Here is a 141207-nt window from a genome sequence, read left to right as displayed (position 1 = left end):
TCTGGGACCTGCCTCCTTGAGCACCCCAGGTGGCAGGGTCAGGAAAGCTTTCCTGGAGAGGATGCCCAAACCGCGTCTGGAAGGATGTATAGGAGTTTTCTGAGTGTGGAGGCAGCGGGGAGAAGGCATCCCAGGGAAAAGGGACAGTGACAGCAGAGGGGAAGCCCGGAGCTGCGTGGCGGGTGCCCAGAACTACGAGCGTTCCTGCGAGGCAGGAACGTGAGGGAGGGGCAGGTCTTGGGATGAGCTGGACCTGGGGTGAGTGACTCGGCGCCCAGGACAGCCGTGCTGCTGTCCTGGCTGTGAAGAGGAGAAGTTAAAATTTTACATAACCTCCTGCTCCTTCTTCCTCTGTGACTCTGCTTGCTCCTTGCAAAGTCTGGATCACATCAGTCTCAGAAAGCGGGGACTCACAATACTAGGAACTGGAGCTTATCTCACTCCCCGTTGTCCTGCTCTTTGCAATCGCCCAGCCCCTGCAAACCCGCAAACCTGCTTAATCATGCCTGTCTGTGTATAGCAGCTCTGTAGCCCCTTTGTTGGGGGCTCAGAGCTTGGAGCGGTAACTCCTCTGGGCCTGCCGGTGTCATAAGCCTGAGTTCTCCAGCTCTCCGAGAGTGGTGCTTGCGTTCTCGAGTACTGGTCTCTGCAACAGAGGCACTTGAAGACTCTCATGGCCCCTGTGGATGTTCCCAGCCCCCTGTCTGTCTGTCCTCATGCATTCTGTCCCCACATCACCCAGGAAGTAATGAATGAAGCCCTGTAGGGGGACCAAGCTTGAACAGTCGTCTCCATCAGGCCACTAGAACCTAACAGTGACTCCAAAGACCTCGGTGCTTGTTGGGGTTCAGTCTGACTCCCTGTGACCCCGTGGACTGCAGCACGCCAAGCCACCCTGTCTTTCACTGTCTCCTGGAGTTTGCCCAAACTCAAGTCCTTTATGTCAGTGATGCCATCCAACCCTCTCATCCTCTGCTGCCCTCTTCCCCTCCTGTCAGGCTTTCCCAGCATCAGGGTCTTTTCCAATGACCTCAGAGTGTCTTCTAGAAGCCTCCCTCACCACCCTCCCTCATCCTGTTAGGACCCTGATATCTGCTGGATCAAGGTGGGCGCTGCTTCCCTCCCAAGAAGGCTGGATTCGCATCCCAAGGTGGGTGTGTCCTGCCCTCCCCAGACCCTCAGAAGGAGTGAGGAGAGCTGGAACCTCCTCCAGACACCAGAGCCACTGAGATCATCCACAGAAGGAATCCCAGAAAGCAGGAATTTCAGGCGAGTGCATCTGAATGCTATATTGTTGATCCTTAAGGATTTGCCAAGCATTTCCTATCTGACAGCAGATGCTAGGAGCTGATGGCGGCCCCAGCCCTGGCAGAACTTGATATACAGTAAAACACAGGAAAAGGCCCCCAAAATGAATCTATAAGTTGGGTTATTTCTGTCACACATTTCTGCTTTAGGTTAGAGATGTCTAAAGTGATTAGAATTGATCTGCATGATGAAACGCTTTGGGCCTGTAATGGTGATATTTAAATAAAAATACCACAGCAGCCTTAGAAAAGGGAGGGAAGAAAAGAGGAAAGAAGCGAGAAGGTGGGAAGCCCTCATCCAGGCAGAGCCCTTCTGTGACCCTGCCTGGGGGTGCCCTCGCCCTTGGTCAGAGAGGAGCCAGAAGTCCAGCAGAAGAAAGGACCTTGAAACTTCAAGAATCACTTTCGGCGTCAGCTATTCTGCTGATTGAGGACCTCCTCCTCATTACAGTCCCCGTGGTACAGAGAGCTCACCTCCTCAAAAGCTCACAGCTCTTCCTTTATGAAATGATCCATCTTCCTGTCAGTTCTACTAGGAAGAGAATTTTTTTTCTATAAGTTGTTTTGCCAAAATGCATCAGAAAGAAGTACGCTGTTGCTGTTCAGCTGCTAAGTCGTGTCTGACTCTCTGCGACCCCAGGGACTGCAGCACACCAGTCTTCCCTGTCCTTCACTATTCCCAGAGTTTGTTCAAACTCATGTCCATTGAGGCGAAGAATTATTGGATCCAAACCGAACAAGGTCAACGGTGAAACCTTAACCTTAGGTCGTGACCTCTGTCACAGCAGGGAGACAGCTGGGGTCCTGAGACCTGAGGCTGCGTCTGGCGGGGGAGGGAGCGCGGGGCGGTGGTCTTCCGGTGGCCCGCCCACCCAGCAACGTGTCTCTGAGATTCCCACTCCTCCCACCCTCCGAAACTTTTTTCTGACAAACTTTCTACCACTTCTCAGTGTGATTTATTTGAGCATCAACTCAAGTATAAATGTGTCTATTCAAACAGGGCCTGGCCTGTGAAATTTTAACCAGCTACCAGATTTCCAACCGTTTTCCACTGACCCATATATTAAAATAGTAGAAGCCGTTGGTCTCATGAGGTTTCTGAACAAGCCTGAATCCAGTAGGAATGACGCCCCAGTTGTGGAATTTCACTAAGCAACAGGCCCCAAACAGAAAGTGTCAGCACTTCTGAGGAATAATGCAGTGTTCCTGGCCCACTCTCACCCACTCCTTCTCTTTATCCTGTTCCTGCTCTTTATTTCTACCATTGCTTTTAAATGTTCACGTATGTTTTTATTACTATAATTTGAGGAGTACTTACCTCCTTAAATGGAGAAGGAAATGGCAACCCACTCCAGTACTCTTGCCTAGAAAATCCCATGGACGGAGGAGCCTGGTGTCCATGGGGTCGCAAAGAGTCAGACACGACTGAGCAACTTCACTACCTCCTTAAACGGACTCTTTCTGACATACTACCCAGCCTAAAATTATCATGCCAGCCCCTTCTCAGAGGATGAGATGGTTGGATAGCATCACTGACTCAATGGACATGAGTTTGAGTAAACTCCAGGAGTTGGTGATGGACAGAGAAGCCTGGCGTGCTGCAGTCCATGGGGTCACAAAGAGTCAGACACGACTGAGTGACTGAACTGAGCTGGAATGAACGGAGCCCCTTCTCTGGAGGAAGGCTCTGCTCTTGAAATGCCCCCTTGGAGCCGCAGTGAACCCATGCTCCCTCACTGGGGTCTGGGTGTTCAAGGAGTGATCCATGGGGGATATCAAGGCATTGGTTGGTGGCCAAACAACTGGTCAACCCCAGAGGAAGGCCAACCCAGGAGGGAGCAAGGCCAATGTTAAGGTGTAACCTTGACAGGGTCTGCAAGCCCGGAGAAGGAGTCAGGCACCAGCATGACACAAAGAGGCAGTAGCTGTATATCCGGGAGAAGCTGGTCTGCCCCTCTACCTGCTCTGTGCCCACAGAATGCAAACCCGCGCTAAACAAAGAGAAATGAAAAGACGTCTCTCCTTCTCACCGTTTACTGTCACGTGGCAGAGAGGCCCCCGGAGATCAACACGTAGCTGTGTCCCGTGTCTTCCTCTGTAAGCCTCTGCAGAGTCTTGCAGGGATTAAGCCTGGAGAAGGGGATGTGTCGGATGCTTAGTTACTGTGTTTTGAACAGCGTGTGTGTGTGCGTGTTCAGTTACTCAGTCATGTCCAACTCTTTGTAACCCCATGGATTGTAGCCCACCAGGCTCTTCTGTCCATGGGATTCTCCAGGCAAGAATACTGGAGTGGGTTGCCATTTCCTCCTTCAGGGGATCTCCCTGACTCAGGGAGCAAACCCACATTCTCCTATGTCTCCTGATTCGCAGGAGGATTGTTTACCACTGAGCCACCCAAGAAGCCCAGATTGACTGGCAGCTCCCCCAGAAGATCTGTCCTAACCCCCGTGGACCTCAGAATTTGACCTTATTCGGGAAAAGGTCTTTGCAGATGTAATTAAGGGTTTCACAAGGATAACATCCTGGATTTCCTGCATGGGCCCTAAATGCCATGAGCAGTGCCCTTATAAGAGACTAGAGAGAGAGAGGAGAGGAGGAGAGAATGGTGCAGAGGACAGGTGACGTGACCACAAGCAAAGCATCACCTGGGATCCCCAGAAGCTCTAAGAAATGAGGACATCTCCCGCCTAGAGCCTCTGGAAGGAGCGCAGCCCTGCCAACCCCTGGATTTCAGTCTTCTGGCCTCTAGAAAGCGGAAAGTGAAAGCAGAAGTCACTCAGTCATGTCCAACTCTTTGAGACTCCATAGACTGTAGCCCGCCAGGCTCCTCTGTCCATGGAATTCTCCAGGCCAGAATACTGGAGTGGATTGCCATTCCCTTCTTCAGGGGTCTTCCCAATCCTGGGATCGATCCCAGGTCTCCTGCATTGCAGGTGGATTCTGGCCTCTAGAACTGCAAGGAAATCAGTTTCTATTGTTTGAAGCCACCAAGTTTGTGATGACTTGCAGCAGCCACAGGAAATCAATAAAGGGAGCTGCCCTTGGAAGGGGTCTGTCTGGCCCCCTTGCCCAGTGAGGACATGAGCTCATTTGGGGAGTGGAAAGGTCAGCTGCAGAGACTGGTGGGGAGGGAGACCATGCATCCCATTCCACACACAGTCCCATCCAAAGAGACTCCTCAGCAGCAACAGTCGCCTCCGTGTCTCTCCGAACTGCTCAGCGAAGGAGTCACATCTCCACGAAACTCCCTGCAGCAGTGGCTCAGCCTGACCCCTCTGCAGGGCCATCCTGGGGTCTCCTGGACACCCTGTCCTTGCAGGTTCCCTCTAGACCCCCACCTCAGGGCTTGCCTCTAGCCAGGTCACCACACCCCGTGGCTCAGCAGCTGGTCACCCACTGACCACGTGTAGACACAAAAGCCAGCATCATTGCGCTTGTCCCCAGAAGGCGCCCCTTGAGTGGGGCACCTCGGGGACGCCAGACACAGTAGAACTGTTCTGACTCCTACAGGTCTCTAGCCAGAGGCATGGAGTGAAGACAAGTGACCAGCATCCAGAAGAGAGGGCTGTGCCACTGGAGGAGAGAACAGTGTCCAGGAGACGCCTCAAAACCCTCTTGGACGCAGAGCCTGGGAGAACAGACCAAAGGGGTCAGAGACACCCACCCTTGGCACCGTCTTCCGTCCTACATGACGTCCCCCCGACAGGGCCCACAGTCAGTCTGGGCAGAGGTAAGATGCACACACATTAAAAGTTCAACCCATCAGACTTTTTATGCCAGGCTTGAAAGGGTTTCACCCTGACACCTTTCTAAATTCTGAAATTTGCATTAAATTATGCGCACAGTTATACAGCATAGAGCTCATTCCATCACAGGAGGTGAGACTTCCGCTGCCATTTGGGGAGCACCACCAGATCCATCATGAGCGCATTCAGGAGGGAAGTGTTTCCTAGCACCACTGGCGGCTCGGCTGTGGCCCATCACGTTCACCCTCCCACAGACCCAGCACATCACACGCAGCACCGGCTGCCGGGGCTTCCCTTCCTTCTGCGAGAAAAGTCTGTGCTGTTGGTGGGAGAAGCTGTGGACCCCGAGGAGGGGAGGACTTCTTGGCTCCATTACCCGGCATGGGACACAGCAGCCCCCCAGGAGGGGGTGCTCTGGTTTGGGGCATTGGTGTCATCCCCAGGGAAGCGTGGGGTGACCCACAACGGAGGTCAGGGGGCAGGGTGGGCAGATCTGGGTGGGTCTTCCAGCACCTTCCCTGGCCAGGGCCTCAGCGCTGCTGCGGGACAGACCACGGTGTGGATCAAGTGCCTAGCAGAGGAAACACCCTGCATTTTTTCCACATCCTGAGCAACACCCAGTTCTGATTCTCCAGCTAAGATTTCCACACATGTTCCTTCAGGCTGGGTTGTTATAATGTTGCAGAGGCCACTGAAATGGAACAAAGCTATTCAGGGGTTGGCAGAGCCTGGGGACCCTCTGAGAAAGCGTGATGCTAATCACAGAGAGGCAAGCGTGGCCAGGACCCTGTTCTCTGCGGGAAGAGAGAGGGAGGAAGGAAGGACGGAGGGAAAGAGGGAAAGAAATGCTGTCACGGCGGCAGCTTGGTAATAAGATGCAACACGCAAGCGGCCTTGAGCAACCTTGGACATGGATGGGGTCAGATGCTTCCAGCCAAGGGTCGTCCTTATGTTCCTGCCACAACACACGTTTTCAATACTCATATTTTATTCCAATAGGCTCCATGGGTTCAGTTCTATTAAGAAGTTGGGGCCAAGAAGAGATTGGACGTGCAGGAGTCACGGCGTGGTGGGGGGACCCTGTGCAGGAGGACGGGGAGGGGCAGTGGGGGCGGGGCCAGCCTGCAGGCGGGATGCTGGTCTGACACCTGCGAAAGGAGAAGAGGATGCAAGAGTCTCCGAGTCCACCACAGCTTCAGGAGAGTTTCACCCAGGCCATCGAGACATCCGAGAGGCAGTCTCCACTGGAGAGCGCCCCTCCACTCCTGGAAGGGGCCTGGGTCAGGACTCCCCATGCTCTGCTGCTGCCTGGGAGAAGCCCACGGTGTGACTGTAGTGAGTGAGATCACCGCGCCCCCCCCCGTAGGAGGGAGCCCCCACCCCAACTGCCAGCATGTTAACCTTGGAGGAGCTCCCACTATCAGAAAGTGTCTTCCTGATGCTGTGATAAGGAAGAACCAACTGACTCTGTCACATCTGTTCCTTAACTTTAACCCTGAGCTCTGTTGCCGGCAGGTAGTCAGGCTGGCTCTTTTGTAGAAGCATGTTGCTACAGCCTGAATTACACAGGACAGCCTGTTCTCAAGGCTCTGGCCTTTAAGAGTGAAAGGCTGTCCCATTCCCATGGAGATAGCAAGTTGCAGAATCCAGAACACCTGTCTTCTTGGAGGTTTACAGGAGCATCTGCAAGCTGACCTCTGTGGGCAGCTGCAAAAGGAAGGATTTCTGCTCCAAAAACCAATCACCACCACCACCACAACCACCACCCCCCGCCCCCCTCCCCCCGCCACACACACACACACACACACACACACACACACACACACACACACACACACCCCTCCTTCTCTTTTTAGTATAAAGGAAGCCTGAGTTCTGACTGTGGTAAGATGGTTCTTTGAGACACTAGACTGCCGTCTTCTCAGTCTCCTGGCTTTGCTAATAAAGTCATTATTCCTCGCCCAACTCATTCCCCAATTTATTAGCCTGTTGTCTGGATTCAGTAACAGTGCAATTAGCTTCTCGGTTCTTCTTTCTCCTCCACCAGAATATCAGCTCTCCCGCCCACTGCAGGGACCTCCTCTGTTGTGTATACCCCCAGACACACAGACTGTGGCTGTTATTTAGCTGATAAGTTTTGTCCGGCTCTTTGCGACCCCTTAGACAGTAGCCCGCCAGGCTCCTCTGTCCACAGGATTCTCCGGGCAAGAGTACTGGAGTGGGTTGCCATTTCCTCCTCCAGGGGATCTTCCCGACCCAGGGATCCAACCTGTGTCAGCAAGCAAATCCTTCACTTCTGAGCCACCAGGGTAGCCCCAACACACACACTTAGTAGGTATTCAAGTATTTGTGGAGCAAAAGAGTGTGTGGGGGGAGCTCTGGGCTTGACAAATTATTGTATTCAAATGGGGATTTTGAAGCTGTGGAGGATTAACTCACCAGATCAGCGTAGGTAAATATTCAGATTTTTTTCTTGATTGAGAGTACAAAAAGTCGTTTGTTTGTTCAAAAAATAAATGCCCCTGTGCACTCGTGATGCGTGCAGCCTTCGTAACCCCTAGCACCAGGGATGTTCCCAACTTTGTTGCTTTCAGCAGAGAGTTTGTGATACACAGAACTGCATGTGGTTTTGTTTTCAGGCCTCTGTTAGGCTTTCCAAATAAAAAATTCCTTCATCAGGGAGGAGGAAAAAGAGATTTTATGTCAAGCCAAGCGGGCTAATGTTTCGCTAATGATATAGAATTCATACACGTAAAACTTTAATATCAGTGTGTGTTAATTGCCTCAGTTACCAAGGAGTGATGAACCTACACATAAAGCCATTTTGCCTCATGATGTTTTATGAACAGAGCGTCTTCACACCAGAACAAAAGACAAAGATGAACGTTTGGGGCAGAATAATTAGGAAAACCTGAAATCATTACAATGAGAAACAGCGCCTGGAAGTGCTTAATTTTCCGACAGTGTTACATTATGGATTTTGCTAATAAGTTTTATTTTTTCAACTAAGAAAAAAAATATCCAAATATGTGTGTTACTCATTCTATCAAAGTTCAGAGACGTTTTCATGACATCTCATTATATTAATTATTCCAAAGGGGACATAGAGTTCTGGAAATGCAAACAACCTGGGAAAAATCCATATTACTGAGCAGACAGTTGATTATGCTTGGAAGTAAATGACTTTGATTATTTGTGTTATCAAACGCAAGTTTGTGTACCTGATGCACGGAGAGTCTAAACAATACCGGAATGTTGAAGTTTGGAGCAGAAAAAGGTTTAGTGCAGGGCCAGGCAAGGAGAATGGTGGCTCATGCCCCAAACCCTAAACTCCCCAAAGGTTTCAGCAAAGCATTTTTAAAGGCCAGGTGAGGGAGGGCCATGGTAGATCAGATCACAGTGTTCCTGTAAACCTCTAACAGGACCACTGTTATTCTCTGTCCCACAACTTTTTATTATTTTTATGTGAATGGAAGAGTGTTATACTCTTAAAGGTCAGAGCCTTGAGATTGGGGTCTCCTGTATATTTCAGGCTATAGGCAACATCCGTGTGTGTGTGTGTGTGTGTGTGTGTGTGTCTGTGTCTATGTCTGTGTCTGTGTCTGTGTCTGTGTCTGTGTCTGTGTCTGTGTCTGTGTGGTAAAGGAAGATACAGCGTTTATTGCAGTTACAAAACAATGAAAATAGGCAGCTGGCACTCAAAGAATCAGAACTCCTCATAACTTAAAAGTTTTTTGTTTCAAAAAATTAAACTTTTAATTTTTAATTTCTAAATTATAAAAGTATGATAACATATTTACAGGAGACTTGGAAAATACAAAACAGTTACATACGGTCCTACTATATATTACAACTATGTTTTAAGCAGATAAATTAAGGTTTTTAGTTAGAGTTTCAAACTCTCAAGAATTAATAGAATGTGTAGACAGAAGAATAGAAGGATTCAGCAGATCTGAAAAGCACTGTGAACCAATTCGACATAATTAAGATTAATACAATTTTCACACAAGAGCAGGGTACAAATTCAAGTTCCCACAGACTATAAACCAGGGGCCAGTGGAACGTATCCGGAGGCATAAAACAAGGTGCAAATTTTCGGGGTCTGTTCTCGGATCACTGTGGGATTATGCTCGTCAGAATTCAATATCAAAAGATACTCGAAAATAACCCATGTATTTTCAAGGGCAATGTGACATTCACCAAGAGAGACCTTTGATTTAGCCATCAAAACGGGCTCTAGGCAACATTTTTAACTCAAGCCAAAGCAGCAGAATAGAAAGGTAAGTAAAAGGACAAATCCGACGTGGAGTCAGACTTGCTCTTCCCGACGCTCATGTGGCTGGTAATTTGCAAACCCCTGGCAGAGCCGCCTGGTTCCCCTGACGACCCGCCTCCTCCAGGAGCCCTGCACCTCCTCTCCTTTCTCTGGCTTCGGGTGGGCTCTGCCTGCGCCTCCCGGGTGCGTCCTGGGAGACCGTGTCCCAGCTCCATCAGCCTGGCGAACCGCCAGCAGCCCTGGGTGACTGACTGGACAATGAGATGTGACGAGACCCAGCCCAGCTCCCGCTTCGCTCTGCTCAGTCGCTCAGCACATCCGACTCTTTGCGACCCCGTGGACTGTAGCCCGCCAGCCTCCCCCGTCCGTGGGGATTCTTCAGGCAAGTGTACTGGAGCGGTGGCCATGCCCTCCTCCAGGGGCTCTTCTTCCCGACCTGGGGATCGAACGCACATCTCCCACATTGCAGGCAGATCCTTTACCGTCTGAGTCACCACTTCCCTGGTGAACAACAAATCACCGTGATAGTCAGGCCCAGTGGCTGCTTCCCCACGGCCCCTGCACCCACGCCTTCCAACAAAGTTAGCACCACCAGCTGTTGTTCCCACATCTCCCAACAAGGAAAACGAGGCCCAGGAAGGTCAAGCAGGAGGCCTGAGACCAGTGACCGGTGGGAGGCAGCGCCAGACTCCAGCTTGGGCCTGGAGGCTCCAAGGGATTTTCCTTCAATCCACCTTTTACCCGCACCTTGCTGTTAGTCTAGACTAGCTTTGAAGGGGGGTGCTTGGACACTGTTCGCATGTCCAGCACATGAGTCTTGAACTGTTCTGGGTCCTGAGGACACAGAGGAGAACAAAATGCGGTTAAGTTCCCTGCCCCACCCCCACCAGCAGACAGCATCCCACCAGGGAGCCAGGCAGGGGCCCTCCCCTGCACCCTGGCTTCTCAAGAGGTGACTCTCCCCCAGCTCGCGGTCACCGGCGATCTGGTTTTGCCTGCATGACTGAGCTGACCTGTCCTGCGGCCATCTGCCCAAGCTGGTGACAAAGCTGAATGGGGCAACTCCTGCCGCTGGACGGTGCAGGTCCCTCCAGATGAGCAGGCAGGCTGCTCTCAGGAGGGACGGTCCCCAACTGCTCCTGGCCACACTCGTCCCAGTACTTCAGGGGGACAGGGACCACATGACTGTGACCTTCAGAGCGTCCAGCCCTCAGGGAGGGGCAGAACACGGGACTCAGACCCTCATGGCCCTCCCATCACCCTCCCAAGCCTGGATGTGGGCAGGGGCTTCTCTGGGCTGGCGAGCACGCCATCTCAGTACAGGGTTTTATTTTAGGCCTGCCCTTGGGAGGGGCTGGGCTTCCCAGGTGGCTCAGCGGTAAAGAACCTGCCTGCCAACACAAGAGGCACAGGGGATGCAGGTTCGATCCCTGAGCCGGGAAGATCCCCTGGAGGAGGAAATGGCAACCCACACCAGTATTCTTGCCTGGAAAATCCCATGGACAGAGGAGCCTGGTGGGCTGCAGTCGAGTCGAACTCGACTGAATTGGGAGGGGCTACTTGAGGAACTTAAGGGGGGGTGCAGCATGCTCAGGGCACAGATGACCTGTGACCCCCAGTTTCCCAGGACATCAGAGTCGCAGTGGAGACCCAGACACAGGGCTGTGATGATCATGCCCCATCGTAAGCCCGAGGGCAGGCACAGTGGAGAGGCTTGGATTGACGGGGCTGCGGGAGCATCCCTGGGCCCCTACCCCACCCCCAGACCCTGGCTGGGCCCAAGGCAGGGAGGCTGGAACCGAGGCAGGGAGGCTGGGCCAGGCCTGGCCCGGTTGAGGTGGGAGGAGGAAGAGGCCGCCAGGCCCCACCCCCGAGTCGGGAAATTTCCTCAGTCACGTGGTCCTTCTTATCCGTCATCTGAGCAGACATTTACCAGGCTTGAAAAAGAACACTCAGAAGAGTGGGAAAACAAAAGTCCCCTTCAGAATGCCAAGATGGGGAGAATTATCTTCGTACTTAAAAAAATTGGAATAACAAATGTCTGAGGCCCATTTTCAACTGGGAAGCTGTATTTCTTCCACTGACCCTTGTTGTCTTCCTGCCCTGGTGGGGTGGGGGCCAGTCTGATTGTGGGGCCCTCAGAGTCGCGGGCTTCTGGGCTGGAGAGAAGGGTGGGGTCTTGGCCCTGATCTCGGCAGTGCCTCTGGAAGCCTCCGTCTCTTCTCTCCTCCTCTCCCCGTGCCCCTCCCTCGTGTCCTCTGTCTCTCTGTCTGTCTGTCCGTCTCTGCCTCCAGGAGAGCCCTGGCATGCTGGTTGCATCCCGCAGCCCAGATCTCAGCTAAGGAACGTGTCATACGTGACACACGTGGTCCCGGAGAAACACCGTGTGTGCCTGCAGCCCACCCCCCGCCCCCCGTGGAGTCCCGGGGACTTCTCACCCCCGTTTTCCAACATCCACGTCAAGATCCTCCAGTTTAGCGCTTTGGCCAAAGACTAAGAAACTTTCTCAGGAAACCCAAGTGTTTCCTGTTTGGCGCGGGCTGTGCTGAAACGTCCCCTGGGAGAGGAGCCCGGCGGGATGGAGGCTCGCGTTCCTGGAAGTCGCCTTGGGAGGAGGCGCAGCCCTGGGGAGGCTCAAGTCGGTCGGCATGGCCGCGATCCCCTCTGTTCTTTGACCACGGCTGCTTTCTCCAAAAGCGACCCCGGCCCCAGCTGGCCTGAAAGATCACAGGTTACGACCCCAGATGGTTCCCTGAGCTCCTGCCAGGGGCCCAGGCCACCTGCCTCTGTCCGAGGCCGTCGGGTGGGCTCCCCTTGTGACAGAAATGGCATGTCATGTCCCAAGCTTGGCCCCGGGTCTGCTCACCAGGCCCTCACCCACGTGTTCCCTGAGCCCAGGCCCTCCCCAGCATCAGGCGCTGCTCTGTAAACCCCCCGGACAACGACGAGGCCAGCCTGGGACCCCTGCCCTCGAGGAGGTTCCATCCAGGAGGAGCCGGGCGTGAGGACTGTGAGGGTGTGGAGCCTGGCGGAAGTAATGACGTGGAAAGTTCCAGAAGGGGGGGGGGCAGGAAGGAGCACAGCCCTGAGGCCCTTGGAGGCCCAGCCGTGACTCAGTGAGGGAAGAAGCCTCGAGACTCATGACAGAGAAAGCACAGGGTCCAGCTCCGCCCTGGGGGATCACATTGTCTGCCGGGAAGGGAAACGGCCAGGACCAGGCCAGAGTCAGGGAGTAGAACCTTCCTGGACCAGGCGCACGAGGAGGGACTGTCACCATCTGAGCCCCGGGCTCCAGGGCACCATCAAGTTGTAACCTTTTAAATCCCAGAGTGAGAGAAACTCAGGCCATTCTCATACCACGTGAATAGTTGATACTTCCTCCTAAAATTGTTCCTTGAAGCTGGCATCACAGCCCTGGGGAAAGCATAACGTTGACCACCAAACAGGTGCAAGGAGGTGCTTCAGAATGGCCAAGGGCTGACCAGCTGGGGAGCCCTGTTCCCCATCTCTGAGGGAGGCTGATGAGACTGACATCAGAGACTGGTGAGATGCGGCAAAGCAGGACTAAGTCTCCCCAGCGCCCGTCAGACCCCTCCCCTTCCTAAGCCGGACCTCCGTCCACTTCGACTGCACAGAGACGGTAGTGGGACAGAGCAGGCCCCCCGCCAGCTCACCTCTGCTCCGACAGGCTCATGCGGCTGCCCTGGTGGGCCAAGGCTGAGCCCCCACCTCTCCTCGAGGCTGCCCCCTGACCCCGCCCACTGTAAAGTCAGGGTCCCCCGGCTTCCAGCTCACACAGTCCTACGATCACAGGGCACCTTGCTCAGCTCCCGTCCAAAGGCCCCTCGGCCCGCAGGCTCCCGTCTCAGGTCAAGACCCCAGGCTAGGACCCCACCCTCAGACCTATGGGCAGGGAGGTCCCTGTGACTGTGGCTCCCAGGCGGGACAGAAGACTGTTCTATGGACAGAGCAGGGCCCACAGACCCGTCTCTGGGGCTTTCCCTCTGCTGACCTTCAGGCAGAGTTCTTCCCCAGTCCTGCCGCTAGTCCTGCGTCAGGTCTGACCTCTGCAGATGCGTTTTCCCTCTCCGTAGTTGGTCTTTTCATCCTAACAGGGTCTTGCGCAGAGCCAAAGGTTTTAATTCTGATGAGGTCCAAGTTATCCATTTTTTTTTCCTGGATCATACTTTCTGATGCCAAGTCTAATAACTTGCCACCGAGTCTGAGCCCCAAAGAGCTCCTCCCCTGGGCTTTCTAACAGCGCTGTGGGGCTGTGCTTTTACCTGGAAGATCGCAGCCTGCTCTTGTAATTCTGAGCTCCTTATTCTCGGCTGCGCTGTGGCTCTGTTGCGGCAGTCTTCTCTCTAGTTGTGGCGAGCAGGGGCCACTCCCTAGCTGCGGTGTGCAGGCACTCTTGGTGCTGAGCGTGAGCTCTGGGGCACTCGGGTTTCAGCAGTCGCGGCTCCCACGCTGTCGAGCACACGTTCAGTAGCCGTGGTTCACGGGCTTAGCTGCTCCACAGCTTGTGGAACATTCCTGGACCGAGGATTGAACTTCTGTCCCCGACACTGACATGCGTGCTAAGTCGCTCAGTCAGGTCTGACTCTTTGTGACCCTACGGGCAGTAGCCCGCCAGGTTCCTCAGTCCGTGGGATCTTCCAGGCAAGGACACTGGAGGGGGTTGTCACGCCCTCCTCCAGGGGAGCTTCACGACCCAGGGAGCGAACCTGCATTTCTTAGGCCTTCTGCATGGGCAGGCGAGTTCTTTGCCAGTAGCGCCACCTGGAAGCCTGCCCTGCAGGTTCTGATCAGGCCTCCACTAAGCCACCAGGGAAGCGTGATCACAGCCTATTTTGAGCTGAATCTTGCATGAGGTCTGAGGACGTGTCCACTTGGGTCTCTGTCCATGACATCCAGCTGTGCCGCAGCCACCTGGAGAGAGTCTGTACTCCGCTAGACTGCTCTGACTCTTTTGTCAAGAACTGTTACCGAGTCCAGGCTCACTCTGCTCACCGCACAATAGGCCAGTGAATGCAAGAGATGAGGTGGTGAGGCAAGGCAGAGACTTTCTTCAGGAAGCCAGCTGACCAAGAAGACGGCAGGCTAGCCCCTCAAAATAACCATCTTCGGGGGCTCTGGATGCCAGGTTCTTTTATAGATCAGAGACCGGGTGAGGTGAGAAGGAAAGTAAAAAGGCTAGGAATCTTGTAAACATCTCCTAGAATGGCTAGCCTCAGGCAGGGGATGTGTTCATTTCTTCCCTCCTGCCATCTACAGGTGGACTGGATTCTGAACAAAGGCACTTTCGTTTAACAGTCAGGCAGAGGGGCAGGATTCTCTGAGGCAAACCATTCTGTATGATTATAATCATAAAAGCAACAAAAAGCAAGTCAAAGAAATGGTTCCAACATGGAGTCAGAATTGGCTTCCTCCCTGCAACAACCAGTCCATTCTGAAGGAGATCAGCCCTGGGATTTCTTTGGAAGGAATGATGCTAAAGCTGAAACTCCAGTACGTTGGCCAACTCATGAGAAGAGTTGACTCACTGGAAAAGATTCTGATGCTGGGAGGGATTGAGGGCAGGAGAAGGGGACGACAGAGGATGAGATGGCTGGATGGCATCACTGACTCGATGGACGAGAGTCTGAGTGAACTCTGGGAGTTAGTGACGGAGAGGCAGGCCTGGCGTGCTGCGATTCATGGGGTCGCAAAGAGTCGGTCACTACTGAGCGACTGAACTGAACTGAACTGAACTGCAGCAAAACCAGCCGGTGTATTTGTCTTCATGCTTGTGTGTTGTGATCTGCTCACAGAGCCGCTGAGAGTGTTACATGTGCAACTCGGAAGTTCAGCTCTGTGCTGCCAATGGGCTGGTACACCTTGGTCAGCACGATGGTACAGGAAAGGCCAGGACCCCATAGGCCCGCAGTAGCCCTTAGCAGCCTCCTGCCATGCAGCCCAGTGGCCTCTAAAGGGACACACACAAGCCCTCGGTAAGTCCAGAGGGACTCAGCCAAAGCTCTGCCTAGACAAGCGTTCCCTGGGGTCATCACCCCTTCACCACGCAGGCCCCACTGCTAGTCTGATGGCAGAGGCACACGGGGGTTGGGGAGGAAGTATCCTCGACATCCTCATACTGGGCACGAGGCGTGGGCTCCCCCGTGAGCTCTGAGTCAACCAGCTGGGCTCATTACCCCTCCCCGGAGCCCACACTATTAGGGCCCCAAAGAGCCCCTCCAAGCACCAGTCTCTGGAGCTGAGCAGCCCCCTCTCCTGCTCTATTGACCCGGGTCCCCTCCCGCCGCTGAGCCATTTCCTCCTCATCCCTTCCCCGAAGCTGAACAACAGCTGGGACCCATCTCTGTGCAGGCTGAGTGCGCAGCACCACCCCGACCCTGCTCCATTCATCCGCCAGCCTGCTGGGCGGGGACGTGCCCATCTTCCCCTTTACAGCCCCAGGGTCCCTGGTGTCACTGGGAAGATCCATTGCCCTAAGGACCGCTTGCTGCACTGCCAAGCCTTCTCCACTTGCTGCAAATTACGGTCGGAAAGGAAAACCAGCCCCACCTGGAAACAGCCCCTGTTTAGTCAGCACCTACTATGTGCCAGATGTGACTGGAAAGTCAGACTCAGGCGTGTCCGACTCTTTGCCACCCCATGGACTGTAGCCCACCAGGCTCCTCTGTCCACGGGATTCTCCAGGCAAGAATTCTGCAGTGGGTTGCCACACCCTTCTCCAGGGGATATTCCTGACCCAGGGATCAAACCTGGGTCCCCTGCATTGCAGGCCAGGAAAGCCCAGTATAACCAGGAAGGGTTAATTTTGAATTCAAGCTGGATCTGCTTATGTGACGTCAACACTCATCCTGCTGCTTTTGTTACTGTGTGTGTGCGTGGGCCAAGTCACTCAGTCGTGTCCAACTCTTTGTGACCCCCTGGACTGTAGCCCTCCAGGCTCCTCTGTCCATGGGGATTTTCCAGGCAAGAATGCTGGAGTGGGTTGCCATGCCCTCCTCCAGGGGATCTTCCCAACCCAGAGATTGAACCCAGGTCTCCCACATTGCAGGCAGATTCTTTACCCTCTGAGCCACCAGTCTTGTCTGACTCTTGGCAACCCCGTGGCCTCTACAGTTCATGGAATTCTCTAGGCAAGAGTACTGGAGTGGGTAACCTTTCCCTTCTCCAGGGAATCTTCCCAACCCAGGGATCAAACCCAGGTCTCCCACATCGAGGATTCTTTATCAGCTGAGCCACTAGGGAAGCCCAAGCTACAAGTTATTGTCAGCATACATAATGGCCTGCCTCAGGGAGGTAACCTGAGCCCCCCACCTGTGAAGGACTGTAAGCAAGTGAAACTAACAGAGCCCCCTGCCTGAGGCTTGCCATTCTAGGGGACAGTTGGAAGGACTGAACAGTTTTTTCACTTCATTTCCTCACTTCCCCCCACCCATCTCTGATCCACAAAAGATCCTGGCATTCAGGCCCCAACAAGATGGTTATTTTGAGGCCCTAGCCTGCCATCTTCTCCATCAGCCGGCTCCCAAATAACGTCCCTTCCTTGTCTTAGGGACACCGGCTCATCTCTGATTGTTGGCCTCCCAGGCAGCAGGTAGAGTGAGCTTGGACGTTGGTAACTAGTAGGCTGCTCCGTGCTGCAGGGCAGAGAAGAAGCCAAAGCGCGCCTCCTTCCTCCCCGCAAGGCAGCCAGGCTCTGACTCTGACGGAGAGGTGACGGTGGGCAAGGGGGGACTGGGTAAGGGTTGGAGCAGCCAGATACGCAGTGCTGTGGGGACAGGGGGCAAAGAGGCCAGCTTGTTGCTGAAAGACCAGGAGGGCCTGGGCCCACAGCGGCCCCGGGCAGTGTGGTCTCTGAGAGAAGGAAGAAGACACATCCGACTTCAGGAGCGGGAGGGAAGGGTTCAAGGGCCACGAGTGGAGCAGGCAGGGAGGCAGGCTCACCTGTGGGATTGGAGAAGTCCTGCCTCCACCACATTAACCCCCTTTAACACCGGCCCTGCCTGTGGCCCCAGGGCCCTCATCCCCCAGCAGGACGGGGGCGGTGAGGCATCACAGGCCAGCCTTCCAGCACCGCCCTGGAGTCACGGAGATCAAAATTGGGGGAGGGGAGGGGTGTGGACTAAAGTCAACGAAAATGTTATTTTACGGTGATGGATTCAGTGCAGTTCAGTTCAGTCGCTCAGTCGTGTCCGACTCTTTGAGTTTGTTCAAACTCATGTCCATTGAGTCGGTGATGCCATCCAACCATCTCATCCTCTGTCGGCCGCTCTCCCCATCTCTCTCTCTTCTGTCTGTCTGTCTCTCTCTGCCATTCAGCCCTGCTTAGCACAGTGATCGCCAGCAACACCAGGCTACAGCATCCTGCCATGAGGACCGGGGTCTCTGTCTCTCAGGGCCCACACCTCACTCCCAAGGAAGGCTCGGACTGGCTCTTCTGGGTCACACACTGCAGCCAAGAGAAGGGGACCCTCCGCTGGCCCAGCTCTGCTGCCTGGGACAAGAGGAATCATAAGTAGCCCTCCATCCAAGCTTTCCAACAGTGTTTCCTAGACAGCAAGGAGATCCAACCAGTCCATCCTAAAGGAAACCAACTCTGAATATTCGCTGGAAGGACTAATACTGAAACTGAAGCTTCAATACTTTGGCCCCCTGAGGCGAAGAGCTGACTCATTGGAAAAGACCCTGATGCTGGGAAAGACTGAAGGCAGGAGAAGGGGATGACAGAGGATGAGATGGTTGGATGGCATCACTGACTCAATGGACATGAGTTTGAACGAACTCTGGGAAATAGCGAAGGACAGGGAAGCCTGGCGTGCTGCAGTCCATGGGGTCACACAGAGTCAGACACAACTCAGCAACTGAACAACGACAACACAGAAGGCAAAGAGCAGAGCCCGTCCACCACCCTCCCACACCTTCAGCCACAGACACTAATGGAAAAGAACCTGCCTGCCCATACAGGAGACATCACAGGCGTGGGTTCGATCCCTGGGTTGAGAAGATTCCACCGGAGAAGGATATGGCAACCCACTCCAGTATTCTTGCCTGGAGAATCGCATGGAGAGAGGAGCCTGGGGGGCTAGAGTCCATGGGGTCTCAAAGAGTCAGACATGCCTGAGCAGCTAACACACTGGTGGCTCAGATGATCAGGAATCTCTTTGCCGTGTGAGAGACCCAGTTTCGATCCTTGGGTCAGGAAGATCCTCCGGAGTAAGAAAGGGCAACTCACTACAGTATTCTTGCCTGGAAAATTCCATGGACTGAGGAGCCTGGTGGGCTGCAGTCTATGGGGTCACAGAGTCAGACACAACTGAGCTATATTACAGTTATAATAGCCATTTGGATGCATCCAGGCATGGGGAGACAGCATCCTGATCACCTAGTCATGCCTAGCACTGGTAGAATGCAAGGGCCTGGTCATTCGCCATCCCTGCTCCTGCCCACGGGCTGGCAGAGCCTGTAGAATCCTTCAACTGAGGTCAAAATGTCATCAGCTCCCCAAATGGCTAATGTTTCTTCCTTCCACCGCCGGCCTTGCTGAGAGTCACGCGTGTAGAATTATCAGCTGGAAAATGCCGCGTCCCCAGCTCACCTAGCCTTTGACAGAGGAAATCGAGACGCTGAGGCAGGAAGCCCCCAGTGTGGAGCCTGGTGCACCTGGGCAAGTGGCATGGCTAAAAATAGGACTGACTCACACTTGGCTGGAAGGGCCAAACCGCAGCCCCAGCAAGGGTACCCGCCTTTAGCGCCACCCTGGGCGTCCAAGGGGCAGAACCGCGTGTCCTGAGCAGACGGCTCGGCGTGGGCAGACCCTGCAGCCGCACGTCCACCCAGACCTGGCTCCCGCCAGGAGTCACGTGGCTCCTCACATTACACCGAACGCATCCGGCACCATCTGGCCAGGCCCGGAGCCCACTCGGAGTCCCTGCATAAACACAGCCGTCACCTAGGAAAACAGAGCTACGTTTTCCATAGCGATGAAACGAATCTCCAGGGGGTATTTACAAAAATGCCTGCTCTGTCTGCTAAGGGCCCGTGGGGTTCATGCTGATTAACTAGAACGGGAAGGCCAGGGTCTTAGCACAACATAAAGGAAAGAAGTCAGAGAAGGCACCAGAGTGAGGAAAGGGAAGCCCAGTAGGTCCATGTTCAAATTAGACAAATGTTACAGTTACAGACGGTCAAGGCAAGCTGCAGGGCTGTGTGTGCAGGTCAGTCCTTTGGAGTTTGGGCTGTATTTTCCCAAAGACACCATGCTCCTTGGTCATGAAGTTAACCATAGCTGTCTCTTCCTCTGATAACCTATGAAAGTATGTTATCATTTTCACCTTTCTGTTTCCCTCAACATCAACTCTAGCATTGTGTCTTAAGTAGATAGATTCTGAGGCAAGAGCAGGTTAAGAGAGGCCCTCTCTCCTGGTCAATCCTGAGGGAAATCAGTTCTGGATATTCATTGGAAGGACTGATGCTGAAGCTGAAACTCCAATACTTTGGCCACCTGATGGGAAGAACTGAGTCCTTGGAAAAGACTCTGATGCTGGGAAAGATTGAGGGCAGGAGAATGGGATGACAGAGGATGAGATGGTTGGATGGCATCACTGACTCAATGGACATGAGTTTGAGCAAACTCTGGGAGTTGGTGATGGACAGGGAGGCCTGGCATGCTGCAGTCCATGGGGTCACAAAGAGTCAGACACGACTGAGCGACTGAACTGAACTGTCTCCTGGTGGGGGATGGAGGTGGAGAGGGCTGGGTGATGGGTGACAAGCTCCCAGGAGCCTGGGTGGGAGCAGTGAGACTTCGTGGGTGGCCATCAGCTTCGTGCTTGAATCCCAGGACAGCCTGCAAGCTCTGGAAGGGCCCGTTGCCCCTTACCTTGGTCTACGCATCTCTGAGCAGTTCCTGCCTTGTGTTGTTGCTGGGAGGATTAAGTGGCAGAAAAAGCACGTGCAGAGTGCGAGATGCTGGGCTTGGCTCCAAACAAGGCAATGGAGGCTGTTACTTTGCTGCTGTCTCCTGCGTGTGGGAGAGACCTTGACTGCCAGTTCTAAGCATCAGTGTTTAAGGGGGTTCACTGAGTGTTTCCAACAAAGGGCAGGACCACATCTGTTTTACTCCAATTCCCCTGCATGGCCCAGAGTAAGCTCTAACAAGGATCAGATGGATGAATATGAATGGATGGATGTGGATGGGTGGGTGGATGAGTAGGTAGATGAGGGGATGGATAGTGACTTGATGGGTGGATGGGTGGATGGATGAGTGATGGGTGGATGGGTGGATGGGTGGATGGATAAGTGACTTGATGGGTGGGCGGGTGGATGGATAAGTGACTTGATGGGTGGGTGAGTTGATGGATAAGTGATGGGTGGATGGGCAGATGGGTGGATGGATAAGCGATTTGATGGGTGGGTGAGTGGATGAATAAGTGACCTGATGGGTGGATGGATGAATAGATGGACAGAGGGATGAACAGACAAATGAATAAATATGTGAAGATCAAGTGTGTTCTGCCTTCTTCTCATTGCCTCTGGCTTGAGTCTGGGGCCCTCCTCCCAGGGTCCTCTGCCCCTTAGCATGGTCACAGGCTTTGATGTGTTGACTCCACCCAGTCACTGAAACTCTCCTACTGCAGGCTCTGAGGAATTATCTCTTTGCATCAGCTCTTCCTTGGCCTTTTTCCTTGACAGGCAGTCCCTCGGGTGCCATGTCCATAGGAGCATTTTCTTGGCTTTCCCTCAACCCCATCCTCCCGTTTTCTCTACTCTCTCCATGAGCATCGTTCTCCCATTGAGTCCCATTCTCCCATCTCTTTTCTCCATTCATTTCCAGCCTTAGTCTCTTAAGCGTTAATTGCTCAGTCGTGTCCAACTCTTTCCGACCCCACAGAGTATAGACCACCAGGCTCCTCTGTTCATGGAATTCTCCAGTCTAGGATACTGGAGTGGGTTGCCATTCCTTTCTTCAGGGGACCTTCCCAACCCAGGGATCAAACCCAGGTCTCCTGCATTGCAGGCAGATTCTTTTCCATCTGAGCCACCAGGGAAGTCCCTTAGTCTTTTATCTGTGCAGTAAATAAAACTCAAAATGCCTGAAGGTTATTTTTCTACTGTGATCCCATCAGCACCTTAAATCCCGAACCAGAATGCTTTCTTTTTCTCGTTTCCTTCCCCAAGCAGGTCTCCCCTCCTCCCAGGTCTCCACCTCCCTCTGAGGACCATCTCACCCTCACATTCACAGGCTTGGACTCTCAGAACCTCTGCACTTCCCTCATCCTTCTCATCTTGCCAATCAGGTCATGAGGACTGTTTCCGCACAGCCTCCCAGTCTTTGCACCTGGGCCACCAAGCAGGCCCTGCTGTCTCCTGGCTGGTCTGCTGTGCTGTCAGCTGTTACACCAAAGAAACATACACCAGCTCCAGCAACAAACACCCCCACCAATAACAGTGCCACCTAGTCTCCCCTCTCACATCGTTGGTATCTACTGCCACGCACAAACCATCCCAAGATTCAGTAAACCACCCATCTCTTTGCACTCATGATTCTGCCAGGCGGACAAGTTCAGCTGGGAGGTTCTTCTGCTCCACAGCATGTTGGCTGAGAAGGCAGTCGTCTTGGGCCCAGACTGGGCAGCAACGTCCAGCATGGCTCACCCAGAGATTTGGCCTCTTAGGAGAAATGGCCAGAACACCCAGCTGAGCTGGGACACTGAGGAAGCTGAGCACCTTTTCCCTCTGCATAGCTTCAGGGCATCTCCCTCCACACTTGGTAAGTTTGGCAGGTCAGCGGGACTTCTTTGGTGGCACCTTAGGGCCCCCCAAATGGGAAAGCATCTACTGCCATGCATCCCTAGAACTTGGCTCCAAAGCTGGTCCAGTACCTCTTCTGGAACCTTCTACTGGCTCATGGGACTCAAAGGACCAGCCCCGATTCAGCTTTCCACAAGGATGCTCCATGGACTGAATGTCTCATCCCCACAGTGATGTGAGATTTGAGAGCTGAGGCATGGCTGGGTCACGAAGGCAGAGCCCTCAAGAATGGGACTAGTGCCCTTATAACAGAGGCCCAGTGAGCTCCCCTGCACCCTCCACAGGAGAGGGCACTGGAAAAAGACAGCCATCTTTGAACCAGGAAGCTCTCACCAGATTCCAAACCTGTCAGCCCCTTGACCCTGGAAGAAGTAAACGCCCATGGTTTATACGCCACCCAGCCTGTGGCGCTGTGTCACAGCAGCTCGAAAAGACTGACACAGGTGTGAAGACCAGGAAGTGTGGCTCATCAGAGCCGTCTTCCGAGACTGAGGACCGCGTGCCCTCAAGCCACAGCCCTCGGCAAGCGGGTGGCTCGTCTGCATCTTGCTGCTAACATCATTTGCAATGTGTGCTCTCCATGGGCATCACAGCGGAGGAACAGAGAGAGGGGGCTGGAGGAGGAACGGTGGCTTTTAACAAACTCTGCTCAAAAGTGACACAGCACTTCCCACTGGCCAGCACTAATCCTAAGACACCCCCAACCTTGACCATAGGAAGGCACAGAAATGTGCCCAGGGGGATGGCTATGCCCACATCATCTATCTCTTTAAAGAACGGTGTCCCACATGGGTGAACAGAGACCCCACTCTCTGCTGCGGGGACAGCCTTAGCTAGAGGACAGTGTGGCCCCCAGCTGCCTGCTTGCTCCTGGCTGGGTGTGGAGACCACACCATGCACAGAATCCCCAGCTCGGAGGCTCAGTGGGCCTTACTCAGCCACAGATGACAAGGGCTGAGTAATGTCAGGACACCAACCTCCAGTCTTCTTTCCAGAGCTTTCTGTGTTGCTGGCTGGGATGGAGAGGAATTCATTCCTCTCAAGGGTGGAGGCTGCCTGGATGACCCAGCTGGTTCCCACCTAGTTCAGGAGGAGAACACACAGTGTCACTGTGGCAGGAAAATTGGCCACGTGGGGTAAGTTGATCTGTGTAGCCTTTTCACAACACTGTGCCCAATTCAGGGTGCCATGTGAGCACAAAGGTGGAGAAGCCGGAGAGGGGGCCAAGAGCAACAAAACCACTTGACCTATAAAGTGAAGGTGGAAGGGACTGGGATTAACTCACCAAAAGAGCAGGAAATGAATCAGCATCAATGCCTGTGAACAGCAAGTCATCCAGAGTGTGGACCTGGTGCCCAGCAAACTGGTTCCAAGCGCTGACTCCGTCACTTCCCGGCTGTGGGGCCTTAGTCACGCACTAACGTCTCTGGACGTCACTTTCCTCGTCTGTAAAATGCCCAGGGTCGTGGTAGCTCCCTTGCAGTGCTCATGTGACCGTTGGATTAGATGGTGTGTATGCTGGCTCGTGCGTGCTAAGCACTCAGTAAACGTGGGCAGTGTTCTGGCCGTGGATGCTGTGGATGAAAAACGCCACCTGTCACATCAGGAAACAAAGGACGCTGCAGCCATCCCAGACTGTGCCCTGGGGGCATTCAGGATGAGAAAGCAGGAGATAGCCCTAGGCAGGTAAGGTGCGCATCAGAGATGACTTCAACGAGCCCAGACTCCGGCATCTTTCCACATCTAGAAAAGCACGTGTTAGTCACTCAGTCGTGTCTGACTCTTTGCAACCCCATGAACTGTAGCCCGCCCGGCTTCTCTGTCCATGGGATTCTCCAGGCAAGAATACTGGAGTGAGTTGCTATTCCCTTCTCCAGGGGATCTTCCCAACCTGGAGATCGAACCCGGGTCTCTGGCACTGTAGGCAGACTCCACCACCTGGAAAGCCCGTTAACCTGAGATACTTGGTTTTTCTTTAATGAACAGTAATATTTTGATGTCCTGACACTTGGTTTTGGTTGCAAAAAAGTCTTATATATCCTGGCTCCTCCATCACCTCTTCAGAGTGGCCCCTTAGAATGATCTGAGAGGCTATATCCCAGGCTTAAGTCCTCAGCAAGTCTGCCAAATAAAACATAATTCTCAGCTTTTAGTTTGTGCATCTTTTTTTCAGCCAATAAGGTTGTTATGCCTGTTTCCAACTCTGGTGGGATAACAGGATGATTTCTGTGAGTTATCAGGTTAGTGGAGAGGGGAAATTGTTCACAGTCAATGACAGGACCAAGCCTCAGGGCTGCAGAGCAAACCTGTCCATCTCTCCACGGTGACCCTACCTCTCACCACACCCCCATCCCCAAGGAAGAGCTTACGGTTTGAACTGGTTATGGATCTTCCAGATGAACTTGGGTGAACTTAAGCAAATGAGGGATGTACTGAAATCCAAAGAGGCACCAAAGGGTCAGGATCAGGAAAGGCAAGAACCAGGCAGCGCTCGGCAAGAGGAGGACTTCCGAAGCCGTCCTATGCGCTTTGAGTTTCAGATTCACGTGGAAGGCAGGCCAGGCTCGCAGGAAGACAAACGGGCTGGGATGGCTAAAGTGCAGCTTAGAGAAGGTGCTGCTGGGGAGAAGGAGAACCAAGCTAGTGAGGTCTTCTGGGCAACCTGCCTCAGCCCCATCAGATGGGCGCTCCTGTTTTGGGGTGTGTGGGCCATTAGGGTGTGAGAGGCGACCTCTGAGGCTTCAGGCTCAAGTGTGCTTTATTCCCTGGGGGAGGAGATGGCAGCCCCCTCTAGGATTCCTGCCTGGAGAGTCCCATGGACAGAGGAGCTTGGCAGGCTACAGCCCATGGGCTCACAGGCAGCTGGATACGACTGAGCACTCACTCGTGGGGCTTATTTTGTGTTAGAGAAAGCTGCTGAGATACCAAACTCTTGCTTTTATGTGATTGCTACTCAGGGAATGTGAAAAATAGGACTTGACTTTAAAAGAATCCATTTCAAAGAGTAAGCAAATAGAAGCAGCATGTGGATACAGTCACCAAAGGGCGTCCAGGGTTCATGGAGCTGAAGGACTATGGCCTTGAGGGATGGCTGTAGCGTGCTCATTATACATACATGTGTCCTGATGAGCCCACGGTCCTAAATGCAGCTGTTTTCAGGGATGAGACAGGAACTCTTTGAAAAGTGGGCCAGGTGTGAGGCAACACGGAGCGGTGGAAACTGGGGCAATCTGTGGGGGGGCCCCATCCCACTGGCTCGACTCCATTCAAGTGTTGTTGCGGAGAAACACAGGCCCAGGGTGGCCAGGCCCTCTGCTTGCAAAGAAGAGTTGGGCATTCTAGAACTTTGTAATTTTTCAGATTTGTCAGTGTGAATAGCTAGCTCAAAAGTTGTAAAACAATGGGTGACCCACAAATGCAGAGCAGATCACAGACCACCCTGCTCATAGGCCAGCACCTCCGGCCCACCGAGGTGAGAGAGAGACCCGAGCGCAGACAGCTGTGGGGCATAAATCGCCCCTCACTGTTTCTCTGCAAAGAGAAAGGAAGAACCGTGTAACCATGTTCTAGGGAGAGGTGGTCATGCCAGAAACGTGCCTGCCTCTCCCCACTGAAAGATGGAAATGTTCCTTAAAGAGAGCGTTTCTTTTATCATATCTTATTAAGAGGATGTTTGAACATGCAGCAATGTTGAAAACCCCTCTCAGCGAATATCCATAACTCTTCCACCCTGACTCCACAGTCAGTGTATCACTGTGTTTCCGCTATCACACGTCAGCCTATGATCCAGCCCTCCATCCGCCGGTCTACATAAACTCACGATACGTTGCCGTTTAGTCGCTTAAGTCGTGTCCGACGCTTGCAGCCCCACTGTTGCCTGCCAGGCTCCTCTGTCCATGGGATTCTCCAGGCAAGAATACTGGAGTGGGTTGTCATACAGCTTCCAGGAAATTAGCGTGGATGAGGCTGTGAACGGTCAGCTGAGAGCTGGGCAGCTGGTTGCTTTCAGATTCATTTCCTCATGTTTCCTTCCTCTCCTCTGTATCAAAAGGAAATACAACGCCCAGGCCCTGTTGTCTCAATTCCGCGGCTGCAGTCACCAGCCTCCACAGTGATTTCCGAGCCCGGGAAGAGAAAATCTGTCACTACTTCCACTGTTTCCCCATCTGTTCACCGTGAAGTGATGGGACCGGACGCCATGATCTTATTTTTTTTGAATGCTGAGTTTCACGCCAGCTTTTTCACTCTGCTATGACAAACCTAGACAGTGTATTAAAAAGGCAGAGACATCACTTTGCTGACAAAAGCCCATATAGTCAAAGCTATGGTTTTTCCAGTAGTCATGTACAGATGGGAGAGTTGGACCATAAAGAAGGCGGAGTGCCAAAGAACTGGAGCTTTCAGACTGTGATGCTGGAGAAGACTCTTGAGAGTCGCTTGAACTGCAAGATCAAATCAGTCAACGCTAAAGGAAATCAACCCTGAATATTGATTGGAAGGACTGATGCCGAAGCTCCAATACTTTCGCCCACTCGATGCAAAAAGCTGACTCATTGGAAAAGACCCTGATGCTGGGAAAGACAGGGCAGGAGGAGAAGAGGGTGGCAGAGGATGAGATGGCTGTATGGCATCACCGACTCAATGGACGTGACTCTGGGAGACAGTGAGGGACAGAGCGTCCGGGCGTGCTGCAGTCCGTGGGATCGCAGAGTCGGACACGACTCAGCTACTAAACAACAAATTGCCTTCTAGTTTCTAGATGGGTTTAGACAAAGGGAAACAGTGGTGGGCGAGACAGGCGGCGGGGAATTCAGGGCATTTCTACTTCTCTCCCTCTCTCTCCCTCTCCATTTTACGTGGCTGCCAACCTGACATCGTCCAGGAGCCCAGCTCCTATCTGTCCTGCCTGAAATGACTCCAGAGTCCACCAGATGGCCCCAAATCTCTGACTCCAGCAATAACCCTCCTCCTCCTGCTCTCATCCCTCTGGGCCTAAAGGTGAGAGCGGCTTCCTCCTCCTGGTAATGTCTTGATTGCCTTATTATTCTGTGTTCTGCTTCTTAACCTTTTCTCTGCCGTTTGTGGAAACACTTTCCGCACTGTGCCCTCTCTCTGAAATAACCAGGAGGATTCTGTGGTCTTAGCTGGATTCTGGGCAAGCATGTGACTTGCAGTCTTTGGGAGACATTGGCCATGCCAGAGGTGGAGAGCAAAATACATAAGATACATGTTGTGGACGACACCTGGGAAGGAAGGAGGCGAGGGAGCAGGCGAGGCGGGAGACACCAGCAGGGAGGGAGAAGGGGGGCAGCGACGGGGTGCTCGGACTGCAGAGCTGGCCCCAGCTGGCCCTGTGAGCTTCCTGCGCTGGGTAGAAATACCCAGGCCTTGACCCCTCACTCTACCCAGAGTTTGTCCAGAGCTGCCCCCGGGAGCAGCCTCAGCTCACGCACCAGAATGGATGCCAACAAACTCACTCTCCAGCTTTCCAGCAAGTTCTTTCTTGAAGGGAAATTCAAGAGGCTCACCTCCACGTTGGCAACAGCAAGCTACTCTTTTGTAAAAAAATTGTCGCAATTACATCTTGATTTCACCCTGGAGGAACCCCTTTCTAGTAAGAATGGGGGCCCAACCCCAAGAACCTGATGTGTGCGGCCCCAGAGCCAAAACTTTCTCCTCCAAAGAAACTTTTAAATGGATGATTAATCACATGAGCTGCAGGAGATGGGCGGGTTAGGGCCCAGCTGGGATGAGTTAAATTATCCTCAGAATGCAGAGGACTCTTTTAAGAGATAAATCTCATCCAGCTGTCAACTGGAACATGGGAAGTGTGTGTGTCTGTGTGTCTGTGTGTCTCTGTGTGTGTCTCTGTGTGTGTGTCTGTGTCTGTGTGTCTGTGTGTGTGTGTGTCTGTGTGTGTGTGTCTGTGTCTGTGTGTGTGTCTCTGTGTGTCTGTGTGTGCACGAGCGCTGTTGTCTCTGACTCTTTGCCACCCCATACACTGTAGCCCACCAGGCTCCTCTGTCTGTGGGTTTTCCAGGCAAGAATCCTGGAGTGGGTTGCCATTTCCTCCTCCAAGGGATCTCCCTGACCCAGGGATCAAACCCACATCGCCCGTCTCCTGTTTCGGCAGATGGGTTCTTTACCACTGAGCCACCTGGGAAGCCCAACTATACTCTAAAACTGACGTCTATAACCGGCTCTGCCACTGAGCCAAAACCACCTGCTCAGGCTGAGGGAAGCATATCCTTTACAATCGTATATAATTTATGCCCAAATGCACTCATTCCAAATGGATAGTCCAATGATTTTTTTCTATTAATATGTAGTTAGAGGGTACAAGAGAAACATTTCTAGTGAATTTACCCAGAAGCAGAAGAAAATCCTCATTTCAATTATGTATTTTATATGAAAGGACAGCAAAAACTGAAGTTCAGTGAGCATGTGCTTATTTATTTATTTTTATTGAAGTTTAGTTGATCTACGATGTCAAGTTAGTTTCTAGGTAGACAGCCCAGTGATTCAGTTTTACGCGCGCGCGCGCACACACACACACACACACACACACACACACACACACACTCATATGCCCATCAACAGATGAATGGGTCACGATTCCTGATGGGTGTGTACTCCTGTACACACTCAGTGCATTTTTCACGAGTTTTGACAAATGTAACCATGGAGCCCCCGCTTCGGTGAGGTCAGAGAACATTTCCATCACCCACAAGGACCCCTCACGCCCCTTCTTACTCACCCCCACCCTCAGCTCCAGACAATTTCTTACCTAAGTCAAATTTTGGAGCTTTCTTTGTGTAAAGGCTCCATGCGCTCTCGTGTCTGGCTTCTCTCCCCCAGCGTGCCTGTGAGAACCGCTCAGGCCACTCGGCTATCCTCAGCGTGCCCCTTTTTATTGAGGGGTCATTAGCATTCCACGGTGCAAAGGGCCCTGTTTGACGTACCCCCTTACCTGCTGACAGACAGCTGCATGCTTTCCAACTGTGGGCAATTATGCTGCGAGCTTTGCATACAAGTTTTCATATCTCTTTTAACTCATTCGCTTCCTTTAACTTTTTACTTTGAGATCACTGTGGCTTCACATGTAGTTGTAAGAAGTAACACAGAGACAGTTTCCATCAGTGGTAGCTTTTTGCATAACGATAGCACAGCGTCACAACCAAGAAACTGGCCTTGATATGATTCATCAGCTTCATCAGACTTTACCAGCTTCGTGCGCTTGTGCGGATACACGTTTGTGTGTGTGTGTGTGTGTGGTGCCATGCAGTCTTCCCACGCGTCCTGAATGCTGTAGCCTGCATCACAGTGAAGACACAGACCGGCTCCAACACAACGAGGCCTCTCACAGCCACGGTCGCTTCCCTCTCTCCTCTCTCCTAAAACCTGGCGACCACGAATCTGTCCTCCCCCTCCGTAGACTCGTCATGTCAAGAAGGCCACGTAAATGCTGCCACTCAGTGTGTGACCTCTGGACACTGACTCTTCGTACAGCAGAACTCCCTTGAGATCAGTCCAAGCGGTGGCACACACCAGCAGTCCGTCCCGTTTCTGCTGAGAAGCATTTCATCACACAGCTGCACCGCCGTTTAAAGTCGTTTACCCTTTCACACATCCAAGGATGCTGAGCTGTTCTCAGTTTAGCGCTGATACAGATAAAGCTTCTGTGAACATCCGTATACAGGTTTTTGTGTGAGCACACATTTTGAAGTTTCTGGAATCAATGCCCAGTCATGCAATCGCAAGGCCCTATGGTAAGGGCATGTTTACGTTTATGGAACCGCCACCCTCTTTTCCAAAGGGGCTATCCCATCTCACATTTCTAGCAGCAAGTATAAATGATCTGGTTCCTCCGTTTGGTGTTACCCCTACCTTTTTGTTTCAGCACTCGTAGTAATATGTCACTGTGGATTTCATTTGCATTTGCCTAAAAACTAATGATACTCCCTCACAGCTCAGTTGGTTACGAATCTGCCTGCGATGCAGGAGACCCACGTTTAATTCCTGGGTCGGGAAGACTCCCTGGAGAAGGAACTGGCAGCCCACTCCAGTACTCTGGCCTGGGGAATCCTGTGGACAGAGGAGCCTGGCGGGCCACAGTCCGTGGGGCCGCAAGAGTCGGACACGACCGAGGGACTAAACCCCCATCAGCAACAGTGAACACCTCTTCACACGCTTGTTCGCCGCCTGTGCACTCTCTTTGGTGATATGTCTGCTCGTTACTTTGGCCCATTTTCTGATTGGATTGTTTGGGGGGGTTTTCACTGTTGACTGTTGAGTTCTTTGTGTACCCCAGATGCTAATCCTTTGTTGCCTGTGTGGTTTGCAAATACGTTCTCCCAGCATGCAGCTTTCCTTTCCACCCTCTTAAGAGAGGTTTTCACAGAGCAAGAGTTACAGTTTTGGCACATTCTGGCTTATCCTTTTTTTTTTTCTTTTGCTGTTACAGACAGTGCTTTTGTTGTGAAATCCATCAACTAACCCTTCACCTAACCCTTATCTAAAATACTCTCTTTTTTTCATTAAAAGTTTATTGGTTTTAGACTTTAAAGTTAAGTCTGTGATCCAGGTGTAATTGGCTTTTTGTAAAATGTGTCGGACTTGGGTTGAGGCTCAGTTCTTTGCCCTTGGAGGTCCACTTGCTCCAACACCATTTGTTGAAAAGTCTGTCCTTCCTGGATTGGTGTTCTTGCATCTTAGTCAAACATCAGTTGAAGACATAGAAGCAATCTATCTATCAACAGAGGAATGCATAAAAATGTGGTACATATATACAGTGGAATATTACTTGGCCGTGAAAATGAATGAAATAATACCATTTGCATCAGCGTGGAAGGACCTAGAGATGAGCATACTAAACGAAGTAAGTCAGACAGAGAAAGGCAAACGCCATATGATGCCGCCATATGTGGAGTCTAATTTTTAAACAATGGTATCAGTGAGCTGATCTATGAAGCAGAAATCCATAAACTTCAAAAACAGACTTGAAATTTTCTGTTGTCAAAACAGACTTCCGATTTCAAAAACAAATGTATGGTGACCAACGCAGAAACGTGAGGGGGAGGGGTAAATTAGGAGCTCGGGCTTAACACATGTAAACTGCATGTGAACCGTACATAAAGTAGGCAGCTAACAAGGGACCGCAGTATAGCACAGAGAGCTCTAATCAATATCCTGTAATAACCTGTATGGGGGGAGAGTAGGAAAAAGAATGTTTATGTGTGTGTATGTAAACTGAGTCATTACACTGCACACCTGAAACCGTCACGACACTGTAAATCAGTTATGCCATAATACCTGTTTTGAAAAGGGGAGAAAATGTATCAATTGAGCATGTGTGTGTGGATCTATTACTGACTCTCCTTTTTTTAGATTTTTTTAAAAATGTGGACCACTTTTTAAAGTCTTTATTGAATTTGGTACAATATTGCTTATTTTATGTTTTCGTTTTTTGATTTTGAGGCATGCGGGATCTTCGCTCCCCAGCCAAGGATTGAACCTGCACCCCCTACCTTGGAAGGGGGTCTTCACCACTGGACCACCAGAGAAGTCCTCTCTCGTTTTCCATTTTTGAGCCATTGATCTCCCTGTCAATACAGAACAGTCTTAATTACCACAACGCTATAGTGACCCTAACATCTGGGCTTCCCAGGTGGTTCTGGTGGTAAAGAATCCTCCCGCCAATGTAGGAGACACAAGAGATGTGGGTTCAGTCCCTGGGTTGGGAAGATCCCCTGAAATAGGGAACGGCGACCCACTCCAGGACTCTTGCCTAGAGAATCCCATGGACAGAGGAGGCTGGTGGGCTACAGTCCATGGGGTTGCAAAGAGTTGGACACGACTGAGCGTAATGATGACCCTAACATCATAGTGCATTCTTTTTTTAAGAAAATGAAGTCATCTGAACTAAATTTGTATCCAGATTTCCTCACATCCTTTGAAGAGCCTGCCGGAGTTAGGGCACCGTGAGTGCAGCTGGTCCTTAACCCCGGGCACTGTAGTGAAGAGGGGTGAGGTCCTTGGGCGGGCGAGAGGATGAAAGCGGCTCAGCAGGGGGGTGGGGTTGGGGTAGGGGGAGCCGCTGGGCCCTGGAGATCTGGGCACAGGGCAGGGAGTTTCAGTGGCGTCCCTGCTGGGGGCTGGGCCGACTGCAGGGTCTCGGGGCACAGGGAGAAATGGCAGCAGAGGGTCCATCTGAATCCAGTGCTGTGGCTGGAACTGAGTCACTGGCAACCACAAGCTCCGTGCCTGAAGCCTCTGTCCTGAGGACGGGCGGGAGCCTGTGGGGGAAGAGTCAGCACCCTCCATCCAGGCTGGGATGACCCTGGGCAGGCACACCCCTCCTCCCCACCTCCCAGCAGGCACTGCTCCAATCGCCCATGGTGAAACTGACTTGGTAACATATTCAATGCCCTCAGTCCCCAGCCTCAATTCCCCCCTCCCTTACAGGTGCGTCCCTGGAATGGCCTCCCGGAATGAATCATTTGCATCAAATACACTCAGCGTCTGCTCCTGGGGGACACAGGCCGAGAGCAGGGCCCAGGGTTGCTTTGTGCTGGTTGCCCTTAGTCTGTATTTGCGCTGACAGCACGGTGGCTTGCTTGGTAGCTCAGACGGTGAAGCCTCTGCCTGCAATGTGGGACACCGGGTTTGATCTCTGGGTTGGGCAGATCCCCTGGAGAAGGCAATGGCAACCCACTCCAGTACTCTTGCCTAGAAAATCCCATGGACGGAGGAGCCTTGTAGGCTACAGTCCACGGGGTCGCAAAGAGTCGGACAGGACTGAGCAACTTCACTTTCTTTCTTTCTTTTCTTTCGATACTTTCACAGCAGATAGTCCCTAACATTCAACCCTCACATGACGAAGCTTTCCATCTCAGCCAACAGTAAGTACAACCTTGGAAATTTTATCTAGAGGCTTCCAGAGGGGGTAAATTATTTGAGAGCTCTGTTTTATTCTCGTCTTACCAAAATGAATAGTGCTGGAGACTCAAAGTTCGCATCCCTTCAAGAGCCCTAAGCCCCGTGTGACTGTGTTTAGAGACAGGGCCCGTAAGGGGGTGGAGAAAGTTTACTGAAGTCGTAAGGGTGGGGTCCTGATCCGATAGGACCGGTGTCCTTATAAGAACAGGAGGAGCGAGGACTAACCTCTCTCCTTCTCTGTCCACACAGACACACAGAGGAAAGGCCACTCAAGGACACAGCACAGTGAGGAGGCAGCCATTGGCAAGCCACGGAGAAAGCGCTTCTCAGAAACCAGACCGCTGGGAAGCTCGATCCCGGACTTGTAGCCTCCAAAAGTGGGAGAACATGCATTGCTACGGTTTAAGCCACCCAGTCTGCGGTGTTTTCTTATAGCAGCCCAAGCAGACTCATAGGCAGTAACCAGGAAGGAAGGGAGGGAGGGAGGAAGAAGGTGTTCCTGCTAGCGATGTCTCTTTAACTCAGTCCAATGGGACAGCGATGGAACACTCCAGAAGGGCCAGCAACAGGGAGCCCTTAGCTTTGATCAACGCTCGCAAGATCCAAGGAGAAGAACCATAAAGAGAGGGTAAGCTCGTCTCATCCAGCCAGCCTGGCTCAGCTCCCAAGCGCCTTGTCTGCAAGAGGAGAGGGTGGAGTGTGCCCCCTGGGGCCGGAACTGCCCAGCTGCTTCATCAGGGTCTGGACTCATCACGTGCAGGGACACACGGACGTGCCCGGCGGGCTCCGGCCGCCAGATTCGGGATGCTCCTCAGGCTGGAGGACTTCCCGTCTGGCAGATATCCATTCCAGGCTTCACACAAGGGACGTTTTGGCAGGACCGTTGCAGGCTTTGCCCTCCAGACGTCTGAAGTCATCCTGCTGTGAAATCAAGCATAGACGTGCTAGGACTCCAAAGACCATCGAGTTGAAACCAGACACCTCCAGACGTGGCAAGCCATTGAGCAGGAGAACAGAAACGTTAAAGCTCACTGCTAGCTCTGCCCCGGAGAAGTCTGTGGCTATAGAGGTGCCTCAGTCACTCATAGAGATCAGATAGGGCAGCCTGACAGCGCCCCCAAGTTCCTCGTGGTGGGTGTGGGGGGCTGCATGGGCTCCAGGTCAGGGCAGGTGGACAGAGTGCTGTTGTGGGGCTGAGTCCAGGGCCTGGGGATTCTGGGTCCCCAGGGTGAGCAGGGTTGTCTGTAGTAACCCACTCTGGCCAGGAGAGGGCATCAGAGGGCAGCGGGAACCAGCCTATGGACCAGGGAGTCCCACCCGGGCTGGCCTGAAGGGTTCTTTCCTAGGTTCCAGGATGAACTTCCAGAAGGTACAGACCTCCGGACCAGTGGCCACTGCCCTCTGCCCTGAGCTCCTGGAGGGCGGGCAGCCTGTTACACTCCTAGGCCAAGGGAGCTGTGGGAGAGAGACCCGGGGAAGCCTAGCAAGTGGGCAGGGGAGATGCCCACGCTAGAAGCTCCCTCTGCAGAGATGAGGCACTTACTGGGTGAGATGAGGCTGGCTCAGACGGTAAAGAATCCGTCTGCAGTGCAAGAGACCCAGGTTCGATCCCTGGGTCAGAAAGATCCCCAGGAGAAGAGAATGGCTACACACTCCAGTATTCTTGCCTGGAGAATTCCACGGACAGAGCAGCCTGGCAGGCTACAGTCCATGGGGACACAAAGAGTCAGACACGACTGAGCTACTAACGCTTACTTTCTTGTTCACTAGGAGAACAGTTCTGGGGCTCTTTAGAGGGTATCAGGGTACCAGTGTACCCTCCGGGCTTCCCTGGTGGCTCAGATGGTAAAGAATTTTCCTGCAATGTGGGAGACCTGGGTTCGATCCCTGGATTGGAAAGATCCCCTGGAGGAGGGCATGGCAGCCCACTCCAGTGTTCTGGCCTGGAGAATCCCATGGACAGAAGAGCCTGGTGGGCTACAGTCCATGGGGTGGCAAAGAGTCAGACACCACTGAGCTGCCAGGGCCCCCTCCCCAGGCAGGTGGTGTGAGAGGACCCTCCAGGGAGGACAAAGCCTCCCCATCCTTCTGCCTTAGTCTCAGACTCTGTCTCGGCTTAGTTGTACACAGCTAAGCATGGGGTACCCTCCAGGCTAGGGTGCGGGGAGCAGGTCTGTGATGAGGGGTCAGAGAAGGGACTGGAAGGGAAAGGTGATGGAGAGGTCAGAGAGACACGTGCTGGTGCCTGACCTCCACCCAAGGGCCAGCCCAGCAGTCACCAGACTGGAGGTCAGCAGAGTCTGGCCTCAGCTGTCAATCTCCTCGGGACCAGCACAGGGGCGCCAGTGGCCCAGGGGCCCTTCCTGGTGGAGCAGCTCAGACCTGAGAGGGAACCAGCCCTACCGCGCTGTCCAGAGACCTTTGGAGAGTCACTCCACTGACACTCACCCTGCCTGAGCCCCGGTCTCCTGATCGGTAAAGCGGGGGTGTTTGCAGCAGTGCTGGTCCCACAGGGGTACCCTGGGGGCCGAGTGACGCTGTCTAAGTGACCCAGCGCAGGGCTGCATGCGGCACTGGGGTCCCGTGTCTGGGAGCTACTCTTAGATCGGGCGGGCAGCACGTGACGGGCAGTGGGAGCAGGTGACTGCCAGCTGGGCCCAGGCACACAGGCCCGGGCATCGCCCCGTTCCCAGGGCCCTGGGGACACCGGCGCTGCTCCCCAGCCCCCACAGAGCCCGAGGTCACCTCCCCTGCTCTAGAGGGGTGGTGTTTCTTCACGAATGCACAGTGGTATTCAACACCCACTTACTCACTGGCCCCACAGCTGTGTGCTGAGTGCGGCTCTGCAGACACCATGGTGGGCGCCTGGCCCACAGATGGGGATGAAATCAGGTGGGATACGGGAGACAGAGGTGCGGGGAGGCTCTGTCCTCCCTGGAGCCTCCTCTCACATCGCCTGCCTGGGAGGGGCCCGGGGCCAGAGGGCCGGCAGACTTGGGCGGTGTCAGCAGACTCTCACACCACCAGCTGCCTCTGAGGGACCCAGAAGCCTGGGCAGAAAGGGCTGCCAGAGACTCAGGGACATGCAGAGCCAGCCCACGGTCGGTGGGGGAGCTGTTTGCCCCTCCAGAGGTCCCCACCCCGCTCTGGGTGCCAGGCCCCGACCTCTGTGACCAGCATCAACTGCAGCCCTGCCTGCTTCTGGCTTCCCAGCGGACTCAGCCAGTGGGGGTGCCACCATGCCTGGAGGGCACGCTCCTTGTCCCCTCCCTGCCCGCAGCAGCCCTAGGTGCGTCGCCCCCACAGCGCTGGTGACACGGCCTCTTACAGCTCCACACTCCACGGGCCTGAAAACACACACTCACCTGCCCCTAAAAACCCAGCGTGGCAACAGCCTCGGCTGTGGCCTCCCCCGTGGCCTCTGCCCTGACCTCCCCCGTGGCCCCCACCGTGGCCTCTGCTGTGACCTCTGCTGTGACCTCTGCAGTGACCTCCACTGTGACCAGCTCCAGGGCCAGGTCCGCCTCCTGTTCTAGTACCCACAACTCTGCCCTCTCCTCTGCCCAGGGCCCCTGGGCAGCAAGCCTTCTGGCTGTTTCCTGCCCAGACCCTGGCTGCAGGGAGCAGGCACTCAGGGTCGCCTGTGGGGTGCACAGCCAGGCTGGTAGGAGAGCAGCTGTAAGACGGAGCAGTGGGAGCAAACCCCGGGCTGCGGGAGCAGGGGTCCCCGAGCCGCCTGCCCCGGAGATCATTCCCGAGCGACAAGCGAAAGGACCCCCCACCCCCCCGGGGAAGTTCCTTGGGTAGTGGGTGCTGGGTGCAGACTGCGAGAAGGAGGCTTTCCAGTGTCTCCGCAGAGCACTGACTCAGCACCCTGGAACCCAGGACACACGTTCCCACAGCCTCAGCGCCGGCCCCGCGCCAGGAACCACAGAACCCGTGACACGACAGAGCCGCCAGCAGTCGCGGCCGGGCTCCCACTGTTTCCCGGGAAACGGTCGACCACGGTCCCACCCGTCCGCCTCCCAAGAGTCAGGATAACTCTGGCCCCTCCTCTCACCCAGCCTTCAGGCCCACCCACCTGCTGCCCCCTGCCCTGCAGCAGCGGCCGGAAGCGGCGCCCCCTCGGGCCTGCCCTGTGGGAGGGGGGCCGGGACTGGGGCTCCTTGGGTGGTTCCAGCCAGAAGGGAGTTTCCGGGAGCAACTTCCCAGCAGGAGCTGCCAGTTGGGGGTGGAGAGCAAGGGCAGCCTGGCTGGAGAGCCCCAGGCGTTATGGGCGGGGGGTCCCTGGAGGCCTCTGCTGGCCCAGAGGTCCAGGGGCTGTGATGGGCACCAGGCCAGGGATCTCAACCCCGGATGTGCGGGTGGAGGGAAATCCCGGCTCTGGCGCCGCCCCACCCTCTCCCAGCCTGGGAGGACTCCCGACTCCCTCAGCTGGACAGGGAGCACGGAGTGGGGCGGGTGAGGGGGCAAAGTGATGCCGGTCAGGGTCCCCGCAGTCATGAATGACAGCCCGTTGGGAGCGGACTTCCCCAGGAGCCCAGCACCCGGGGACCTGGGCACCCCCCAAGCAGGGCAGGTGCACCAAGAGATGACATTTCCCTTAAACTCAGTACTAAAAACAAAACAATAAAACACATTCAAGTAATGACTGTAGGTGAAAACCTTGGCTGGGATGGATGCGGGCGGAGGGGGGCTGTTCCTGAATTGTCAAGACTGCTCCCTGGCCTGGGCTGGCTTTATTGCGAATCACACTGTGGGCAGCGGGTAATATACCCCATGTTCTAGGGAAGGCCTTAGTCATCACTGATGCGCCGTAATTGTGAGGTTTTGATGAGGGTCTCCTAGTCAAAGGGCGGGAGGGTGGTGGGGGCTCCGTGTCCCAAGGGGGAGTGAGTACACTGGAGAGGGGCGCCCTGCAGGGTGGCAGGAGGCCCTGGAAAGCTCTGGGCTTCCCTGCTGCCAACTGGGCCCTGCTGGGTTGGCACGGAGGGTCTCCCGTGGGCCCTACCCCAGGGGACAGACGTGCGAGGGTGGGCAGGGCCCACCGTCCAGCAGAAGCCACGTCCCTGTCTTTAATTATGCATTTGAATCAATCTCTTTGGCCACAAATGGAACGCCTCTGAGGCCCCAGCCAGGCCCAGATGGAGGCGTGGGTGGACTCAGGGGGGACGTGGGGTGGGAAGGGGGAGCCTGGCTAGTGAGGGTGAGACAGGACCTCATTCCCACTGTGGGAATCCCACTGCATAGGCACCCCCCTCCAACTGCGTGGGCGCCCCCTCCAGCTGCCAGCACTTTCCCAGAGCCTCCTCATGCTCTCTGAGCGCAGGAAGGTGTCCCAGGGTTAAAGGTGGGACAGCAGGACTCACAGGCAAGAGCCCGGGCCAGCCTCAGCGGACCTTAGAGGGTTGACCACCTCCGCCCTGCGGCCTCCTTTAGAACAGGAGGTTGTGCACCGGGTGGAACCCACCAGGCCGAAGGTTAGGACGCAGGAAGGAGGCAGAAAGAGAGGCTGAGCAGGAGGAAGGTCAGTGTGTCTCACACAAACACAAGACAAAGAAATACTAACCACCAACGTTCCCTGAGCCACACAAGGGGGCTGGCACACGCCCTCCTGCCCCTCCTTCTTCTTACTGCGGATCTTTGTCAGGCGCTCACACCCCCTGAAACGGGGACAGAACTGGCCCCGACCTCCCAGGGTAGCTGTGAGGATTGAAGGTGACTGACTGTCTCACCTTCAGAATGGTTCCTGGCTCTGAATAAATTGTCACTAACGCTCCCTTCCTCACCTTCCTCATTAAATCAGCAGCACATTCTGCTACAATCTCAGAAAACCCAACGTATGCTGGCCTCAATAGTGGGTGTTTGTTTTCTCCCCATAACAAGGAGTTCAGAGGTGACTGCCTTCCAGGAGCACCAGCCATGCCCTCAGGGCTCCAGGCTCATCTTTCCACCCCAGGAGCCTTAGCAGGGAGGCTTTCTACCCTTACCCCTCTCCTCCTGGTTGCCAGATACCTGCTGCAGCTCCAGACCTCACATCCAAGTTCCAGGTGAAAAGAAAGGGAAAGCATAGTATGCACAGGGTTTATACCCCAGTGAGGTTTTCCTGCTTTGTTCTGGAAGGGACACTCCAGGAACTCCCCCATGTCTGTCATCCAGAAGTGTGCCCTGTGGTCCATCCTAGCTGCAAGGAGGCTGGAGAGCTGCGTATTCTCAGCCAGGAGCAGCTTTTCTCTCCCTGAGAACAGAGTAGAAGGGATATGGTTGTTGAGCAGGCACCAAAAGTGTCGCCATCGTGTTGTATGATTCATCTCACTGCCAGATAAAATATACTACTTGCATCTTGCAGACAGAGAAATCGGAGTTCAGTAAGGTCGAAAATGGTCCCCACGATCACACGGACAGTAGATGAGACCCTGGTCTCTTGATTTCAAGTATTAATGTTTTAAAAACCCATGACTTATAATTGATTATTGAGGCCTTTCTGACATTGATTTTAAAGCACTGACATTGATATATGACTACTGCTGCTGCTAAGTCGCTTCAGTCGTGTCTGACTCTGTGTGACCCCATAGACGGCAGCCCACCAGGCTCCTCTGTCCCTGGGATTCTCCAGGCAAGAACACTGGAGCGGGCTGCCATTTCCTGCTCCAGTGCATGCATGCATGCATGCTAATTCGCTTCAGTCGTGTCCGACTCTGTGCGACCCTATGGAGAGCAGCAGCCCCCAGGCTCCTCTGCCCACAGGATTCTCTAGGCGAGAACCTGGAGTGGGTTGCCATTTCCTTGGGTGAATATGGGCCCACCCTAAAGAAGCTGGACCCACCCCTAGTGAAGCTGGGTCGAGCCTAATGAAGCTGGACTCAGCCCCAGTGAAGCTGGGCCCACCCCCTGATATAGGACAGCTGCTTTAAAATCCGTGCCAGGCAAGTCCAACATCTGACCCATCTAAGTATTGGCCTCTGTTCACTGTCTCTCCTCCAGCGGTTCTCCCGGTTCTTGGTAGCACCAGTGATTTTGTATTATATCCGAGACATTTTGGCTATTATGTCAGGACACTCCATCCTAATAAAATCTTCGGTTTTAGCAACAGTCATCTGTCTAGTTGAGGTGTAGGTCCTGGCCTACTTTGGGGGGCTTCAGTTCAAGACCTTCGAGTGTCCTGAGTCCTCACTGAGTCCCGTGGGTCTCCATTCTTCCTGTGCTGCCGAGGGTCCCGCTCAGTCCCCTTAGTCTCTGCTGGCGGCGTCTGTGGGGCCAGGAGGCACTGCTCTGGGCCATTTGCTGTCACTGGGTGGACCTCCAGGTGGTGGGGAAGAAGCTACTGGCCTGGGTTTCCTCATGCCGCTGGCGGAGAGCAAGGAGACACAAGGCCCATAACAGAGCAGGACCCTATGTTGTCTTCCTGGGGCAGACCCCATACCCTCTGCTGCAGCTCCACTCAGAAGGACCTACAGAGGGACTTCCCTGATGGTCCAGTGGCTGACGCTCCATGCTCCCAATGCAGGAGTCCCTGGGTTCGATCCCTAGTCAGGAAACTAGATCCCACATGCCACAACTAAGTCCCAGTGTGGCCAAATAAATAAATAATAATTTTTTAAAAAGAAGTAAAGCTTCCCCTGTGGCTCAGTGGGCAAAGAATCCGCCTGCAGTGCAGGAGACACAGGAGACGCGATTTCACTCCCGGGGTCGGGAAGACTCCCTACAGAAGGAAATGGCAATGCACTCTAGTATTCTTGTCTAGGAAATCCCATGGACAGAGAAGCCTGGTTGGCGACAATCCATGGGGTTGCAAAGAGTCGGATAAGACTAAGCATACAAGCACAAAAAAGAAGTACCTAGGTAATAGCATCCGAGGCACATTACCTGTTTTACGGATGCTAAAGCCTCCACCAAAAAGAAGAAATTGACTACTTGCTGATCAAGAGCTTGCAGCCCCACACCTACTGGTGTGGAAGGATGGATAATGTTTACCCCTGTGACATAACCCTGTTATCTCACCATCAACCAGTCAGAGAATTGTGCATGAGCTAATCACATACCCTGGGATACCCCCTCCCTCATCTGGTCTTTAAAATTGTTTTTTTAAAACCCATCGGGGATTTCAATCCTTTTGAGCATAAGCTACCTGGACTCCTTGCTTGGTCCTTGCAATAAACATTGCACTTCCCTTCACCACAATCCTGTCAGTAGACTGGCTTTACTGAGCACGGGCGAGTGAACCCAAGCTTGGCTCGGTAACAGCCTCACAGCTGTGGGCAGATGGATTGCCCAGGGGCCCAGCTGTGGAGGAGCTGGGGTGACCTGGATGCTGTCACTGCTGCTCACAGATCAGAATGCCTGCTGGGATCCAGGTTGTTGAGCGGGGAGGGCAGCCCCTCATCAAGTTCCTATTGGACTTGCCCTTCCCCAGTACTTTAACCAGAGAAGGTAGACTTTTCTAGGTGTGGGGTTTTTTAAATCTATGCCTGTTGGAGGTTCTGGTTGCAGGTTTCTCTGGCACCCATCCCAGGGCTGTGCAGAAGATCAGAGGGAACTGCAGGGAACTCACCACGTGGTCCTTCCCCCAGTCATTAGGTCTCTGACCCATCCACCCTCTTCCACCCATCTTTCAGAGTCCTTGTATCATTTGTTGAATAATTTCCAGGGTATTTATTTGCTTTTAGGATAGATGAGCAGGGAAAGTTGAGTTTATGCAACTTATTTCAGGACCAAAATCCTAAATCCTTTTCAACTGAACATTCTAAATGACTGGCAACCCCTCAGTTCAGTTCAGTTCAGTTCAGTTCAGTCATGTCTGACCATTTGTGACCCCATGAATTGAAGCACGCCAGGCCTCCCTGTCCATCACCAACTCCCAGAGTTTATTTAAACTCATGTCCATCGAGTCAGTGATGCCATCCAGCCATCTCATCCTCGGTTGTCCCCTTCTCCTCCTGCCCCCAATCCCTCCCAGCATCAGAGTCTTTTCCAATGAGTCAACTCTTCGCATGAGGTGCCCAAAGTATTGGAGTTTCAGCTTCAACATCAGTCCTTCCAATGAACACCCAGGAATGATCTGCTTTAGGATGGACTGGTTGGATCTCCTTGCAGTCCAAGGGACTCTCAAGAGTCTTCTCCAACACTACAGTGCAAAAGCATTAATTATTTGGCACTCAACTTTCTTCACAGCCCAACTTTCACATCCATACATGACCACAGGAAAAACCATACCCTTGACTAGATGGACCTTTGTTGACAAAGTAATGTCTCTGCTTTTCAATATGCTATCTAGGTTGGTCATAACTTTTCTTCCAGGGAGTAAGAGTCTTTTAATTTCATGGCTGCAGTCACCATCTGCAGTGATTTGGAGCCCAAAAGAATAAAGTCTGACACTGTTTCCACTGTTTTCCCATCTATTTCCCATGAAGTGATGGGACCAGATGCCATGATCTTCATTTTCTGAATGTTGAGCTTTAAGCCAACTTTTTCACTCTCCTCTTTCACTTTCATCAAGAAGCTTTTTAGTTCCTCTTCACTTTCTGCCATAAGGGTGGTGTCATCTGCATATCTGAGGTTATTGATATTTCTCCCAGCAATCTTGATTCCAGCTTGTGTTTCTTCCAGTCCAGCGTTTCTCATGATGTACTCCGCATAGAAGTTAAATAAGCAGGGCGACAATATATAGCCTTGACGTACTCCTTTTCCTATTTGGAACCAGTCTGTTGTTCCATGTCCAGTTCTAACTGTTGCTTCAGTTCAGTTCAGTTCACTCGCTCAGTCGTGTCCGACTCTTTGCGACCCCACGAATCACAGCACGCCAGGCCTCCCTGTCCATCACCAACTCCCAGAGTTCACACATCCATTGAGTCAGTGATTCCTGTTGCTTCCTGACCTGCATATAGGTTTCTCAAGAGGCAGGTCAGGTGGTCTGGTATTCCCATCTCTTTCAGAATTTTCCACAGTTTATTGTGGTCCACACAGTCAAAGGCTTTGGCATAGTCAATAAAGCAGAAATAGACGTTTTTCTGGAACTTTCTTGCTTTTTCATGATCCAGTGGATGTTGGCAATTTGATCTCTGGTTCCTCTGCCTTTTCTAAAACCAGCTTGAACATCAGGGAGTTCACGGTTCACATATTGCTGAAGCCTGGCTTGGAGAATTTTGAGCATTACTTTACTAGCGTGTGAGATGAGTGCAGTTGTGCAGTAGTTTAAGCATTCTTTGGCATTGCCTTTCTTTGGGATTGGGATGAAAACTGACCTTTTCCAGTCCTGTGGCCACTGCTGAGTTTTCCAAATTTGCTGGCCTATTGAGTGCAGCACTTTCGCAGCATCATCTTTCAGGATTTGAAAAAGCTCAAGTGGAATTCCATCACCTCCACTAGCTTTGTTCGTAGTGATGCCTTCTAAGGCCCACTTGACTTCACATTCCAGGATGTCTGGCTCTAGGTGAGTGATCACACCATTGTGATTATCTGGGACACGAAGATCTTTTTTGTGTGTATTCTTTTCTCCTTTGCTTTTCACTTCTTTTCTTTTCACAGCTATTTGTAAGACCTCCCCAGACAGCGATTTTGCTTTTTTACATTTCTTTTCCATGGGGATGGTCTTGATCCCTGTCTCTGGTACAACGTTACTAACCTCCGTCCATAGTTCATCAGGCACTCTATCTTTCAGATCTAGTCCCTTAAATCTATTTCTCACTTCCACTGTATGTTCATAAGGGATTTGATTTAGGTCATACCTGAATGGTCTAGTGGTTTTCCCTACTTTCTTCAATTTAAATCTGAATTTGGCAATAAGGAGTTCATGATCTGAGCCACAGTCAGCTTTTGGTCTGGTTTTTGTTGACTGTATAGAGCTTCTCCATTTTTGGCTGCAAAGAATATAATCAGTCTGATTTGGGTGTTGACCATCTAGTGATGTCCATGTGTAGAGTCTTCTCTTGTGTTGTTGGAAGAGGGTGTTTGCTATGACCAGTGCGTTCTCTTGGCAAAACTCTATTAGCCTTTGCCCTGCTTCATTCCATATTCCAAGGCCAAATTTGCCTGTTACCCCAGGTGTTTCTTGACTTCCTACTTTTGCATTCCAGTCCCCTATAATGAAAAGGACATCTTTTTTGGGTGTTAGTTCTAAAAGGTCTTGGAGGTCTTCATAGAACCATTCAACTTCAGCTTCTTCAGCATTACTGGTTGGGGCATAGACTTGGATTACTGTGATATTGAATGGTTTGCCTTGGAAACGAACAGAGATCATTCTGCCATTTTTGAGATTGCATCCAAGTACTGCATTTTGGACTGTTTTGTTGACCATGATGGCTACTCCATTTCTTCTAAGGGATTCCTGCCCACAGTAGTAGATATAATGGTCATCTGAGTTAAATTCACCCATTCCAGTCCATTTTAGTTCACTGGTTCCTAGAATGTCAACGTTCACTCTTGCCATCTCCTGTTTGACCACTTCCAATTTGCCTTGATTCATGGACCTGACATTCCAGATTCCTATGCAATATTGCTCTTTACAGCATTGGACCTTGCTTCTATCACCAGTCACATCCGCAACTGGGTATTGTTTTTGCTTTGGCTCCATCCCTTCATTCTTTCTGCAGTTATTTCTCCACTGATCTCCAGTAGCATATTGGGCACCTACTAATCTGGGGAGTTCCTCTTTCAGTATCTTATCATTTTGCCTTTTCATACTGTTCATGGGGCTCTCGAGGCAAGAACCCCTAGTATACACCAATCCCAGGGACTGCTAATGTCTCAAGGCAGGGTACCATATAACAGGTTTAGCATCAGATATTGGGCAACAGAAGCAGCTAGATCAGCCGTGGTGAGAGGGACACTGTACAGCTGGACACATGTAGACACTAAGGTGGCCAAGCGCAGAGGCTGCCCTCCTCAGGAAGGGACTCCCAATGTGTCTGTCCGTTTAGTGTCCCTTCAGCTGGAGACAGCCTCCACTGGGCACTGACTTGAGATACAAGAGTCACCCATGGTGCTCACTCCTGAGTTTCACACGCACGCCCCTCTGTCTCCAGGCTTCCCATCTTATTTCCTCCAGTTCCCTGATCAATCAGAGAAGCTTGCATTAATGCCTAAACCTGGGGCGGAATTCTCCCATCCTCTAGCCCCACTCAAACCTGCCAGCCTTCCAAAAAATTTGCTGAATGGATTGTAGTGGTATTCTGAAATGAGGCGTGTATCCCTTCCAATATCCGGAGTTTCATCCAGCAGGTGGCCCTGTCTCTGTGGTAAGGACTCCACAGAGAGTAAGTGAATAAGTTGCCTTTACCTTAGAGGATACCTTCCAGCCTACTTTGGATCATTAGACCCCTAAAACTTCACCGAAGTTGCATCCCCCTGAATCTTTCTAAGATCTGCTTCCAGCTTCTGGAGCCTGTAAGTCTTACCTGGACAACCGAGGGACTGCCACTTCCAGTACACTGGGTCTAACTAGGAAAGGTTCATCCGTGTGCTGAACAAGCATGGCCAAGGTTCCTGAGGATGATGCTGTGACAGGTATCAGAGACTTAACACAATCTTACATAACAGATCCAATCTCGTGTTCTTACTTCCCTAAGCCCTCTAAGCTCTTACTTAATACTCTAGCAAGACAATCACAGTGCCTGCATCTCGTTTACATCGTGCTCAAGACTTGCAGAGCCCTTCCCACCAAAACTTGGGGAGACTGGGGTGGGTTAGTGGGTTTAAAAAAAAGACACAAAGCAGTGTGTTAAAATAATTTCTAAGTGTCCTTGCCAGGAAGTCCAATCCTGGCATGTGGGAGCATTCTTGCAAACTAATAAACTCAAGGTTTATTCAGTATCTTCAAGGCTCACGCCCACACATTTTACTCTGTTATTGGGTAATACCTACTGGCCAGGATCTGTCACTGTGTTGGTGAGGAGTTTATTTGTTCCCAGGGCAGAAACTTCATTTTCCTACTTAGGCTCTGCTGAGACCTGGCCTCAGTTAGTAATCTAGAGGAAATAAGGCGAGATAAGGACACATCTTGAGGACAAGTGTCCCCTTGTAAGACATCCACCCCCAGTAAAGTCTTCGCATCTCTGGGTACCAGCATCTAAAAGGGTTGCCTCTCTATGCTCAGAGCATTCTGGGAAACCTAGGTGCTCAAGTTTAAACTCATCCACCCAAATGTCCCCATCCTAGGCCACAGGACGCCAGCACCTTCCTGTCAAGGTCCTGATGTTAGCACAGAAAACACACTCAGGGCGTTCCCTCTGCAGCCCTGGCACGTATCTGCCAGATGTCAGTACAAGACGCCTGGTTAAATTCGAATTTCACATAAACAGCAAATAACATTTTAGTACAAGTGTGTATGCTCCATGAAACACTTAGAACAAGCGGACGCAAAAGAAATTGTTCCTTGTTTATCTAAAATTCAAATTTAGCTGGGCATCCTGTGTTTTATTTGGAACCCGTATAGTGGCAACTCCACGGTTAAATTCTGCCTGATTATCAGCACAGTCTGCCCGTAGCTGGCAGGAAACGTGGGTTTCTGCAAACACTGCCTTGATCAACATTCCAGCTTTCATGTCGAGCCCTGAGGACAGAGACCCAAGCCTGCTGCTCTGTTTCACAAGGATGTTGGGTTTTTATTACAGTTTTTAAATGACTTCGAACCTGAATATTCTAATCAAGTGTCTCCAGAAACCCGAAATAACACTTACAAAGCTAATTTCAAAACCAGTGACCTAGCTTGGCCCCTAAAGCAGGTAGAATTTGAGCCAGTTTGGAAGGTGAAGGAGAAAAAAAGGAAAGGCATGAAAGCCCAGTTTGACATCAAGTTTCCACCCTGAATGGAAGACGTAGCTTATACTCCAGGAAACAAGCAAGCCCGTGAGGCTTCATGGGGTCAGGAAGCTGGGAACTATAAGCGGGTGTGGGGTTCAGGGAGGATTTGGGGAACTGGACAGTTATCACGAGGGTGGCAGAGAGCAGGGGGCTGGGGGAGAGGGCGGGGAGGCTCCGTGGGCTGGGTGGGGTCGGGGCGCACTTCTTAGCTGGCAGCGGGCTTTGGCCACGGGGTGAGGCACTGCTGGAAGGCATCCTGTTCTGGGTTGTGTTCCAGCTGGCACTGACCTCCAAGCCCTGTCCTGGCACCAGACAGAGAGGGTGAGGGTGGCGGCGGCTCCAGTGAGAGGTCTTGTGACCAACTTCCCCGCAGGGAAGGTCATTAGCAACACTGCAAATATTCTGGAACTTTCGTCCGAGTTGAACGTGAAGTGCCACTCATACACTGTTGAAGCTGAAATCAGGTCGTTCTGGGACTCACGGGCCTGAGCGCTAGGTTCATAGGAAGGAACTGACAGGTCACACTGTGATGTGGGGACCTGGGCCTGGGGGTGAAGAGGGCAGGATGCCCTTGGGGGCTCACCTGGCCGCTGCCCTCCGTGGACCCTGGCAGGTAACCACCAGAAGGGCTCCCGGTTTGCGTTTCCAGGTCTGCTCATCACAGCTTCTCTGCTCCTGGCTCTGGGGCACTAACTGAGCAGGTCACCGCCTCTGTAGGGAAAGTCTGCCCCCTGGCCAGGAGGAAGTCTAGGCTTTGAGACACTCAGACCTCGGCTTGAATCTGATCTCCTGTCTCTAACTGCATGAACTTGAGCTAGCGTCTTAGCTTCCGGACCTGCACAATCCAACTAAGTCAGGCACCTGTGTAATACAATACAGAGTGTAAAGGTCAGGAACCCAACGCAATGGAAATTATCTAAGTCAGGCACCCAGACGGTGCTCACTGGGCACGCAGTAGGTCTTCAGGCCAGGTCCCTTCATGCTCCTCCCCTTCATAAGCACGACTGCGATTTCCAGAAGGGAGGTCTTCTGCGAACAGAGCATAAAACTTAATTGCCTCAGTTCCTCTCCTTCAGTTTGAACCTTTTCTGCTCAGTTTCTGAATCCTTCACGGTGAAAGCTCCTAGTTCAGCTATTTTAGGGAAAGGCAAGGGCCCACCAGCCTCACATGACCTGACGCTTCCAAAACCCCAAAAACCTGCACGGTCTGATGGCTTTAGAGTCAAGGGTTTCATTCCTCAGGAGATTTCCGCTTCTTCCTGGCTGGCTTGGCTGGCTAATTAGAGCTCCTTCTCAGCACTTATCAAAATCAGTCCCTCATGTGTTCAGATGAGGGAGAAGCAATCTGCCAAAGCAAGCACTTGTACACGGGGTAGAAACAGGCAAATGAATCCTCTGCAGGTTTGAGTGGACAGGGGCTGTTCGCGCCCTCCAACACATCCTTCCAGGGAGGAAATGCAAGGAGGATCTCAGACCGACAGGGGAGGGGCTGGGCTGAGCTGGGGGGTTGGGCTATGGGGGGTGAGAGAAAGAGGGGGACGACAGTCCCAGGAGGTCTCCCTCTTCCACCCCTGCCACCCGCCTTCCCACCGTCCTTCTTCCCAACTGACCCTTCTCCCCGGAAAGATCCTGTGAGTTCAGTCCACCAGGGCAGTGGGGGCAGGGCTCTGTTTGGAAAATGCTCATCAGTCAAAGTGCAAATCAAGAGCATCCTCAAAATACGCAAGTATGATTATCAAGCAGCATTTATTCAACAAGTAGTTCTCAAAGGCCAGCCATGTGCCTAGCACCATGTACTGCAGCAAGGATATCCCACAGTCCTGGATTCCCAAAGCTGTGTGACCTTGGGTGTATGCCATATCCTCTCTGATCACCAGTTTTCTCATCTGTAAGAGACAGGATTGAACCACGCAGACTTCTGAAAAGGAAGGTAGCCCCATGTACGGCCTCAGTTACAGAAAGTGAACATCCCAGACCTGGAGCTCCCAGAGCTTAGAGCAGGGGAGCAAAGATGTTACCAGACCATCTCACAAATGTGGTGGGTAAACCAGGAGACTGACTCTGCAAGAACGGGTTGGGGGGAAAATGGCGAGTCTCATAGTGGGGAGAGTTGGACAGTCTGGAAATGCTTTTCTGAGGGAAGGACAGCTGAGCTGAGACCCTAAGGGAGTGGGGCTTACACGAGCAAGCAAGTGGGGCAGGGACATCATTTTAAAAAGGACTGGAGCCCAGAGCTAGAGGGAAGGAGGGCGGGGGCTGGGAGAGCAGCCGGGCGCTTTCCTGGGGTGGTTCTGACCCAAGACACACAGCTCAGGGGTCACTGTGTGCACTGCACCGAGTGGAGGGCAGTCACGGGGCCCTGTGCACTGAAGAGCTGGCGGGAAGCGGGTCAGGCGACACCTCCTCCAGGCCCAAGGGTTCCCCGCCCAGAACAAGCACAAGGCCAGAGGAACACTTTCCAAAGCAGGACTTGGCTCAGTTTTTCAGATTTATAAAAGAAAGAAAATTATTCAGTATCTGATGTAAATGCATTTTCTTCTGTAAAAATTTTTATTGGTGTATAGTTGATTTACAAGGTCGCATTAGTCTCCAGTGTACAGCGAATGAATGAGTCAAACATGTGCACGTATCCCCTCTTTTTTAGATTCTTTTCCCATATAGGTCATTACAGAGAATTGAGCAGAGTTCCCCTCGCTGCAGAGAAGACCCTTATTAGTCGCCTACATTGTATATAGTATTGTGTACCTGTCGATCCCAGCCTCCCAATTTATCCCTCCCCACTCCCTGCTTTCTCCCCTGGTAACCATAAGTTTGTTTTCTACATCTGGGACTCTATTTCTGTTTTGCAAATAAGTTCATTTGCACCATTTAAAGCTGAACACCGAATAATTGAATGCTTTTGAACTGCGGTGTTGGAAAGACTCCTGAGAGCCCCTTGGACAGCAAGGAGATTAAACCAGTCCATCCTAAAGGAAATCAGTCCTGAATATTCATTGGAAGGACTGATGCTGAAGCTGAAGCTCCAATACTTTCGCCAACTGATGAGAAGAACTGATTCATTGAAAAAGACCCTGATGCCGGGAAAGATTGAAGGCAGGAGGAGAAGGGGACAACAGAGGATGAGATGGTTGGATGGCATCACAGACTCGATGGACATGAGTTTGAGTAAGCTCCAGGAGTTGGTGAAGGACAGGGAAGCCTGGCATGCTGCAGTCCACAGGGCACAGAGTTGGACATGACTGAGCAACTGAACTGTACCATTTAAATGTTTTTTCTTTTAAATTATAGTTTACAGAGTGGCTTCCCTAGTGGCTCAGATGGTAAAGCATCTGCCTGCTATACGGGAGACCCGAGTTCTACCCCTGGGTCGGGAAGATCCCCTGGAAAAGGAAATGGCAACCCACTCGAGTACTCTTGCCTGGAAAATCCCAAGGACGGAGGAGCCTGGTAGGCTACGGTCCATGGGGTTGCAGAGTCGGACACGACTATGCAACTTCACTGATCGTTTCCAGAACATGACTGGGATTGGTGGTGATACTCTACATGTGTTCAACTTTCTGGGTATTCATCTCAGAAATCCAGATGTTCCTGGAGGCCCAGAGGCAAACCAGCCCAGCAGATTCAGACAGGGGAGAAGGCAGAGTGGGCTGAACCGCTACCTGCTGGTGCAGTTGAAGAGGACCCAGGGAAGGTGGTGGACAGGGGACCACAGGCCTTTCAGCATGAACCCTGCACCTGCCTTCTCAGGGGAAGCTGGCACTTCCAGACGCTGTAGGATGCTCTCCAGCAGGCCAGGGTCCTCCTCTCCCTGGAGTCCCCTCTTCACCACCAGAGATAAGGAGAGTCCTAGCCCAGCCCTCAAAGGGACTTGCCCGCCCAGCTTCCCCAGAGATGGGGATATTAAAGGGCCTTCCCCTGGGACCCCCCTTCCATGTTGATCTTCCTGATGGCATGGACGAAACAGCCACCCCACTTTGCTTGTCCTGTCCACTTCAAATCTCAGAGAAGCCAGCGTCTCCAGCCACTTTGAGACAAGGAGGTGGGGAGGGGCCCTCTGCTGCCCTCTGGTGTCCACCCAGCAGGCCGCCTTCTTGAGGGTCTGCAACGGTTTTGAGCAAGCCTCCCTGTCGTGGAGGCGAGCCTCCCTTACTCCCCGTGTAACCTTGGGTGTGCCACGCCTATCCGAGCATCAGCTTTCTCTAAGAGGCAGGACTGGACCACAGAGTCTACAAAAAGAGAGCCAGCTTCAAGCAAGTGAGCAAGGAAGGGCAGATACAGGGCAGAGGCAAAAAGTCAGGGTGCCAGAGAGCACCACCAGGGCCCACGTGGGCTCAGAAGTAGAGGAGGGCACCAGGGCCCCAAAGATAAGGGCAGGGCAAGAGTGCTAGGAGGAGGAGAAACCCCAAGACCCTAGCAGGCGGCCACCAGGCTCATCTCCCGGCTCCCCTGTCCTCTGTCCCCTCCTTTCCCCCTAAAGAGCTACATTAAGAAATCAAGACATTCGGAACCGAATCCTTCAAAATAAAGGATATTGTTGAGACAAATGACAAAACTGGAAAGAGTTCTCACAATTACACAGAGCAACACATCATTTACTGAGTTGGATGGGTGGACTGAAATTGTGTTGATTGTCCTTATTTGTATAACACACACTGAAGCATCAGGCCAGCAACTTACGCACTGGAGGGAGGAGTTCTTTGTATAATACTTGCACATTTTTGTTATTTTGAGATTGTTTCAACAACTTGAACTTTTTAAATTCTAGTCTAGAATTTTCTCTTAAAAATTGCATACGTCCTTTGACTCAGCATTTCAATTTTAGGACTTTGTTGGATAGATATAATTGTTTTCATTCGTGTGTCGAATGATACATATGTATGTATAATTATACTTATATATCACTTTTATACATCACATGAATGTATAATTATACATAATTATATTTATATATCACTTATATATCACAAGATTCTTCTTAATTCAGAATGGCTAGCTGTCAGTTTAAAAGATTTAATAGATGCTTATAACAAATAGAGCATCTGTGTTCCTGTTGATGGATTTAGGACACTGGGGTGATTCACTGTCTCAAGCTAACTCAGTCGAAAGCAAGAACTCCTAAGAAGATAATACTTCCTCAGCTCTCAGTGATGCTTTGTTGCGAGTGCGCTAAGTACGGTTATCATCTTGATTTTACACACTTTCATCAGCCTTTTTGGAGAAGGAAATGGCAACTCACTCCATTATTCTTGCCTGGAGAATCCCATAGACAAAGGAGCCTGGTGTACTACAGTCCATGGGGTCGCAAAGAGTAGGACACGACTGAGCGACTAACACACATATATATCACCTTAAACATGTATATGTCAATACTATTAAGTGTTATCTGTAATATATTTATGGAAGAAATAATTTAAATAGCAAAAAAAAACAAAGTAAACAGTCCATCAATAGGACAGTAGTGAAACAATGACCTTAAACTCACGGCAGTGGCTATTCTGCGACCATTAAAAAGAATGAATCGGGTCTACACTAATTGTTGTTCATCGCTAAGTCGTGTCCGACTCTTTGCAACCCCATGGACTGCGGCACGCCAGCCTTCCCTGTCCTTCACTATCTCCCCTCCTGGAGTTTGTTCAAATTCATGTCTATTGAATTGGTGATGCCATCCAAGCATCTCATCCTCTGTTGCCCTCTTCTCCTCCTGCCCTCAATCTCGCCCAGCATCAGGGTCTTTTCCAAATAGCAGTTAATATTCACCAAGCATTCGCCCCGTGGCAGGTCTAATCCAAGCTCTTTGTGTATATTGATTCAGAACAATCCTGCTCTGTAGATCCTATTGCTATTCCCCACCGTGTAAAAGGGAGAATTGAGCTGGGGGAGGCCAAGCAGCAGCCCAGCGATGATGTACTCAGCTGGGGTCCAACTCCTGCAGCTGGTTCCAGAGTCCACATGCTTAACCACACACAATAATTGGGAAGAGTGCACAGACACCACTGCTAACGATTCCTCTGGGGAAATGGGCTTGGGAGGGGGAATGAGGTTGAGCTTGACTTGTCATTTTATACTGTTTATATTCTTTATCATATATCTTTATCATATATCACCACATGTCGGCTTTGTACATTTTAAAAAACCCACTAATTTAAATAAATAAGCACAAAAGCATAAAAAAAAATTTAAAGTCTATGGAAAACAATATGGAAGTTACTTTGAGAAGTAAAAATAGAGCTACCACATTATCCAGGAACCTGACATTGGGCATATATCTGGAAAAGATGAAAATTCTAACTCAAAAAGATACATGCGCCCCAGTGTTCATAGTAGCAGAGTTCACAGTAGCAAAGACTTGGAATCAACGTAAGTGTCCATAACAGATGAATGGATAAAGAAGAAGCAGTATTCAAAAGGTCTGCAAGCAATGGATGCTGGAGAGGGTGCAGAGAAAAGGGAACCCTCTTACACTGTTGGTGGGAATGCAAACTAGTACAGCCACTATGGAGAACAGTGTGGAGATTCCTTAAAAACTGGAAATAGAACTGCCATATGACCCAGCAATCCCACTGCTGGCCATACACACCGAAGAAACCAGAACTGAAAGAGACATGTGTACCCCAACATTCATCGCAGCACTATTTACAGTAGCTAGGACATGGAAGCAACCTAGATGTCCATCGGCAGATGGATAAGAAAGCAGTGGTACATATACACAATGGAGTATTACTCAGCTATTAAAAATAATGCATTTGAACCAGTTCTGGTGAGGTGAATGAAGCTGGAGCCTATTATACAGAGTGAAGTAACTCAGAAAGAAAAATACCAATATAGTATATTAATGCATATATATGGAATTCAGAAAAATGGTAACAATAATCCTATATGCGAGATAGCAAAAGAGACACAGATGTAAAGAACAGACTTCTGGATTCTGAGGGAGAAGGTGAGGGTGGGATGATCTGAGAGAACAGAATTGAAATTCATACATTACCATATGTGAAGCAGATCGCCAGTCCGGGTTCGACGCATGAGACAGGGTGCTCAGGGCTGGTGCACTGGGATGACCCAGAGGGATGGGATGGGGAGGGAGGTGGGAGGGGGGTTCAGGATGGGGAACACATGCATGCCCATGGTTGATTTATATCAATGTATGGTAAAAACCACTACAATATTGTAAAGTATTAAAAGAAATACATTTACCAAAAAAAAAAAAAGAAGTGGAATTATATGGAACGGAATATTACTCAGCCATAAAAAAGAGTGAAATATTGCCACGCACAGCAACATGAAAGGACCTAGAGACTATCATACCAAGTGAAGTACATCAGACAGAGTGAGACAAATATCATATGATGTCACTTACATGTGGGATCTAACAGGAGGATACAAGTGAACTTACTTTTATAGGACAGAATCAGACTCATGGACGTAGAGAACAAACTCAAGGTTCCCGAAGAGAAGAGGAGGAGAGGGATACAGTAGAAGTTTAGGGTTGATACATACGCACTACTATATACAAAATAATAAACAACAAGGACCTGCTGTATGGTATGTGAGACATATTCAAAATCTTGTAATGATCTATCATGCAAAGGAAATCTGAAAAGCAATATGTGTGTGTCAATCACTTTGCTGGGAAACCAACACCTGAAACTAACACAATGTTGTAAACCAGCTATACTTCAATTTAAAAACAAAAAATGGGTGAAAGATTTTTAAAAAATTAACTTTTGCCTTAAGCAATTTACAGTTCTGATAGCAACTTTTAAGGGGGTCTGTTGATTTTATCAGCAATTGTAAAGTTTATGGTAAAGGAAATGAAAAACATAAGAATTGTTTCATAGGGTTTCTGGAAACTCTGGGTTAAGTGTAAGTGGCCCCCACACAGTGGACGGTGTTTGGCCAGAGTTGCTACCACCCTGGGGGCCTGAAATGCCCAAATGCACTTACAGTGCTTCGCACAGCAGACAACCAACACTCTAACCAGAGCAGAATTGTGCGGCTTTTGAAAACGCCTTATAAATTATCCAATGTGAGGTCACAACACTCCTGTAAGGTTTAATTTCCTCTTCTGCAAAATGGAGATATTAGTGTCCATTCACCTAATAACCCTGATCATTTATGCATTTATTTATGTTCATATTTCCATTTCACAGATATGGAAAAGTAGTTTCTGGGGGTAAGAATGTACTTCTTGTTTGATCTTCTTTCTGTAAGTGAGAGGGAGAAGGCAAGCACGGCTCTGATGCACCCTAGTCCAGAAGGAAGAGAGAAGGTGGTGACGCCCTTGATGTCCAGGGGATTTGTGGGCTGGAGCTGCTAGTGGTGCTTGGGGCACTGTGGATTTGAGGTGCTCCAGTCCATTCTAAAGGCGATCAGCCCTGGGATTTCTTTGGAAGGAATGATGCTAAAGCTGAAACTCCAGTACTTTGGCCACCTCATGAGAAGAGTTGACTCATTGGAAAAGACTCTGATACTGGGAGGGATTGGGGGCAGGAGGAGAGGGGGACGACAGAGGATGAGATGGCTGGATGGCATCACGGACTCGATGGACGTGAGTTTGAGTGAACTCCGGGAGTTGGTGATGGACAGGGAGCCCTGGCTGCTGCGATTCATGGGGTCGCAAAGAGTCTGACACGACTGAGCGGCTGAACTGAACTGAGCTACCTGTTGCGAAGAATCGACTCATTGGAAAAGACCCTGATGGTGGGAAAGATTGAAGGCAGGAGGAAAAGGGGCGACAGAAGATGAAACGGTTGGATGGCATCACCGACTCAATGGACATGAGTTTGAGCAAACTCCGGGAGTTGGTGATGGACAGGGAGGCCTGGCGTGCTGCAGTTCATGGGGTCGCAGATTCGGACACGACTGAGCGACTGAACTGAGCTCGTGGAAAGGGAAGCGGCGTCAGGCTAGGAGAAGGTTCCCCAGCAGCTGCCCTCCGCTCAACCCCCGAGGGCATCCTGCGGTCTCTTCCAGCCCCGTCTGCGCGCGGATGCTGACTCCGCCGACTTTTCTTGACCGGCGAGGTCTCGGGACCCTCCCCGCGGCGTCGATCCTGGCGCTGGGGCTTCTCGCTCCAAAGTCCCCCTTACCCGCCGGCGTTCCCACGCGTTAGTCGGCGGCTTTGGGGAAGGCGCCTTCCTGAGCCTCCGGGTCGCTTCTGTGAAGCCGGAGTGAATAGCGGAGTAAACTGCAGAGCTGGGATGGGAATTAAGTCAGAAAGCGTGCGGTCCGAGGGCGCGAAAGGCCCCCAGGTCCCTCGGCACCGAGGGCGCGCCGCGGCGGCGCGTTACCGGCCCGACTCCCCAGGTGCGGGCCCGGCCCTGCCCTCCCCGCCGCCGCCGCCTTCCTCCGCCAAGCGGGCTGTGGGCGAGGAGCGATGGTCTCTGCCCGGCGCTGGCGCCTCCCGCGCGGGCGCCCGGGTGCCCGCCCCGCCCGCCGCCCGCACCCGGAGGTGCTCGCCGCTCCCGGAGCTGGGCGGGGCGGGCGCGGCCCTCGTGATCCCCGCGGGCGCCCGGACCTCGCCCTCCCGCCGCCTGCGCCCTGCCCGGCCCGATCGGCCGGCCTGGCCTCAGAGCCCCGAGCCCCGAGCCCCGACGCCCGGCCCGTCGCCTCGCTCTCGCTGGCAGGACTGGAGGGGGCAACCCCGGGGTCCCGGCGGCCAGGGCCGACACCCCTGGGAACGGAGTCGGTGAGTGCAGGGAGAACGGGGCGGTGGGCGGGCCCGCGGTGTGAAACGCCCCCAACAGCTCCCCAGGTCCCAGTCCCTCCAGACTGATGAGGAGGACGCGCCCAGCCCCCTCTCCATCCCCTCCTCAACCGAACCCCAAAGCCAGGCTTCACCTGGAGAGCCTAACCGGAGGTCTGGGTCCTCGGGAGCCCATTTTGGGCAAATCGGTGGTTTCCATCAGAAGTCCTGTTGGCGATGGCCCTGCAGACGGGGCTGAGCCTGCCCCTCCGAGGAGACTAAGCTGGGCAGGTCACTCGGGCCGAGGCTGTTTGGGGAGCGACTCCTGCCAGAGAGAGAGCCCTGGGGCGTCCTGGCATGGGAGAAGGTGTCCTGGATTGGGGGCCCCTGAAAGCCCCACTTGTATTGGAATTTTGTTTGCTGCCAGGCCCCCAGACCAGCCCACAGGGCCCGGGGGACGGGTCTGCAGGTGAAGGGAGTCAGGTAGTGGCCACTGGCCCCTGCCCGAGCCAGAAAGTGAGGAACGCTTCAACTGTGGCCCGCCAGGCTGCTCTGTCCATGGGGAGCTCCACGCAGGAATACTGGAGGGGGTTGCTGTGCCCTCCTCCAGGGGACCTTCCTGACCCACCAGGGATTTAACACTTGTCTCTGGGGTCTCCTCTTTACACGAGCACTACCTGGGAAGCCTGAGCCAGACCTGCTTACAAAGGCCCTCCGGTCTCCCAAGCTCAGACACCTGTGTCCTGCGCACCTTAACCATGTGTTGAGAAGAACCCCACTCCATTTTCAGTTGGCCTGGGACCTTTACATTTTTATGTGTTTTGATTTTTTTCCTTCTTAGTTACATATTTCTTTCTGGAAGGCTGGAGTGATAGAGGGGGTGGCGAGGCCCCCACTGGCCCACTGGGTGCGAAGGCAGCAATGCCCATCGCCGTGAAGCCCAGGGAGAGGGTCAGGCTTAAAGACCATGGCGGTGGAGCAGTGACGTTGGCACCTGGGTTCAGCCACTCACATCCATCTTTTACCATCTAGCCCTCTGCAGGCCACTCCACTAGGCCTCAGCAAGACCCAGCTTTCTCGGGCAAAAGCCCCGTACCTGGATCTCCAGGGCCTCATGCCTTAGAATCCAAGCACCAGTCATAGGTCCCTGCGCTCCCCCTACGTCCAAACTCTGGGCGCAGTGGTAAGTGCCCTGCAGGAGTGACTGAGGACTGCTCCAGGCACACAGACTAGCGGGCACGGGGCCTTGTTTATTAAGGCAGGAGTGACTGAAACATTAAGGCCAGCTCAGGGGGAGGCTTGAGGGTTGGTGAAGAGGAGCCAGAGCCCCGTAGACTACTCGGAAGGGTGGCTTTGGTGCCCTCGGATGGCAGCATGGTGATGGCTCATGGGGGCCCCCGCCCCTGCCATCTGGTCAGCGTTCAGGAGCTGCCTGTCTCATCCTTTGCAGAAGCAATCTCTAGAGGATGAGGCCCCCTCCCCTGCACTCACCCTATGACCTCTCCCTCTAATTCCGACATTCTGGCGTCACCCAAGGCAGGAGAGGGCCGGAGGAGTCATGGCACAGCTGCACACGCTGAGACCCGCAGAGGAAGGGGGCTGGTCCCTAGTCGTGGGGGCCGGCTGGTGCCTGAACCGGGATTGGAACCCAGCCCCTGACCTTCAGGGCATCCTTGTCCCGCAGCATCACCTGGGGCTCTGTCCTTGCCCTGGAGTCTGTAGCCAAGGATTTCGTGCAAGTGTGGAAGGATGTCCGTGTAGAAGCAAGGTTTCCAGCAGCTCCCCAGGGAGCTGAGAGAGTGGAGAGATGGAGCAGGAGGGAGGCAAGCGGCAGAGCCTGAGCTGCTGGGGTGATTTCAGAGCACCTGCGGGGGTGGGGTGCCTCCGGGGTGGAAACATGCTCATGTTGCAGCTGAGGAAGCTTGAGGGGTTGGTTGCATGTCTGGGAAGCCAGCCCTGCCTGCAGAAGTAACCACACAGCCCCGCTCTGAGGACAGCATTTGGGAAGCAGCCACAAAGGGTTAATGCACGGCCCCCCCTGCCCCCAGCTAGCACCTGGGCCTTCCCCCTGAATGTGCCTGTACCTTTATCAGTAAGGGTCACCCACCTGATTCTGAGTCAGAGCGCATTCCTGCCCTTGTTGGTAGGGCATTGAAGAGGAACTTGGGCTTACTGAGAAGTTTATCATAGGCAGTGACGGCTCATTCTTGCCTTTGTTCCCAGGCTCAGGGGGCCCCTCCAGCCCAAGTTGTGTGTAGGAAGAACCCCCACCCATATTTCCCCTTAATGGGGTCAAAATATGAACTCAAATCTTTAACAGACACAGATGAGCCACGGCTAAAATGCAGTGATCTGGATTCAGGCTACCCACTTTGTAAAACCAGTTCCGCTGTCTCTTTCCAACTTATTAACTTCCATGTAACGTTCTCTTTTCTCCATTATAACTTATAAATGACTGGGGAGGGCTAACAGTCTCAAAGATTAACAATGTGATTAAATCTGAGCCCTGGACCAGGCACAAATTGAAAGTATGTTGTTCAGGAAGCTCATGACTAGGCGTTATCTACACCCAAGTGGGACCAGGGGCAGATGGAGCCTGGGGAGTCTGCCCTCCCCAGCACGCACACCCTGGGAGGTTCCCCCGGGCCAGGGCAGGTCAGAACCCTGTCCGCTCTGTGGGTCAGGAATGACCTATGTTAGTAGGGCATTTAGGCAGACCCAGGTCAGGCTCTGCTCCCGTGTTCCCCCCTGCCTGTGGTGGTTGGAGGGATACCTGGTGGAGACCAGGGTCTTGGTGAGCAAAGTGGGGAGTGGTGGGAGAGATGACCGTGGCTGAAAGGCTGTCCCCTCCATGAATCCAGGGTCCTTACGTGTGGCCGTACCTGACAGAGTATCTGGCAGGACCTTCTACCACATCCCAAGGGCCCCCATCAATGTAGCAGCCTGACACAGGCCAGAAGGGTGCTAACAGCTCGTGTCCCAATTGCCAGTGTCTTTTGGTTTATGCCCTTTGGTTGCTGAAATCAAGCATATTCTCCATTCTGTTTAAGGTTATTTTCTAAAGATAGTTTTTAAAAAGCTTTAGCAACCTAAATGTCCACCAACAGAGAAATGGATAAGGAAAATGCGGTACATATATACAATGGAATATTCAGCTCAGTTCAGCCACTCAGTCATGTCCGACTCTTTGTGACCCCGTGGACTGCATCACGCAAGGCCTCCCTGTCCATCACCAGCTCCCGGAGCTTGCTCTAATAATGCATGTCCATCTTGTCAGCAGTGCCATCCAACTATCTCATCCTCTGTCATCCCCTTCTCCTCCCACCTTCAATCTTTCCCAGCATCAGTGTCTTTTCCAGTGAGTCAGTTCTTCACGTCAGGTGGTCAAAGTATTGGAGTTTCAGCTTTAGCATCCGTCCTTCCAGTGAATATTCAGGGTTGATTTCCTTTAGGATGGACTGGTTGGATCTCCTTGCAGTCCAAGGGACTCTCAAGAGTCTTCTCCAACACCACAGTTCAAAAGCATCAGTTCTTCAGTGCTCAGCTTTCTTTATGGTCCAATTCTCACATCCATACATGACTACTGGAAAAAACCATAGCTTTGACTAGACAGACCTTTGTTGGTTAAGTAATAGAATATTACTCTGCCATTAAAACGGAAATGCCATTTGCAGCAACATGGATGGACATGGATTGTCATACTGAGCGAAGCCAGTCAGAGAAGGAGAAATATGGTGTGACATTCCTTACATATGTAATCTAAAAAGAAATTATACAAATGAATTTACAAAACAGAAGCAGATTCAAAGAGAACAGACTTACCATTGCCCTGGGAAAGAGGAGGAAGGGATGGATAGGGAGTTTGGGATGGACATGTCCATGCTGCTATATTTTAGATGGATAACCAACAAGGACCTACTGTATAGCACAGAGACCTCTGCTCAGTGTTGTGGGGCAGCCTGGGTGGGAGGGGAGTTTGGGGGAGAAGGGACACATGTGTGTGTATGGCTCAGGCTCGGCGGTTCACCTGAAACTATCTCACTGTTGGTTAATTGGCTACACCCTAATGAAAAATAAAAGTTAAAAAAAAAAAAAAAACTAGCTAGAACCAACTGGGTCCAAGATGGGAAAAAAAAAAAAAGCTTTAAACTACCACCTCCGCCCACCCACCATCACCACCACCACCAGCAACAAAATAAACTAACAAAAATAGTTAAAAGCTTTAAGCTTCTGCTGCACTTCATCAACTCACCGAATGGGAAGGCTGGTCACCGTAGTAAAGCCCCGTGTCGGGGACCACAGGCTGCTGACCCCTAGCTGCCCTGAGAACCTGCTTCCCTGGGAAGCATCACCTCCCAGCTGCACGGCATAGCGTCCGATGAACGGGGCAGGTCTGAAGTTTCCAGTCACTCTCCCACCACCGCCTGCTCACCCAGAAGTTGGGCCAGAGCTAAAAACAGGCACCGGAGTAAAAGTTTTCAGATTATGTCTGCCCTAAGAAGTACCAACAGTCCGCTCTTGAGTTAGCTACGTGGAATACTTGTTTTTCACACTCTGGATTACCTCATTCCTGGCTTCATTAAACAGAGCATCATGAACACACATCAGTTTCCCTGGTGGCTTAGACCGTAAAGAATCTGCCTGCAGTGTTTGAGACCTGGGTTTGATCCCTGGGTCGGGAAGATCCCCTGGAGAGGGGAATGACTACACATTCCAGTATTCTTGCCTGGAGAGTCCCATGGACAGAGGTAGGCTACAGTCCATGGTGTGTGTGTGGAGGGGGGCTGGTCACAAGCTGTCGGACACGACTGAGAGACGAACACTTTCACTTAACAACTCAGGGTCACCCCTGGAACCTCCGAGTTGGTGCTGTCTTGATGCCCTGGTTCCCTTGAAGCACTGTGCCCTGGCCATCTCTCTCTGTTCACGTCTCAGCAGCTTCTGCCCGGCCTCTCTCCAGGCAGTGGACGGCCAGCGTGGGTGTCTTCCCTACCCCATCCCTGGCAGGCACCCCCCTCTCCGGAGGTGACTCCCTGGTGCAGTATCGCCCGTCCCCAGGCTGCGATCGACTTTGCTGTCTGAGCCAGGAAGCCAGGTGCCATCTTGTTAGAAAGAAGCATCAAACAGAAAAGACAGCCTTGAGGGGGGCGGGGGGTGCTTCCTCTGGGCGTGACGTCTCCAGGCAGGGGTTCTGACCCCTGGTGGGCCATTCATCCAGGAGTCATCAGTCACTGACCCACTCTAAGATAGGTAAGCTTGCATGGCAAGAAAAATATACTGGTTTCCTTTTGTTCTATTTTTCTCCCTCACATCTCTCAAGTTAAGTTTCTTGAAATGAAGCCTGAAATTGTGACTTTTCCTTTAGGAGAGGAGAGAGAGTGCTGACTACTCAGCTGATAGTCACGGCTTTCATCTGCTCTGAAAATAGAATTTCAAATGAATGTTCTTCTTATGATAGAATTTTCTCAATGACAGTAAAAAGCAAAGATGAATAAACCCCAGGCATCCGTCAAATGACTTTTTGTTCCATTTTTTAAAGACAAACAGAAACTATGTGCTCTGGGGAAGCATCAAGAGTCAGTTTGGGTTTAACGTTTTCACATTCAAAAATCTCAGTTCAAGTGTAAAGAAAATAGTTTGAATGATTCTGACCCATCAGGGCATCCTCTTAATACCACATTCATAACGCAGTGCTTGAGTTTGGAAATATTGAGAGGGTCAGTGCAAAAAAAAGAATTGGAAATTATTTTTCACCTATTTGAAGGCATAATTTGACAGCCACGGGATCTCTGTGGCCACATTGATTTTAAGTGGTATCTGAGTGTTACTCAGAAAATGACGCTTCATAATTAACGTCTTGTACAGCAAACTTGCTTTCTAGCACAGAACAAGTGTTGTTTGCATTTGCACAGAGATTACTTTCAGGAGGTCAGCGTCAGTGAATGGAGATGCTGCTCAGAATTCAGAAGCAGATTTGCGTCCTTGGTTGGTGTTTAAGGCTTCCCAGTGAAACCAGGCAGACTGGGTCCCTTCTCTGATGTTCCTGAAAAGCGGGTTTTGGTCCTTCGTGAAGACTCGCTAAAGTCACACAAGGATTCTTGAGCTTTCGGTTCCCACCAGGATCCCATCACCCAGACAGAATCTGCCCCCCAACCCCGTCCCGCCAGAACAGAGCTGGACTGAGTGCAGCAATCGTGGTGTCTGGCCAAGGGTCTGCGGTCCACCTACTACAGACCGGGGGGGGAGCACCAAAATGTGTGTCCGAGTGCCAGGGGGAGGTCGCGGTCATCACGATATATGGAATGATGCTCCGCTAGCTGTTAGCAGGTGGGCGTGCTGGGGGAAGGGGAGGCAGGTGGAGGGCCCCTTGAGGACCTTGTCAGAACGCAGATTCTGAATCAGGAGGGCCCGGGCCTGGGAGTCTGCATTTCTCACAGGCTCCGGGAGATGCTGCTGGTCCACGGAGCGCACCCTGAGCAGCGAGAAAGGTGGTAAAGTTCTGCTTCTCTTGGTTTGTGACAGCTGGGTTTTTCCTTCCTTTGTCCTCTTGATGTGAATTGAGATCTTGAGTGTCCAGAAAGGGCACAGTGTCATCTGAATTCCGACTCTGAGCTGTGGGGACTCTACACCTGGGTTCCCTTATTTTGACTGTGCATGTTTCCAGACGCAAGTTTGCCTGTTTTCAAAAATGACCTAACCCAGGTCCAGCTCCTGGGAAATCGGTGTTTTCTGCATTGTGTCTTCCTCTGTGACTCGGCCGGCACCCTCACGGGCTTCCTGGGCTGACCCCTGGGCCCTGTGTTACTCCAGGTGTGACCTTGAGGAGCAGCAGAGATGGGGAAGACACTGGATCTTTCCAAGCTCACGGATGAAGAGGCCAAGCACATCTGGGAGGTGGTTCAACGGGACTTCGACCTTCGAAGGAAAGAAGAGGAAAGACTAGAGTAAGTGTGTGTGGCGGGACCCTTGCAGCATGGTCCCAGCATCCTCTGGAGGGGCTGGCCCCTTGGGGGTCTCTGGGCAGGCAGACGGCAGTAACTCAGTGGAGGACGCTGGATGAAAGTCACGTGCTTTCTGACCTCAGTTCCCCCTTAATTAAAACAAGGAGCTCCGACTTCCCTCCTGATGGTCAGACGTTCCCTGAATAGTTTTATTTCAACTTGATCCAGCGCCAGGGTGACATTCTCTGCTAATGCTGAGACCACAGCCTCGCATGAATAAAGGTGGTGAAGAGGGAAAGTCTTGATGCTGACCTGCAACACCCAGGAGCCGGGATCAAGGGCTTTCAGGACAAAGGCAGACTTTTGCCTCTTCCCAGCAGAGCTGGGGGCGCCCCATCCTCACTGCGGAGGCCCCAGCGCCCTCTTGCAGGCTGCTCCCGTGGGCTGAGCTAAAGCCCCCTTGGTGTTACATGTTCTTCTCTGCTTTGCTTCTTCCTCCGCCAAACCTCCAAGGCTTAGCTGTCTCCCGGGCTCCCTTGTTGCCTCGGGGTATTTTGTGGGTTGGCAGGCCTATTGCAGAGGAGACATTAAGTGAAGACTCAAGGCGGGTGGGAAGTGGCCAAGGGAAAGGCCTGAAAGGCTCCTGCCAGGGTTGAGGGCAGAGAGGAGGTCAGAGCTGGGGTGAGGTGCAGGCAATCACGAGGCTGAGGGTCCAGCAGGACATGGACTGGCTGTTCTCTGTGTGGCTGCAGGCCTTTAGGCGAGGGAGTAACAAGACCCAGATTCTGCTCTGCAGCCGGCAGGCTACTGAGAAGCGGTCAGATGAGCTGTCAAGAGGGAGCCAGAAAGTTTGCTGAAGGGCTGGCTGTGGGGTCTTGATTTTAGGTGCGGCGTTGAGGTCGCAGATGACTCCAGAGTCAGGGCCTGAGTAACTGTGGGTTTGGAGGGGTCCTCACCTCACGCGGGGAAGCTGAGGGCGGAGCAAGTGTGGAGGGAACCAGGACACAGATCTGTGGACACTGGGTGGCCTGTTAGACATGAGGTGGACAGGGCGGCCCCACACACACCGGGCGGGAGCCCAGTGAGACAGGACTGTGGGAGTGTCCACCTACAGAGGCTGTGGCTGCTGTAATCACGCCAAACCCCACGGCCTAAAGCAAGCACACAGCTCGCTGCTGGGCCTGGAGCTCGGAAGTCAAGGTGTTGATAAGCTGTCCAGTGAAACAAGTTCAGTGGAGCCCAGCACCCCCTGGTGATGGTGGGGAGGGGTCTGGGGCAGCACCAGGAGGCTTCTTGCTGCCTCTCTGTGCAGCCCCCCTCCCCTCTGCTCTGTCCTGGGCTGCAGGTCACCCCCAGGGTTTTCATTACGAAGCAGCTTTCACCCCACTTGTTCCTGGAGCCCTGACTCCCATCGGTTGCTGCCACCCCAGGACCAGGGCCCAGAGGCAGCCTTGGGCATCATCCTGGTGCTGACTGGGGCAGGCGCCCACCTTGCCTTGTGTCTCCTGTCTTTGCCTCAACCTGGAGGCTGCGCCCAGGGTCAGAGCCAACACTCTTAGTGACAGAGCCGGCCTGGTCTTTCCTGTCTGGGGATCAGAGCCCCTCCAAGCAGCCCAGCTGTTGTCACTCTTATTTTTAATGGCAGCTCAGACCCTCCCATTCCACGCCTTTATAGAAGCACAGTTTGATCGGAGGGCGGGGGATCCCAGTTCTCCAGGGAGACCTTTGAGGGCGTCAGCCCCTCCCTCTGTCCAGGCAGACCCCAGGTAGTTTTTCAGAAATTCCTGTTTCATGCCTACAGGGAGCACCACACCCTCCTGATCCCCATCACCCTGTTTTCCATATTTCTTGCAGTCATTTCAGATTGCAAAGGGGAGACACACCCTGGTAGCCTCCAGTTACTGCTAGAAAGGAAGTCTCCAAAGGATCCCACTGGTGACACCCCCTCTCCTGGGGGGCCCGTGGATCAGGTCAGGTCCCTGGTCACTCATTTAAGGTCAGGGTGACATCCTTGTTCAGAAGTCCCTGAAGCCTTTTGCTCAGAATTTAGTGTCTTCTTGGCCAGACATGTGACAATTAGGGGTGCGCTTGTTAAATATAACAGCGCAGGACGTGGTCCCTGGAAGTGTCCGCGTGCGGAGAGGTGGTGGTTGGGAGAATCCACGCCAGAGCCAAGGCGAGGATGCTGGAGCCCTGGAAGTGCTCCTGTGTTCACTCCTGTGCGCACCGGGCCGCTGGGGACGCGTGTGGCGCACCGGGCCGCTGGGGACGCGCTTGGAAGAGGTAAGCCGCGGGGCTGAGCGGAGGGCGTTCGTGGAAACACCGATGTGCTTGTCTCTTGCTGGATGTCATTGGTTATCCGTGCAACAAGAAGTGAAGCCACCTCTGCCTGTGACAAGCCTTTTCCCCAGTGTCCCCCTGACCCCCAGGAGCAAGACCCAGGCATGTGGTCATGCGGCTCCGTGAGACTAGAGCCCACGGGTTCACGTTCCACTTAGGTGGGGCTGAGACTTAGGAAGGGCACAGCTCAGAATACAGACTGTTTGGCGTTTGGACATTGACATTGGTTCTGTAGAGTGCATTGGCTAAAATACCAGCAGTCTGTTATGAAACTGAAGACATTTTAAAAATCATAAACCTCCTTCTTCCTGGCCTCATCTCAATGTTAATCTGCATTTAACCAGTTTCAATGTTAACCATCCATTTCCTGCAACCACAATATCCCAGTCTCTGTAGCACGCTGGGGTTTCTGCACAGTCCCTTGGGGTCCTCGTGGGCTCTCCCAGTTCCTGGGTCTCTAGTCTCTGAATCACAACTGCCTGCATGCAGGCACTGGCCCTCAGCTGAGCACTGAGCGGGGCCCTGTGATAAACTGAGCGGCTCAGGGGTTGTTCAGGTGAGCAGGGTTTTTTTAATTGTTATTGAAATATAGTTGATTTACAAGGCTGTGTTAGTTTCAGATGTACAGCAATCAGATGCGTTTGTGATGTCTTTGACACACTCCAAAAGAGAGGCCAAGTGGATGGGCCAGCTCAAAACCTTACCAAGGTCATTGAGAGAACAAAGTCAACAGAGGGGGAAAAACTGTGAAACCAAGAACCAAACATATTCATTACTTGAAAAGAACTTTCCCACCCTGAATACACATCAGATGGACACAATGTGTGTGCTCAAGGTCGGTTCACCAGCCGCAAGGTCGATTTACTGAGAGACGATTCACAAAATATACCAATTAGGAAACAATCAAACAAAAATGCGTTTCATTTCATATTTACAGAGTGAACAGAAGTGTGTGTTAGCTGGGTTGCTGTTCGGTTTTTCTCCCCAAGTGGGAGTACCCCCTGTAAAGGATACTGGGGCAGGGCCTGGGCGAAGGGTCCAGCACCCTCTCCCACGTGGTGGAAGGGACCAGCACTTTGACTTCTGTCAAAGTGAGTGACCTGTGAGCTGGCCCTGGCCCAGGCCCTGACCCAATGCCCAATGCCCAGAGCCCGGTGGACCATCCCCACATGAAAGCCTCTCACCCCTCAGCCAGGCCTGACCTCCTGCCGTTTGTGGGGGATACTTGCGGCCCTGTGGGGAAGACAGATGCCAGCCGGTGTTGAAGGGCACCGGCTGGAGCATCTTGGTCTGTGTTCGCTGTGAGCCTCCTAACAGGATGTCCCACATAGAACCCATTTGTTCCAGGGGCCACCAGGTCTGCTGGTAGACCTCTTGGACAGCTCCCCTCCAAACTGACCAGGAGGATGTCCCTGGGAGGCTAGCTCCTGAGTGACAGAGGCCTTGTGGAGCTTCCAAACAGCTTTCTTTGCAGACTATTTTGGGAATTTAAGGAGGAAGGGGGGCCGTATAGCCTCTGATTTAGCCCCAAGCAGATATAATGTCTCCCTGAAGTTGGCTTGTGCGACCAGCGACTGGGGAGTGGGGTATTTACTGTGCGGAGTGTGATGTTATTCTCGGCTTCCCCTCAGAACACAGGGCTGCGCTCCAGAGGACCCCAAACCCCAAAACGCACAGAAACCGTTAGGCAGCTCATCAAGCCTTCACTCCCCTCCAAGACCCCAGGCCTTGGAATGAACTCGCCTGCTTCCTCACAGAAGCCTCGAGGCTGCCAGGCATCACCTCCCCCATCCCTGTACTTACCATATTCACAGCCACCCTGTCTTCCCTCTCCGGGTCCTCGCCTCCGAGTACCTCGCCTCTGGGTCCTCTGGACCTTTCCTCTGCTTCCAGCTCCTGGAGCTGCCTCAGCTACTCCCTCTCTGCCCTCTGGCTCCTGCTTGGAATGTCAGAAGGGTCTAGCACCACATTGAAACAAACAAAGCAAAAGCAAGAAGAAACAAGCAAAAAACACAGAAAGCCTTTCCTTTGGCCCCAGCGCCCTGCTAAATGCGGGCACACCTTGCTCCCTTAACTTCAAATGATCCAAGCGCTGCACATCCTTCCAACTGCCTCCTGTTCCACTGGTCTGTCTTGGCAGCTACGCCTCAGGGCCCAGTCGAAGCCCCTTCTCAGCCCCTAGTTTTCCCTGACCTTAGACTCTGCCCTCCTCACCGATCCCGTGTCTGTAACTGACGTGTTCCTTTTCCCACACCTTCCTGGCTTTTCTCTGTGGTTACTTTGAAGGCCCGTCTTCCTCCTTCTGGTGCATTAAAGGAATAAGTTGCCTAAGACATGTCTTCTCAAAGTCCATGAAAGCATCTGGGCCCCTTCAGATCTTTAATCTTTCACATACCCAAAGGACACAGAATTCCTACACTGTTTAAACTGCTTCAGACCAGGAAAAAAAAATGTTCATTAGGCTCACTCTGATACCCTATATTAACAAAGATAAAGGAGGAAAAATACAGCTCAGTTAAATCACCATTTTAATATGCCTAAGGCTGTAATGGAAGCCACTAGCCGCATGTGTCTATTTAACTTAATTGAATACAACTTAAAAACCAGTTCTTCTGTCTCATTAGTCATATGTCAAGTTTTCAGCAGCCACACACAGGGATAGTGGCTGCCACACTGGACCAACAAATATGGAACATTTCCGTCATCACTGAAATTGTATTGGACATCACAGGCTAAGGAGACAGAACTTATGCTTATCTCAGCACTGTGGAAGAATGTTTGATAGCTCACTATTTTTGATGATTTTTTTAAGTAATAAAATTGAAATTAAAGGATACTTTTTTAACATGATGAAAAAATGCTTCAAACAATAGCCATCATGATATATTGTTAGAAACAAGAAAAGAATTTCTTTCATTGCTGCTTATCGTGACCAATTTAGCATGTTCTGTTGGTGCTGCTGCTGCTGCTGTTGCTGCTGAGTCACTTCAGTCGTGTCCGACTCTGTGCGACCCCATAGACAGCAGCCCACCAGGCTCCCCCGTCCCTGGGATTCTCCAGGCAAGAACACTGGAGTGGGGTGCCATTGCCTTCTCCATCTATTAGCCAGTGTGATTAGAGAAAGTAACAAAATAAGCACTATACCAATGGACAAGGAAATCCAAAACTACTACCTGCAGAAGATAAAAACTAAGATAGTTACCTACAAAATTTTTTTTAAAAGAGAGAATTTAGTAGTCTAGCTATATAAGATACAAGAATATAAAAGAAAACCGCCAGGGTCTAGCCCCCGCAGGATCCAGGGGAACCTGAAGGAGAAACAGCGTTGGCAAATGAATGAATGAATGAGAGGGGAATAGAGGAGAGAAAGGGGCTGATATTCCTTGGTTTACACAGAAAGCCAAGAAAGCCCCGAGACAAGGAGCTTGCCCTGTTCACGGAGGCCACAGGTGCCCTCCCCATCTCCCGAGGGAGTGAAGACACAGAACGTCTTCCCATTCAGGTCTTAGGAACCCGGGCAGATAAGTGAACACAGGGAGCCGTTATGCTCTAAGGGATCAGCCTGAAAAAGAGAGTAAGAGAAAGAAAAAAAAAAAAAAACACGGGGTGACCCAGCTTTTTCGAGCGAGGCCCCTTACTTTATTTTCAAAAGGGACTTTTATACCTCAACTTGTACATAGAGGGAAATGAAAGATGCAAGGTCATACAGAGTCAGCCCAAACATTCCAGCAGTTTTGCCCTTATCAAAACCAGGATTTTTTCTGCAAACCTTTCCCACAAATGATGTTGTGTACATCATCTTCTGGCCTTGGAGGCCTGTGAACATTTTATGACCCTCTTTTGATAAAGGCTGCTCAACCAGAAAACTTATTTTCCCTCAAAGTGTTTTTTCTTTATATTTCTAATCGATGTCAGCCTCAGAAAATGCTAAACAGGGTTACATTTCTCACAGAGCAAAGGTGCAATGAGTTACAAGAAAGAACCAATTAGCTCAAAGGTCTGATGTAGTTAAATTCAAGGCTACACTTGTTTTTCTTACATTCCAACTATGTTAACTAACGCACTCCCAGGTGCACAGTGGATAAGAGATATGGGAACTTAGCAACAAGCATTGGCCCTATAATGAAATCCTACACCAGCACTACTCTAATAGATTTAACTCCTTGAAAGGCTCTATGTTTTAGGCTTCCCGTGCCTCTCACAGTTGGGAGGCTGTGAACAATCACATGTGTAGCTGTAAGAGCCTGGATAAACCTTCCAAGCAAGCTAGAATGCTAACAGAGGGAGTTTGATTTGAAATATTCCTCTCATGTCCAGGAGACTTATTAGTTAGAGCCCTAAGTTGATTTTTTCCAGAGAAAGGTGGTCAGGGATAGCCCCCTGTTAATGTCAGGAGAGTTGGTGAAAGGCACAAAATAGTAAGACAGACAGATTCTGGTTTGGGGGTAGATGCTTGAGCTGGTCTAGGGAGCCCCTCGAGTCCTGAAGCCTTGCTTAACAGTTCTCTTTCACATGACCTTGTCAGGGGTGGGATGGCCTGTGCTGGCTCCCGGCAGAAAATTAGTGTCCCCTTTGTAGACATCAGATGTAACCAATTAGAATGTACATAGAAAAATCCTATTTATATAAAAAAATATGAAGTACCTAAGGAGGAAGGAGAAGGTGAGGTGAATTGGGAGATTAGCCTTGACTTAAACACACTCCCATGTGTAAAATAGATAGCTAGTGAGATCCTGCTGAATAGCACAGGTAGCTGAATTCAGTGTTCTACGATAACCTAGATGGGGGAGTGGGTGGGACGTCTAAGAGGGAGGCGCTATGTGTATACATATGGCTGACTCACTTCATTGCACAGCAGAGACCAACAGAACACAAAGAAAAGTAAAGAAATTATACTCCAATAAAAAAAGAAACATGTCATAGCCATATAAAGAACAGTATAAAACATCACTAAACAACATACCAAAACTGTAAATTGTAACAAATGGTATCCCATCCTCTGTATGGGAAGAATGCTGCAATGGTGTTGGCTCTTGAGAAATTAGTGTCAAATTCCTAAGGCATTTGGGGGAATATGAAAAAAAACATTATAGAAAATGAAGACGTAAGACACAGCAATTTAAATAAGACTAATCAGCAGGGCCACATTCCAGGAGATAACAAAAAGTATTTAATGCTGCATTAATTAGCATAACATGGGTCTTCCACAGATGTAAGTAATCAGTGAACCAACATGAAGGTTCTAAAATGCGACCAAGTGTGTGTAACAGTTTCCAGTACAGTGGCAGCATTTCATATCAGTGACAAAGGGAAGGATTAATTAAAGCTGAGTGTCGGGACAGCTGACCATGAGTGCAAGACTGGGGGAGGGAGTGTGACCTAAGTTCAATTTCTAATTGATATGTTAAAAATGTAAAGCATGAAACTATGGAAGTTACTGGAAGAAAATATAGATAAACATGTACCTAATCTTGAGGCGGAAAAACCTACATGTGACAAGACAAGTAGAAATCACAGCACAACATATCCTTAAGTATTGACTAAATATGTACCTCTGAATTTTAAAAGGCAATGTTTAATTTTTTAAAAATTAGAAGAAAAGTTTTAACAGAAATGGCAATGAGTTATATCTTTGACCTATAAAGAAAGTCTTAAAATTGGAATGATCAAGAAGTTTCCAAATTAGAAAAACACAGAAACCCCCAGGTTTAAAAAGGAAAGGGGTAAATGAGAATGCATGGGTGACTCATCTCGCTGGGTGAGGACTCGAATTTTCCTTCATAGAACACTGTTTTCAAGGGCACAGCCCACAAGTCAAATATTAGGCTGTGAACCGTCCCCAGAAAGGCAAACAGGTGGTGATGTGGATTTGTAATCTTTGCAAACAAGCCCAAATGCCTGAGATTATCCATGAAAGATCTCCTGGTGTGAGGCATGGCTTGCAAACCATGACTTGCTTTAAAAATAAATAGATAACAAGGAATTTGAAGTCGCCCTTTGCTGGGCCACTTAGCACCACTGACAGACAACTCCAGGGTTGAAAACACAGAAGCTGAACCAGGAAGTCAGCTGCCAGCACAGCCTGGAGATTAACTTTGGTCTGAGATCACTTACGAGATTTCGGTGAGGCTCCCTCCCAGTTGTCTGTCGTTCACACATCACTAGATAGTTCCTCTTTATCCTTCTTTTTCATCATTTGCTCACTCTGTTTGGAAGAGTTCAAAGAACTTTGCTGTTGTTCAGTCACTAAGTCATGTCCGACTCTTTGCAACTCATGCACTGCAGCACTCCAGGCTCCTCTGTCCCCCACATGTCCTGGAGTTGCTCAAACTCATGTCCATCGAGTTGGTGATGCCATCCAACCATCTCATCGTCTGCTGCCCCTTCTCCTCCTGCCATCAATCTTTCTCAGCATCAAGGTCCTTTCCAATGAGTCAACTCTTTGCACTGGGTGGCCAAAATGTTGGAGCTTCAGCTTCAGCATGAGTCCTTCGATGGATATTCAGGGTAGGTTTCCTTTAGGATTAACTGGTTTAATCTCCTTGCTGTCCAAGGGCCTCTCAAGAGTCTTCTCCAGCACCCCAGTTTGAAAGCATCAACTCTTCCAGGCTCAACCTTCTTTATGGTCCAACTCTGACGTGCATACATGACTGCTGGAAAAACCACTGAACTTCAGCAAGTTTCCATTTCCCTCATTATAATTCCTGACACTTATTCGTATAGTCAGGACCTTGGGTCATGTACTTTCTTTTGATCCTTACTGCTTGAAGCTTGTCCTCTTTCAGCAATTCTCTCGGACACTTATGTTTCACTTGATTGACATATTTTTAATATTATTGTCCCTCAGTTCTGTGTCCCATTGGTTCTTTCACACTCATTCTTAAGGGTCATACTAGAAATTCGATTTTCTCAGGAAGGACAGGGGGTAGGAAGTTCATACTTGAAATCTCTCGGTTGGGAGTAAGATCTCTGCTTACACACTTTCCCCTCTGAAACCTGGAAGAATAACAAAACCCAAAACGTGCCCATTTCCTAATCCCCCAATCTATGAGTATGTTGGGCTATGTGGCAAAGGGGAATAAAAATTGCAGGTGCAATAAAACCTGCTAGTCAGGGGCCTGGATGCGGGGGGCCAATTGGGTTAACCGGGTAGATCAGTGTGATCACAAGGAGCCTGATAAATAAAAGGAAGGGGGAGACAGGACAATGTATAAGTGTCATTTATTGTGAGAAGGACTCAAGCTACCACTGCTGACTCTGAAGATGGAAGAAGAGCCGTGAGCCAGAGAATGCAGGTGCCTTCTAGAAGCTGGAAGAAACAAGGCACCAGACCTTCCCCCAGAGCCTCCAGGAAGGATCACACTGCTGCCAACACCTTGATTTTAGATGCCATCTAGAACTTTCATAGCTAGAGAGGAGAAGTCAATGCCTGGCTTCAAAGTGCCAAAGGTCAGGCTGCCCCTCTTTTAGGGGCTAATGCAGCTGATGACTTTAAGCTGAAGCCAGTGCTCATTTACCATTGTGAAAATCCCAAGGCCCTGAAGGGCTGCCAGATCCACTGTGCCTATGCTCTATAAATGGAGCAGCAGAGCCTGGAAGGACAGCGCATCTGTTTACAGTATGGCTCACTGGATATTTTAAGCTCACTGACGAGACCCACTGCTCAGAAAGATTCCTTTCAAAATATGACTACTCACTGACAATGGGAAACATCCCCCAAGAGCTCTTACGGAGATGAACAGTGATATTAATAGAGTTTTCATACTTTATAACACACATCCTCCCTGAAGCCCATGGTTCAAGGAGGAATGTTGCTTTCAAGTCTTATTCTTTAAGAAATCTCTTTCAGGAGGCTATAGCTGCTGTAGATAGTGATTCCTCGGATAGATCTGGGGAATACAAATGGAAAACCTTTTGGAAGAGACTTGTCATTCTAGATGCTTTGAAGAACACCCGTGATTCATGGGAAGAGGTCAAAGTATCAACATTAGCAGGTGTGGAAGAAGTTGATTCCAGCCCTCACAGGTGGCTTTAAGGAGTTCAAGACTTCAATGCAGGAAATCACTGCAGATGTGATGGAAGTATCAAGAAAACTGGAATGAGAGGTGGAGCCTGAGATGTGAGGGAATTGATGCAATCTCATGGTCCAACTTAAACAGATGAGGAGTAGCTTCTTACGAATGAGCAAAGAAAGTGGTTTCTTGAGATAGGTCTATCCTGGTGAAGATGGTGTAAAGGTTGTTGAAATGATAAATTTTTAAAAAAGCATTTAGAATATTCATAAACTTGGTTGGCAAAGCAAAAACAGAATTTGAGAGAATTAACTCCAATTTTGAAAGAAGTTCTACTGTAGGTAAATTGCTGTCAAATAGCATTGCATGCTACAAAAAATCTGTCCATGAAAGGAAGAGTCAATCCACAGAGCAGACTTCATTGTCTTATTTTAAGAAGCTGCCACCCCAGCCTTCAGCAACTACTTCCCTGATCAGTCAGCAAACATCAACACAGAGCTGTCCCTCCACCATCAGACAGAACATGACTCAGAAGATGGTTAACAATTTATAACGCTTAAGTGCTCTGAAGTATGTGCATCACTTTTTCAGCCATAATGCTGTTGCATACCGACTAAACCTCAGTATAGTGTAGACGTAACTTTTATTTGCACTGGGAAACCAAGAAATTCCTGTGACTCACTTTATCGCAGTACTCGCTTTATTGTGGTGGTCTGGTCCAAACCCACAGTAACTCCAAGGTGTGCCTGAATTACCCGCCAGATGTTTGCCCTTCTCTGTCCTGGCCATCATCTTCTCTCCGCACTCCTGTCTCTTCAGCCGTTTCCTCTGCATTCAGGAGAGTAAACGTGTGGCTTCAAAATAAGTGGTTCTCAAGCATTTTGCCCTGAAGGACCTGTTAGATTCTTAAATTTCTGAAAAGTCCAAAGAGGTTTTGCTTACCTGGGTTATATCAGTCTATACTTACCTGTCAAAAATTGAAACTGGACATTTAAAAAGTAGTTGTTCATTTATTTAAAAGAACAGTAGCCCCCTTATAACGTAATAAAAATGTTATGCAAAATAAATTTTTCCAAAGCAAACACATAAATGAGGACAATGGCATTGTTCTGTGTTTTTTGAAAACCCCTTTTATGTCTGGCATGATTGGAGATGACTGAATTCTGATATTTCCTCTGCACTCAGGGTGTTGTCATGTGTTGTTGAAGAAAATCGGACTTCATACAGATGTAGTAAGAAAAAGAAGGAGGAGCCTTTCCAGATGATTATGGGTGTTGTATTCTGACAATACATGAAAACCTTGTGACTGGTAGTTTCTTGAAGTTGTAATGTGGAATCTGAAACCATGTCAATGAACTTTCCCTTCCCGTTACATTAAAATCCGCTGGTCTATGTCGCATGTGGAATGGTTCTTCTATCCACATGTGCTTTGGTGACACCTGTGCAGGCTTCCCCAATGTCAGTACAATTCATTATACATAACCAAAGCAATCGCATTCATCATTATCACTGCTGCTCTCATCAGAAACCTCTCTGTGACAGAAAACTCTGAAGCTCAGGGCAGCAGAGACATAAAAATTTTCCAAAAGTCTTCTCTGAGCTTGAAAGCCTGGATTTTGTCACCAGCAACTAATACCATCACTTGACATACTCCTTAATTAATTAATTAGCTTATTTTGGGCTGTGCTGGATCTTTGTTGCTGCCTACAGGCTTTTTCCGGTCACAGTGAGCAGCGGCTATTCTTCACTGCCATGTGAGGGCTTCTCATTGCGATGGCTTCTCTTGTTGTGGAACTCTAGGGCCAGTCCATCCTAAAGGAAATCATCCCTGAATATTCACTGGAAGGACTGATGTTGAAGCTGAAGCTCCAACAATACTTTGGCCACCTGATGCGAAGACCCAACTCATTGGAAAAGACTCTGATGTTGGGACACATGGAGGGCATGAGAAGGGGGTGACAGAGGATGAGAAGGTTGGATGGCATCACCGACTCACTGGACATGAGTTTGAGCGAGCTCTGGAAAATGGCGAAGGACAGGGAAGCCTGACGTGCTGCAGCCCGTGGGGTTGCAGAGTCAGACACGACTGAGCGACTGAACAGGCTTCAGTAGCTTCAGTAGCTGCAGCTCACAGCTCAGCAGTTGTCGCACGTGGGCTTAGTGGCCTGGTGGCATGTGGGATCTTCACGGACCTGGGAAGAACCCGTGTCCCCTGCATTGGCAGGCGAGGCGGATTCTTAACCACTGGACCAGCAAGGAGGTCCCACTTGACATGCTTTCAGTCAGAGACACTTCATAAGCCATGCTTTCCTTTCCTTTCTGAGAGCAGAGGTACAGTCTGTTCCTCCGGCTGGATCTGTTCCGAGAGCCCAGAGCTTTCACCCACCACTACTTTTGCACTGCCAGTGCAGGGGCCCAAGAGCAGAAAAGACAAACTTTAGTGTTATTATGAAAAGACTTTTGACACTGTGGCCCCTGTCAAGGGGTCTGGGGTACCCCTGGCGGCCCCTGGACCACACTTTGAGAACCACTGTTCTGAATCACTGGGCTTGACATTCTGCCCGTTCCCCTCCTCGGCGCCAACTTCGGCCCCTTTCCATCTTCACTTTAGCCCAGTCTTCTCCATCTCAGTGGATGTGGTCTGTGGTCTTTCCATCTCAGCCTGGCTTCTCCTTACCTCCTGCTCCTCCCCTTATGCCCACTCAGCACAGCACACAGGTGGCTTCAAGCCTTCGTCTCTTTCTGGTGGTACATCTCATCCAGGCATCTGTGTTCCTGAAGGTGACCTTGACCTGCAGCTTCACGTTGAGCTTTTGCCTACTGAAGCGCCTGTAGTGCAGGGACATCTAGTCAACCCCATGTTTGCTGTCAGCAGGCTGTGGGTGTCTCTGGCCCCTCAGATTCTCCAGGTTGGTGGATATGCTCTGTGGCTGGCCAGCATCTGGTACTGGACAAACATGGGCTCCCCATCTTCCCACCCTCCTGTTCTCCAGCTGTGAAGAAGAGAAGTTGTGTTTTAAAGCGTCTAAAGCAGAGTGTCTTTATCTGTTCCCCCCAAATTCAACACCTGAAATACATCCACCTCCTCTGGACTCTGTGAGCTCTTATTTAAGAGGACCTCACGCCCTGTACTTTTGCATCCTGAGATCCCCCTGCCTCCCCATATCCTCATCTCTTTTCCCAGGGGGTCTGACTCTACCTGGATGGAGAATGAGGACGCTTATGGAGAGAAGCTGGACAGGGCCCTGCCCAGCCACGGGGTGGCCTCTAGGTTCTCTGGCTGAGGTAGAGACAGCAAGAGTGGAGCTGAAGACTAGGCCCCTCCCCGGCCAGGTGCTCTGCGGGGCCAGGTGGGAAGCCTGAGGCAGACGCTTTCTTTGCCTTGTCAAGGCAGTTTTATCTAGACTGGCAGTGAATAATCGTTTTAAGTTCCTGCTATCTCTAGACTGTGTTTCTTGGCTTGGGGGCCAAGAGTCTTATTTTGCGTCTGTCTTCATGCGTACTTTAGTACACAGCGGGGAGAGGGAAGTCAGCGTAGCGCAGCCAAAGCCTAGCTTGATCAGGAGGTTCCCCGAGCTCCGTAGAATCACCGCCTTGTCTTAGACCCCCACCCTGCTCTGGGGCGTCCCCATCAGAAACCACAGTTTCTGCGGAGTTCTCTGGAGACAATGGCATCTAGTGTCTGGCTAATTTCTGTCGCTAAGAATGGATTAATTTGATCTCATCTAAAACTAAAAATATTACATTTGGCAGACATTCTCTGCAGCCAGAACAAGAGCAGTGTGTTCATTGTCGGGGGCACATTTTCCAGTCAGTTTCACTTGGCAAGTTCACCGGGAAGCTGCGATTGAATACTTGCTGGTGTGAAGAACTGGTTTTCCCGGGACTCTTCAGTCTTATTCTGGAGAACCAACTTGGGGAGTCAGCTCAACCTGCTCCAGGAGGAAATGCTGTCTGACTTTGCCCTTAGGACTCTCTGTGTAGCCTTTTTAGGGAGGTTATTCGGACAGCTCAGACAGTGAAGAATCTGCCTACAATGCAGGAGACCTGGGTTCGATCTCTGGGTTGGGAAGATCCCTGGAGAAGGGAATACCAACCTACTCCAGTATCCTCACCCGGAGAATCCCAGGGACAGAGGAGCCTGGCGGGCTACAGTCCATGGGTCGCAAACAGTCAGACACCACCGAGGGACTGAGCACATCCAGGCAGCAGTGGGACCACTGTGATTCTGAACCCTTATGGCTCCCGTCACCTGGTCTGGGTTGAGCTTCTCAACTCTCACAGTCAGGTCCCGACCTGACCTCCACTTACCTAGTATTGTCCCCAGCTCAGCACCATTCACTCAGGCCAGGGAGGCAGAGCGGGTGTGGCCGGCCGGGCCCTGGAGAAGGCAGCACCACCCCGACATCTGGATGAGGCTTCTCGCCCTGTCCTCTCTGACTCCTGCTGCTGTTCCAACCAGACCAGGACCTCCTGGATTTTCTGCCTCTCTAACCTCCTCTTCTGTTTATTTATTTGGCTGTGCTGGGTCTTAGTTGCAGCACAAGGGGTCTTCGTTTGCAGCACTTGGAATCTTTAGTTAGAGCATGTAAACTCTTAGTTGCAGCCTATGGGATCTAATTTTTCTTAAACAGTGAAACTGGGCAACAGATTTACTCTAGATAACCATGTGGCCTGACAAGGGTGCACCCCTCCAGGATTCCCCCGGCCCCATCTCTGCTAGTTTCTTGGAGCTGCCAACCCTACCTGGTCTGAGGGAGCTTGGACCCTGGGTCCTAGTGGCCATGGGTCCATGCTTGTCCAGCTGCACAGGGTGCCTGGGCAGAGCTTGCAGGCTGTGGGCTTTGCATCAGAAAATCTCTGGGCTCAGGGTCAGAGCTGGGGAATGAACCTGGGCTCCAGGACCTCTGTCCATCTTCCTCCCATTACACTGAGTCACGTGAGATTGTGCGGGCCGTGGTGTGTGTCCCCCTCCCGTGAGGCCAAATCTGTATGGTTTGCCCCATTTGGCAATGAAAGAAAGTCATGGGCATACTGCCTGGGAAAACGTAACCTCATAGAGAGTCACAGAAGTGCTGAAATGCAATTTCATATCTATGAACGTAGCAGGTTTCGATTCCAGCCTGGATGGCACGTGTTTGAACCCAGCCTGCTGGTCTTCCCTGGAGTGGGAGGGGGTGGTGCTGTGGACATAAAGCCTGCCTATGGCGCCATTACCTGACTTTGGGGTCGCTATTGTCTGAATCTCTGAATTTGATAGCTCTGTGTATGTGTGTACACATTTAAAGCTTGTTGCAAAAACAAGGGGTCCAATATTTTCTTGTTTCCAATAAAGGGGGTTGAAGGGCAAGATTAAGAAGGAAAACTCCAAGAGGGAGCTGCTTTCAGACACTGCCCACCTGAATACCACCCACTGCGCCCACTGCCTGCAGCCCTACCGGCTCCTTGAGACCCCCAAGAGGCAATGCCTGGACTGCCACCTCTTCACTTGCAGAGGCTGCAGCCACCCCCACCCAGAGGAGCAAGGCTGGCTCTGTGACCCCTGCCACCTGGCCAGGTGAGTGGGATCTCGAGGTCGGAGGGTCCTGCAGATGGGGGGCTTGGCCTGTCCCTTCCAGGGACTCGTGTGTGTGTGTGTGTGTGTGCGTGCACCCCTCAGGGCAAGGCGTGAGCCTGAGCTCCGTGTCCCCGCCTGCAGGGTCGTGAAGATGGGCTCACTGGAGTGGTACTACGGGCACGTGAGAGCCCGCTTCAAGCGCTTCGGGAGTGCCCAGGTGGTCCGGTCCCTCTGTGGGCGGCTGCAGAGAGCAGGTAAGGAGTGGGCTTCCTCCCTAGGTGTCCGATTTGGCACCTAGACTCTGTATTTTCAGTAAACATTTCCCGTTGAGTCTGATGATAATCAAGACTTGAAGAGATGGATTATAACTCAATCAGTGGCTTTCATGTTTTGGATCCAAGTATTTATTCCATGAAGAACTTGAAATCCAGACTGTGCTCTTCCACTCAGTATGTGTTCACCTGTGTGGTCCACCTGGAGGCCATTTGGGTAGACGAATATTTCAGGGCAGGCTCTGAGGTTGCCTGAACTTGGGAGTTCCTCCTGGACTTGAATGGGGAGAACTGAGCGTTGTTTTCAGGAAACACTAGCCTGTCAGCCTGTCCCCTGAGCCCCAGCGCTGCCGTTACACCTGGCCAGGCATCCAGGCTACGGGAGCTATTAGGCCACTGTCTGGGGGCTCAGCATCTTGACTGTCTCTACCTGGGGGACCAAGGCCTGGGGTCTGGAGCCCCTGCAGGTCCAGAGAAGGTGCCGTGCTCCTGAGACTGAGGGTGTCCTCACTGCACCCCAGCCTGGCCATCTGCCCTGGGCCTTCTGGAGAGGGGCTGCCTTGTGTCTTGTGCCCCCTCCAGCCCCAGGTTAATGGGAGGATGCAGAAGCTGGGCATGGCCACCCCCAGGGCATTTGACACGACTGGGCCTGGCCCAGGTTTCAGAGGGGCTCGGCACCCCGTGCGGGTTTCATTGTATTCGCTCAGATTCCTTTGGCTTCCCAGGTCTTAGTTGTGGCACTTGGGGCCTTAGGTCTTTGCAGCACCCGGGATCTTCAGTGGCACCATCTGAACCCTTAGTTGCAGCATGAGGGATCTAGTTCCCTGGCCAGGGGTCGAACCCAGGCCCCTGCATTGGGAACTTGGAGTCAGCCGACTGGACCGCCAGGGCAGTCCCTTAGGACGCTGTTGAATTTAGCACAGACCACCCAGAGGCACCCTTACCTGTAATGGCTCTTAGCACCTGGAGGAACAGACCCCCGTCGGGCTGAGGGACCTTCCCTGGGTGGGGGCTGTGGGGGCATGTGATAAGTCATCGAAACCAAGACATTTTTAAGAGTAAAGAGGTCCTCCTGAGAACCACGCTGAGACAGCCAGCGTCACTAGGGGTGCCCCGGGGACTCGGGGAGGCACCGTCACCCTATTCTTGGGGGGGGGTTCCCCACCTCCTCCCTAGGCTGCTTCTCCGTGACCCATATCTCTATCTCGGCCGGAGCTGATCAGTAAATCCCCGTGCTGGCTAGGCCAGCCAGCAGCCAGCCAGCCGAGGGGTCTTCCTGCAGCAGGAGTGTGGTCCGGCCCCCTGCGCAGGGCTCAGGCGTGGGAACCACAGGCAAGGTGGGAAAAGCCATCCTGCGGAGCATCTGAGAATCTCAAGTCCCGGCTCGCGGTGGGAAACCACAGCCACATCACAACCCTGAGGACCTGGGCCTTGCCCCGGTGTAGGGGGCGCTTATTTCTAGAGACCCGAGTGGGCTCAGGAATCCGCCTTAGGTAAAAAGCCAGGAGGATTCTGACGGCCCAGCCAGGGCCCAGAGCTGCGGGAGCCAGTACCACCCGCAACCTCTCGTTTCCGAACTGTCACCGCTGAGGGCCAGGAGGTGGCGCTGCGAGGCAACCAAAGACCCGGTTCCGGGCGCTGCCGGTCGGGGGCTGCGGGCCCAGGCGGGGTGATGGGCCGGGGGAGCTGCCTTCTCCCTGCTGGCCCCTATCAGTGCAGCAGGCAAGAAAGGGCGCGGGAAGCGAGCGCGAAATGAGGAAGTCGTGCCTTTAAAAAAAAGTATTCAAACTTACAGAGAAGAAAGGACCAAAGTGAATGTTTTGAAACCCGGCCCAGGCAGGGTAGCAGGTCGGGGGGCCGCCGGGGTCTTCCCTGCGTGGGAGGCTTCAGAGGGCTGGGCGCGTTCCCCACGCCCCCCTCTTCCGCCCCCGAAACAGGACGGGAAGGCAGTGGCGGGGGGGGGCGGGGGGGCAGGAAAGGAAGCCCGGCTCGGGCAGGCGGCTCCCGGAGAATGCCTGTCTGCTCAGCGCCTTTGCCTCCATCGTAGGTTTACCTGATGGAGTGCGGAGCGCGCCCGACGGCCGCAGTAAGTCCCTCCTGCTCACAGAGGCGCCAGGGTGCCCTCGGCCCCTGAGCAGGGGGGATGATCCCCAAGGCTGCCAGACTGAACCCCAGAATTCACGGGGTCATCCTGGTAGTGTCAAGAGAAGAACCCAGGCCAGGCCAGGGCGAACAGGAGAAAAGAGGGAAAACTGAGGCTGCAGTGGGTGTAACGGGGGAGGAGGGGGCAGGCCTGGGGGGGTCAGAAGGAGAGAGGCGGGGAGGGGTGCTAGGGGCTGGGCCTCGCCCCCCACGCCTGGGCCGCTGCTGAGAAGGAGGTGAATGGACTGCAAGTGAAGAGGCTTATTGGGCTGAGCGTGACTGCTCCAGGGCTCCTTCGCCCACCACACCGCAGTGCCTTCAGATCCCTAGGAGGTGGTCAGTGAAGGCGACTGTTGGTGAAAGTGAGGCGGGGTGTTGGTTTCCTGCTGTGATTCAGACCAGCCCTAAGCGATGCTCTGATAGGGCTCTGGAGGCCAGCAAAGGGCCTGGTCAGGGAGCTTCACAGCAGGTGGAGGTGGGGGGATGGACGGATGCGTGGGTGGGTGGGTGGATGGTTTGTCCCCGTCGCTCTCCCTGGTGGAGTCACACGGGCATCCACTGCAGGTGGGCCCGAGCAGATGCCCGGAGACCCAAGTGGAGAGGAAGAGCAGGCTGAAGAGGATGGAGAAGGGGGCACGGCGGCCCAGCCCCAGCCCCAGCCCCTCGGCAGCCAAGTAGGTCTTTCCCAGGCCCCACCTCCTTCCCCCTGAAGCTGGAGCCTCTGTTCTGATTTCCGGAGAAACCTCAGGCTCTGCGTGCCTCCACTAGCTAACCTGGCAGGAGCCCGGAGACCCGCCTGCCTCCGCCGTGTCCCACGGTCTCTGAGATGGCTGGGTACCAAACCCAGGTGTCCTCTCAGCTCTCAGCATCGGTATCCCGGAGGGAACCCAGAGCACGCAGCGGAGGGCGGGGCCTGCCGGGACCTCCAGCTGGCCCATCCGGACAAGAGCCCTGATGCTCACGGGTCCTGAGGGCACCGGTGTCCCCCAGTCAGCCTTTGTACCTTTCAGGGAAGCAGCCCCCTCCCGCTCTCCTCTGTGAACTTTCTTGCTTTTCTTTATAGCCAACCATGAGTCTTGGTTTTATTGGTTTATGCCTGTTTTCACCTATCTTTTTAAGTCTGTGTTCTATATTTTATTTATTAGCTATTTTTGGCCCGGCCGGGGCTTTGTGGCTGCATGTTGGCTTTCCCTCTAGTTGCAGCGAGCGGGGCTTTCTCCCTAGCTGCGGTGCTTTCTCTCTAGTTGCAGCAAGCGGGGCTTTCCCTCTAGTTGCAGCGAGCGGGGCTTTCTCTCTGGTTGCAGCGAGTGGGGCTTTCTCTCTAGTTACAGCGAGCGGGGCTTCCTCTAGCTGCAGGGCTTTCTCGCTAGCTGCCGTTCTTTCTCTCTAGTTGCAGCGCTCATCTTTCTCGCTGGAAGGGCCTCTGCTGTTGCAAGGACTTCCCTGGGGGCTCAGTGGGTAGAGCGTCTGTCTACAATGCGGAAGACCTGGGTTCGATCCCTGGGTTGGGAAGATCCCCTGGAGAAGGAAATGGCAACCCACTCCAGTCTTCTTGCCTGAGAAATCCCACAGACAGAGGAGCCTGGTGGGCTACAGTCCACGGAGGTGCAAAGAGTCGGACATGGCTGAGCAACTTCACTCACTGCTGTTGCAAAGCGCGTGCTCAGGGCACGTGGGCTTCAGGACCTTCAGCGCGTGGGCTCAGTAGCTGTGGCTCCCGGCTCGAGCACGCAGGCTCAGGGATTCTGGTGCTTCGGCTTAGTTGTTCCTTGGCATGTGTGATCTTCCCACCAGGGATCAAACCCGTGTCTCCTGCACTGACAGGTGGATTCTGCCACTGAGCCACCAGGGAAGCCCTGTTTTCCCTTAGTTTTTAACTTATTTTTGGTGACAAAGGCAGGAAAGAGAGCCTCTGGGGGTCTGGGCGGGATGACAGAAGAGGATGGGGGAGGGGCGGGGCAGGGTGGACAGTGCTGGATGGAGACCCTTGGAGAGTCAGGGGGTCTCTGAGATCCACACTGGCAGTTCTGCCAGCTGCTCCCTGGGGAGCACATGCATCTTCTTACGAAAATAACACTGTACTTTTGCTGTTTATTTACTGGGCTCCCGAAACACTCTCTAGTGTCTGAAATATTCCCTGCAAATACATTCGAAGGGTGGAAACCATTATGAAGGAAGGATTTGGAACTCAGCTCTGCTCTAGAATCTAGCGGTGAAGGAGCTCTTGGGGGCCCCCTTCCCTACCTCCTCCCCGTGCTGGGCGCCCCTCCTTCACCAAGGGGGGAGAGGCGGGAGGGCCCCCTTAGCCTGAGAAACCCCGCCTGCCCCCCGAGGCTGCGGCCCGGGCCTGTGACCTCAGCACCTCTGAGCCGCCAGGTGCCCGTCGGAGGCCCAGCGGGTATTTGCCCCTGCTCTTCTAAGAGGGGCTGGGGGTGCAGGTCCTGTGATGGGGGTGGGCTCTGGGCGGCCCTCAGAGCCTCCTCAGGGTCTGCTCGAGTTCGTGTCTAGCACAGAAGGCAGATGGGCCCGTGGAAGCACCCTCTCCCGCAACCCCCTGCTGCCTGGGGTCGGGAAGTCTTGCCCCCCCCAATCAGGCTGACCCTCCCTCCCCTCTCCCTGGAATCTCTTCCTGCTCAGAAAAAGCGCCTCCTCCCCATCCACGGCTGGGACTTTGAGGCCGACTCCGACGACTCCGATCCGTCCTGTGGTCACCCGCCAAGCCTGTCCTCGGTCTCAGGGGCCACGGACGGCCTGCAGGTCAGTGGACTCTCTTTTCACCCCTGAGTTAACCTGGGGGACAGGTTTTCGGGCCCCAGGAAAGGACAGCATTCTGGGCGACAGTCTGATGGCCCTGTGGGCATAGCAGCAGAGGGGGGAGGCAACTGGAGTCGGGGTACAGAAGCCTCACACCCTCCTGTCCTGGAGAGCCTGGGTGTGCTGCTTTGAGAAGAGGGGTGCAGGGCCGATGAGTCGGGGGCCTGGGTTGTCTAATGAAGGCAGACTCCCTGTGACGCAGGAGCACAGGGTAGAGGAGTCAGACGGTCCCCGAGTCCCACACCCCTGGTCTGATCCGCAGGGCTCCTGCACCTTATTGCCCAAGCTAGGATGGTCTTGTGGTTGAAGGGGCTGTTGGTAATCGCACCAGGACACCGGGCCCCCACAGGGCTGCCGGGGATAGCCTGGCTGTGTGGTCCCTCGGCTCCTTGGCTCTGTGCCCTTGGTCTGGGCGACCTGTGTGAGGCTCCTCGCCTCCCACCTCACGTGGAAAAGGGGTGATCTCTGCCTCACGGGATCCCTTCCATGAGGGACTGGAGACTGAGGCTGGCGCACCCCAGCCCCAGAGTGACAGCGCCCCAGCTGGAGCCCTGACGTCTCAGCGCCCTGGCGCAGGTGGTGCCAGCCCAGGACAGGGTCCACCCGGGGCGATCTACAGACCCCTGGGTGCAGGGCCCAACAGGGCAGAGAGCTGGGAGCCGGCACCCATCAGGTCTTTGGTCCACGGTCCTGCTCTGGTGGCAAGTCCAGAGCCCTTTGAAATGAAAGGGAGTTGAATTGCTGGGGAGGAGAGGAGGGGTGACTTGTGTTTGGTTGGTCAAATGATGCCTGAAAACTCTCAGTCCTTGGACAGGAAAGCCCCACATTCCAAGGAGCTGCCTATTCCTAGTGAAACCTGCCGACCGTTCCCGTGTGCCCAGGCCCTCACAGATGACCCCTGCGCAGAGGAGACCACCCCCCAGGAGGCTGGGATCCTGGACCAGGCTGATGCCAGGGCCCCCGCGTGCCACCCCCGTCCAGAAGAGCAGAGGGTCGGCCTCTCGCCTGCTGGACCAGACGAGCTCTCGGAGCTCTGCCTGCCGGGAGAGTCCTGCACTGCAGGCCCCGGGGTCGCTGCCACTCCCGGTAAGTGCGCTTGACCGTGGTCTTCCACACAGGCTCGGTGTAGAGGAGGGGGTCACTGGAACCTGCCCCCCCTCCCCATCCCGATCGGTGCCGGGACACTGGCCGATTGCCAGGAGCCCCTTCCTTCCTGGGATTGTCCAGCATGCGCGGTCCTGGCAGACGCCATTGTCACCGGAGCTCCCCAGGGTGGGATGCCTCCCCGTAACCCTCAGAGGTACCAGCTCAACCCCCTGGCTGGCCACACAGCTCACTGCCGCCTGTGACAGGGGACGTCGAGTGGGAGTGGGATAGAGACACACAGGTGTCCCTGAAATGACTAGGGTCACCGGCCACCTGGACCAACCTTCCTGACCGCAAGACCAGGCAGTTCCAAACCTGGGACCGAAATAGGGTGCAGGTCCGTCTGGGCCGCCTGCCTGCCAGCTGTGACTCGGGAGGTCTGCAAGTGCTGAGGCCCTGGGTTCGCTCAGTTTGATTTTGTTGTCAGTGGCTTTGAGATGAAATCTCAAATCGCTGTCTGTCTCTGTGCCCTGTGGGAGCGGGCACCGGGGTCCAGGGGGTCAGGTGTCCGAGTGATGTAGAAGCCGATGAGACCACAGACAGCACAGGCTGCCCGCCACAGTGTACTCCCGCCTGACCTGACCGCAGTGGGGGCCAGCTCCCGGGGAAATGTAGTTAGACAGTGTCTGCCAGGAAATGGGTCTTCTTTCCATTTTCCCTTTTCATTGTATTATAGGGACTCTAATCTCATGATCCACACGCCCATTAAGATGCTGGAGGCATTTGGGGGGTGGGGAGGGGACTTTTATTTCCCCACAAACAATGGATAAGTGAATCTACATTAACTGAGTCTTTGGATGAAGACGTAGATCAGCACATTTCCTCCCGGGATCCCTCATCACCCCCAGCACGCGGATGGCGGGGGCAGCGGGAGGGGAGGGGAAGACAGACTCTGTGGAGCTGGGGCAGGTGCCTGGGGGAACCAGCAGCTCTGAGTACCAAGCCCAGCTCTGCTGGCCAACTCGCCACCCTATTTCATGGACTCTAAGACTGTCACCTCTCCTCTTAAATCGGGAGCATCTTACAGCAAGTATGGGAGACTGATCGGTAGTGCCGCCTCAATAAATGTATCAGACAAGCCACAGGGTCTGAGCTTTAAAGGAGTACGGTGTGTGCCTGAACAAACCCCTTAACCACCAGGCCTCGGTGCCCTCATTGTAAACCAGGGCCAGCGCCTAACTCACCACAGTGTTGGGGACTTTAAATGGTATGGTTGTATCTGTTAGCTATTGCCAAGTAACAACTTATTACAAACGGACTGGCTTAAAGCTACACACGTTGACAAGCCCAGAGGCCAGGTGTCCGGCACGGCTTCCCCAGGTCCTCAGCACAGGTCTCCTGGGCTGCAACCACCGGGTCGGCAGGGCCAGAGCCTCGTCCGAGCTCAGAGCCCCACCCCCAGGCCGTTCAGGGTGTCGGCAGAGCCCCGCAGTGGGTCAGGCACAAGAGCAGCTTGTGGACGCTGACTCCTGGGACATGGGCTCCTGTGTGTCCTCCCACACAAGCTCACCCCTTCCCTGTCCCAGCATGGCTGTGTATGGTGTGCCCCAGGCCAACTTGGAGCTTGGAGGGTACTTTCTGGTGAGGACTTGGGGGATCTTCCACCACCAGAGCCCAGGAATAAGCCTCTGAAGCCATACCATCAGTGACCCGTCAGTCACCGATGACTAGTTGGTCATCAGTGACTAGTCTGGCAAGAAAGCCAGCCCCCAGAGACTAAGGTGGAAAGAGGCAAAGTCATGTCCACGGGTGGAAACTTGCCAGGACCCACGTCTGCCACACGAGGCACCACCTGGCTTCCAACACTTGGGGCCCCCAGTGAGTGCCGGCTGGGGCGGGGGCTTCTGTCCCCGAAGTTCCCCTTGGGGGAACAAGGACTCTGCTCCCTTCTTATCTCAGTTGAGGGATCTTCGGCCCCGTATCATCAGTGGAATAGAATCATATCTCCGTTATCTTTGGTCTCTCATTTTTCTTCATTGGATAAAACGCCCACTGGCCTTCAGTTTTTCACTCCACATAACCCAACCCCATTCTTACTCCAAAGGGACCAACATCCTCAGGAATGAGCAGCTGCCCTCCCAGTATCTGGCCGACGTGGACACCTCGGACGAAGAAAGCATCTGGGCTCAGAGAGTGGCCTCTCACCATCCCAGACAGAAAGGCTGGACCGCCTCTGAGAGCCAGGTAAAGGCAGGTGGAAAGGACACATTCTGGTTGCTTCTTCGGGTCTGAAGTCTTTTTACCTTAATGTCAGTTCACCTCTGAGAGCTTAACGCTTTCACCACATTTAAACTACAAGATGGGCAAGCCTACATAACAGAGATGCGGTATCTTCAAAATACACTTTTTATTGACATGAAATTCACATAGCACACAATTAACCATTTTAAAGTGAACAGTCCAGGGCTTCCCTGGTGGCTCGGTAGTGAGGAATCCGCCTGCCAGTGCAAGAGACGCGGGTTCGGTCCCTGGTCTGGGAGGATTCCACATGCTACGGAGCAACTAAGCCCGTGGGCTACAAATACTGAGCTGTGCTCTGCAGCCCGGGAACTGCACCTAGAGAAAGGCCCGCGCAGCAGTGAAGACCCAGAGCAGCCAAATAAATAGATAAAATTTAAAAATAAACGACGCATTTAGCAGGATACACATTTACAAAACATTTTAGCTAAACATTTAGCAAAATAAACAATCTCCATCTAGCAGATTCATGAGGTGGTGCAAACACCACCTCTGCCAGTTCCAAGCCATCTTTGTCACCACAAAGGAAAGCTTGCATCCTCCCGCCTCACAAACACCGGGCTGCTTTCTGTCTCTGTGGATTTGCCTCTTCTGGACATTTCACATAAATGCGATCGTACAATGTGTGACCTTTAGCTCCTGGCTTCTTTCACTGAGAGCAGTGTTCTTGAGGGTGATGGCGTTATAGTAGGTATCAGTACTTGATCGCCTATAATGAAAATATCTATTTTATACTCTATCAAGTCTTGTGTCTTTAGAGAATTCCTTGGATGTCCAGGGGTTAGGACTCTGACCTTCCACTGCAGGGGACTTGGGTTTGATCAGTGGTTGGGGATCTTAAGATATATATATATTTCACAAGGGGAAGAAGCAACCTGTTATTCCAAAGCCTTTCAGTTCAGTTCAGTCTCTCAGTCATGTCCAACTGTTTGAAACCCATGGACTACAGCACGCCAGGCTTCCCTTTCCATCAGTAGTTGGTCTGGAGCTTGCTCAAACTCAGGTCAATCAAGTCGGTGGTGCCGTACAACCATCTCATCCTCTGTCATCCCCTTCTCCTCCTGCCTTCAATTTTGTCCAGCATCAGGGTCTTTCCAATGAGTCAGCTCTTTGCATCAGGTGACCAAAGGATTGGAGTTTCAGCTTCAGCATCAGTCCTTCCAATGATTATTCAGGACTGATCTCCTTTAGGATGGACTGGTTGGATCTCCTGCAGTCCAAGGGACTCTCAAGAGTCTTCTCCAACACCACAGTTCAGAAGCATCGGTTCTTCGGCTCTCAGCTTGCTTGATAGTCAAAGTGTCACATCCATACAGGACCACTGGAAAAACCATAGCCTTGACTAGAACCTTTGTCAGCAAAGTAACGTTTCTGCTTTTTAATATGCTGTCTAGGTTGGTCATAGCTTTTCTTCCAAGGATCAATGTCTTTTAATTTCATGGCTGCAGTCACCATCTGCAGTGATTTTGGAACCCTAAAAAATAAAGTCTCTCACTATTTCCATTATTTCTCCATTTATTAGCCATGAAGTGATGGGACCAGATGCCAGATCTTCATTTTCTGAATGTTGAGCTTTAAGCCAACTTTCTCACTCTCCTCTTTCACTTTCATCAAGAGGCTCTTTAGTTCTTCTTCACTTTCTGCCATGAGGGTGATGTCATCTGCATATCTGAGCTTATTGATATTTCTCCCAGCAGTCTTGATTCCAGCTTGTGCTTCATCCAGCCTGGTATCACAGGCTACCAACTGCTCCCCAGGGCCTTGGGGATGAGAAGTAGGGCTGCCCAGTGGGTAGGGCCTTCGCTGAGCCCTCTGCCCCCATTGGTATCCACCCCCCGCCCCAGCACTAACAGCAGGAGATCTTCCCTTCCCCCGTAGGGAGGGTGGGGCGCCGGCCTGTCCTCCGTCCAGGCTGGCCTGGAATGGGTGAGGGGCCTCTCCAGCCTCAGGCCCTCCATGACTGCGCTCTGGAAGGCAGCCTGTAGAGCTCCCGACTTGTAGGAGGAGCCTTTCTTTGCCTGGCTTTTTGGTGAATCACTGTCAGATTTGTGTTCAAACACCTGATTGGGCCAAAGCATCAGTGGGGCAGAAGCGTGGTGTGCTCCAGCTCTGCGTGCCTCCCTCTCCAGAGTCTGTGCCCTCAGCCCAGCTGGCCCTTGTTCCTGTAACACCGCCTGGAGGTATCACCCAACCCGGGGCCGGGCATTTCTCCTGTTCTCACCTCCATCCCTGAGAGGTGTCGCTGACCCTTTGTCCTAAGCGCAGCAGGGTGTGAGAGGCCCTGAAAAGGCCTGCAAGGAAGAGCTATCTCTCTCTGCCACGCGACCCAGGGGGGTCTCCCTTCCTTTAGGGAACAGCTGCAGAGATGCTGACACAAAGGAAGCGGACTTTGATTCAGACCAAGGGTCACTGGCTTGGCCCCTGGGGGTGGGGGAGGATGGTGGTGGAGGGAAAGGCCACTCCAAGACAGAGATCTCCCCCATACAGAGACCTCCCCAGGCAGAGACCTCCCCAGGCAGAGACCTCCCCAGGACAGAGACCTCCCCAGGACAGAGACCTCCCCAGGAAAGAGACCTCCCCAGGCAGAGACCTCCCCAGGACAGAGGCCTCCCCAGGACAGAGACCTCCCCGGGCAGAGACCTCCCCAGAACAGAGACCTCCCCAGGCAGAGACCTCTCTGGGCAGAGACCTCCCCAGGACAGAGACCTCCCCAGGCAGAGACCTCCCCAGGCAGAGACCTCCCCAGGACAGAGACCTCCCCAGGCAGAGACGTCTCCAGGACAGAGACCTCCCCAGGCAGAGACCTCCCCAGAACAGAGACCTCCCCAGGCAGAGACCTCTCTGGGCAGAGACCTCCCCAGGACAGAGATGTCCCCAGGCAGAGACCTCCCTGGCTGCAGAACACAGCTGGCAGAGCAGTTCCCGGTTCCCAGGGACAATGGGATGAAGACTAGAATTAAATTGTCTATTTTCAGCAAGTTTTTAATTTAGCAACTTCAGTGACTTTCAGGAAAATACAGATCCCAGTATTAGCCCTACTGACACCAGTCCTCCTTCTTGCCTCCTTGAATTTCATGCTTGTGCCTTGTCTCTGGAATTCTTCTCCATTTCTTTCTCTTGACTTTATTTACTCTGACTAACATTTTGCTTGCAGGGTGTCCTCCACATCTTTATGAACAGGGAGTTGGGCGGGATGAAGAGCAACCTCCCAAGGCAGCAGCACCCCCAAGTGCCAGTGAAGACCCGGGTCAACCCTTACAGGGTCTTCGTGGAGGAGCTGCTGCAGGGCCCTGGAGGAAGGTCTCTGCCTCCACCCACCTCTCAGAGCAGCTCTTCTAAACCAGGTCTCATAGACATGCCCGTGGGAGGGCAAGCGTTCTCGAGAATAATCTTTTGTTGGGGTCCATCTGAATGGTCCTCCCATGACCTACTGTCTGTCTCTGAGTCTGTACTCACGATTGGGACTTTCTGGGTGAGGGATACTCAGCAAAGACTTTGTATAGACAATCACTCATGCCGAGAGGAGGCCGAAGATGGTGCAGTGGTACCAAGGATGGATGCTGCAAGGCCCTGAGGTGGTACGCCATGGCACGCACCCCACCCCGAGTGGTGGGTGGCGAGCGCTGGGGACCTGAGAGCTTGGGCTCCAGACACTGACTCAGTTTCCCCACAAAGGGCCTCGCCAGCAGCAAGTGGCAGTAGTTTGTTTTGCTCCACGGCCATGTCTGGACTGTATTTGTAAGTTGTTTGTTTACATTTTGCTGCAAAGGAGCTGAAAACACTAGGGCTTTATTCCGAGTTGCCACCCGTGTGTCCCGGGAGCATATGATTTACCTCAACACGGAGCTTACATGGGGCAGAGTGACTCCCACTTTTGCAGAAGAGAGGGCTAAGAGCTCATTGGGTTCCTGAGTGCCTGAGAGGCAGGTGTGCCCTGGGGGGCGGGGGGTGTCCACAAGGGGTCAGCAGCTCTTGATCCCAGGTGGAACAGCAGGATGGTGCTCTGTGCGTCGTGTCCGTGCCATCCAGAAGGCAGATGGCCGAGTCCTCGCCCAGAGAGCAGCGTGGAGCCCGAAGCTCACCTCCCAGACTGAGGGCTGTGGCCTCCCCGTGGCTCCACGCTGCCCTGCCCCCAGCCTGTCCCTCTCAGGACGAGAACTTCCTGATTCTCATCATGGGTGTGTTTCCTTCTGTTTCACTCTGGAGGTGACATTTCACTGTGCCTGTGTTGGGCTCTGGTTGGTTCAGCTCTTACCCTCTGGCCACATGTTCCATGCCGGCCATGCTCCCTGCACGGGGCTGTCCTCTGAGCGCCCTTCCCTGCCCCGCCAGGCATTGATTGTTGCTTCTCAGATGACAGAGAGAGTGACCAGAGCTGGTTCCAGTTGCCAGCAGCCACTTGAGGTGACGGCGGGGCCCCTCCTGCCCGAAACCTTCATGCTTAAGTTTCTCAGCTCATGTTCTTCTCTGGGCAGACTTGCCCGCTCAGAGGCCCCGCTGCTGTGAAGATCAAACTAATTCCCTACGAAACAACGGGCAAGAGTCTTCCCAGCCTGCCCGTTCCATCTGCCTCTTAAGGCAAGACGGCCCACTGACAAGATAATGGCAGGAAAGATACACCTGCTGGGCTCAGAGGAAAATGGAAGAATTGATTTCCTGTGTCCTGGCCTGGGAGCTAATAGCCTGTGACTCAAGATTCAAGAGCTGGTGACTCAGGGACGAGGAAGCCGTACGTTGAGTCACTTTAGGTCGTTACCTGGGCGCCTCCTGGCCCACGGTGACCCGGGGCGCTGGCTGTTTTGTTACATCAGCCTGGCACGATCAATTCCCACCTTCCTGTGTGGCTCATGATCGGCGGTGAAGGGCCCACTGCCCGTGGCAGTGACGCCGAACGTGTCGCCTCTCCTGCTTTAGTCATGTCCCCCGGGCCCCGCTGCCCCCTCCTGCTGCAGCTTGGCGCCCCAGAGCCCTGTGGTCAGAACACGGGCCGCCCCGTTCCCTTCCCAGCCCACGTCCCCAGCGGTGTGCTTAGCTCTCCTTCCACCGCCTGTGATCGGACACGCAGGGGTGAGCTGTGGATTTCCTGCTGATACAGTCATGCTTCTGGCAGCCAGGTGACCCCCAGGGACCAGGCAGGGGTCAGGAAGGTCCCAGCCAAGTAAGGAGAGAGCTGAAGCCCTTTTGTTAAGGGAGGTTGAGGCACCCACCCAGGTCTCTCTTGAGATTTCCTGGGTTGTGAGCTTGTGGTGTGGTGCTCAGAGAGCCAGGGTTGAGGAGGGAGGTGGTGTCCCCTGCCCCATCCAGGCCCCCCACCATCAGCTGTACCTAGAGCCTGTGCCTCAGTGGGCCCAGCAGGAGGTGCAGGAAACTCAGAGGCATGCAGGGCTGCAGCCTTAGTCAGTTCAATTCAGTCCCATCTGACTCTTTGTGACCCCGTGGACTACAGCACGCCAGGCCTCTCTGTCCATCACCAACTCCCAGAGTTTACTCAAACTCATGTCCGTTGAGTCGGTGATGCCATCCAACCATCTCATCATCTGTTGCCCCCTTCTCCTCCTATCTTCAATCTTTCCCAACATCAGGGTCTTTTCAAATGAGTCAGCTTTTCGCATCAGGTGGCCAAAGGATTGGAGTTTCAGCTTCAGCATCAGTCCTTCCAATGACTATTCAGGACTGATTTCCTTCAGGATAGACTGGTTGGCTCTCCTTGCTATCCAAGAGATTCTCAAGAGTCTTCTCAAGAATTGAAAGCATCAACTCTTCAGGGCTCAGCCTTTTTTATGATCCAAGTCTCACATCCGTACATGTTGGTTCCCTTCTGTTCCAGCCCCTGTTTATGCTGCAATCGCAACTGCATTTATAACAGAGACTTTAACAATTTTGACCAAATAATCCCACCCTGAAAATTAGTTTTGAGAAGCACATACACAGATAAGAGCCTGGAGCAGAGATTGCCAGACACAAGCACTATTTTCCTCTGTGTTTCTCAGCAGCTGAGGCAAATAAGTAGACATTCTGGGTTGTATGAATCTCATCCAAGCCAGGTAACAAACTTTCCTGGCTCTAGATTCAAGAAGGGATATGTGGTGAAAGTGCCGCTCACTGTGTCATAGTAAACCTGCCTGCGATGTTCACACGAGTCACAGATATGCTGTGGACACGTCTCAGCTCCAGGCAGGCATCTGCGACTCTGACTCCCTTTGCAAAGCCGACAGGAAGCATTGGCACAGAGCCTGGCATGCAGAGGCACGCCATGGTCAGTGGACGTGAATGCCACTGTCCTATGCAAGTTCAGGACCCACCCCCCCGAGCCCTACTTCAGTATAAACATGAAACGGACAGAGGAAAACCCAGAGAACAGACATGTCGACTCGCTGGGCCTCAGCCGACCAGTTGCAAACAGTCCAGGCCGAGATCTTGGTTTGGCACCTTAGCAATGATGCTAAGCCCTAGGGAATGGCTTGGGGACCCAGTTTGGGGACAGAGAGATATTCAAAATGGTGCCTCCCCAATGGCCTGGATGCTGTTAGGATCTTCAGGACACCCCACCCTGCCTGGTTCTGGAGGCTGGGGTGGGCAGCACCTTGGCCATGCTCGTGTGGGGGGTGGATGAGACCACAGCTCCAGCCGAGTCCCAGGGGGACAGAGGACAGGGTGCCTCCTGGAGCCCTGCCTCTGAGCATGGTGATTCCAGACAACCCACTGAGTGAGACCCACCCACTTGTCCATTTCAGCATCCAGGTGGCGACGAGCCCACAGATGCCGACGTGGAAGAGGCGGCCCTCAAGAGAAAGCTGGAGGAGTTGACCAGCCACATCAGTGACCAAGGGGTCTCATCCGCGGAGGAGGAAGAGGGCACGGATGCAGGGGCTGAGATGGGCAGAAGCAAGACCATCGAGGACCACCCTGGGGCCACCTGGGAGGTGAGGTCCCCCGAGCAGTCTCGGCAGGAGACGGGGAGGCAGGGCCAGGGATCAGCAGTTTGTGACTGAGGCACCAGCCCAGACACAACTGTTGGTGAGCCCTGAGGGCCCCGGGTGCCCGGCTGCCCCTGGAGTGCAGAGAGCAGCATCGTCAGGACGGGATGTGTGTCACTGAGAGCCCCGCAGCCTCTCCGCCTCGTGGTCACATTTGGGGCTTCTGTCCTAGGTGCGCACGGCAGCAGACCAAACACCCAGCTGGGGGAAGGATCCGCTGAGTCCTGGGGACCCCGAACAGCCCAGCAGGACCACGGAGGCAGAGCTGGCGGAGCTGGAGGGCCAAGTGGCCGCCACAACTCGCAAGGTGCGGCGGACAGAGAGCCAGGTAGGCGGCTGGCCGCGCGATGCCCACCCTGCGCGGGAGATGGAGCACTGTTGGCTTCACGAGAAAGAATAAGTGAACCCGGAGTCCCCAGGCCGGCCTGCCGCCTAGAACGTGCGTGGCCTGGAGACACGCCCTTCTCCTCGGGGACGGAAGGGTGCCCCAGACAGATGGTGGGGGCCCTGAAGGCCGAGGAAGGGCCCTGAAGAGCTCGCATAGCGGAGCCCACACTGTCAGCCTCAGAGCAGGAATTTGGGGGTGTCTATCGGAACCACCCTCCATCCACCCCCAACAGCCCAGCCGTGCCTATTCCCCTTCAGGTCGGCAAGAGACAGGCAGTGTGGAAGGAAGAGGCTGACCCTTCCCCTCGCTGTCCTGGGAGGGCTGTCCAGAAGGAGGCTTAGATTTTAGGACGGCCCCAGGGCTCAAATTCTGACCAAGGGTCACCCTGTGTGCTTGGGTCCAGGGCTTGAGTTGGGGGGGGGGTGGTCAATGGTGTGCAAAGATCAAAGGATGGGGCAGGGGCCTCCAGAGACAACAAAGGAGCCTGGGCTCTACTCTGCCCACCCCCGGGGACCCTGGAGAAGAAGGGTTCAGCCCTCAGAGTGCGGAGGACCCAGCCCCCACTGCCCGTTCATTCCCGCTTCTGTTCTCTCCAGCACGTGCCCTTCCATCCCCAAGGAGAGGGGTGTGTTGCCAGGCTGGGCAGGCTATGGGGAGCAAGCCAGCCTGGGAACTCTGGGCTCACTTATTCCTTCTCGTGGGGCAGACAATCAACCTCCCGAGTGTGGCCAGTGTCCTGTAGACACACAGATGCAGCAATGAACACCTCAGACCAAGCCCCTGCCTTCGTGGAGCTCACATCCTTAGTGAGAGGAGGCAGAGAGCAAGTCCACAACCAAGGAGCGCATCTCGGTTCACGAGGAGAGGAGAGCCCGAGGGAGCACTGGGACAGGCCGCTTAGAAGGGCGATCAAGAAGGGATAACCCTAGAAGAAGGCATGGGGCTTCCCTGGTGGTCCAGTGGCTAAGACTCTGCTCTCCCAATGCAGGGGGCCTGGGTTCGATCCCTGGTCAGGGAACTAGATCCCACATGCTGCAACTAAGGGTCCTGCATGCCGCAACTAGGACCTGATGCAACCAAATAAACAAGCAAAGATTTAAAAAAAGAAGGCAGCATGTGCAAAGGCCCTGCAGCGGTGTGAACGAGATATGTTCAGGGGTCAACAGTGGACCCTGACACTAGAGAGTGAGGTGTGAGGAGCAGGCCAATTCCAGAGAACCCATTGGACCTCAGGAACAATGGCGGGCCTTAGTCCACGGGGTCGCGAAGAGTCGGACACGACTGAGCGACTTCACTTTCACTTTTCACTTTCATGCATTGGAGAAGGAAATGGCAACCCACTCCAGTGTTCTTGCCTGAAGAATCCCAGGGACAGGGGAGTCTGGTGGGCTGCCGTCTATGGGGTTGCACAGAGTCGGACACGACTGAGGCGACTTAGCAGCAGCAGCAGCAGGAGGCATCTGAATGGAGCTGACGGGCCCTGGTTCCTGTTCCCGGAAGCTTCCTCCTCCCACTCTCCCCCCAGTCACTACCGTCTTCCTTCCAACCCTCAAGGATGAGCCTCCAGACAATGTGTGAAACCCCTCTCCTCACCCCTGGGGATGGGTGACTCTTCCGATGACCATGGACGATGGGTGAAAATGAGGTCCCCGGGAAGTGCCCCTGGTCGCAACACCCATCTTAGGGGGAGTATCACGGTAGCAAATTCGATGAAAGCGGAGCAGCTGCTCTTCCTGGTCCACAACATTGAGACGGGCCTTCCAAGTGATGTCTATCTGTCATTCCTCCAGGTTTCGAATATCAAGTCCAGGATTGCAGCCTTGCAGGCAGCGGGGCTCACGGTGCGGCCCTCGGGAAAGCCCCAGAAGAAGTCTAACCTCCCGGTGAGTGGAGGGACTTCGGGGCCCTGGGGGGTCGTGCCCGGAGCCCTGGGAAGGGCACAGGGTGGCCTGGGGCAGCGATAGCCCCCACCAGCCGCCTCCCTCTTCTCTCCCCTGATGTCAGTGACCTGGATGGGATTCTTTTTCATCTGTTACTGCCGATTCTAACATAAAAAGCACTTTACTGGGGGAGGCGGGCCAGGGGGTGCCCCAGACGGGCTTAACAGAGCTCCACTTCACAGCGGGTGCGATCGAGGGGCAGGGTGGAGATCCGCCCACAGCAGAGACCTGGGAGCGGCATCCTCCTCCCCGATTCAAGTCGGGAATCTCTGGCAGAAGAATGACAGGTGCTCCCAGGAGAGCCCCAGGGGCAGCTGCCAGGACGCCCCGGTTGAACCTGAACTTCACATGTGCAACAAGTCATTTCCTTGTATGAGTACCCGGGGTGCACGCTTTGGGGCGTGCATATACTACAGCGTTCACTTACGGTTGATCTGCAAACCAGAGCCAGCTGGGCATTCCGTATTTTAATCTGCTGAACCCAGAGCCCCAGTGGTGTGTTTGGAGGACTGACAGGCCATCCCAGCCTTTCAGGCCGAGTATTAGTACATCCGTTCTTAGTCCTGCTAACCTGCCCTGCGGCTGGAGGTCAGACAGGCTGTCATGTCGCCCAGACGCCTTCTTTGTTCTCCAGATCTTTCTTCCCCGGCTTGTCAGGAAATCTGACCAGAGTCTGAAGGATCCACACGCAGACCCTTCGGATGAGGCCGAGGTATGTGTTCACTGCACCCAGGCTCGAAGGGGTGGGAGAGGGTAAATGACTGGCCTGACTTTTCTAGCAGCAGGACAAGCCAGTGGGCGGTGGAGCTGAAATAGTCAGACTTTAAGAAGCCTGGCGAGTCTCCCAGGCTGGCTTCCCCTAGAGGCACGGCTTGGGGTAGGGTGTCTATCAGTGGCGGTGGAGGTGGGGGGGTGTAGCTGGGAAAACCCATCAGGGGAATGGAAGGGTGGGACAGAGGGCAGGGCTGGGGTAGGGGCTGGGGAGGAGGCGGGCAGACCCCCAGGCAGGGCAACCGGCTCAGGGTAACACAGAGCCCCGGAGACACTGCAGGTCACAGAGAAGTCGTCCTGCGCCTGGACCACGTGCTGGATGTGTGCCCCCTGCATGCTCACCGGTCAAGGGGGATGCATATCCACTGGCGCAGGGTCTGGGCACAGCCCTGCGCTGGGAGCCGCACATCCAGCCCGTGGGAGGGAGCACGGGGCCTCCACGCAGGCAGCAGCACACGGGTAGACGTCGTGGAGGGGCGACACCCCTCAGCCTGCCCTTCAGGAAGACACGGGGTGGGGGGCAGCGCCAGTCCCAGGGCCCCACGGAGAGTGGCATCTGCCCCACGTCCTGCCAGCTCCCGGAGATCTCAAGTGACCATCGAGTCACTTCTGCTTCTCCTGACAGCGGCACTGGGTCGCTCTTCCCAGCAAACATGGTATTTTTTCCATCCCTTCCATCTGAGGTTCACAACACTTGGTGAGCCAGGGTGGATGCCACCCCCGTTGCAGTGACGGCGAGACTGGGGGTCAGGCAGACCACACAGACCACCGAGCCAGAGGGTCTCAGGCAGGACCCCAGCCTCTCCTCGGGGCCAGACCTCCCTGACGCGCCCCAGGATGCCCGGCCCTGGGGGTGTCCCCGGCCAGGCCCCCGGTACAGCCCCAGAGCAGCTGGGCTGAATCCCAGGTGGCCGGGTCCGCAGGACTTCCCAGGAAGTCAGTCTGTTTGGCTCTCACTTCCCCCTGAGGAGGCAAAACAGAGAAAGACTTGTCCCAGAGTAGAGACTTGAGTGACAGGAAAGGGCGAGGGAAGGGACAGTGTGAGTCAGCAACCGCAGGTGCTGGGCTTGTATTGTTGTGTGGTTCAGTCGCTCAGTCGTGTCCGACTCTCTGCGACCCCATGAACTGCAGCACACCAGGCGTCTCTGTCCATCACCGTCTCCTGGAGTTTACCCAAACTCATGTCCATTGAGTAGGTGATGCCATCCAACCATCTCATCCTCCGTCGTCCCCTTCTCCTCCCGCCTTCAGTCTTTCCCAGCATCAGGGTCTTTTCCAGTCAGTTCTTCACATCAGGTGGCCAAAGTATTGGAGTTTCAGCTTCAGCATCAGTCCTTCCAATGAATATTCAGGACTGATTTCCTTTAGGATGGACTGATTGGATCTCCTTGCAGTCCAAGGGACTTTCAAGGGTCTTCTCCAACAGCACAGACTCTTGAGAGCCCCTTCCCAAAATGGGCAGTTCTCCAAAAGGCACACATCTCTTTCATGTTCTGGTATTTGGTCATTTATTGATAACATGCATTGTAGTACTGTTTAAAGGTCTTCGTTTGTCAGAATTTGCTTGAGTGGTGAGGAATTTGCATTTAGCTTCCGGTGCCCCTAACGATCACAGCAACATAGTGACACCCAGAGACGTGTCCTTCTTCTAGGTGGAGGCTGTGCCCTGTCTCGTGAGGAGGAAGCTCAGCAATTACCCCAAAAGCCAAGGTAAGTCACTTGCTCCCCTCATTCCCCAGGCCTAAGAGAGCGTGAAAATGACCAATCAGGGCCCCAGGTTTGTAAGTGAGCCATGGGACCCAGCGTCTCATGCCCTGACCCACAGGACACCCCAGTGAACCCTGGCCACCCGCAGGGACTGTTGCAGTGAGCTGATGCCTGGATCCCTGGAATTTGCTACTTTAAGCACATAAAGGTGAAGGTGGTGGTGTCTGTGTCTTATGATATGATTTGAACGTATACAGTAGGGCGCCAGTGGTAAAGAATCGGCCTGCCAGAGCAGGAGGCACAAGAGACGCAGGTTCCATCCCTGGGTTGGGAAGATCCCCTGGAGAAGGAAATGGCAAGCCACTCCAGTATTTCTTGCCTGGAAAGTCCCATGGACAGAAGAGCCTGGGGGGCTACAGTCCATGGGGTCTCAAAGAGTCAGACATCACTGAGCTCGCACATGCATGCGCGGTGCACAGCCCCAGACCTCACGCAGAGCGTGGGGCACGGTTTCTTGATGTCTTGGTGGTGAGAAGGGCAGCGTCCGTCCTGGGTGGTTCATTCATTCTCATGCTGCTTTTAAAATTCCTTAGGAGGCAAAGGCACTTGTTTGAGGTAAGCGTGTGATTAATAAACAAGCCCCCTTCTGTTTTCCCCGAAGACAAAGATGATGACTGCTTCAGTCGGAAGTCCATGTACCGCGGATCCCTGACCCAAAGAAACCCCAATGGCAGGAAGAGTGCCGCCAACTACAGCTTTGCAGTGAGTTTTCTCTGTTCTCTGGGGCGGCTTAAAAATTCTGTGACCTGTCAGGCTGACACTTGAAGTCTTCAAAGTAAAGAATTGGGATAAACTGACAAGAAAAGTAAGATCAATAAAAGATCTAAAGGAAAATGGAAAACATATCTAAAGGTACCCCAGTGTCAGGCTGATTGGGGGGTCGCCTCGCCCTGGGGGTCTGGGCTTGGGATCCCGGACAGCCCACGAGACATCCGGGACTCCCCGCCCAGCCCCGCGCGCCTTCCCTGCGCGGTAAAGGTTGTGCAGCTGAGCCACCTGTGCAGATGCTTGGGTCGGCGCTGTCCCCTGCTTCCCTGGGAAGGACCTCCATGCAGAAGGAGCCTGGGGTTCCTCCCCAAGCCCAGGGAGCATCAGGCTGGCCCGGGAGCGGCTGTGGCCTTGACGCCTGCAGGAGCGCCTCTGGCAGGCCTTCTCCCACACCACGGTCGCTGGTGTTTCCAGCCGCACGAGATCCTGGGGGAAGCGCCCGGTTCTCTGACGTGGGTGCTGCCTGCCCGGGCCCCCCGCTGCGGTCCACACGCACACACACGGTGCTGTCACAGCGCGAGACAGCCGATCGAGGGACCAGACTCACGCCCACAGCCCAGGGATGGGCAGGAGGCCTCGGTGGCCACCATCAGGGTCCCAACACCCTGGATCCCCACCGCTGTCCACACCCACACTACACCTGCCGGCTGCAACCACCCAGCAGCAATTCTGACTTCCTCCCGGTTACGCAAGTCTGAGGCGATGCCTTGGCTGTCCGAGAAGATGAAGTGCCCACTCTGTTATTTCCACGGACTCCATCTTTAAACAGATTTCAAAGGATTTCACAACACTCACTGCTGACGCCTGGGGCTGGGAGACGGGCAGGCAGGTGGGGCCCACGGGTCCGACTCAGCCAGCCTCCCCCCAGCCCAGACGAGGCCGCCTGGGCCGTGGCCAGAGCAGGGCCATTCACTGCAGGAGACTGATAACAAAATCGCCAACGGGGGCTTGAAAATCTAAGCGCTTCCAAATGAGAACACACCTTCCTGTGTTTCAGCGCTTCCAGTTGTTAAAATACTTTCCATCTTCATAGCCCGTTTGATGAGGGCTGGTGTCATGGACCCAAATTCATAGCTGAGGAGACTGAGGCAGAGAGGGGTTGAGTGAAAAACCGGCCAGGGGTTGACCGATGCCTTCTGACGCAGGTCCACGGGTTTGTGTGTGCAGCTGTGTGCCCTCCTGCGTGTGTGTGTGCGTGTGTGTGTGTGTGTACATGCCCGTTGTTTTTAAGTGCACACACTCATACAGCTAAGTGCATCTTTCCTCGTGCACACACCTGTGTGTCTCCATGTCCCCCTGTCCTCGCCTGTGAGTTTCCGGGCCTGTGTGCGCCCATGTGTACAGCTGTGTATCTCACACCCACTTGTGCATACGGTGTGTCCATGTGTGTTTGTGCTTCACAGAAGCCCGTGATGACCCACCAGCCCTAAGAGGAGAGGTTCGCCTGAACGGGACACCCACCCTCTTCCCCTCCACCTCGGTCACTGCGTCCCACCTCCTGCCCCGCGCTTTCCACGGTACACAGCCCAGTGGAGGAAGAGGAGATGCTGAATCTGTGATGCCCAAAAGCCTTGCCCACTAAGATTTTCTTCCGACCTGACTGTCTCTGCACCACGAGCTCTGGTCCCATCCCCACTGACCCCTCAGTGTCTCAGTCCCCACAGGGGCCACGTTGCCCACAAGCTGGCCCATGGCCGCTCCAGGGGGACTTTCAGAATTGGCATCCGCGTTGATCCAGATGACTTGGGCTTTGGCAGTGTGCTGGGGTTTGTAGAAACAATGGGGCTGATCCTCCTTCTCCAAATGAAAGCTGCTTCAAATAAGCAGCTCCTAAATTCAGTGTTGGAAATGATTAAAGATGCCTGTACGTGGGAAGAGGATCGGTTCTTTGTGATGTGCAGGCCTCCTTATTCACAAAATAAACGGGGGGGGGGTGTCAATGTGAGTTCCTAGCCTTCAGGGGAGGCGGTCCTGGCTGGCCTGGAGCCCTGCCCTGGAGGTGAGGGTAACAGGCCCACTGCTCCATGGCTAACTTAAGTGCAAAGAGCTTCCAACCTGGAAACACACTGGTCCCTCTTTCCAAAGGCCCCTCGCAGGGGTCTCCGATTAGGTCCAGAGCTGTGCTCACTCGTTCATTCATGCACCTGGTGGTGCGCACAGCCCCGGGATCTGTGTTCATCCGTGGCCATGGCCGGGTCATCGGGGATGTGAGTTCTCCCGGTCCTGTGCTGGCTTCTCGGCCCCTCCTGCCCCCTCTCCTTCCCTGTTAGGACCATGGCTTTAGGTGCCCGTGGCTGGTCTGCTGCCCAGATGCCCCGAGGTCCCCTGCACAGACCAGCCACCCCTTCCCCCGGCATCTCAGTGTCAGCCCATTCTGCTGACCTCGGATCTCACCCCCCACACCCTGCTGCGCCCGCTCAGGTCAGCTCCGTCCTCCCCGAGGCTCCAGGCAAGGCTCTGCCCTTTCTTCAACCTCAAGTTCTGTCGGGAAAGCTGGCCTCTGCCTTCTGCACACACCTCCGCCCGCCCCCCTCCCCCGACTCCGTCCGCAGCTGTGTCGCTGACTCGGGATTTTTCTTTCCGGCTTATTTTTGCTGTGGGCCCCTTTCTTTCCGGTTTATTTTTGCTGTGGACCCCTTTTAAAGTGTTTATTGGATTTGTGGCACTATTGCTTCTGTTTGATGCTTTGGTTTTTTTGGCCACAAGACATGTGGGATGTTAGTTCCCTGACCAGGGATCAAACCTGCTCCCCATGCATTGGAAAGTGAAGCCTTAACCCCTGGGCCTCCAGGGACATCCCTGGGATATATTTTTATGCCAAAGATGTGCACTCTGCTGTTCCCAGGATGTCAGCTCTGGTTTCACGAGCCTCCTAGCCCTCTCCCTGCAGTTCCTTCCTGTGCTTATTTTATACCAGGTTGTGTTGCATGGATGCTGTGCTTTTGTTTCCAGGGCGACCTGTGGTCCACTGTGTGACTGTCCTCTAGAGAACATCCTTGTGTCTTGTGGACCCGGGTTTCCCGGGACCACTGGCTGCTGCCTGCCACACTTGGGGTGTCAGGAAGGTCACCAGAACCCCACTGCCGGCCCCCTGCACCTTGCCTTTCCAGCCTTGGGGAGCCATGCGAGGAGGCAGCCCTCTGGCCTAGGCCCCACAGTCCTGTCGGTTTGGAGGGACAATGTCCAAGGCAGATCAGCCCTTCCCTTTTCTCCAGAGCCCCTCTGCTCCTGTTCCCTCCTGAGGCTGCCCACCCCAGCGGTCTGGGTCGGGTCAGCAGATCTGGCCACATCCCTGTGTTTCCTTGTGTCTGTTGTTGCTTCTGTGCTACAAAATCAGAGCTGAGTACGTATGGGAAATCTGTGCTGACCCCTGGTCCGGGCCCGTGTCATTGACCTGGGCAGCAGGGGCTGGCAAGCATTGTCCCTGGCAGCGCCAAGCAGGGAGGAAGGACCAGACCTTGCCCACCTCCTGGATCTTCACCCCAGCCTCCCCGCGCCCCGGCTTCTGCCACCCCCGCCCAAACCTCCCCTCCCAGGTGCCTGTCTGCCCCCCGAGGCTCTTCTCAAAGTCTGGCCTTGTTTGTTCTCTTGTTCTACAATTACTGCAAGTTTTGTTTGGTGAAGAAGCCAGAAGCGAGGAATAAGTGATGAGTTAGTCGCTCAGTTGTGTCTGACTCTTTGTGACCCCATGGACTGTAGCCCACCAGGCTCCTCTGTCCTTGGGATTCTCCAGGCAAGAATACTGGAGTGGGTTGTGCCATTTCCTTCTCCAGAGGACCCTCCCAACCCATTGGCAGGCAGATTCTTTACCATCTGAGCCACCAGGAAAGCCCAAAGGAGCCAGAATGAGGAGAGGAGGAAGGCCAGCAACTCCCATTCACTCACCATCTCAGCAAAAAAAACAAATATGTTGTATCTTGGAAAACACACCACACACAGCCTGACCTCCTTGGGCCCCCAGCTGCTCGAACAGATTGCTACAAACTGGGCAGCTTAGAACGACAGAAGCGTGTCCTCTGGCAGAGGCCAGAAGGCCAGAATCGAGGTGCGTGCAGGGCCGCGCTCCCCACAGAGGCTCCAGGAGAGGCTGTCCGCAACCTCTGCCCGGCTCTGGCAACTCTCGCTGTCCTCGGCCAGCGGCCTCCTCCCTCCAGGCTGCGACTCCACCGCCACCCAGGCTCCTTCCCTGTGTCTCCTGTCTGTCTGTCCCAAACATCCCTCTGCCCATCTCTCACAAGGACCCTCATCGCTAGATTTAGGGCCCATCTGCATTCTCCAGGACAGTCACCTCACCTCAAGATTTTTACCCCAATCACACAAGCAAAGACCCTGTTCCGGAAAAGCTCACGTGTGGACTTCCCTGGCAGCCTAGTGGTTAAGACTCCATGCTTCCAATACAGGGAGCACAGGTTCAACCTCAGGTTGGGGAACTAAGATCCCACGTGCCACATGAACACCCCCCCCTCCAAAAGAAAACCATCTTGCAGGCACTCCCTGGGGCTCAGGGGTCCTGGCAAGAGCAGCAGAGCATCTCACCTGCGTTTGCCCCACCAGCTGCCATGACATCTCCAGCTCCCCAAGGGCCCCTCAGGCACTCTGGGTCCTCTGATGAAGACCACGGGGTGGGGGACATCATTCCACTCTGTCAGCGGGCCGAGCTCTGGGCTCTGCGATGAGGGGGCAGGGCTGGAGCGGTGCCACCGCCCGCTGGTGGACCCCTGAGTAAAGCAAGCAACAGACAGCCTACAGCGGGAATGGGAAAGGGCTTTATCTGAGCCAAGCTGAGGGCTACGGCCCGAGGCATGGCCTCTCGGATCCCTCAGAATCCGCGCCAGAGAAGCAGGCTTTCAGCAGTTTCGTGTCTCACCCGAACGAAAAAACATTAAACAAGTCAAGGATACATCCCTTCAAGGCTTCAAAAACACAACGCGCACAGGGAGTCAGCACGGCCTTGGCACTGGGAGGGGAGACTTAGCATCAAAGGGGGACCAGCCTTGGGGTCCCAGGGCAGGAGGCGTCTCATCTTTATGTTGAACATGGACACTCCTAGTTGGGCGGCTTCCCAGGCGACTCAGTGGTAAAGAACCCCCTCAGCCCCCAGCAATGCAGGAGGCACAGAGTCGCGGGTTCAGTCCCTGAGCCGGGACGATCCCCTGGAGGAGGGAATGGCAATCCGCCCCAGTGTTCTTGCCTGGGAAATCCCATGCCCAGAGGAGCCTGCCGGGCTGCAGTCCACGGGGTCTCGAAGTTGGACACGGCTGAGTACGGGCAACAGTGGTGTTTTTTCCTTGTGGTCAGTGAGCCTTTTTCTGTTTGAGTTTAAGCAGCTGCACAAAGCAAGTTTGATGGGCCACAAACAGGCTGTTCTAGTTGGTATCAAATTCAGGGTAACTCGCATGTAAGTGGGGCTTCCCTGACAGCTCAGTTGGTAAAGAACCCACCTGAAATGCAGGAGATCCCAGTTCTGGCTTCCATCCCTGGGTCAGAAAGATCTGGAGAAGGGAACGGCTGCCCACTCCAGTATTCTGGCCTGGAGAATTCCATGGACTGTATAGTTCACGGAGTCGGAAAGAGTCGGACACGACTGAGCGACTCTCCCTTTCCCCTATAAGCCAGCATGACTTCCCCAGGCCTCAGTGTGTGGACATTTCTTTCATCAACACCAACCCTGCACTGTGGCGGAGATGCTTGGCTGAAAGGGGAGGGTTCGCTACCCCACACACTCACGCACACATGTGCACTCACACACACACGCAAGCACATGCTCCCCCAACGGTCTGCCGAGGAAGCTGCCTCAGCTGCCCTGGTGTCACGGGGTCCGCTCCCCAGGGGGCCTGGCGCCGGGCAGCCCTGCAGGGAGAGGAGGAGAGGCCCCCTCCAGGCAGGGGCTGGCCTCAGCAGCGCTTCTAGAAGCACCCCCCAGCAGAGCCACTCCGACCCTCGCTCACCCCGCACTGCCCCGGGATCCAGACGGAGTCCATCCCAGGGGCCTCAGCTTGCAGCCGGGGTGTGGGCCGGGTCCCTCCTCTGCCCCTCACGCTCCGTGGACAGCCCCCCTCGCCTGTGCCCCTCCCCCCGACTTCCACTCCAGACCCCCAGGGAGCCCACCTGCCCCCCACAAAACCTTCGTCACCAGGCATGGGCAGCCATGGGAGGAAAGAGAAGCAGCGTGACCCTCTGAGGGCCTGGAGCTGCTCTGGAACTTTCCTCAAAGTCTGATGCAGGCTGGGGAAGGGCCGTGGGGCCACTGCACATGTCTGGGGAGAGCAGCCGGGAGGGGTCCCCCCAGGATGGGCTCCTCGAGTTGATGCTCAGGGGGATGTAAATGATCTTTGCTATGTCGCGGTTCAGGCACTCAGTCGTGTCTGACTCTGCAACCCCATGAATTGCAGCACGCCAGGCCTCCCTCCCTGTCCATCACCAACTCCCGGAGCTCACTCAAACTCACTTCCACCGAGTCAGTGATGCCATCCAGCCATCTCATCCTCTGTCGTCCCCTTCTCCTCTCGCCTTCAATCTTTCCCAGCATCAGGGTCTTTTCCAGTGGGTCAGCTCTTCGCATCAGGAGGTCAAAGGACTGGAGCTTCAGCTTCAGCATCAGTCCTTCCAATGAATATCCAGGGTTGATTTCCTTTAGGATGGACTCGTTGGTCTCCTATCATTATTCAGAATATGAGGCCGAAGTGAAATGGAGAACAGTGTGTAGTTATTTTAAATGGCGTGAGTGTACAGATTTTTTTCACGACTTGAGGATAGGATGGTTAAATGGAAATAAAGAGATTCAAAAATGCATGAATCCGATGAACCTACCCAGAATAACGTGCAAAGCCCATGAAAAGGAAGTACACCCATCACGTGGGATCAATGATTGACTTCTCCGGTGCATGGGTGTTCTTTTATTCCTGTTTTTCTGTATGTGCTGAATTCTATCCAAGTGTATGTAAAGTGCTTTTATAATAAAAATAAGCCTCTTCATTATTTATTTCATAATAGAAATACAGGTATTTGTTTTATAATCATAGCTTCCCAGGTGGTGCTGGTGGTAAAGAACCCTCCTGCCAATGCAGGAGACATAGGAGACAGGGGTTCGATCCCTGGGTCAAGAAGATCCCCCAGAGAAGGGCACAGCAACCCTCCAGTATTCTTGCCTAGAGAATCTCATGGACAGAGAAGCCTGGCGGGCTATGGTCCATAGGATCACAAAGAGTCAGACACGACTGAAGCAGCTTAGCATACGTTATTCATTTTATAATAGAAATGTACACGTTCGTTTTATAATCATAGTATGTGTGTGTGTTCATTGCTCAGTCATGTCTGATTCTTTGCGACCCCATGGACTGTCACGCACCAGGCTCCTCTGTCCATGGGATTTTCCAGGCAAGAATACTAGAGTGGATTGCCATTCCCTTCACCAGATAATCATAATAAATTTCTTTCAACTGTAATTATGACGACTCTGGAAAGGGCTGGAATAAACATAATTTTTCAGTGGTAGAAACAGGACGAAAGTGGTTTGTAAGTAATAAATGCAGCTGTGAAAAGGCACCTGGGTGACAGACCAGCCACGGAAGGATTAGGACGGTGTCGTTCAGCTGTGATGGCCTCTTTGGTTGACTCTGCCCGGGAAGCGGGACTTAGAGGAAGAGGGAGGTGGCTGGAGGGTCACCTCTGTGTCAGCCGTCTTGTGGCTCGGAGCACCGGGGCCAGCGGTGCCTGGCTCTGCACTCTACCCAAAGCGTGCAGAAGGAAAGCTAATGTGTTTTAAAGCCACTCAGCCCAAATGAAATTATATAACCCAGGAAAGGACACATCACATCAGTGATGAGAGTTAAAAAAAAAAAAAAAATTAGAAGAAAAGAAAAAAGAAAATGACTCTTCCGATGTGGCCAGTGAGGGAGGCGGGCGGAGAGGGAGGGAGGGGGTCCGGTCAGCTGCTTCCTCCCGGCGCATAAAAGGGGCGAGCATGCCCCACCTGGGTCCCCGCTCCCGTCCACAGCACTCGCCAGGCTGGGAACCTCGGTGAGTAGCTCGAAAGGTGCTGGAGAGGGTGGGGGTCCTTGACGCTCCAGCCTCCTCCTCTGCCACCCTTCCCTCCCCATCCGGGCAGGGCTCCATCCTGGCAGCCAGGACCAGCTCTGGTGGGGACCCCACCCCATTTGTGCGTCCAGGGGCCACCCCTGCCTGTCCGGGCCCCCTGTTCACTCGGCTGTTGCGATGGAAATGAAAGGTGGAGCCGTCCAGGCAACTCCGCTGGGAACACAGACCCAGAGTCTCACCATCCAGGACTCAACAAGCCCCCGTCTCTCAGGAGGCTGGACCTTGAGGGTCAGGAGACAGGCTCTGCCAGCGCTCTCCTAAGATGCCTTCACCCAGCAGGGTCCCAGCCAGGGGACAGCGACCAGCCCAGCGGGTCTGGGGCCCCTCTTTATCCCTCTACTTTCATGACGGCACCTCCATTTCCTCTAAGTTGGAGTCCCCCCCCCACCCCCGCCGCCAACAGGTCTCTAAAAGAGGAAAGGGTGAACGTTTTAAATCTCTCAGTTGGAGAGCACGTTCCCTGGGGCTAGGGCTTCCCTGGTGGCTCAGACGGTAAAGAATCTACCGGCAACGCAGGAGACACAGGTTCGATCCCTGGGTAGGGAAGATCCCCCAGAGGAGGAAATGGCTACCTACCCTAACCTAACCCTAAGAATACCCTCCAGTATTTTTGCCTGGAGAATCCCAGGGACAGAGGAGCCTGGCGGGATACAGTCCACGGCGTTGTAAAGAGTCGGACACGACTGAGGGACTAACGCTTTCACTTTCCGCTGGGCTCAGGGACAGGCTGGAAAGCCAAGGTCAGCAGAGGGGTCTCCCTGAAACAGACAAGCTCTCTGGCGTCTTCTGCTGGTTCCTTAAGTGCCAGGGGAGGGGGGAGCGGGGGAGGGAGCCAGTCCTAAGAGGTGCGCGCACCTGCGGAAGGTGTTGCCAGGTTTGCCTGGGTGGACACTGTTTCCGGCTCAGCCCAGCAGGGTGAGAGGTGGATTTCTGGGTGCCTCTGTCGCCCACAGCTCTCCCCCACCTGTATAGGGCTGTCCTGCTGCATGAGGGCAGGTCCCCACGGGCTGCTGGTTGATCTTGGAGACTCAGCGGCTTGGATCTGGGGGCACAGGGGCTGGTGAGCACTCCTGGCAGGGATGGTAGATGACTCTTCTACAGTGCCTGGCTGTCAGCAGGCAGGGGGCAGGATGGACCTGGGCTGAGGGAGGGAAAGAGCCCTGCACCCGGGTCCCCTGCCCTGAGCGCGGTCTGGGCTCAGCAGCCCCCCAGGCCCCCGCCCCCGGGTCATGCCTGAGGTTGGGCCACCCCCTCCACCCAGCAGCCACCGGGCTCCTCCTGGCAGGTCCCCACCAACCTGCTCGCCTCTGCCATCCCCCCCGCCACCCCGCCGAGGCCAAGTGTGCCCACCCACAGTGGAGCAGAGGCCTCCCACACGCCTGGCTCCCTGACACAGATGGACAGACAGGCCGAGGCACGCCCAAGACAGCCCAGCTCTGCACCCACAGCTCATATTCCCCCCGGGTTCCTTCTGATGACAGACGGTCCTTGTAAACACAGCTGAGCCCAGGAGAGGCCAATACACACATGGTCACCTCATCAAACGCTCACTGTACAGAGCAGAGACGGGTCCCCGGGGGAGCGAGGGATGTGCAAAGAGCCAGGTGCACCTGCCGTTCCGGGCTCACTGCCACCCCAGCAGAGTAGAGAAGTCCACACTAGAGCTTGACTGGGTGCGCACATGCGTGTAACCCCATGCACACCTGCCAAACACCTGTGCACACCCATGTCGGTGTACATGCATGTGTGCACACACTCACGCACATCCACTCTGACGCACACAGAGTGTGTAAGGCATTATCCGAGGCACCCCGCTTTGCGCACACGCACCCTCATGTGCGCTCACCTTTGCCCCCAGGCTGCACCCTCCCAAGCGGGGCCTCTGCGAGGAGCCAGTGGGATGAAGGCGGTGGGGGCCTGGCTCCTCTGCCTGCTGCTGCTGGGCCTGGCCCTGCAGGGGGCTGCCAGCAGAGCCCACCAGCACTCCATGGAGATCCGCAGTGAGTGTCCCGACCCGCCCCCACCCCCAGGGGTCACAGCGGGGGGACCTGGCCACTTCCTGAGCTGGGGCATCCTTGCTAAGCATCCCGGAGCTGGGGTTTGGCCTCCTGTTCCCCAGACCCTTCCCTTAGATGGCCCCGACAGCTGCTCCCAAGGGTCCCAACCCAGCACATGGGGGAGGGTCACTGCTCACCAGGTGGGTGGCCTGGGGCTGAGTGCACGTGGCCCATGAGAACGGGGCTGTGGGGACAGGAAAGGAAGGGGAGTGTGTCCTGGTGTGAGTCTGAAATCCTATTTCCCAAAGCTGCCCCAGCATCAGAAATGGCGGACGGGTGATCCTCCTTTGCGGGTAGGTGGTCCCGGCGCAGCCCGGATGACAGGCAGCGGTGAGCCGAGCACACCCCCGTCCCGGCCACCAGGGCCGCATTCACCAGGGCACAGGCCTCCACGCGCTTTTCTTGCTCTTTCCAGCCCCCGACATCAATCCTGCCTGGTACGCGGGCCGCGGGATCCGGCCTGTGGGCCGCTTCGGCCGGCGGAGAGCTGCCCCAGGGGACGGACCCAGGCCTGGCCCCCGGCGCGTGCCAGCCTGCTTCCCCCTGGAAGGCGATGCTGAGCCCTCCCGAGACCTCCTGGGGCGGCTGACAGCCCAGCTGGTCCAGGAGTAACAGCAGAATCCTGCCCCTCATCCCTCCTCCTCCACAAGCGACCTACCCTCCAGTCCTAATAAAAGCAGCTGGCTTGTTCACACGTGTCTGCATGGTGACAGAGCGCACGGGACGTTAGCCTGGAAGGACCCTCAGAGCCCAGCAGCCCAGAGGCCCCGGGACTCGCCCAAGGGCACCCGGAACTGAGCAGGGGGCTGGGGCGGCCTTGGCCACCTGCCGCCCGTGCCGCCCCCCAAGCCACCCTGACCAGTTGCTCAGGCTGTGCACTGCATGAGGCCGCAGTGCAGGGTCCCCAGGGAGGGCATCACGGCCCCTCGGCCTCACCTGCCCCGCTCTCTGCTGCAGTTCTTTTTGCCTCCCTGTTGGTACTTGTGGAAGAGAAAGAAGCAGGGGGTGCTTGTTTCCAGGACTCTTGGGTTCGAGTATTTCAACACCACCTTGTGTCTCTTTAGAATCACACGGGGATATCCTTGTGTCCCGTTTCAGGCGGAGCTCGCTTTGGTGTCAGGGGCACACAGCCACTGATAGGACAACTGAGCTCCAACCCTACCTTCTAGGAGCCCCGGTTCTCGCATGAACCTGGGCCTGGGAACACCCACCTCAGTCCTGAGCTTGGGTGGCACAGCCCCTGTATACCTGCCAACAGGTGTGGATGCCCTGTGAGCATAAACCCCCTTCCCCAAGGTGTGCCTACCCCTCCAGTGCTGGGGCCAGGAGCAGGCAGGCAGGTTTAACCAGTTGCTTCTGAACCCAGAGCTCAGGCCCATCAGGCCTCTGCCTGCACCCTGCCTGCAGGATCTCAGGAACCCCCAGGCCTTGGGACTCCTTCCATCCACACTCATCAGGGGCAGGGACACAGAGCCAGCCTGCAGGACCCTGGCCCGGCTGCCTTGCCCAGATAGAGGAAGGTGGGGGTCCACGCTCACTGGCCAGCTGGAGGAGGCTGAACCGGCCCAGACCGCCCGGATGGGGCTGGGTCAGGGCTGCCCCCTCCTGAGCCCCAGGGAGGCCGGAGGGAGGGCAGGGGCCAGTCCCCTCCCAAGGAGAGCTCCTGCCCGGTCAGCACCGCCCCAGGCTGGACGCACACGTAGGAACAGGAGTGCGGCCAGTCCCCTCCCAGCCCAGGCAGGTGCTGGGCCTGGCCCAGAAGCATGGAGAACCAAGGAAAGCAGTTCAATCCAAAGTGACCACATGGCCCCCTCCCACCCGCGGGGACACACCCCAAGAGCTGAGAACCGCTGTTCAAACAAACACTTACATAGGACAGTTCCCAGCAGCACAACAGCCAAAAAAAGTAGAAAAAAACCCAACCCCCATCAACAGATGAGTGGATATCAAAACGCGGTCCATGCATACGTACCACGGCTTATTACTCAGCCACGGAAAGGAGTGACGCTCTTCCTAATGTGCCACGTGGAGGAACCATGAAGACAGGACCAACAAGACCGAAGCTGGGCACCAAAGGCCCCCTCGCGTGTGACTCCATTCACAAAGGTCCAGGGAGGCAAGTCCACAGGCAGAAAGTGGTTTGGTGGCTGCCAGGGGCTGCTCCAGGGGTACAGGGCTTCCTTTAGGGGCTGAAAGTGTCTGGGACTTGGCCAAGGTGGTGACCGTGCTAAACGCCGCTCAGCTGCACACTTTAAATAGAAGAGCTCACAGCTCCGTGTGCTGCAGATGTGGAAACATCAGTGTGGCAAAGGGCTCCAGATTCCAGCCACGCAGCACCTGGTACCCAGTCAGGGTGGCCCCCGGAACACAGCTTCTGAGCCCAGAGAGTCGGGGAGATGGGAGATTTTATGTATTCTCCAAACTCCTACTATGGAAGTTTTAAACCCACAAGAAAGCTCAAAAATATGATGATGATACCTAATATCCTCCTTTTTTTTTTTTTGGCTGCAAGGCATGTGGGCTCTTAGTTCCCTGACCGGGAATCAAACCGGCTCATTGGAAGCACAGAGTCTTAACCACTGGACTGCCAGGGAAGTCCCTACCCTCCACTTATAATAGCTGGAATCTGAGAAAATGTAACAAGCCCTTAGAAGCAAAAGTGAAAGTGGCTCAGTTGTATCTGACTCTTCGCGACCCCTTGCGACAACATGGACTATACAGCCCACGGTATTCTCCAGGCCAGAATACCGGGGCCTTTCCCTTCTCCAGGGGATCTTCCCAACCCAGGAATCAAACCCAGGCCTCCTGCATTGCAGGCGGATTCTTTACCAACTGAGCCACAGGGGAAGCCCAAGAATACTGGAGTGGGTAGCCTATCCCTTCTCCAGGGGATCTTCCCAACGCAGGGATTGAACCCAGGTCTCCTGCACTGCAGGCGGATTCTTCACCAGCTGAGCTACCAGGGAAGCCCACAGTCCTTAGAAAAGAGCGTATAAAAAGGAGGACATGGGTCAAGAGTAAAATTCTGATAAGGGGATCAAAATGACCCAATGTTTGGATCATGGTGGGCGATTCCAGCACCCTGAGAATCGCATCACAAGTGAGTCCGTAAAGACGATTGTTTCAAAGGCTTGTCTGTGAAAGGAAAGGAGAGGGAGACGGCAAGTGAAGGGGAGAGAAGAGGAAAGGGCTTGGATCCGCTTGTTTTAAGATGGAAGGGCAAGGATTTAAAAGGAGAAGTAAAACTCGCCCTGTTTGCAGATGACAGGACACCGTACACAGAAAATCCTCAAGGTTCCACCAGAAAATGACTAGAGTTACTCAATAGAAATACTAATAGCTTCCACGATTATCACTGCATTTACTTTCCCACACTCTCCCCTCTTCTCTCTACCCCTTGGAAGTGAGTTGTAGATATCATATTTCCCCCAGAGATTTCTGCATCTTTCTCCTTAAACGAAGGGCAATCTCCACCATAACCACAAAATTATCATCATGCCTCAAACATTTTGTAAGAATTCCATAATATCATAGAGTTTTTCATCCATACTCAAAACTCCCCAAATAAGGCAAGGAACTCTTAGCTGCCTTTTTTTTTTTTTTTTTGGAAGCCAGAGTCCAGTCTAGATTTAGCGTCATGGTTAGTTATTTCCCGTTAGTCCCCCGTCATCTGATTTTGTCACAACACCGACTCTTACAAGAGTCCAGACACGTTACCTAGTAGGATGATCCACACGCCGCACATGGCGCCTGCTCCCCCAAGTGCTCTGACCTCCTCCTTCCGTCCTGCCCCTGTATTTCCTGTCATCTGAGCAGTTAGGTCCAAGGGCAGAGTGGGGCTCAGCCATCGCTGAGACATGAACGCTCCGTGTCTGTCCTACAGCATGGTATCTGACAGTGGGCTCCAGGTCCCACTCCGATAGGAGCCGAGCCTGACCCTTTGTAAACTATAAGACCGTCTTGATTTCCTGCCTGCTCAGAAATGCTCTTCAGAAGTCCTGGGGCCCCGTGACAGCAGTCTATCTCCCAAAGAGCTCCCGGCCATGGACTCAGGCCCCCAGGTACCCTTGCTGAGACCAGCTGTCCTCCGGGGGCTGCACGATGCTGATTCTCTGATTCTTTCCTCCTGAGCGGATTCTTCTAAAGGAGGTATTTTTCCTTTTTCCCCTTTCTTCCTTTTTTTTCTTTTCATTCAACATCTTACAAATGGTAAGATGATTTCAAGTTGTTCTAAATGTGGCCTCTGAAAAGGGACTATTTTAAAAGGAAAAGAATGGATTCCTGAGTCAGCCCCTCCAGGCACAGGGGACTCTTCCAGGGGAGAAGGAGGAGGAGCTAGAAACAGAGCGGGAGGGGAAGGTCAGGACCACAAGCAGGAAGCAGGGTAGCTCCTGGAGGCTGCTTCTCAGCTCTGCTGTGCCTCCTGCCTCCACCACGAGCACACACACGTGCGTGTGCACACACACACAGACTCTGGCTTGTGAAAAGGGCTGGAGCGGCTTCCCCAGCTGCAGACAGGAGAGAGCTCACAGACTGGACTCCCCCAGGGCTGTTTACCCTGGAGAATCTGGGCCCGGAACACCCGCAACCCCAGGGACTCATCTCCCTCCAGGCTCCACGCCCACCATGACCTCACAGTCCAGGGAGCGCTAAGCTCAGGTTTGTGCAGCAGACACAGAGGGCTCCAGAAGCACCTGTCCCTGGGTGTGGCAGAGGCTGTTTCTAGCAAAAACCTGCCTTTTCTTTACAATGCTGGGGAAAATAGCTTCAGTCCTCTCCTGGGACACATTTGCTGAGTGCCTGGCATATGCCAGAATCATACCAGGCACTGGGAGCCCCATGCGAGGACAGACAGGCAGAACCCCTGCCCTCACCGCAGAGCTCCCCGTGTCTGAATATTAGGTCACTGGGTGGGTCTAGACCTCCCAGGGCCCATGCCACCCTGCAGACAGATCTAACACGGAGCTGGTGGGCTCAGGGATACCGTCTACAGAGGCTTCCAGGTGATTCCAGGGCTGAGCCCCACCTGCCTCGTGGGGGAGAAGGTGAGGGAAAGGGGCAATCACACCTGGCAATGGGGACCCCAGGCTTCAGGGTCACCATGCACCCCATCCCATCCTGCAGGGACGGAGGGAGGCATGAAGGAGGGAGGTGGCGATGAGTCAAAGAATATGCTTTAATAATAAACTCAGGAGGAAAGCAATCACGTATATGGACATCCTACTGCAGCATGATTTCCTCACTTCCTGTTTCATCATGGATGGGTCCATAGTCTTCTGAAAGACATCCATTGTTCAGCAAAGCAACTCTCTAGACCTGGAGCGGCGGGGTTTGCTTCAGCGAAGCGGGAGTGCCATCTAGTGGCTAGAGGCAACCTCAGCCTCCCGCCACCTCCAAAGTGGTCTCCTCCTTTGCGGGGGGGGGGGGGGAGTCTCAGCCCAGCCCGCTCCCCTGGTAGCTCGGCAGTAAAGAGTCTGCCTGCAATGCAGGAGACTACCTGCAGCGCAGGAGACCCCGGTTCAATCCCTGAATCAGGAGGATCCCCTGGAGAAGGAAATGGCAACCCCCTCCCGTGTTCTTGCCTGGAAAATCCCGGGGACAGAGGAGCCTGGTCCACAGGGTCTCCAGAGTCAGACAGGACATTGGTGACTAAGCCACCCAGCCCCGCTACCCGGAGTGAGGAAACAGCTCACAGGAAGCGGCCTGACACAGCAAGGGCCCCCGTCTCACTCGCTCCATCTTCAAGGGAGCGGTCGTATAGGACACTTCACTGCAGCCAAAATCTGCAGGGCTCGCAGCAGAAAGCGGCCAGGCTTCACCTGGACATTGTCTAGGAAAGAAACACGCGTTTGGGGGACATCAAGGGGCTCAGCATCAACAGGGAAGGCCGCTTACGTTTGTCCTGTTGATCCTTACAGTTGACAAAGTGAAGCTACTTTTTGGGGGAGGGGGATGACAGTGGCTTCTTATTTAAAATTTCTCACCTGCTTATCACAGTCCCAGAGGGGGACCAGCATTACCGCCTCCCCAGTAGTAAGCCACCTTTGAACTACCTTCATGGGGCCGCTGGCCTCTCTAAAGGGAGGAACCAGGCGAGCCCGCGACGCGTCTCCGCCCGAAAGATGCCCTGTGCCCACCGCAGCCACCGCCGCCCCGCCTGGGGGCCCTCGGGGGACGTGCATAACAACCCCCACCTACAAACTCACCAGAGACCATGTGCGAGAAAGGGGTTTACTTTTAGGAGAAAAACTCACTGGAGCAGAACAAGGTATCCCTCCGCTTGAAATCCGAGTCCTCAAGCCTATGGGCCCAAGCATCTTGTCATAGTCACCCTGAGAAGCGGACAGTGGGGCCCCGCCCCACCCCCAGCTGCACCCCTCAGGGACCCTCACAGAGGTCCGGTGATGACATGGTCCGCTCCAGTGGGGCTTGCTGACCCCTCTCCCCTGTCCTAGGAGCAGGGGAAACCCTCCAGCCCATCCCGGGCGGCCTCCTGCCCAGAGCCAAGTCCCCGCCGGCTGATTTCCCTTCCTTCACTGCCTGGTGGCCAGGCAGCTGAGGAGGGCACCTCCAGGCAGGGTCAGGCGTGCCCACCCCCAGGACATCTGGGATTTAGGCGGAATCTGACAACTGGGGACGTGGAGCCCCCACCCTCTGGAGGCCCTTGGAGACACAAACATCTCCCAAAGGACTCCCACGAGCTTGGGAGGCGATTATTCTAAGGAATGCTGGCTTCCTGCGCCTCGAGGACTCAGGCACGCGCCGGGCTCGACGGTGGACCCGGGTCAGAGCACCACCATCACCACGGAGCTGGCTGGAGCTCACTCAGAGGACCGCCGGGGCACGGGCTGGGAGTACCCGCTTCCCCGCAGCTGCCCCCAGAGCGGCCGCTTCTAGTGGGCACAGCATCGGCCACGCTGCGAGGGCCGCTCACTCAGGGTCAGCGGGGCGTCTCTCCGCTGCCTCTGGCCCTCCTTGCTCTCTTCTCTCCGCAAAAGCTCCCGGGCTGTGGATGACAGGAGGGGGAAGCCCAGCTGGGAGGGAAGCCCCCCAGCCCAGCACAGCCCCTACACCCTTGGCAGCCCCTGGAGACCCCCCTCCCTCGTGCTCTCCGGGAACCAGGAAACAGGCGCCCTTGACTGCTGTGCACCTTCCAGGCCCCTGGCAACATTCGGCTGGGCTTCAGGAGGCCAGAGAAGCCCCATTTGAAGAAGGTGCACCCCCCTCACCCCACCCCACCTCACCCCACCCCACCCCACCTCTGGCTCCTGGGCGGGGGGCTGGTCACTCACCAACAGCGTTGAAGACCTCTGCCACCTGGTAGTTCCGTTTGGCCGAGGTTTCCATGAACAGCAGCCCCTTGCTCTCTGCAAACTCCTTCCCTTCCTGGAGGAAGTGACCGTGGAAAGTCCACATTAATCCCAGAAAGACCACGGGACAGTTACACCAGCGGAGAACCTCATTCCTCACATCCTGTTACTGGGGCTCCTGGGGGAGGTGGTCAGGATTGGGCAGCAGGGCCAGGAGTGGGGTGTGGCGCTCACTGGAAGGGGAGCCTAGCGCCCCCAGTGGGGTCTGTGGGGAGGCTCCCCTCCCACCGTGGAATCTTGGGGTGGGGGACTCCAAAAGCAAGCGAGACATGGAGGGGGGGTGAGGCCAGCCTGGTGGGAGCCCCCCTGGGCCCTTCTCTGCTCCCCCTCCTTGTTTTTGTCACGGGGTCAGGCCTGCATGGAGTGATGGTGTGTGAAGCAAGGGAAGCTGGGAAACTCCAGGGCTGCTTGTGTGGCCAAGAAGGGGAGAAGTGTCCACGAAGGAGGACCTGGGGGCCTCCCTGGGCAGGCCCCTCACCTCCGGACCCTCCCAGGAGGAGCTTGGGCCCCAGATGGTCCTGCCTGAGGCTGAGCGGGCCCCGGAGGCTGGGCCAGCCAGGCCTGCAGCATCGCACCCAGCAGCATCCACCCTCCTCACCTGGCCCACAGAGCTGCACTCCACCCCCTTCCCAAGCTTCTCAGCCCCTCCCAGACACAGAGATGGCTCATTATCATTTGTGTTTTAAAGGACAACGTGACCTGGTACAGATGAAGACTTGGTGACTTCGGGTAGCTCACATCTGGTCATATCTGCATGCATGCTCAGTCACTCAGTCATGTCCAAATCTTTGCAATCTCATAGACTGTGGTCCGCCAGACTCCTCTGTCATGGGATTTCCCAGGCAAGAATACCGGAGTGTGTTGCCATTTCCTCCTCCAGGGGATCATCCCAACAGGGATCAAACCCTCTTTTCCTGCATCACCTACATTGTCAGGGGGGTTCTTTACCACTGCACCACCTGGGAAGCCCCTGGTCATCTGAATGAAACCCAAATATCTGCCTTTCCCCGACTAGCTTGAGGGTTCCAGGTGGAGTCACCCTAAGGGTTTGCTCTCAGTGCAATGGGCCTCTTGCCGGGGGCCAGCGTGAGGAATCCCACCCGTGACAAGGTCATGCAGAAGGAAGCCTGACAAAACGCAAGGATGTGATCAGACTTCAGGGGTTCCCCCTGGAATTTCCTGAGCATCCACCCCCCAAGACCAGAGTCTGCCTGCTTTACTGTGTTACGCTTTCCACCTACTCTTCTGTCATTAACAGGGGGCTGTCCCACTACCACTTTTTTCTGGAAAAAAAATTAATTTAGAGCTTTTAGATAATAAATCTCCTGGGCATAATACTAGTGTTTCAATCCAAAAACCCCTCTGATGGCTTTCCAGCCTGCCTGCAGGACTCGTACAGCTGCGCATGTGATTGTTTACAGTCTCCCAACCTCGAGAGGCACAGGAAGCTTAAAACATCCTAGGAATGCAGAGGCTTCTGAGGTGTCAAGATCATTAGAATAAAACTGATTAAGTGTTTCATTGTTGAGCGAATACTTGCTGCCAAATTTTCATATCCTTTATTTTTAGATATAGTTGGTATATAGAAAAACAAGTAGGAGACCTGGTATTAGCAACATTAGATCTTTGAGTTAAGTACCTTCTTTGTTATAACCCACTGCGCCTTTGTTCTATAGAGATGTAACTTTAGCGCTTTAGGGAGATGCAGATTAAAGAAATACACTTCAGGGGAAATGAGATTAACATTCATTGAGGAAGAGAGCCAAAAAGTGTTAGCAAGCCTCTTGGCCAGAAGATAATGTAAATCACCTGAGACCTTTTGCATACAAAAAGATATACAGAAAGAGTCTGGGCTGCTAACACTACATAATTTTGTATTACCCATTGATCTTTATGTACAATCAAAAAGGTATAAAAGGCTTTCTAGACAATAGAGGCGGGGCCAGTCATTGGAAGGACTGGTTTCCCCCCTGTCTCCTCTTTACTCTAATTTCAGGCTGAATTCCCATCTGGGGTGTGGAGGCTCACCATGTCTACTTACTTGTCCCGGCTTCTAAGATCCGTAAGAGAGGGAGCCCAAGGCCGGGCACTCTCGGATATTCAAACGGGCGCTGGTGGCCTAACGTAGGTGGTGTAAGCTCCTTGTCTGGAGCTTTATTGGTTTTCCACGTAACCCAAGTTAATCAGCCTCTTTTCTCCACTTAATTGTCCTACTATACTATTTCTTCCTAATCTAATCTTATGTTAATAAATAAATAAGTTTTTCCCTCGACAATGCCGTCCCTGCTTCGAATTCCCTGGATCCACTGGGGCTGGACCCCGGCAGCCTCTAGCCCCTAAATTGCAGGTCCTCACCCTTCCGTCTGCCAGTTTGTCCTTGAGGTCCCCCAGGATGGGGTTCATGGTTATCTCACTGCCCATGGAATGAGAACATCCAGTGCAGAGACCCTGGCTCCTAAATTCATTCCCCCACACAAGGAACCAGTGTTCCTCAGGGAAATGATTTCCAGGGCTGGGGCTGGGAAAGGGCAAGATGAGCCAGGAACGACTTGGCCAGCCATTCCTGGCCAGCCAGGAAGGAAGAAAGAATAACGGGGCAAGAGGGACAATGCCCACTGGGCTGGGGGATTTCTCAGTGGCCAGATTCAGGAGCAGAGCTCCCTGAACCAGGGAGAGGACCATAGTGGAAAAGTGATACAATCTGAGCTAAGAGCATTTGTGGGTATTTGTTTCCTGATTTGCTCATCATTCTGTGCTTAATGGCTTCCCTGAGAGCTCAGCTGGTAAAGAATTCACCTGCAGTGCAGGAGATCCCGGTTCAACCCCTGGGTCGGGAAGATCCGCTGGAGAAGGGATAGGCTGCCCACTCCAGTATTCTCGGGCTTCCCTTGTGGCTCAGCTGATAAAGAATCTGCGTGCAATGTAGGAGAACCTGGTTCGATCCCTGGGTTGGGAAGATTCCCCCTGGAAAAGGGAAAGGTTACCCACTCCAGTATTCTGGCCTGGAGAATTCCACGGACTGTATAGTCCATGGGGTCACAGAGAGTCGGACACGACTGAGCGACTTTCACTTTCACTGCTGTGCTTACGTAAGTGAGCCGCTCGCACCTGGGAAAGCTGGGGAAGGGCAGACAGGAACTATCTGTACTATTTCTGCAACAAGCTCTGCAATGCTGGAATTATTTTAAGATGAAAAGCCCCCAAATTACTGGGAAAGCTTCACTGCCCGCTGGTCAGCCTGGCCTCCGCCCGACCGAGGCACCTGCAGCTTGGGGGTCTGTGCACTCTGTCCCCCCACCCCCAGCCCAAGGCCCAGCCTGTGGGAGCTCGGAGTGAAGAAGAGGCCAGGGTGGGGTCTGGGGCCCCAGGGTCAACAGCCAGGCCCCGGGGTGGCGGCTCCCATGCAGTCTAAGCCATGGGGTCTCCCACCCACAGGCTGGCCGAGCCCAGGGCAGGGGTCCTGGGGGAGCAGAGAGGAGGCCCCATCCGCCCCAGAGCTGGACCCCTGGCCTCCCTGAGGGTCTCCCCACCCAGGTCACATCTCCCCCACAGCCTGACCTGTCCTCCTCACGTTCTTTCTAAGTCACCTATCAGATCCCTGCCCCTGAGCCCACCACCACCACAGCGGGGGGCTCGGCCACTGAGCCCCAGGGCAGTATGGGGCTTCTCTGGCAGCCCCCTGCCTCCAGCCTCCCTCCCCTCCCTACCCCCTGCCACCCAGCACCCTCTCCCTTCATCTGCCCCTCCACCTCTCCTAAACCCACCCCACACACATCTACACACAGACACCACCTCACCTCCTACACACACACACCTGTGCACACATGGAGACACACACCTGTTCACACAGACACACCTGTCCACACAGACACCACCTTACCTTCTACACACACACACCTGCACACACACAGAGACACACACACCTGTTCACACACACCTGTTCACACACACCTGTTCACACACACCTGTTCACACAGATACACACACACATCTGTCCACACAGACACCACCTTACCTCCTACACACACAGACACACACATCTGTGCAGAGACACACACACCTCTTCACAGACACTCACATCTGTACACAGACACCACCTTACCTCCTACACACATACACACCTGTACACACAGAGACACACACACACACACACACCTGTACACACAGAGAGACACACATCTATACACAGACACTGCCTTACCTCCTACACACACACACCTATACACACACAGAGATATACACAGCTGTACACACAGAGACACACACCTATACACAAACACCACCTTACCTCCTACACACACATATCTATACACACACACAGAGACACACACACTTGTACACACAAAGAGACACACACCTATACACAGACACCACCTTACCTCCTACACACACACACCTGTACATACACAGAGACACACACCTCCTACACAGACACCACATTGCCTCCTACACACACACTCTCCCATACACACACATAGAGACACACATACCTATACATACAAAGAGACACACCTATACACACAGAGAGACACACCTATACACACAGAGACACACACACCTGTAACACACGGACACACACACGGACCCGTGCTCCCTGCTCCAGGCTCCCAGCACTTCACAAGCCCACCTCCCTGAGCACCTTTTCTGTTCTTAGTCATATTACACCTTCTGGGTCCTCTGCTCCTTGCTAATTTCCTAGCAAATAAATGTGGGTTTGCCCCTTCTTGAACCTGGAGGAGGAAATGGCAACCCAGTCCAGTATCTCACCTGGAAAGCCCCACGACAGAGGAGCCTGCTGGGCTACAGTCCATGGAGTCTCACAGAGTCGGACATGACTGAGCAACTTAGCACATATTTCTTGAACAGTTTGTTGAACACAAAGATGAAGACCTGAAACCCACATTACTCACAGGGTGAGAGGGTGGGGAGGGCCATGGTTTCCTCGTTCCTGGTGCTGCCTGCCCCTGCCAGGCCTCGGTGCCCAGGAGGTGTGGGGTCTATGGTGATGCTCAGGGCTCTCCCCACAGCTGGGAGCCACCATCTCTGGGTCTGACCTTCCCAGGAGAGATCAGAAACCTTGGCCCAGGAAGGAAACTTAATTGGGAATTGTGTGTGCGTGTGTGGCTGTGCGAGTGGGTGGTCACGTGTGTTTGGGGTCCCTCCCATCTCCCCTACTGAGACTTGATAACTGTCTCCAGACCCACCTCAAAGGTCACTTCCCGCTCCTCTTCCAGGTCTGTCTTGTTGCCGACCAGCATCACCACGACCTCTCCAGGGTGGAACTCCTCCTCCAGGTCCTTCAGCCACTGCTGAACTTTGCAAAAGGAATCCTGAAAAAGGAAAACGGACCGTCAGGCAGACTTGGTGTTCTTCCTCAGCCGTCCCAGAAAAGACAAGGCAGGTGTCGGTGGCCACCCCATGTAAAATACGGTCCAACTGACTCCCCCAAGGAATCATGAGTGATGGATGGTGATGCTCCAGAAGGAGGACCACAGAGCGCCACAAACCCAGCTGTGCAGCAGGAAGAGGGGTGGTCAGGGAGGGCTTCCTGGAGGAGGTGACCAGCTTTCACTGAAGGATTCTCCACTGGTTATCACGATTTTAATATAAAGGACCAGCCCAGGCCTTTCACATGATGCCTCCGGAAGATAGCCTCCTCATACCTGGGAGGGCAGGGACACGCCCAGGTGAGCCTCACCTTCCTGGTGATGTCATACACCAAAAGCGCAGCGTTGGCGCCCCTGAAGTAAAGGCGGCAGACACTGTGGTACTTCTCCTGACCAGCCGTGTCCCAGATCTCAAACTTCAGACACGTGGCCCCCAAGTCCACCACCTTGGTGAAGAACGCACCTGAAACAGAAGCCCAGAGCGACCTTTGCCTGGAGAACGAGGTCCTTATCCACAGCTCAGCCTGGGCTCAGCTCACCAGTGGGAGACAGACAGCCCCATGCTCCCCGGCACCCTCTGTGGGCAAGGCTCAGCAAACACCTCTTCTGGAAGGTGGCAGTTTCCAGAAGAAGCAGAGTTACAAGGAACTTGCTTGTAGATTACACAGAGGCTTTGTGTGGGAAGATGGACTCTAGGGTCCTACTCAAATCCTCTGGACCACGTGTGGCATGGAAGGGTCTCTGGCAACCAGGGGTCCGCACGTCCCCATGGGTGTCCAGCAATGCAACTGACGGTCACCCACCTCCTCCCCTGAATCCTTCCTGGCCTCCTGCTGACCTCCCAGCCTCATCCACACCTCTGCCTCCCGACTTCCCATCTCCACTGACAACTCTGCTTAGAATCCTTCCTCTTCCCCACCTCCTGACAAGCCCACTGGGGTCTTTGAGTGTCGGCCCTCGGGGTGCCGCTGGGCCCCCCTTCCCCAGGAGGCAGATTATGGTAGCCTATCCTGTGCTCCACACGCACTCACTGCAGGTAGACGTCTGTGTTCTCACCTGTCACCCCTGTGGGCAGCGAGCACCTGGACTTTTATGCATCCGTGTCTCTGCTTAATGATCACACACAATGAAAGAACTACCCCAAACCTTCCATTTGACATCCTGGGCAATCCACCTTTCACGTGAAGATTGCTTTTCTCCTTCCCAGAGCTTTCCCAAGTGACGTGACTTTAAGGGAGCTAATTAGTAACACCAAGACGTTTTGTCCCCAGAATGTAAACTGGTGCAGCCACTATGGAAAACAGCGTGGAAGTTCCTCAAAAAACGTAAAAATAGAGCTACCATATGATCCAGCAATCCCACTCCTGGGCATGTATCCAGAAAAGAAAAAAGCTCTAATTAGAAAAGATAGGTGCATCCCAACGTTCACAGCAGCATTCTTTACAATAGCCAGGGCCTGGAAGCAACCTAGATGTCCATCAACAGATGAATGGATAAAGAAGACGTAGGACTTATATAAAATGGAGTATTACTCAGCCGTAAAAAGAATGGAATCATGCCTCCTGCAGCAACATGGATGGACCTCGAGATTATTATACAGACAGAGAAGGACCAATATTACATGACATCACATAATGCAGACTCTAAACTACAACACAAATGAGCTCATCTAAGAAATAGAAAGACACAGAACAGCCTGTGGCTGCCAAGCGAGGGGCAGGCACAACTGAATCCCTTTTCTGTACAGAAGTAATTAAGACAACACTGCAAATCAACCATGCTTCAAAAAAATAAATGTTATTTTTAAAAAGGTGTTCTGGCCCCGTAGCATATGGGGTGTGTCACATACAGAGCTAAACCAGAGACTGCAGAGAAGCCTGTGGGTGCTTCAGGTGAAGCTGCTGCCCTGCCCAGACCCGGGCTGGGTTAGGGGCTTGTTGGGAGGTTCTGGCAGATGTGGCTTCGTGGTTGAAATGAAAACTTTCACTTCAAGGGCAGCGTGTGAGTGTCCTGGGACTGCCAGAACAAATGACCACACGATGCGTGGCTTAAAACAGCAGAAAGGTATTATTTCTGTTCTGGGGGTCAGGGGTTCAAAATCAAGGTGTCACCGGGGCTGGTTCCTTCCAGAAGTTCTGGGAGGGACTCTGCCCCACGCCCCCTCCCAGCTCCCGGTAGGGGTGGCAGTGATGGGTGGCCCTGGCTTGTAGGCGCTCCCCACTCTGCTGCTGTCTTCACAGGGAAGCTCTGCAGTCTCCTGTTCCAGGGACACTGGTCATGAGATTCACGGTGCACCCGAAATACAGGAATAGCCTTAACTAGTTATGTCTGCAAACACCCTCTTCCCCAGTAAAGCCACAGGTACTGGGGATCAGGACATGGATGTATCTTCTGGACACGATTCAATCCACTACAGATGTAGGGTAAGAGACACGTCTGGGCTGAGATTCTAGCACAGCAAGGGGAGGATCACCACTCTCTCTCACGAGAACCTGGTCTGGGGCAACTCCCAAATGGAAGCCACCAACGGGGCCTCTGCCTGCACGGCCTGCATTTTTCTGCTCATCCACAAGCTTGGAGTCATATACACCTGTTAGGTGCTATGGACTGAATGACTGTGTCCTCCCAGAGTCAGTGGGTTGAAGCTCTAACCCTCAGCGTGATGGTATTCGGAGATGGAGCCTTTGCGAGGTGATTAGGCTTAGATGAGGTCCTGAGGGTGGTGGGTTAGTTGCTCAGTCATGTCCGACTCTTGCAGCCCCATGGACTATGTAGCCCGCCAGGCTCCTCCATCCATGGGATTCTCCAGGCAAGAATACTGGAGTGGGTTGCCATTCCCTTCTCCAGGGGATCTTCCCGACCCAGGGATTGAACCTGGGTCTCCTGCATTGAGGCAGATTCTTTATAACAACTGAGCTACAAGGGAAGCCCAGCTGAGGCTGGGGCCCCCAAAACGGGGTTAGTGCCTTTGTAAGAAGGCACCCCCATCGTGTTCTGTCTCTCTGTTTCTCTGTGTGTCTCTGTCTCTCCCTCTGTGTGTGTGTGTCTCTGTCTCTCTCCCTGTCTGTCTGTCTCTCTTTCTCTCCTCCATCCCTTGCAAACACAAAGAAGAGGCCATGCAGATACACAGCCAGTTACCAGGATGGCAGCTACCCATAAGCCAAGAAAAGAGGGCTCCGAGTGAAACCTACTTTGCCAGCCCCTCACGCTTGGACTTCCAGCCTCCACACCTGTGAGAATAAGTGTCTGTTGCATAAGGTACCCAGTCTGTGCTGTTCTGCTGCGAGAGCCCAGTAGACCACGACACCAGGCCAAAGCTGCCATCTGCAGCTCAACAGCAGGTCTGACAGCTCCCGGCTCCTAAGAGGCTACTGTGGGGCCTAAGAGAAAAGTGAAAGTGAAGGCGCTCAGTCGTGTGTGACTCTTTGCGGCCCAGTGGACTGTAGCCCACCAGGCTCCTCCATCCATAGGATTCTCCAGGCAAGAGTACTGGAGTGGGTTGCCATTTCCTTCTCCAGGGGATCTTCCCGACCCAGGGGTCGAACCCAGGTCTCCCGCATTGCGGGCAGACGCTTCACCCTCTGAGCCACCAGGGAAGCCTGAGCAGGATGAAATTCCACTAGGACTGTTGGCGTCATGAGGGTGAGGGCCGCGTACGGGCCTAGGAAGGAGGCCTAACTGCTGCAAGGACTTTGCTGATTCCCGTAAACCTTCGAAAGCCCAGCTTCCTTCCTTACCATGAGTCAACACTGCCCCCTTCCCAGCGTGGTTGTCAAACCCGTGAGAAAAGAGAGGAGGCGCCTGTCTGACACCTGACATCGCTTCCCCACCTCCCTCTCCCCTCTCCCCGGCTCCCCAGCTCCTTGGCCGGGAGCAGCAGCCTTTTGCCCACATGCTTCGCCTATTTGCTGTCAAGCCACATCACACTTCTGAGTTCGATTTTGGTTTCACCCTAAAAGCCCTCACTGCTGGGCGACAGGTGGGCATAAAACTCAGGTTTGTTTCCTCTGTTTAGCTGTCTTAGCTTCTGATATTTTCCTTTTCTACTCTGAAAATGACAACTCATGCTTGAGCGTAAATCAATGCATTTAATAAAACCCTAACAAATTTCCAGGGAGGGCAGGGTTTTCAGTTGGAAAAACGATGTGGTACAAGAGGCTGCTGGCTGTTTACAGACCACAGCACCTCGTCTCCCGGGAGAGAGAGAGAGACAGGCCCCTAGGGGGCCCTCTGGGCTGGTAACTGATGCCAACTTCCACCCTTGCCCTGCAGACTCTCTGGCTCCAGAAAAGACCCCACATGTATTACCTTCTTTGTTTAGAAAACTGCTGACCACATTTTCTACCTGTTCACAGGTCAAGACGAAGAGTGATTAAGATAAACTTCCAAGATATGCAAACAGACTTGGAGATTTTGCCTAAAATGATACTGGCAACAAGCCGGGGTCTGGAGGCAGGATCAGACCAAGAACCAGGAACCATTCACGTTTCTGGAACGTGCTGGGGGAGATGATACATTGGCACATTTTCATCAGCCAATAATCTGTACCGGGGCCACGTGGCACGCTGCTCTTCATGGTGACACAAAGCAGGGCTCCGACTTTCTCTGGCCCCCCCGCAGATTCAACAAGGGGGCCCAGTGGCAGGGACACCTGGGGACCCTCCCGGCCCCCTCCCCAGCCTCTGGAAGCAGGTGTGCCTTCCTCTGGCTGAGCTGAATGGACCCCCTGCGGACACTGACAGAAGAACTCACTGGGGTTTTTCCTTCAACTTGCATATGGTGGCCCCAGTGCAAAGGAGTCTCGGCTAAACGCTAACACAAGGAAAGGCTGTGCTTTTTGACCTTTTAATTAAACAGCCGCTCCTGCTCACTCAAGCTCTCTCTGCAGCCTTCCCTTTTTTTGTGAAAGTCGTGAACTGCCTCTGGGTTGAAGGAAACACGACAGGGGTGACTCCTCAGGGACGCCTGGCTCCAGCAAAGTTTCCTTCAGCAGGGAGGGGGGCGGAGGGGGCAGAAACCCAGCACCCTTGGAGACTCCCCTGCTTCACACAAGGCCCAGCTGGTCCAAACTGGTTCCACCGGCAAATCCGCACGCAAGCACTAGATGTCACCACCCTCCAGAGACACCCCTGAGACGTGCGGGGAAGAGCCCACCTGCCAGGGCAGGAGATATTAGAGACACGGGTTTGATCCCAGGCTTGGGAAGAGCCCCTGGAGGAGGAAATGGCAACCCACTCCAGTACTCTCGCCTGGAGAATCTCTTGGACAGAGGAGCCTGGTGGGCTACAGTCCGCAGGGTTGCAAAGAGTTGGACACGACTAAAGCAACTTAACACACACACACACACACACACACACACACACACACACACCCCTCAGCCAGAGGGTTGTGGGCCACTGAGAATACACAGATATGGGCAGGTGTTCCCATATAACCTTATTCACAAAAACAGGCAGAGCCCTGTGAGCTCACGGGTGGGATCTCAACCCTCTGGCTGGGCTGGGATATGGAGGGCTGTGTGCCTGCATGTGAACCTGGATCCAGATTCAGGGGAAGGAGACAGCGAGGACCAGCATGGAAAGCTTGTCCAGATCTAGGCTCACACGCAGGCACACGGCCCCCCACACCCCAGCTCGGCCCGGCCCCTTCTGTGGTCTCTGCTCTGGACTAAAACCCACCTGGAAGCCAGACATAGCACTTTGTTGTATTTTTTCTTTTAAGGCCCAGTCCAGTATCACAGGTGAGTGGGGTCAGCTTTCCTGCTGATGGAGAAGAGGTTGCCCTGTGCACCCTCAGCGGGCCTGAATCCACAGTCCTCTCCCCACGGTTCTATCCCATGGCCAGCCCCGCGCCCTGCTCCGCCCTTCCCACCACTGACTCCAGGAGCCTGGCCCTGGCCAGTCCCTTTGGCCCTGCATGCCTCAGGGACTCAGGAACCACCGTCCTGAGAAGACTGAGGGCCCCCAAAGGCTGTCCATTGAATTTTTTTGTTTCTATGTCGGTGTGCCTGCTTGGCATTTAGAAAATCCTCCATACCTATTAGGGGCCTGGGGCAGAGGCCACACCCAGCAGGTACTTGCTAAGTGAGAGAGGGAGTGAACGGATGAGTGAGTGAATGGATGAATGCAGAGAAATGGAAGGCTCATCCACCAGCATCAGGTCAGCCGCTCAGTCGTGTCCTACTCTTTGTGACCCCATGGACTGCAGCACGCCAGGCCTCCCTGTCCATCACCAACTCCCGGAGCTTGCTCAAACTCATGTCCATTGCTTTGGTGATGCCATCCAACCATCTTATCCTCTGTCGTCCCCTTCTCCTCCCACCTCAATCTTTCCCAGCATCAAGGTCTTTGCAATTTAGTCAGTTCTTCGCATCAGGTGGCCAAAGTATTGGAGTTTCAGCTTCAGCATCAGTCCTTTCAATGAATATTCAGGACTGATTTCCTTTAGGATGGACGGGTTGGATTTCTTTGCAGTCCAAGGGACTGTGCATAACCGAGTCCAAATTTCAAACCAAAGCTTTCGTTCCAAATTAGGTGTCTTTCCAGCGTGTTGGGCTGCCTCCCAAGGAAACTGACACAAAGTACAGGTTGGGTTTCCCTATTTCAGGTGGGAAATGGGGGGTTTCACTCCTAGACAGGATGTGAAGGAGGCTGATTGCCCACAGATGCTCCAAAGTCCTTCCCCTCTGAAGGCTGTGACCCGTTGGCCTCTTTAAGCAGCACAGTGAGAAGGGCCTCCCTCCCTGACAACCTTTCTGACAGCACCCATCCCCCCTCCAACCCAAGCCAGGAGGGTAAACTGAGTCCGGGCAGAACAGGACTAGCTTTAGTAGGAGGGCAACCAGCCAGAGGGAGAGGCTGGCTTGTCTAGGGGGTCGGGTGGCAGAGCGTGGGGGCAGGTGCTTCTTCTGGGCTCCCCCTCCACCAACAAAATCTCTCACATACCCAACCCTTCGGCGCCAGACTCAGCCCTGGAATCTTCCAGCTGAGCTGAAGCCTGGTTGAGTTCTGGATTCCACGTGCGTGCCCACCAGCCCACGGAGGACCTTGTGCCCCCGGCACGCCTGAGGCTCCAGGAGGGCATGAGAATTCCCAGGTGGCTGGTTCCCGTGTGCCCCACACCCGGGTCAGCAGCCCTGGCTTCCCCATGAGGAGACTAAGGAAGGGGTGCCCCGTCCCATCACTTACATCCCACGGTCGGCAGGATGCTCTTGAAGTCATTCTTCACATACCGGACAGCCAAGCTGGACTTGCCCACAGAGCCACTGCCCAGGAGAACCAGCTTGAAGATGCAGGGCTGGCCCGGGGCGGCCCCGGGATGAAGGACCCCATCCACCTGCGCCATGCCCTGCAGAGAGACAGCGACGCGAGGAGGCTGAACGATGCCAAACGATCTCAGCAAGCTCACCCCCGGGACACGGACCAGACACGGACAGCCCTAAATGGAATGGAGTTCCAAGTCAGAGGGACCTGGCTTGCCAGTCCTGGGCCACTATGCACCCCATCTTGCCATCTGGAAATCAGGGTGAACGATAGCTATGACATAGGTCTGTTGTGATGTGCTTGGAAAGCATGTCCCCAGGGCCCGCAGGGCCAATGCATACGAACATCTTAAAACACTGCAGGATAGCCATTGAATGCTAGTCATCATACCGGCTCACTTCCTCCTCCTATCACCTCTAACTTTCGAACAATCCGTAGCTATTCCAAAAATGTTCTGAAAAGCCGGAGAGGCACGGCACTCTCTCAGTTGTGGTTCCTGGATTAAAACTGGCAGGTAAATAGGTTCCAGAAAACCTATTTACAAAAATGGTTAGTGTTTCAAGGATCTCAGAACATTTTAGCATTTCCCACTGTACTGAAAGCCTTAAAACATACAGTCATAACAAGCACCCTCTTCCAACAACACAAGAGATGACTCTACACATGGACATCACCAGACGGTCAACACCGAAATCAGATGGATTATATTCTTTGCAGCCAAAGATGGAGAAGCTCTATACGGTCAGCAAAAACCAGACCAGGAGCTGACTGTGGCTCAGATCATGAACTCCTTATTGCCAAATTCAGACTTAAATTGAAAATAGGGAAAACCTTTAGAGCATTCAGATATGACCTAAATCAAATCCCTTATGATTATACAGTGGAAGTAACAAATAGATTCAAGGGATCAGATCTGATAGATAGAGTGCCTGAAGAACTATGGATGGAAGTTTGTGACATTGTACAGAAAGCAGGGATCAAGACCATCCCCAAGAAAAAGAAATGCAAAAACACAAAATGATTGTCTGAGGAGGTCTTACAAATAGCTAAGAAGAGAAGTGTAAGGCAAAGGAGAAAAGGAAATATATACCCATTTGAATGCAGAGTTCCAAAGAATAGCAAGGAGAGATAAGAAAGCCTTCCAAAGAAATAGAGGAAAACAATTGAATGGGAAAGATTAGAGATCTCTTCAAGAAAATTAGAGATACCAGGGAAACATTTCATGCAAAGATGGGCACAATAAAGGACAGAAATGTTATGGACCTAACAGAAGCTGAACGTATTAAGAACAGGTGGCAAGAATACACAGAACTATCCCAAAAAAACACTTCATTACACAGATAACCACAATGGTGTGATCACTCACCTAGAGCCAGATATCTTGGAATGTAAAGTCAACTGGGCCTTAGGAAGCATCACTACGAACAAAGCTAGTGGAGGTGATGGAATTCCAGTTGAACTATTTCAAATCCTAAAAGATGATGCTGTGAAAGTGATGCACTCATTATGCCAGTGAATTTGGAAAGCTCAGCAGCGGCCACAGGACTGGAAAACGTCAGTTTTCATTCCAATCCAAAAGAAGGGCAATGCCAAAGAATGTTCAAACTACCCCCACAGTTGCACTCATCTCACACACTAGCAAAGTAATGCTCAAAATTTTCCAAGTCAGGCTTCAACAGTATGTGAACTGTAAACTTCCAGATGTTCAAGCTGGATTTAGAAAAGGCAGAGGAACCAGAGATCAAATTGCCATCATCTGTTGGATTATAGAAAAAGCAAGAGTTCCACAAAAAAAATCTACTTCTGCTTTATTGACTATATGCCGAAGCCTTTGACTGTGTAGATCACAACAAACTGTGGGAAATTCTTAAAGAGATGGGAATACCAGACCACCTGACCTGCCTCCTGAGAAATCTGTATGCAGGTCAGGAAGCAACAGTTAGAACTGGACATGGAACAATAGACTAGTTCCAAATTGGAAAAGGAGTACATCAAGGCTGTATATTGTCACCCTGCTTATTTAATTTATATGCAGAGTACATCATGCAAAGTGCCAGGCTGGATGAAGCACAAACTGGAATCAAGATTGCCGGGAGAAATATCAATAACCTCAGATATGCAGATGACACCACCCTTGTGGCAAAAAGTGAAGAAAAACTAAAGAAACTCTTGATGAAAGTGAAAGTTGAGAGTGAAAAAGCTGGCTTAAAATTCAACATTCAAGACACAAAGATCATGGCATACAGTTTCATCACTTTGCGGCGAACAGATGGGGAAACGACGGAAACAATGACAAACTTTATTTTCTTGGGCTCCAAAATTACTGTGGATTGTGACTGCAGCCATGAAATCCAAAGACACTTGTTCCTTGGAAGAAAAGCTATGAAAAAGCTAGACAGCATATTTAAAAGCAGAGACATCACTTTGCCAACAAAGATCCATATAGTCAAAGCTATGATTTTTCCAGTAGTCATGTATGGATATGAGAGTTGGACTATAAAGAAAGCTGAGCGCTGAAGAATTGATGCTTTTGAACTATGGTGTTGGAGAAGACTCTTGAGAGTCCCTTGGACTGTAAGGAGATCCAACCAGTCCATCCTAAAGGAAATTAGTCCTGAATATTCATTGGAAGGACTGATGCTAAAGCTGAAACTCCAATACTTTGCCCCCTTGATGCGAAGAACCAGCTCATTGGAAAAGACCCTGGTGCTGGGAAAGACTGAAGGCAAGAGGAGAAGGGGACGAGAGAGGATGAGATGGTTGGATGGCATCAACAACTCGATGGACATGAGTTTGAGCAAGCTCCAGGAGTTGGTGATGGACAGGGAGGCCTGGTGTGCTGCAGTCCATGGGGTTAAAAAGAATCAGACATGACTGAGTGACTGAACTGACTAACTGAAAACATGCAGTGATATGCCCTGGAGAAAAAGGGCTCTGTGATCGAAATAAATCTGGGCAAACTCCGTGTATTTTTTCATTATAGAAAATGTTAGGCATGTACCAGAACAGAGCAGAAGAAGGTCATTCTGGTGAACCTCAGGCTTCCATCATCCACCTCCCAAGAACTAGCTGTACCCACACCCCCAAAGCCCACTCCCACCAAAGATTACTTTGAGGGGATTCTTAGACATACTATTATTTCTTTTGTACATCAGTATATGTACATGCATCCTCTTTTTCCTTGCAATTTATTTGTGGAAGAAATCATATTTGCCTATAGTTTTCGGTCTGGATTTTGCTGATTGCATCCCTGTATGGTCACTGAATATGCTCCTGCAAAACCTATATTTTCTGTAGTTTGGTGGCTCAGAACAGAAATCTGCTTGGATACTGGCCATCTTTTGGCAAGAATGCTTTTGTGAGTGTGATGCATGTTTCCTCAGGAGGCAGATAATGTCAGGAAGATCCCCTAGAGAGGGAAACAGCAATCCACTCCAGTATTCTTGCTTGGAAAATCCCGTGGACAGAGGAGCCTACCTACAGTCCATGGGGCACAAAAAAGTTGGACACAACTTAGCAACTAAATAACAACAATTGTCTGTATTGCTTCTAGAAAAATCTTTCCCTGAAAATTGGCCAAATCCACCTCAGAGCCAGCCCATCTTGTGAGCAGAGCCTCTCCCATCTCGATGTAGGAAGGGAAGCGATTCTGGAGAAGAAAGGAAGTGACCCCCACCCCACCCCAGCCCCCAAGTCCCCAGCAAGCAGCCAGGGCCACAGGCTGGTCTGCTCTGCCCTGTGGGGACAAGAGGAAAAGAGTCAAACAGATGCGAGTCCTAACTACCAGTGAGACTTGCTGGACAGAAAGTGTCCGGAGTTACCATGCCTGGCAGACAAGGGCTCACAGGCCCATCTGCTCCCCGGGGACATGGATGCAGCAGAGCGGAGTGTTCCCGGAGACCGCGTCTGGAACCCCACATTCCTCGGGGCACTTAATGGTGTCAGTGGGCAACATCCTGCTGCAGCTTTTTCTGCAGCCCCCAGACTCACAGCTGCCTGGGGTTGGGGGATGGGTTCTACAAGGGCCAGCCCTCTCTCCAGAACCCACCACCCATGCAAGAACTCAAAGCTGTCCTGCTGCAGATTCCTGACCCACGAGTAGAAATGAAACTCAAAGGCAAAGTAAAATAGGGACTTCCCGGTGGTCCAGTGGTCAACACTCTGAGCTACCATGGCAGGGAACACGGGTTCAAACCCTGGTTGGGGAACTAAGATCCCCCATGCCGAGCACCACAGCCAAAAAATAAATAAATAAGTTAAAACACTTTTTCAAAAAACGGCACAGTAAAATAAACACTAAGGACAAATGGGGAGCCCCCGAATTGGCTGGCCCTCCAGGGATAAAATGACACCTGTAACTCTGCTCGCCAGGTCAAAGGGCAAACCAGAGTCCGGAAAGCCGCCTGAAGCCCCAGGAGAGATAACAAACAGACTCAGGCTCAAAGGTCAGGGGTTGCTAGAGCTGCTTATCTGTCAACCACACCACCAAATAAGCTGGGGGATTTGCCTTCCAGTGCAGCGGCGACATCTGCTCTCCGCTCACGCTGATGCAAACCCCTCTCCAGCCCCCGAGTCCCGCCTGTTCTCACAGCTGCCACTCCCACAGCACCCCCCCCCCGCCCCATCCCATCCTGCGTCCAGTCCCCGTAAACAGCAGCTCATAGGAGAGCCAACACTCCCTGCCACCGTCCCACCTGCAGCACCCTGTTCCTCCTCTTAACTGAAAGGATCTCAGTGTCTAACTCTACCTTAATCCAGTTACTTTGATGGTAATTGTTTCTCTCTCTCGCTGGGCTGTAACCTCTCATGAAAGCAGAGTGTTCACTGAGATTGTTGTTGTTGTGCAGTTGCTGAGTCATGTCCAACTCTTTGCAACCCATGGACTGCAGCACACCAGGCTTCCTGTCCTTCACTGTCTCCCGGAGTATGCCCAAACTCATGTCCATTGAGTTGGTGATGCTATCTAACCACTGAGATTATAGTAGGTGCTCAACAGAGATCTCATGAGTGAACATGGGGTTGGCTTAGCAAGAAGCCAGCATGTCAGACATAGTTTGTGTAGCCAGCCCTACGCCAGGTAGCTTGTCAAGCACTGGGCTGGGGTCTCTGCAGAAAGAGAACCAGAGGGGCCTCCAGCAGGCCCTGAGACCAGCTTCCGGCAGGCAGCTCAGCCTGAGAGACCATGCAAGGCAGAAAGTTACTGGAGTTGGATCACCGAATCGATGTCACAAGTCTGAGCAAGCTCCGGAGTTGGTGACGGACAGGGAGGCCTGCCGTGTCGCAGTCCATGGGGTTCCAAAGAGTCGGACACGACTGAGCGACTGAACCGAACTGAACTGCCTTTAGGATCACCCTACATTCAGACGAAGCTGTTAAAACAGCACGTAAAACCTTGACCAACTTGAATGGGTCTTGCCTCCTCAAACAGATTGGTTGACTAATCAAATCTGGAGTCACTGTGCAGAGACAGTGCTGTGCGTGGAGAGGCAGAAGCCACGCCCCCAGGATGACTCCGGACCAGGAAGCTTCAGACCACGGAAAGCAAAGAACAAAGTGCTGGCATCAGAGCCCTCACCATGTGAGAAGTCCTTTAATAAGCAAAACGTGACTTCCAGGTGTGCGAGTCACTGATATAGACTGGTTTCAGTTCAGTTCAGTTCAGTCGCTCAGTCATGTCCGACCCTTTGCAACCCCATGAACCACACCATGCCAGGCCTCCCTGTCCATCACCAACTCCCAGAGTTTACTCAAACTCATGTCCTTGAGTCGGTGATGCCATCCAGCCATCTCATCCTCTGTGGCCCCTTCTCCTCCTGCCATCAGTCTCTCCCAGCATCAGGGTCTTTTTCAATGAGTCAGCTCTTCGCATCAGGTAGCCAAAGTATTGGAGCTTCAGCTTCAACATCAGTCCTTCCAATGAACACTTAAATGGACTGATCTAAGATGAATTAATTAGCTTCTGAGTTTAAAATTCCCCGAGCCCCTTACATGTGGCCCCAACCCTGGGACTGCAGAGAGGGGGCCTTGTCTCCCGTCTCCTCGCCGGTCAACCTTGAATTAAAGCTCTGTCTTTTCTCAAAAGCTAGTGCCATAGTGTCGGCTTCTCTGTGTGGGGGGGCAAGGAGCCCTTGCCCCACAGGACGGCAGGGGAGGAGGAGACCAAGGCTAAGGGACAGGCCGTGTCCACCGAGGAGCAGGGGCAGCAGGCTCAGGGCCCTGCACGGCTCAGCTGCACACAGGCTTCTGTTGAAGCCGAGCAAGAAGCCTCTGGGGCCCAGTGTCACCTCACCTTACAGAGAGACGAGAAGCTTTCCTAAGACAAGGATTTGGGATTCAAAGTCAGAGCAGGCTCAAGGGGGAGGGATGGACTGGGAGTTTGGGCTTAGCAGATGCCAAGTGGTATATATAGGATGGATAAACAACAAGGTCCTACCATATAGCACAGGGAATTATATTCGCTATCCTGGGACAAACCATGATGCAAAAAGAGTATGAGGAAGAATATATATGTATGCACACACGTGTATAACTGAAGTACTCCGCTATAAAGAAGACGTGAATGCAGCCTTGTAGATCAGCTTCAAGAAAACAAAGTTGTTTTTAAAAGGAAAAAAAAATTTTTAAGCCAGAGCAGGCTGCCTTCACGTCCACACCACATTCACCAGGCACGAGCATCATCTCAACCACTTATGGAGCAGCAGGCCCTGGGTTCCATCCACATCTAGAACCGCTGGTGCAAGGAGCCTGCCGGGAGCCTCCAGCCTGAGCTCACCATCATAAAGACGGTCAGCTCAGTAGCAGCCCTCGCTCATTAACCACCTGTTCTTTGGCCAAATGTGGAGAAACTGTGGCGCAGTGGTGACCAGTGGCTGGGGTGGGGGAAACGGAGAGATACGGGTCAAAAGGTGTAAACTTCAGCTGTAAGATTCATGAATTTGGGGGGACCTCGAGTACAGCATAATGATTAGAGCTGATACTGTATCACTTGAAAACTGCCAAGAGAGAGATCTTAAATGTTCCCACCTGGTATCTCTATACAATTGAACATCACTCAGCCATTAAAAGGAACTAAACGGGGTCATTTGTAGAGATATGGATGGACCTAGCGCCTGTTATCAGAGAAGGCAATGGCAGCCCACTCCAGTGTTCTTGCCTGGAGAATCCCAGGGACAGGGGAGCCTGGTGGGCTGCCGCCTGTGGGATCTCACAGAGTCGGACACGACTGAGCGACTTAGCAGCAGCAGCACCTGTTATACAGAGTGAAGTAAGTCAAAAAGAGAAAAACATATATTAACACATATGTGAAGTCTAGAAAAATGGTACAGACGAAGCTATTTCCAAGGCAGGAATAGAGACCCCCCTGGAGAGAACAGACACATGGAAACAGTGAGGGGAAGGAGAGGATAGGATCAATGGGAAGAGCAGCCCCGACATATGGACACCACCACGTGTGAGCCAGACAGCTAGCAGGAACCTGCTGCCCAGCACAGGAGCTCAGCTCTGCGATGACCGAGAGGGGCAGGACGGGGGTGAGTGGGAGGGAGGCTCTTCAGGGAGGGCATATACGCGCGCACACAGCTGAAACCAACATCAGAAACCAGTATCACATCATGAAGCAATTATACTCCAATTAAATAAAGAAACATTTTTAAAAGACACGGTAATTACGTGAGGGGGTAGGGGTGTTGGCTCAGCTATGATGGTTATCATTCTGCAATATGCAAATGTATCCAGTCAGCACGTAACAAACCTTAAAGATAAGCAATGTTATATGTCGACTATGTCTCAATAAAGCTCAGAAAAAGCAACACTTTTAAGAGTGGACTCCCTAGCTTTCTGTGACACCCACAGTAATGCCCTGCTTCCTGCTGAGTACCTAAAGCACCTGCTGAGAAGCAGGTATTCCACTAGATCTGAGCTATAATTCTACATAAATAGAGCGTTCTAACACACTGACAGCAATGCATCCTCAAGTATTTAAAGACACCTCTTTTTCTTTTCTATTTATGTGCACAAATTAATAAAACTCAAATCAAGAAAATCTTTAGTCCAAAGCATGTGTGAATTAACCAAACTCGGTGGAGTATAAATAAACATACAGGTAACACACCTCTTTATCTACAAATATTATTTTGCTATAAACATAAACACATAACTGTCAACATGAAAAAATCTGTTTACCCATAATCCCATTCCCTTTATACAAGGGACAAGATGTTGCCTACTTTCTTCTAGTTTGTTTCTCAGAATCTTACAAACAAACCAACCATCATTTTAACATGAAAAAAAATACAAATAAGCTGTATCAAGAGTAGTTTTCCACATTGCTATATATGTTACAGATGCATTTGACATGTGTGTGTTTAATGACCACATAACATCCCTACAACAATTCCAGTTTGCTGAACTATTTCTCTGTTACCGGGTGATTACTTGGCTTTCTTTTTTTTTTTTTTTTGCTGTAATAAATAAGACTGCAGTAAGCATTTTCCTGTATGGTTTCTTGTGTGATTACATGTCATAAGCATTTGATAATCAGAGGTTGGAGCCCTCTGTTCAGGGAGAGAATCAAAAATGCGACTGCTGACTCGGCCTCTGGAATTTCACGAAGATGGGGTGATGGACAGGGAAGCCTGGAATGCTGCAGGCCGTGGGGTCGCAAAGAGTCTAACACGACTGAGCGACTGAACTGAACTGGGGTGACTGAAGTCTCTCTAAACGCAGAGACATTCTCATGCTTGAGGCCAATAGGGACACCCTCTCGAACCTTTCAGTTTGGGGCTTTTCTTTCTTACAAGCTCACATCCGTCCACCGAGGGAGAAAGGAGAGGATGGGAAATCCAAACCAGGCTTCCTGGGGAGGAGTCGCCCCAGGGAGGGTCGGTCTGCAGTCTGCGCAGGACCTCCTCCCTGGCCAGCCCCGCCCAGCGTGCAAGGATTACAGCGCAGCTGTCTACCCTGAGGTCAGTCCATGTCCCGATCCGTCAACGGAAATGGATTCAAGACTTGAACTGGATTTTCCCGGAGGCCACTCTTTAAACCAGCTGCCCTGCTGGCCCAGCGGTAAAGAACCCGCCTGCCAAGCAGGAGACACGGGTTCCATCCCTGGGTTGGCAAGATTCCCTGGAGAAGGAAAGAGCAACCCACTCCAGTATTCTTGCCTGGAGAATCCCATGGACAGGGGAGCCTGGCGGGCTACAGTCCATAGGGGTCGCAAAAGAATTAGACAGGACTCTGGCTAAACAACAACAAAGAGATTAAAGGAGATTCTTTCAACTGGAATCTCCTGCCGGAACCCTGACCTAGCAAGCCACTGGGGACGAGCGAGGACACCTCTGGCGCTCAGGAGTACACACTCCTGGCCCCTCAGTTTCCACTTCTGATTCCTTACACGGGGGCTCAGGCACAGACACACAGACACAGAGACGCAAATCCACATGACACATCCACACAAATGCACTCAGACACTAATACACAACGCAGACACACACGTGCACACAGACACACAAAGGTACAAACACACACAGACTCACACATACACACACACTACAAACCGCTCAGCACCTTAAACCCGGACTCACGTGCTCCCCAGGCCTGGTCACTTCCAGCAAGCCTGACAGCCGGTCATCACTGGGTCCCCCAGGGCCCCGACCTGGGTCCCCGTTTCCCCCCACTTCTGGTCACGGGGAACGCCTGCTCCCTCCACGGGCAGGCTGGGCGTGGCCGTGTGCCGAGGGCCGGGCAGAGGCTCGGCTCCAACAGAAAACAGGTGAGAGGCAGCCTCCCCAAGGTCAGGCCTCCTCCCTTCCAGAGAAGCTCCGGGGCAAGGTGCGCCTTGGTCACGTGGTCACCTGGGGCAGGGGGCCTGGCCCTTAGCGCGGGCAATGCGGAGCCTCTGCGCACCTGCGGGAGCACCTACCGGAAGTCCCGCTCCTCCCCGGCCCCCGGCTCCCGCCTAGTTTCTCAGCTTTGTTGTGTCTCATTTCGGCGCTGCAGATTTATTTCCCTCCACGCCTTCCTCAAGCTGTGGGGCTCTTTGTTGTGCTTGAAACTAGTAGCCCAGAAGAGCAGGAAGTATTTGGGTCGGGAGAATTCACCGCTGCCACCAACAGCCGGGAGCCAGCGCCGGGGGTGGGGCTCTGTGTCTTTCCAGGCCTTCGGGGAGCAAGTTCCCTGGATGGGACTGAAGTCTTGGAGAATCCCTGCTTCCGTTTCCCAGCAGAGGAGGCCTCACGAATGATCAACATAAAACTGCATTTAGAATTCTGTGACCGGTGGCCCCAGAGCCCCCCAGTGACTGCCCAGGAGCAGAGGGAACAGCCCCAAATCCATGGTGCTCCCACCGCAGCCTGGAGTGGGGCCAACCAGCACCTCTGGGTGGACGGGG

The 141207-nt window shown here is 53.1% G+C and overlaps 3 protein-coding genes across 6 annotated transcripts; 2 read left to right on the top strand and 1 right to left on the bottom strand.

Moving 5' to 3' along the window:
- On the top strand, positions 56441-102527 carry MLPH (melanophilin). 2 transcript variants are annotated; one of them, XM_018040686.1, is made up of 15 exons: positions 56441-56577; positions 63385-63518; positions 79203-79424; positions 79566-79678; positions 82403-82512; positions 84476-84595; positions 85534-85738; positions 87843-87982; positions 94771-94959; positions 95186-95341; positions 97192-97284; positions 97976-98053; positions 99765-99822; positions 100481-100581; positions 102051-102527. In XM_018040686.1, the coding sequence occupies exons 2-15, from the start codon at positions 63409-63411 to the stop codon at positions 102075-102077; spliced, it is 1722 nt and encodes a 573-aa protein (XP_017896175.1). In that variant the 5' UTR covers positions 56441-56577; positions 63385-63408; the 3' UTR covers positions 102078-102527. The 2 variants fall into 2 exon arrangements, with proteins under 2 accessions (XP_017896175.1, XP_017896167.1); XM_018040678.1 differs by having other exon boundaries at positions 85456-85738.
- Positions 110645-111413, top strand: PRLH (prolactin releasing hormone). The gene is made up of 2 exons (XM_005678756.2): positions 110645-110744; positions 111217-111413. The coding sequence occupies exons 1-2, from the start codon at positions 110645-110647 to the stop codon at positions 111411-111413; spliced, it is 297 nt and encodes a 98-aa protein (XP_005678813.2).
- On the bottom strand, positions 117019-140776 carry RAB17 (RAB17, member RAS oncogene family). Of its 3 annotated transcripts, none has more exons than XM_018040662.1 (6): positions 140402-140776; positions 130746-130905; positions 123870-124021; positions 123376-123501; positions 118094-118187; positions 117019-117807 (listed from the first exon to the last, which is right to left on the bottom strand). In XM_018040662.1, the coding sequence occupies exons 2-6, from the start codon at positions 130900-130902 to the stop codon at positions 117695-117697; spliced, it is 642 nt and encodes a 213-aa protein (XP_017896151.1). In that variant the 5' UTR covers positions 130903-130905; positions 140402-140776; the 3' UTR covers positions 117019-117694. The 3 variants fall into 3 exon arrangements, with proteins under 3 accessions (XP_017896151.1, XP_017896157.1, XP_017896160.1); XM_018040668.1 differs by having other exon boundaries at positions 130746-130995; positions 140402-140598; XM_018040671.1 differs by lacking the exons at positions 117019-117807; positions 118094-118187 and adding an exon at positions 122958-123061.

Source organism: Capra hircus, chromosome 3 (genome assembly GCF_001704415.2).
Source record: "Capra hircus breed San Clemente chromosome 3, ASM170441v1, whole genome shotgun sequence".
Lineage (NCBI taxonomy): Eukaryota > Metazoa > Chordata > Mammalia > Artiodactyla > Bovidae > Capra > Capra hircus.
The sequence above is the reverse complement of the archived record's forward strand: the minus strand, read 5'-3'. Positions and strand labels throughout refer to the sequence as shown.

Bases quoted from the DNA above. Each gene is read 5' to 3' on its own strand.
- MLPH (XM_018040678.1), top strand. From the start codon at position 63,409: ATGGGGAAGACACTGGATCTTTCCAAGCTCACGGATGAAGAGGCCAAG. The intron at 82,513-84,475 runs GTAGGTCTTTCC...CTTCCTGCTCAG, and splicing joins CCCAGCCCCTCGGCAGCCAA to AAAAAGCGCCTCCTCCCCAT. The intron at 85,739-87,842 runs GTAAGTGCGCTT...CTTACTCCAAAG, and splicing joins CGGGGTCGCTGCCACTCCCG to GGACCAACATCCTCAGGAAT.
- PRLH (XM_005678756.2), top strand. From the start codon at position 110,645: ATGAAGGCGGTGGGGGCCTGGCTCCTCTGCCTGCTGCTGCTGGGCCTG. The intron at 110,745-111,216 runs GTGAGTGTCCCG...TGCTCTTTCCAG, and splicing joins GCACTCCATGGAGATCCGCA to CCCCCGACATCAATCCTGCC.
- RAB17 (XM_018040662.1), bottom strand. From the start codon at position 130,902: ATGGCGCAGGTGGATGGGGTCCTTCATCCCGGGGCCGCCCCGGGCCAG. The intron at 123,502-123,869 runs GTGAGGCTCACC...TTCCTTTTTCAG, and splicing joins TGTATGACATCACCAGGAAG to GATTCCTTTTGCAAAGTTCA. The intron at 118,188-123,375 runs GTGGGTCTGGAG...CACTTCCTCCAG, and splicing joins AGCGGGAAGTGACCTTTGAG to GAAGGGAAGGAGTTTGCAGA.